This window comes from Topomyia yanbarensis, chromosome 2 (genome assembly GCF_030247195.1).
Source record: "Topomyia yanbarensis strain Yona2022 chromosome 2, ASM3024719v1, whole genome shotgun sequence".
NCBI lineage: Eukaryota > Metazoa > Arthropoda > Insecta > Diptera > Culicidae > Topomyia > Topomyia yanbarensis.
In genome coordinates this window covers 137,577,130-137,710,506 of record NC_080671.1, presented here as the reverse complement: position 1 = coordinate 137,710,506, position 133,377 = coordinate 137,577,130, and the positions used below count along the sequence as shown (strand labels likewise).

The window sequence follows — 133,377 nt, the reverse complement described above, 5'->3', positions numbered from 1 at the left end:
TTCAGTTTAATTTTCAATCAAATTTTTGATTCAAGCTTTGTATGTTTACATATCGTTTAAATTTCATTATTTTTGGTGTGTAGCCTTATGTGTTGTTGAGCAATGCTGTCTCCATAGTGGCCTATCAGTTAACCTAAATAAAACATCAATGGTGTTTTTACGCAACGAAGGACTACAACCGGAGCTCGTCCGTTGCAGTTCTTTGGCTGACATGTTTCTTTGACTTTGACTGAAATTATTGTCGCAGATTTAGTTAAGTTCCTTGGGGTAATTCTTGACTCAAAACTTAATTGGACAGCTCCAGGCATTGCATTTATCGCTCATATGAGTAAATGCGTCCGGATAATTTGATACTGCGACAATAAAAACTCACATTTTCACACGAAAAGTTATTGGCACTCACTCAACTTCTCCGAATAAATACAACGTGTTATTTCTCCGGATAAATAAAACCGCCGGACAATGAGCGAATGAGTTTATCACGGTATCCTTTTTGCGCTCGCTACCTTGCTGTCGCTATTCCAAAATACGAAAAAACAAGTCTGTCGTACTTCTTTGCCGCTTTTCTTTGAAATTAAGTATATATTTTGACGCTTTCATTGATTTCCACGAAATTAAAATATTATTACCTTCTCCGGTGGGAAGGAAAAAATCAAATCAATTTTCTCCCGAAAGTTATTCTCACGCAATTTGTGGAGACGGAGAATTTTGCGACTCATCTTATCTCGAAAAAGTTGGACATCGGATAAGCCTTTTCTCGCTTGAGTGAGAGAGAATTGTAATGCCTGGACAGCTCACATGGATTTCAGAATCAAGAAAGCTTGCATGGCCTTCGGCCAATGTAGACCGGCTTTAGGCAAATATTGGGGACTCAAACCCAAGTGGATTCAGTGGATCTACACAACAATTGTTAGACCAATACTTGCATACGGGTGTCTTGTTTAGTGGCAGAAGGGAGAAGTGGTGACAATTCAATGAAAGTTAAATCATCTTCAGAGGAAGATGGTGATGGCGATGACTGGTGCGTTCTCAACAACACCTACTGCTGCTCTTGAGGCATTCTTGAACATAAAACCAGTAAAGCAATAATAGTGCAACTAGCCACACAAGACTGTAGCCCCAAATGATTACTTGGGATGAGTATACACTTGCTCCCAGTGACCTTACACTCATACGTAGTTTTCCATTTAAAACTTTCAATGGCTGGATGGAGCAACAACTTGAAGAATATGTGGTTTCTTATACCGACGCCCTTTTGTTGGAGATCCGACCCGATGCTGGAGTCTATTGTCATGAAATGAGATTAAACCAGTCTCATTCGCTTGGCACATACTGTATCGTATTCCAAGCGATTCTGTGTGGCGTACAATCGACACTTCAACAGGGAATGCGGTAAAGGAATTTACTTTGGCTCTGACAGTCAGGCTGCCCTGAAAGCACTTAGGGCCAATTTCTTCACCCTCACTTAACTTTTAAACCAGATTCACCAGTACGTTTACAACTGACTTAAGTGTTAAGCGAGGGTGAAGAAATCGGCTCTTAGTTAGACAGCTTCAAGATTGAAATTAGTAATCGCATGTTGAACTCAAGTCGAAGAACTTAGCATTTCAAGTGCTATCCAATTGGCTAGAACAGCTGATACGACCGGCTTCGTTGGTCCAGAACCAGTTCTACCACTTTCGATAAGTTGAATAAAGCACAAGATTCGCTCTTGGACGGCATCCGAACATGCCAACCCTTGGCATAGCTTGCAAGCTTGCGTTTAAACAAAAAGTTTTCTGTCAGATGTAATTCCGAAAATGTCAACGTATTCATTGCATTTTTCAAGCACATTTGCAGTATTCTCTTCGGGCTACTGATTGGACTAAATTATTACATGGCTACTATTCAGCGTGCTAAGTATTATTTGTGTGATCTTTGTGAATCCGATGACGGAACTTCATATCATTTGATATGTAACTATCCTGCAGTAATGCGATTGCGTATCCGGATTTTTGTTTTCCGTGCTTCAATGAACCTAAGTACAGAGAGCTGAAACTCAAGGATATGCTATTATTCCTAAACCAGTTTGTCGAAGGGCTATAGTTTAAGCCGTATTTGAATGACATCTTATCGGGGGTGTTGATATCTCGGCTCATTGTTTAAATAAAAAAAAATAATGTTGGAAGTTATTTTTGTTACCCCCAACCTTTCCCTCGCGGAAATGACGAAAAGGAAAATCATGGAAAGGCACAAATTTCCGGTCAACATGGAGAACGTGTCGGCAGTCTTTTGCCTTCTGACCTTCTACTCCGTACCTTCTGCATAAATTGCTCCCGTCAAATCTAGTGCAGCTTCTAGCACGATGGTAGAGCTCTTGACGTTTGAAGTACACGAAGGATCCCTTACTCATACGGATCGTCACCTATACATCTCCGAACTCGCACTGCTCTTTCAGAGCTTCTCTTAGATCTTCTTCCGAGGATACTTCATCCAGATCCTTTGCATTGGATGGTTGCCTCCGGGCACAAGTCTCTCACTTCCACCGGGTAACCCAAGGTTTTCTCGGTGAGCTCTTTGTAAGTAGAACTGTTGAATCATATATTGCATTGTACGGAGTACCTTCTCGTACGAGTCGTCGTTAGCATTGCTTGTAAGTACTTCACCATTTTTTCGTCCCTTAAAGAGCTTTCGTTTTCGAAACAATACTTTTTGTTCGCTTTCCGTCTTGTTCTGCCGACAACTTTCCGTTGAATGCTTTGACCCACGTTAGTGGCTGCTTCGTTTGCTACGCGCGCCACGGTGCCGAAAACTTCCTTGTGTGTTTCCTAGTCTCACGTCACCTGGTTAAGCTCTTGGTCTCTTCGGCGTAGAGAAAGACACGGTTTTCATCCCCTAGGGCAGTGATTCTCAACCTGGGGTCCGCGGACCCCTAGGAGGCCGTGAAGCCATTGTTGAAGGTCCGTGAAGAAAATTTTATTTTCCGAGTGCATATTGAAATTTCAAGTCTTGTTTCCTAACAAACTGAAAATAACATATTGATAGTATACAAAATCGATGTTTATCCGTGGGGGTCCGCAGCAACCCAGGGTGATTTCTAAGGGGTCCGTGGTACGGAAAAGGTTGAGAACCGCTGCCCTAGGGTTTGTCTTTCACCTCGTACATTCCCTCACACAACTCCTATGCGGTTATTTAAGCTTTCTGTTCCAGAATTCTCCATTCCTTGACAGAAAATCCAAGATTTGCTTGGATCTTCAACATCAGTTTTTTTATGTCCCTGATCACTTTTTTTATCGGCGATGTCATACAGTTCGTCCACTAGTTTTTTAGCTGCTACTACCCTCGACAAACTTGGTGCTCCTTATTTTTAATGTGCAGAAAACTTGTTCAAAAACACCCCAACTGACACGCTAAAATAACTCCTCTTGCACGGAACCTTATTCATCCACGGCACTACCTTACGGCGTTAATACCGGACAGTTCTTTTATGTGTACAGCACACACTCCAATACACCTACTTAGTAGTTAGTTCATTCAGTAGGGTTACAGTACCACTCCTCGACACTACCAGTTCTCGACCATCCACACAATAAGGCAATCTATGCATGGTAGTACGAAAGCTATCTGCGGGGAGCAAACTTCAGACTGTCTAATTCACTAAGCTCTTCGGTTCCCTTGTGGCATTTAATACCACTTCTTCGTTGAGTTCCCGATTTGTTCGCGAACTACTCGGTATAGTCCAAGAAGATGGACGGAGAGTTTCCCGGCGAGAGTTCTCCCAAAACTGAGCCAGCCAGCCATGTTCCGAGGTCAGTTCGGCGATTCCGGTGGAGTAGGAAGTTCGATTTGTTTAGTCTAGTCTCCGGCGGTGAATCTAGCTTACGACAACGGAGAACTTCCCGGCGAAAGCTCTCGCGAAATGAATTCTTTTTTGATTTTCGCAATATTTCTGTCGGGCTGCCGTGGTCGGTCCTGCGATTCCGGATGGAACGTGGCGTCCGGTTCACTGATGCCCGACGACCCATATCCACTGCTCTGTTGGAGTCTACTCGACTAGTCCCCGGCGGTGGATCTAGCCTAGTAATCTAGTAATCTAGAGTTTCCTGTTGGTGATTGCTCTCCCGAAATCGTTGCTCGATGTTCATCACACCATTTTCGCTGTAAATCGGTCATGATCTGCGTGACCACTCTGCCGACCGCGTTCCACGTGTTTAGGTCAGACTTGTTATAAACACTTCAACACACAATGAGGGCTAATATCCCTCCCTCAGTATGAGGTAGAAAAGAATGATGCAACGGGAGCATCTCCACCGTAGTGTGTGAGGACCCGAAAAATGAGATATTTCCTCTCTTGCTCTACGAAATGATGTAGATAAATATTTTATTACGCATGGGATATTTGCTCCATGAAGGAGAGTGGGCTACACCTCATGATGATTCAAGAGGAGTTTGTGATGTCCTCATGCGCCTTGTGAGGAGGTAATGATTAGTTGCTATGAGGTTTTGTTATATGGGTTTGATGCGTGTGCAAAGCTTATTTCTGATGTATATTTTTGTTTTTGAAATGAATGTATAGTTAAGCGGTGCATGAAACAATTCAACTGTTTAAATATATACATAGTTTTCAAATATGTATAGGGTCATGAGCCTCTTTTCGCCCTAGTACAATTAGCACTTAACCCATTTGAAACCATTGGTTAGAATAGTTTCTGCCATATTTGTACTATCTTTTGACTTAAATGGTAGTGCGATATTTTGGGCACCCGATTAGAGTTTTCGTTGAACTCAAACAGAAGTATTCCACTATTCTCGGGCCATTTATTATTTTACTAGTGGTTCTTAGGAACGAAGAAAACGTGTTGGTGCAATTTATAGAAATTTCCTCGATTTTAGGCCACTTACAAGGCCTAAAATCGAGGAAATCGAGGCCTATAAAATAGTACAGTACCCTCCTTAAGGGGCCAAAATTTGCCAAGCGATCTATTATTAAAATATAATACTCGTTTAGGAAGAAGTAGTTAGGTATCAAAAATTGCGACGTTTTTTGACGTATGGCACCCATAGCGTTTTCGTTTTTTCTTGGTGCTACACCGGTGTAGTGCAAAGAAAGAGATAGACTGATTACACCCAAGTTTGAATGAGTGTCAATAGGAAACACGGAAAGGTAAGTACCTTTCCGTGTTTCCTATTGACCCACTTCGACAGGTTTGGGATGAGCCGGCAAAATATATTCTCACCATCTTCCCTGCGTTTCTAATTTTCTCCGATTGTAGAACTCGATATCCTCCGCCAGGGTGATGCAGATGGGGATCATCCAGGCAATAACGAATTTTGACTTCGGCGATATTGTTGTGTACGCGCTCGCAACATGTACATGCTCCTCGCTATTGCGTTCGTTGCTTTCGTCGACTTTTTGCAGGCGTAGTAGACGTGAATGTTGAAGCTCGACCGGTCGTCGATTATCACTCCCAATTCCTTCAGTGCTCGCTTCAATGCAATCATGTGTCCTCCGACGTCGATCTGCATCCGGTGAACCGTTTTGCAGTTGCTAACCAATAACACCTTCGCCTTGTGGTGTACTACTTTCAGCTTGACCCCGTTCATCCAGATCACGTCTATTGTCTCCATCACCGACACCTCCCCTTCTTCAAGTGTCTTGCACATCACCGTGAGTGACACGCCATTCGCGAAACTCACTCATGTGCTGGAATTAGCTCTTCAGGAGCTGGCATAGGTAGTCGGAAAATCTCTTTCAGTGCAGCGATAGCTTCGCAGCTGGCGCTGTTAAATACATTCTTCACATCTATCGCGACTACAGCACAGCATCGATCTCCCCTTCGCTTCCGTTTAGATGCCTTCTCCGTACTCTCGAGCACTGTTCGAACTGCATCCACTGTCGATGCTTCTTTGTGGGATCCGAACTGTATCTTGGGCAGTCCGCGCGCTCGCCCTCCGTGCATTTCGTCAGCCTGTTAAGAATGATTCTTTCAGGAGTGTCTCGAGTGTATCCAACAAACAGCCCGGTGGCTGCCCTGGCTTCGGCAGCAACACCAGCTTCTGGACATTCCACATTTCGGGGAAGTTGCCTTCTTTTAAACAATTTTGCAGCACTATCCTGAACATGTCGCGATATGCCAGGATCATAGATTTCAGCACCACGTTTGGTATTCCATCCGGACCGGAAGCTTTCTTTGATTTCCTCGCCCCAGGGATTGGCGTCTACTTCTCGGCATACCTTCTTGCGGCAATCTGACTTGCTAAGCTTGATCTCCCGTTTTAAATCGCCTACTGCTCCTCTTTCTCTGGCACCGATACTGATCTCTGAGCCCGCCTTCTGGTTCTGAGACAAGCAGCCGGCCACCGTTCTACCAGAAACGGCGTCTATTGCGTGGTTCCAGCTTTCGCAGTATTATGGCGTCACAATCCTTCTTCTTAGATCAGCTGCATCCACGTTCTCAATCCCGCCGTCCGGCCGAAATGCCTCAACGAAGAGGTCATTGCTTCGTCTTCCACTTTCGCTCGTCGGTTATCCTTCCCCGTGCTGTAACATGGTTCCGTTGGCGGATACGATAAGGAATCGCCTGATGATCGCGATTACTTCCCGCATACTGTCCACTCCATGTTCGCCGTCAGTGAAGTAGCCCTTCACAGTCACAGAATGTGACGTCGATGACAGACGCCCTCCCGTGTCTCCGAAATGTAATAACGGAACCTTCACTACACAATCGCACTTCTAACAGGTCGGTGTTAAGTCAGACCGGACTAAGTGACAAAATATTGATTTCGAGAAAAACGGGTTTAAAGCAGAATCCTCTACATTATAATTGGAAATTAATTTTTGCCATAATTCTTGTTTACATATTTCAAATCTGGCAAAAGTTGAATGTAGCTTAAGAAATTCTTTATCCAGTGTTATCATTATCTCATTTTTTTAAGTTTTGCGACTTAGTCCGGTCTGACTTAACACCGACCAACTTTGCTTCCTGCAGGATACACTCTCTTGTGTTGATTACTCTACTGCTCCAATCCACAGCTCAAGCGTTGCAGTCACCACCAACGACTACCGGCTTTCGGCTAATCAACTGCTCGGTTAACTGCTCCAGCATTAGGCTGAACTGCTGAAGACACCGTTGATTTTGGCGATCACGAAGCCCTCGTATGAGCGATCTACCACTTCTTGAATGGGGAATCTGCCCATAACATGTTTCGCAGTCGTTGCCGCCTTATCGGCCACCCTGTTAGCGTCATTAAGGGGGACTTGATACGGCTCTGCAATCATAGTGACATCCCACATAGTTTCTGTCGTAGACTGCCACAATAGTTGCTGTGCGGTGTCACAGTTATTCAGATTTATCTAAGTTATCTCCATTACCGTTGGCCTGCAGTTGCCTCCTTGTAGGGCATTTGATGTGGAGTCTGTCGCAAGCTTGGTGTAGTTTTGTGTGTATGTGGCAAAAATCTCACTAATTTTTCTCAGAGTTGGCTGGACCGATTTGCACAACCTTCCCATCGACTGCCATTGAATTTTTGCATTATCCGACTTGTGGTTCCGGAGTTACGAGTTGAAGAGTGCGGTAACACAGCAACTTTTCATATAAACTGATAATACGTCGATAGTTGCTTTGGCCATATTGGTCACCTCCGACGGTTGTTGACTCCATATTAACAGGGACTAAAAAATATTCAAAAGAAGGAAATCTCAAAAATTTAATTTGTTTTTTATGCTAAATAGAGAAATTCAGAAATGCATGAAACGTCGAGATTTGATGTTATCTCAAAAAATATTGAGGAAAATTGTCATTTTTGGGCTTACTTGATTTGGGACATGCTTATCTTTCTCAGTTAGAAAGGTTATAAAATCGATATCCTTATATCCAATGTTTTGACTAAGATAGTGTTTCTGGAAATTGGAAAACATCCCTATTAAGCAATAAGTACTTAGAGCTATGGAAGATTAAAACACGTGGAGTCGTCTTCTTGATACAGTACAATATTTCATAATGTCGATCAGACCATTGATGTGGAAAACTACATACAGCAAATGACTGTAGAATCTTGCCAAATTAGGACATATGAAGACGTGTGGGATGTCGTACTCTTTCTCTATCACTGTATATTATTCAGATTGAGACTCTAAAATTGATCATCAAATCATAGTTGTTAGAAAAGTCAACACGAAACGTCACCAGATCTCAGGTCTCCTACCAACTCAATCAAGCCAAGGTCCTGATTTTTGTACTACCAAGCTGATTTTACTCCCGGAACACGTACTATCCATATTGAACAAACATGCACACATATCCCACATAAACCTAATCCTAACGAGGCCGACTCGCTTCTCATCGGGGGGAAAGCCATCCCAGCAGGAACTGCACTACGTGAACGGGCTGCATAAGCGATATATGTAGCAGTAGAACGTGGGAAAATATAGCGCATATAGAAGGGTTTTCTATCGGGGTGCAGAGAAGAAGAAAAAACAGAAATGCATATACGGTAGGTTCTGGTGAACCGAACCAATAGAACCGTGCACCTACAGGGAAAGATTAAGCAACGAAGAAGGTCAGATTGAATATGTCTGCCGTTGCGGATGCTGACGTTGGAACACCTATAATTTTATACTTTGGCAAACGACAGTGCACACATATATTGGAAAGATTACTCCCGACCTAGAGCAGCAAGAAATGCTAAGAGAACTGGCTGACTCAGAAACTCTTCTGTCGAAAAAAAAAATGTATATTGATTTGTATCACTCCCGGTGGAATGATTGAGTTTCGAAGCATAGAGATATAGCTTGTTTTCCATTTTCACATCCACTTCGACGCTGGGAAAATTGTTGGAGTGATCATTGAAAAACGGGTACCTACTTGTTTCAATCAGATCAAGCATTTTTCAAAAGCACTCTAGAATTAGTAAGACTACAAATGATGCACTTAGACAAAATTATATTTCAACTTTGCCAATGAAAACAGAAATCAAACTAAATCGACTATTTTGATAAGAAATCTTTTCGAATTGATCTATTGATAACAGGCAGCTGCACGAAAAATTTAAACTGGAAATGAGTGTTTCCCGGTTTGAATAGTCCAACAGCTTCGAGGAAAGGAGTATAAATGAGTGATGCGCCATGATAAACCTAGAACATTCAGAAACTTTTACTTTTCCGTCAGGTGCAAAGGATTTATGCTTCTACTTTTTTTTTGTTTCAGCGAACTTTTTGCATTTCAGTGTAGATTATACTTAAATATTCGCTGATGTATTACGGTCGTAGCAAATGGCAGAGATTGTTTCCCTGTATCAAATGATTCATTAATGTTAAAATATCGGTTGACACCATAATATGTGGATGTGGATTAATTATGGCAGTGTAGTGTTTTGCACTTTAAACTCCCCATCGCTAATGCACAAAAATGCAGAAGACTGTATCAAGCGTATGCGACAAAGTATTCATCGATAAGCCCAATAAGATGTTTAAGGATGTTTATATGGTATTTGTTTATTCCTGTGATATAGTTAAATATTTGTTTATTTTTGTAAATATGATTCGATTATTTAGCAGGGCTCGATGCGTTAGTTAAACGGAGCTGATGATATACATGGCCCATTGACCCGTTTTTATCAGCCCATTGCACAGTGGTCCAGAATGTAAAATTAGCGGGAAATTTCATTTTTGGCAAAAGTTGAATAACGTGCCTTGCAATATATTTAGGAAAGATGTTGCACTTTTTAAGACCCTTCTTTTCGTTTAAACAGAAGCTAGGGTGGTTCCAATTGAAGCAAGATTTAAAATTGAATTTTTTAAAAGTTCCAAGATGGCTGGACAATCCTGATGACCGCGCAAAGTATCAGTAACGAACAAAGCCCTTGCTGTATTCCTTCGAAGTTCGAACAAGCATGGGTTCCAAACTAATCAGCTGGCACCAGGGATGGAATGCATCTCAGAGCAAATAAAGAGAAGAATAAAAATGCTCTTTGCTCTTTTCATGCGAACCACCGCTCTTCTCTTTTACAATAAACCTCTTTACTCCGATGTGTGTTGCTCCCAGGTGTGCATTCTACTCCATGGCTGCACATATCAAAGAGTAGAAATAAAGAGGCTCATTAGTTTGCATCTTTGTCCCACACACACGGAAGCTGGGAAGGCGTTTAAAAAACATTTCCGGTCGAACTTTATATGAATTGTAGGTTGATTCCTTCCTCCCTGTTTTCCAGTGAAGGAAGGCACAACAAAGTGGCTCTTTGGTGTGTGTTTTTGTGCGAAATTGTGCATCACAGCTCTTTCTCTTTTTAATTTTCAAGTTTCTTTGTGCGGGGGATCTGCACATCGAAGTGGGATGGCAGTACTTAATGTACTCACTCACTCTCGCTCACGCACGCACACATCCAGTATGAGGCTTACTTGGGTGCTCGCTCTGTCACACCCTGACGTTCGCTCTGACACTCCATATGAGGCTTGCTTGGATGCTCACCCCTGTCACCCCATGTGAGGCTTACTTGTGTGCTCACCTTTTACATACCACGTGAGTCTGACTTGTGTGCTCACCTCTAGCATACCATGCGAGGATAACTTGGATGCTCACCCTATCACCTGATTCACTCTCAGTCATATCACTCTAGTACACCCTGTCACTCACCCTGGCATCCCATGTGGGACATTTTTCTAGGTTCCAACTTCTGACATACCATGTGAGGCTTACTTGGGTGCTCACTTTTTACACCCTACTTCACCCTACACTCCTCTGCCACGCCACGAGGTATCAATAGCGATAGGTACCAACATTCTACGCTACGACCATCCCATCTCGGGATGGGCAGTCCATACATACGTCTATTCACTCACTCTTCTGCCATGCTTTGGTGTGACTATCGCGGTTGCCACCCGCTGCGCCACACTTGCATCAGCAGGCCTCTCGTATAATAGTAGCTTTCCAAGGTCCGGTACAGACCCATCGGCAGGCTAAGCCGGCGTTACGAGAGCGCGATGGCATCCCAGCTTGCGCTGTTGAATGCGTTCATAACATCAAGTGTCACTAACGCACAGTAGCGAATACCTCGCCTTTTCCGTTGGATCGCTATCTCGGCGGTCTTTACCACTGAGTTGAAAACGTCCACCATGGACTTACCCTATCGAAAACAAAACTGATTGCTTGATAGGCCGTCCGTACCTTCTGAGTACGGGGTTAGCCTGTTGAGGATGATCCTCTCAAGCAGTTTGCCCGTCGTGTCGATCAGGCAAATTTGTCTGTACGCCGATGGGTCGCCCGGCGTCTTCCCGGCCTTCGGCAACAGTACCAACTTCCGCCTTTCCATCTATCGGGAAAACGGCACTCGTCAAGACATCTCTGCATAGCCAGCCTGAGCACGTTCGGGTTCGCTATGATTGCTGCCCTGAGAGCGCTGTTTAGTACTCCATCAGGCCTTGGAGCTTTGTTCGTTGCTAGGGAATTAGCCACTGCGAGTAACTCTTCATTCGTCACCGGGGCCACCATTTCGGCCGCACCCACAATGCCTTGCGGCGCAGGAGGCCAGGGACATGTGGCTCGAGACGGGAAGAGTACTTCGATAATCCTCGCCAACCGGTCCGGTGACCGTTCGGGGGATGAAGAGCCCTTTGGTCTTAGCCATCACGATCCTGTAGGCGTCACCCCACGGATTCGCGTTGGCACCCTCTAACAGGTTGTCGAAACACGCTTTCTTGCTGCTCTTAATGACCCTATTAAGGGCCAACTTCGCAGCTCGAAACACTTCACGGCGGTCCGCTCTTACCTCCTCGGTGCGGGCTCGTTGCGTCCTACGTCTAGCTTTAAGACAGGCTGATCGTAGGGCTGCAATCTCGGCACTCCACCAATATACCTGGTGTCTGTCATTTCTTGGCAAGGATTTCATCGGAATGGTGGCGTCGCACGCGTGTGGTGGGACAGCTACCAGCGCATCCACGCTCAGATTATCGGTGTTGGCCTCCAGTCCCAAGGCCGCGGTGAAAACCAACTTCTTGTACGCCGCCCCGCTAGATTGCGCTACTCGTTTCAGCACCAAGATCATTTCGCCGGTCTTGGTACGTCTAACGCTGCGCACATCCTGTCCTAGCGCCGAGAGGCTTTCGGCCGCCCGCATCGATTTGAGGATGTCGGCATACTTGCCATTGCCGGTTTTCACCAACAGAGCCTCTCCTCTGTCCTTGACCTTCTTTGCGGGTCGAGGTGCGTTCGACTTCCGCTTAGCCCTGCTGACAAGCTGCCAGGAATTTGGCCCCCTTGTGCCGATGGCACCGGCTGGCTGGTACCCACTTGTGGCCCGGCACTTTGCGCCCGGTTGGTGCCTTTCGCATTCTTGGGCCGAGAAGTCACCTTCTCGGGTCGACGCCCTTCAGGATCCTTTGCACCCCGGTTTGCACCGTCCAGCAACGTTTGGCCTTGTGGGTGCGCGTCGTTTGGCGTTACTTCACGCACCTTCGCTTGGTAACTGCCTGTGCCACTTCGGGTTAGGCGCAGTCTTGTCCTCTACTAAAATCTTCTTGGCCGTCAAGGCGAAATCAGTCGCCTCTTGGGCCATAGTAGCTCCTCCAAGGAAGGAGAAGGCCTCATTTTGGGCGCCTTTATCGGCCTTCTCTCTTCCCACCACCCGCCTGATATAAGCGTCTTGTTCTTGTCTTGCGAATCGATCAGTCTGGCGGAGCACCAGCAGGTTCTGCTTCAATTCCTTGCTGATGTTCTTCTTTCCGCTTGTAAACTCGATGATATGATCGAGTTGCTTGACTACCACCCGCATCGCGGGTAGTGGCCCGCCGAGCGTGTTGATAGGGCTATCCCCTACCACCACTGAAGAGACTCTGGTGCTGTTGGTTGCAGCCACCGTCGCTCCGCAGCCCCATTTCCCGCCCCAATCATTTGGCGATGATGTATTGCTTCTTCACTATAATAGAATAGTAAAGAAGCAATACATCTTCGCCAAAAACATCGAAGAGAATGCTACATTGAATTTTAAATAAATTGTAAGTATATAAATAAATTATAAACTTTTGCTCCGCTCCTACGAAACATATATACAAATGGGCGGTATTTTTGTTTTGTTTTTAATGAGCAATAGACACCCAATAAAATTTTTGCAAAATTTATCAAATCATGGAAATCATATTAATCATATTAACTTTACCTTAGGATACATGTTAGATTCAACATGTTTCGAGTTCTGTGAATACTATCCACGCTTTTTATAGTTTTTGTTCTGTTAACACAATTACCTGCTCCATACTTGAAATTAACTTAAGCCGTTTATAAATAACACATAGAAAAACTCATAATTTTAACTATTGCCTAAAAGTATTGTCCATAGTTCTAAATTCCTATTTATGGTACGATGCAACCTGGTATGGGAACGAATTGCAGGCAATGTAACATATGACTGAGACCCCCTTTTTCACATAGCATCGATTTAATTTTTATTTTTTGATAACTTAACAGAACTGATATTTTATTTTGGGGATTGAATTGAAGTCGGTACCAAACCAGCATTTCCTACGAAATTAGCCCCACCACGCTTTGCTTTGGGGCCGTACACAAATGACATAGCACTTTTTCGGCGATTTTTGACACCTCCCTCCCCCTCGTAGCATTTGGTCACAAAATTCCAATCTCCCCCTCGTAAAAAACGTAGCATTTACCTACCCCCTCCCCCTCGTCCCATGCAAAGCGTCCGGGGGATGAAAAAAATTACATATGTTTTTAAATTATTTTAAATACAAGTCCTTTCAAAATGTTTCACGACTTTTATCAACATTTTCATTATAACAGAAAATTGTGTGCAAAATAAGCCCATTTCATGACAAATATAGTGTTGATAGTTTTGTTTTGAATTTTATATGTCAAGGGGAGCATGAAGAGAAGTTCTCTCAGTTCACAATCGTGCAGCTGCCAATGATTCTAAGAAGCATACGTTCATCTAAATTAGTAAATTTTGTTTGTTTGAATCCGAAGTGAAAATTTAATTCAGCTTAAAAACTAAGTCTACTAGATAGCAACATTAGCTAACTAATGTAGCAAGTTAAATCCGCATACAAAATCTTTTCGTATTTTGCGAACTTGTAATTCCACGAATTGTAAAATTTACCTCATGAAAAATCGCATCAAAAGTAACTTGTTTGAATTTAAATTTATTTCTGTTGGGAATGGATGATCATTAAATTGTTGTCTATAAACAATGGGTTTTAAACTTAATGCTACGTCGCACTTCTTCTGACCCTACTCTCCCCCTCGTCACACTTCTTCACAAATGTGGTATACCCTCCCTACCCCCCAAAATGCTACGTCATTTATGCATGGCCCCTTGACGATTCTTGGCGTGCAATACTTGGAATAATTTATCTATTATCGACACATATTTAAGTAATCGCATATTACTGAACTAATAACGGTCCTTTTTATATATTATATGACTAAGTTTGCACTCATATACGAGAAAAGTAAAGAAGTCATCACAACGCACTAGTTAAGATAAATCTTGTATAATGCGTATACATACGGTGTACCATTATACGACTCTGATAAAAAATTGTATGCTATTTATTAGCCATCCTTATACGACACCTGGTTAACTGGGAATACAAAACCAGACACAAAAATGTTTACTCATTTTTCCATGATCTTTTTGGTTTTTTCGGATTTCCTGTTCACATTAGAAAAGTGACGAATATTTTAATAAGAAAAATTAAAAAAAATCATACAATCCTCTGCTGGAGACGCACTCCATGAGATTACAATTCAATGGAGGCGCATGGTCTTCTTAGCAGCGCAATAAATGGATTCGGGGCCAAAAGCTGGCCAAAAATATTGAAACAATATCTTCAAATTTTGCAGCGATATTCATTGAAAGTAGAGTTATCGATAAGGTAAATTTAAAAACTGCGATTTAAAAAGTGCATGGTATAAAACTGGATAAATTTCGTTGCATACAAAAATGTTTAGCAATTTCTTGACTCACGTAACGTTCTCAACTTATCAAATGATGTTAAAATTTGTGGGGAAAAATTGTATTCGACGATTTATTATTGCGGATTCCATTCCGGAGTGAACAAGTCTATCATCGCGAAACAGCTTGCATCGTCCGGATACAGCAGAGCGCCCATATACAACATCCTAGCTCTCCTGGATGAAGAGAGAGATGAGAGCATTGAGTGCAAGCCGGGTTCCGACCGTCCAATGGTTTTGCCTTCCGCGACTTGTGCCAGGAGGTCGACTCATCCGGCTAGGTGGTTACAAAATATTTGGTTACCATTTCAGCAGCATCATGAGAAAGTGGAAGCCGAGCTCGACCACATCGGTAGTGGTTATGATCATAGACGACGAGTACATCTCCTACACGAAGTTTCCAAAAAAGGTCCTCTAGTGACTGACAATCGATAGGCAGGGGATGTCAAAGCCGGTATTCTTTTCTTCCCAACTTGCGGTCAACGGGGACGTCTACAGCATGAAGGAATGAAGGCGCACAGGAATGTCAATTTGACTGAAGTAAGAACACAAAATAGGCCCTATCAAGGAATCAATGTTGTTACTGAATTGGTTTGAAAAATTTAGAGTTGTTAATCCGGTGTTTGTGTTTTGTTTTAATTCAACTTTCCCTAAGGGATTACAATTTTTTAGGGTGAACGAGATCGAACATTTTGATTAGATATTTTGAAAGTTAGGTAAAATCCCTCAAAATTTCATAAAGGTTTGTGTACAAAATTTTTTTCACAGTAATGGCAAACTATTACTGGTCGTTTTGGTCTTGGTCGCTTTGATACCCGCATGAGTAGTGGCGCATCCTTGATTTCATATCGCACAACTAGGCACCTACAATGAGCCATCGCCCAGCTTCGCGAAGCCAGGAACGATCCAATTAAGCCACCAAGTGTGATCCTAGTGTTCGCGTTGAACATCGTAAAAAAATATATTCATCAAAGTATCGTGCATCAATTTCAAATGTCACGCTCCGTAGAATTGCAATCAATCCATCTTTGTGAAAATAGAATCCCGCTCGCTGGGAATTGGTTATCCTGTCCATTTCGAGCAGGCTATAGAACGAGTTGAGTACATTTGCATGCAATTTCAAACTAGCCCAGTACTTTTCTAAAGCAAGGAATGGCTTTTTACTGTTCCTCCAATATGTACGTGTGTAAAAGCGAAAAAAAGTCTGTTGACCGTTAGGTGGTACCCTAACTTATCACGCACGGGTATACATATGTTTATCATGAGCCACGTGGGTGGTGAGCAAATAAGAATGACTCTTCTCTTCAAGCTAGGCTGCACTAGGGAAACATGATTGGTAATAAATGACTTCCCGAAGAATCAGACGATTCATAGCTCTACAAACGGTAAGCAACTCGATAAACGATAGACCAGTAAACGTTTTCGTAGTTTATACAATTTACTAAAAAGTTCTGATAATAACAATTTCAGGTTCAGTGAAGTAATACATCAATTAAAGATTGGTATTAAATAATGCACACAATATTTAGATTGTAAGTTGAATCCTCCAAAGCATAGTGATGTACCGTTCAGACTAGGTCCTTGTTGTCTCTTGCTGAGCATAGTGATATACATTAGGGTGGCACAAATTTTAGAATTCAGTAGAACCGATCTAAAACTACTTGCTATACGACCTCATTCAACCATGCAAAATATTGATTTGATAGGTTACACTATATTTTAGCACAAATGGTTTAAAGTTTGTATGTGATTTAACATGGATAAACGATCCACATTATTTAATATTTCGCAGACACGTTCCTATGTATTCTAAAAATATATGCTATGCTGATTTCGGTAGATACGAGTACCGTGTACAACTTCCCTGAAAAGTGTAATAGGCTGCGACTTCTGGTTCAAAAGTTATTCTTTATACAATGCTTAAATGTCTACATCGCTGGTGAAAATTGAATTTATCTGGATACTCTGGCTGATACTTTAATCAAGTTAACCGTGATATGCTAGCCATGAACCGAATTAGGCAGCTATCAACATAGACGGTTTTATAGTTCAGATGCGAGCGTCATAAATAGACAATGTGAAAGGACATGAGTTCGGTTCTAATTTATTAATGTTTTAATTTTTTTTGCTGCCTGTAAAGCGGAAACATTATTATGTAGAATTGTTAGTTTCCAATAAAGTAATAAGGAAGATCAAAACCGTTATTTCTGACGTGTTATTTTATTTCAGCAAATTTATATTCTAACGTTATATTCACGATACTACTACAATCTTAATCCCTGGAAGATTTGTCCAAATGTTTTGGTTAAAAGCAAATCGTGCTTCATGGTCGGAGACACTCTTGCTGGCGTATAGTGACATATATTGCCCGACTTACCCAATTAACCTACCTTCAGTTTACAGGGCACTCTATAGCAGTTCCAGCTCCACAGGGATGTGGTGAACATTAGTTGAGCTTCAAAATAACGGGAATCTTGCCTGCTTCAGTCTCGTTTCAATTTTAATTTGCTCAACGTATATTATTGTACACTAGAGCTTCCATCCCGGGAATTTATTTTCCGGGAATCCCGGGATTTTTGTATTTCCCGGGATTTCCGATTCCCGGGAAAATGTGTTTCCTCATTCCCGGTATTCGGGAATCCCGGGAAAAAAGATTTTTAATTTATTCCAAAAGCCTTAGGTTCAGCGAAAGAAATTATGTAGGAAATATTTTTACCGGTAAACATTTGGAGTGAGTAGTGAATGGAATGCAGAGTGTAGCGTTAGTTTCAAAACTTGGGATGGTTTTTAGTGATATCATCCCAAGCAACATATGTAACAAGTCAAAGAAGAATTTTAATCTATTTGGTTGAATATCAGTAGTAGGAAAGTATCGAAGCATTTTTTCAGACCGTGGATTGTTGCTAATAGACCACAAACAAGTTTGTTGCTGCTAATCGAACCGTAAAAAGTAGTTTTGTTGACTAAAAGAATTATTTTCCTTTTAACAACACCGACTCTAAGCGATAATTAGTAGGTGGAGCCTATTATGTTTGATAACTGTTAGTTGAAAGTAACTCAACACTATAGTGGAAAGCAGCTGTCAGCGTTTGTTTGCAATTAGTATCATATAAAGAACATAATACTTGCTAACTTGGAAAATACTTGTCGACACTTTAACAAAACAAATTTGCAACAACGAGATGGCGTTATCGATGCATTTGTATTCGTTGTCTTTCTTCTGTCAACGAATAAGCCACAACGAGAAGGCCGCCATGATGCTTTCATAAATTTTAGCACCATATTCGAATTGCATATTGGTAGGCGCAATCGAAAACTGTGTCATTTGTCTGGAGTGCTATATCTATCTTATTGTTATATTTTCATCCATTCCTGATTTTATGTGAGGGCGCATTGAAAATATAAACGTAAAATAGAAAAATTCACAGTAAATCTAGATGCGCCGGTGAAATTTAAGTATACAAGAGCAAAATATTTGCTTTCAAATATTCCAAATTATCTTGCCAAAATCACATCGCATTATTTCAACGCCGAAAATTTTTCAAACATAATTGAACTCGATTTGAAACTAGGTGGCAAAATTGATTTTCAATACAGCGTACGTTTTCATGACATGTTACAAATAGACTCCGCCTTGGGATTTTTTGGTGATGAAACAGTTGAGATCATGTTTAGATTGTTCATTATTAGTTATTAATATTTTTTTTTTTATTTTGATTATAGAGGTTTTAACCTTAGGGTCATTCGCCTCTTTCCGGGTTAGAGAAATCTCTTTTGGAAAAATCTCTAACCCTATGTGCGGGGTTGGGAATCGAACCCAGGTGAGCTGCGTACAAGGCAATCGATTTACCAACTACGCTATGCCCGTCCCCAGTTGTTAATATTATTTTACTACATAATATGTTGCTTGGGATGCTTAGCGCAAAAGCTATTTAAAATAAGGAACGTCTGCAGAAATATTTGGTCGGTTCGTCGAATGCATATTTCGTCTAATTGGTAATACCGTAATATAATATCTGTAAATTTTCGGATGTGTGAAAAGAAATACATAACGCTGTATCTGTCCAACATCATGGGCATCCCTCTTTGAATGTCGCTTTCAAGGATGCAGAAAGGATTTTTGAAGGGATAAGATCTCACAATCCAGATACTCGCCCGTAACAAGAAATCGAGGCTAGACTTCATCCATCGCTGCAACTTATTTCTGATCTTGCTGTGATGGAAATGGATTCCATATATCACATTTTCTCATTTGATCGAAAATAACTGCACACTACCCTGAAGCATCTCAATATTTTCATTCAAGATTACTAATGAAGGTGCTTTGCATTAAATTGATTACATTCCATCGTATCAGAAGTCGGAACAACGAATTCCAATTTTGGATAGTAACTCCAGCAGCTGCGTTTAGTCCCAATCGTAATCGTAATTACCAAAATTTAGGTTGTACATATAGCCCAGAAAACTCATAAAAAGAAGTTGATGTTGCGTAAACTTTTTGACGAGTTATCAAATGATTGAAATATGTGTAGGCCACCAAATCGCCATCTTCTGACAACTGCTTTTAGGACAGATGGTCGGTGTTAAGTCAGACCGGACCAAGTCGCAAAACATCAAAAAATGAGTTAATGATAGCACTGGATAAAGAATTTCTTCATCTACATTCCACCTTTACCAGATTTGAAATATGAAACAATAAACAAGAATTATGGTAAAAATTATTTTCCAATTATAATGTAAAGGATGCTGCGATTCAAACTTTAAACGCGTTTTTCTCGAAATCAATGCACTGTCACTTAATCCGGTCTGACCTACCACCGACCAGATATACATGCAATCAAACGAGTTTGAAATTTTTTCAATTTATTCTTTTGTTTTCAAGAAATACTTTCTCCTTTTTATTTTTCTTCTGTATTCCCGGGATCCCGGGATTTCCCGGGAAATCTATTATTTATTTCCCGAATCCCGGGAAGCTGAAAACCGTCGGGAAATGGAAGCTCTATTGTACACAAAAAAACATAAAAATAATTCTGTTACAATTCGATCCCAAGTCCTTTAGATCACATGTTTCGGACGATACCATCTGGACTATATTTCCGCTTTACGCCAATGGTATAACTAGTGACCACAATAAATACGTCAAGGTTCACTTGATTGAAGGTTCAGCTCGCCGGGTAGCCAGAGACAGTACTATTTTCATAACTTTCAGGGCAACGAAAGTTTAATTTTGCAATAACTCATGAACCAGTTGTCATAGCTATGAACTGTCTTTAGAAGAAGTTGTTCTACTTGACTGAATCTATAGAATGCAGCATACAATATATTTTTCAGGGGCACCAGGCGGCATTTTTATGAATTTAATGAAAATGTATTATTTTCTCATAGTAAACTCCATACAAACTTAGAATCATTTGTGCTAAAACATGCTCCAACAGATTTGATTCAAATTTAGCGTAGGAGTTCGTTGAAAAATTACGAATTTTTCTAACTTGGTTCTGTGGTATTCAATTTTTTTCATACATCCTCGTGCCACCCTATTATACATACCTTAAAGTTCTGACAGGCAACTATGTTTTAACAACTATATTCAAGAAATCATTGACATAATATGTAACAATTTATCTCACTATTACTTCACGAAATAAGCCCATTGACAAATTTGGATTGTCATCCCATGTTAACGAATTAGTGCTTATTTTGCAGGCTTTAAGGGTATATAATATACTCTAAATATATTTTTGAAGTTAGTTTTGCCTTGCTCAAAATCTTGCCCATGTACCTATTGCCCTATCACAAACTCGCAATTAACGCTAGTAAATGACACTGACATTTGACGAAATAATACAAATTGACAGGAATGGGAGGGCAGTGTTTTAATTTTTCCGTTCATTCAAATAACACTGTCACAATCCGATAGTTATCAAATAGACTAGATACTACTCACCTCAATATAATGTGGCCTAGCTAGACCCCCAAAAAACCAATGTCTTGGCTCTACAATCCCTTTGTACAATTTTTATCAACAGTTTTTTTTTCTTTTTTTTTCCTTTTTTATTTCGACTATGTTAGTCACATTTTCTTTTTTTACGTTTTAACGACATTCAATTAGCTAGAGATTACTGGGTAGGGAAAGTTATGAAACTTAGAGCCATAGTACTCAAGTGAGAGCAAGGATGTGAAGTAAACAGATCGGGAAACTAGATGTGGCAGGGTCATTTGAACAGGCTTAATATCGTGCGGGCTAAATTTTTGCCTTCTGATAATGAGGGTCGAGCTTAAGCAGAATAACTACGAATCACCCGAGTTCACTATCATGTGTCCTGATAAAGGTAGACGTATCTATCTTTACCGTGACAGCCGGCAAAAATTAAGCCACGCAAGATCACCACTGAAAACCTGTCACTTGAGTACTATGGCTCTAAGTTTCATAACTTTCCCTACCCAGTAATCTCTAGCTAATTGAATGTCGTTAAAACGTAAAAAAATTTATCAACAGTTTCATCAGACTTCGTACATAAGTACCATGCCTCCATGACAGTTAGGTGTTTTTTAATCTCGGTGCGGTGTGTGAGTATACGCTTTATCTCGGTTTCGCTTTGTGTTTTATTCTTTAAAGCTACATTCCTTAGCTTTTTGATCGCGCATTGAGGATTAAACAATAGTCAGCTATGTATATGAGCTGGATTGGTGCATCGTGGGAAACAAAAATAAAAGATAAGCTATCTCAACCTTTTTACATTTCTTACAAAAGAAATGTATAGGATTTGCATAAACTTTGAAAACTTTTTCCGAGGCCCGGAGGGCCGAGTCTCATATACCAATCGACTCAGCTCGACAAATCGAGACAATACCTGTATGTGTGTATGTGTGTATGTATGTATGTACAAAATGTCATGTAATTATCTCAGCAATGGCTGAACCAATCTTAATGAAACTAGTTTCAAATGAAAGGTCTAACGTGACAATTTGACACTATTATTTTTGTTTTTAGATATATTGTTTACTTTCCGAGATGTGGGTGAATTTGTCAAAACACGACAGGTTTTTAGCAAATAACTTTCGAACAAAGCAATGTTGTCCCGCAACCTAACATTTGAAATACCTTTCTAACAACATAAATTGAAAGCTGTTAAAAATAACTTTCTAACAAGCTATATATTGTCAAAATCCGTTTCCGAGCATCGGGGGATATTAAACATTTTGTATTTTTATTCCTTGCTTACCAATTTCCACTAACTAAAAAAAAGACCGTTGCATACAGAGTATTGCTTTACTGGTGTTTTAGGGGCAAAACTAAACCGATTTTGAATATCGGGGTATGAAAACAAAGGAATTCGATATTGAAAACATTTTATGAATTACCTCTATAATCAATGAGCTATTTCTCTAAAATTAATATGTAAGTTCACTTCAAAGTCAAAATAATGTTCATTTCATGGTGAAATTTTTTCTAGAGTTCATGTATTTATCCCTTGGATTAGGCATTGTGTTCAATTGTGGGGTAGATGTTGATGGTATATTAATACACAGATCAGCAAGTAATTCACCTAGTAGTGAGATAAAAGATTTCTCATATAACTAAGCTCGTGGCATCACCGAAAGCAACTGTATTTTTGAATCCCAAAACTCTTGCGAAAATTTTGCTCTTTTGAAGGATTTAGGTTATTTATGGCGCTAAAATTACTACAGTAAGATTCCATTTTTGGCACGATCCGTTTTTGGCATGCTCCATTTTTGTCACTTACCAATTTTTGCCACAAATAAGTTCCGTATTTGGCAACATTCTTGTTGTACATAATAAGTCTTTTAAAAATGTACAATAGATATTTGTTTTGTATCAATTGATATCACATTTGACTTTATTTCCAAACATGGGAGTCATATTAACCCTCAAAGGCACAAATCATTTTTTTTCAAATTTTGTGAAAATTGTATCATAGTTTTAATACATTTCTGTGATAATTTTAAGATATTTTTCGCAATGTTGTTTTAAAAGCGTTATGCATTTAAGGGTTAATTATATTTTACACTATACGTTTTGTATTTAATGATAACAATATGTATAGAAATGTATTATCTATGTGTAACTAGACTCTGACGGAATCAATTTTTATAGTAAGACCCAGAGTCTGTGCACTTTAGGAGTGAAATACAGAGGAATGCGCTACACTGGATAAAAAGACTATTTTTGAAGAAAATTTTCCATAAAACCTTAGTGACATTTCGAGCCTCTTTCTATTTCGATTATTACGACGTCATTACAAAACTTGGCACTAAATTTTCTGTACATAACGAAAACTGACCATTTTGCGTCCCAAAGTCGTATGTATGAATACAAAACTGATGGTCCCAAATGGTTTGTTTTAGCTTTATGATGTGTTTGGTAAATTAGGTAGTTGTTTTGGCGATTTTTTCAATTAGGGTGGTCCTTGTGGTTAGGGTGTTCAAAGTATCGACTGTTCAGATGTGTCAAGTTTAGGGATGTCCGATTTTTTCAATTAATCGATTAGTAGCTAATCATTTATTTTCCACATTGCTATTAATCGTAATCGATTAAAACCAAGAAATAATCGATTAATCGAAGTAATCGATTAGTTTAAAAGTTTTTCTGAGAGCAGTAACAGAAAATACAAAACGTCCATCTCAATCTGATTATGATGATCGTTCACTTCGGTATACAGTAGAATTTCGGCGAATGGCTAATGCTGGCTTCACAATCTTCTACTACGAAAACGTTTACTGGTCTATCGTTTATCGAGTTGCTTACCGTTTGTAGAGCTATGAATCGTCTGATTCTTCGGGAAGTCATTAGACTACTCGGGGCACCTGAGCACTATTGAGCTAAGGGCTCCTTTAATTGAATAGGTATAAACAGCTGTCGAGAATGAGTATGATCCAAAACTGATTCCCAGCATCAAGGAATCACTTCTACCTTATGCCATGCTTTCAGATTTGAGCCAAATCAGTCAACTGTGTCGAACATATTTAACAAAATATAAAGTGGGATTCAAAATTTATGGAGAACAAAGACTATTCCAGATTTTCACAACCTGATGTCCAAATATCGTCGAAAAAGAAAGATAATCTGAGTGCATCTTTAAAAATTATTTGTTTTCCTGACCGATCTGACCGGTAGTAGCAAACGGCCTAACACACTATTTACGACGGTGGGAGTTCGAACTCAGGTGAGCTGCGTACAGTGTAGCTGACCTACCAACTACGCTATAGTCTTCCCAGATGATGTAATCTGACCACCCAACCAGTATTCCACTTTGCTTACAGATGGCCGAATTTTATATAATAATAACAGAATCCCAATTGAACAAACTGTTGTGTCGAAGACAGCCATAACACGATCGCTATTCGATATTAGAAGAGGTCAATACCTTATTTGTCGCGTAAAGTTTTGTTTAAAATTACTTTTAAAGCGAAACATAATTACTCGAATCCATCAGTATGATCGGTATCATTCCCTTCAATGCCAGTAATGTAAAACAGTCGGAATATAATAGATGCCGAGTATTCATAAACGGAAGTTTTGAATTAAGCAAGGAAAAGCTGAATTTTAAAATTAAATATATTTTATTTGAGCACTGCAAGAATATTCTGCTTGTGTGAAGCATGCTTTGAATATTCATAAAAATATTTACGCTACCAAATAGCCGAGGTTCTTCAAATATTCTCAAAATGCACGCACATTTGTCATGACCTCTTTAGTCAAATCTAGGGTAAAGCTAGATACGTGGAGACACTTTCACAATAGCTCTATTTAACTTCTTTTTTGGGATTTCACGAACGTTTACGTTCATGACGACTTTTTTTTTAGTACGGCAGAGTATAGTACAAAAATAATATTATTGGTTCTGTACCAGTCTAACACTGACCGGGCAGAGTGAAACATGCCAAATCCGGCCAAAAACTGTCGAGTCTTCGTACGTTTGGATACTTCCAGGTGGATTTGTCCGTTGAAAGACCAAGATGCGATTGAGAAATGAATATTTTGCTACATCCGCAGTTCGTTTGCCAAGCAAGGTTTTTGGTTGGTTGGCTAAGGTTCGGAGACTTTAAAACTTTATATACGTGGTGTACCAAACGTTGCAGTGTCATTAAAAATAAATTAAAACTTGAATGGAAATGTTGGATTGACGTTTGAATTGATTCAATAGTGATGCAATGCTTCGTTTCCTGCCGCTCTGATGCTCTTTAAACATTTTGATCACACGGGATACGGTGCAATGCGTGATTTCGAGCTGCTACTGATCTGAGTGAAGCAATTTTTTAAAATATAGTCTTTAGAATTATTTTATATTCATGCTAAATGTGGGCCCCCAAAATCTCGGGGCCCCTGGCCTTGACCCAATCTGCCCATGCATAAAGACGGAATTACATCTACCAAGTTTAATTTAAAGGACCCTTTATCAGAATTCAAAGAACTTCTCATGGATCTAGTGTCTGTTGGAGAGACGCATATAGTGTACCTAAACCTCTCCTTCTCTTCAGACCGTTTGCGGCCGGTACTGTTTTTAACCTTTTCTTGCTTGAACTCAAGACAACCTAAGAGTATTTATAGAGCGAATCCGGCACGAATGACAACGTTCAATTCGTAATCCCGTGATTGATCTAATCTTTCTAACTGATCTGTTCAAATTATTCAAAGATATGATCGTGAATGTAAGACTTCCAAAAACGTAAGTTAATGGTGTTTCAACACCCCCTAGAAGTGAATTTCAAAGTTACAATTGGCGGCACAATATATTGTTGCTCTTTGACCTATGAATTTCAATGCCAATTAGTATTTTTGGTTAAGTTGTAGTCTGAAGGCACTTGTCCCCAAGATGAAATAAATAAATTAAAATTTTACGCGCATTAAAAAAATTAATCGACCAATAATCGACGCTAACTAATTGATTATCCGATAATCGTCAAATTCGTTAATCGATTAAATATTAATCGATTAGTTTCCATAATAATCGATTAGTTCAATTAATCGAGAACTAATCGGACAAGTTTACCTGCGCAATGCTCTACAATATGTATAATAACACAAATAAATTGAAGCAAGTTTGCAGGATAAACAAGGCTATCTATATCATTTCGTTCACGAGCGGTCTATCGAGAAGCAAGTGTTTTTCCAGTCCGGCAGTGTTAGATAAAGAATAGTACTAATCCGCGTTCAAGGATATGTTGCGCATTCTCTACCTCACGAGGTTTTGGACTTTTTTTCTTCTCTTGTGCGTGTGTTAACCGTTAGGCCGCATTCCTCAGCCTTTTGTTCGCATAGTGAAGATTGAACAATAGCCAGCTATATAAGCTGGACTGGTGCGTCGTGGGAAACAATTTTACAGATAAGTGAAATCTACTTCTTTTGACACATTTACGGCTTATTGCATTCTGCGCGGGTGCTAACCCCGTGCGTCGACAGTGTCGATGGCTCCCTCCCCGGATGGCCAAATGGAGGTCTAACCGACTCCCAAGGCTCTTCCCCGACCCAAACAATATCCAGAGCTCTCGACCGGTCCCTTTGTGGTCTTCTTTCGGCCCAAAACAAAATCGCTGAATCTATTACAGATTTCAAAAGACCTGACGGAACGGTTCTCGGCTGTAACCGAAATAAGAAAGGTCCGCTCAAACAGGGTCTGGGTCGTGTTGGCTAATTCAAAGCAGGCAAACGATATTGCTTGCTTCGAGCACTTTACGAAGGTCTATTATGTGTATATTCCAGCTGTAAAAGTACAGTCTGAAGGCGTTGTCACAGATGAGAGTTTGACATGCGAGGATTTGCTGGAGTACGGGGTTGGCCGTTTTAGAGACCGCTTACTTCAGCCAGTGAAAATACTTGAGTGCAAACGTTTGCACTCAGTAGTAGTTGCGGGGATGGTTCAAAAACGTACCCCCAATCAAACTCTTATCTGGTGACCTTCGCTGGTACTGGTACTGGTACGCTTTGCCAAATTACGTCCTCTTGCACAAGGGCCGTCTGCCTGTGCGTTTGTTTGTACCGCGGGTCATGAAATACACAAAGTGTAAACAATTGGGTCACATAGCCAACCATTGTAGCAATAAAGCCCGCTGTGGAAAATGCGGTGAGAATCATGTGGATGTTTCGTGCAGTAAGAATGCTGAGAAGTGTCCTTACTGTGCAGAGATTCTGCATGATATCTCGGCATGCCCCGCGTACAAACTACACGGGGATAAACTAAAACGTTCCCTTGCGGTACGATCCGAACGTTCTTTCGCAGAAATGTTAAGGAAAGCTACGCCACCAACCTCAACAAACATCTATGCTCACTTGCCTCCTGACGAGGGCGAGACTGATGACCCACAAGAGGGAACATCTACTAGGGTGCCTAGAAGTTATAGGAAGAGGAGGAACATTTCCTCTCCTAAAGTTCCTTGTAAAGGCCAGAAGGTGTTCCTTGACGGGGCTCCGAAAGTGACATCTCTTGGAAGTGTTGCAACCAAGCCGAAAAAAGTAGCTCCTGGTCTCGGAGGATTAAACTCAGATAAGGAGTTCCGAAGACTTCTCGAAAACATCAAAAATCGCAAGTGTTCCTCTGTTTCAGTTCGAGAATAATCATAGTATTGGAATTATCAAACTCTCGGACATAGTGAACTGGATAATAAACTTTCAATATAACTGATCCTATTAAAAGTCTTATGTAAGCCATTCTCCCTACAGTGAGAACATTTTTAAAGCAGTTGACTGCTGAATGGCCCCTCCTCTCAGCGATTGTATCCTTCGATGGCTAACTCATCGAACGAGGTCACGGATTTGATCACTGTTCTACAGTGGAATTGCAGAAGTATCATCCCGAAAATCGATTCTTTCAAAATTTTAATAAATAGTTTGAGATGCGATGCATTGGCTTTATGTGAAACTTGGTTAACTTCCGATATAAACCCAAACTTCCACGATTTTAATACTATTCGCTTGGATCGAGATACCCCCTACCGAGGAGTACTTTTGGGGATCAAAAAGTGCTATTCCTTCTACAGAATTAACCTTCCCTCGATACCAGGCACTTTTCGAGAAAATGATCCTGTTCCGTATCGATAATTAGGTCGAAACAAATGGCTTTCTGTCAGATACACAATTCGGCTTCCGCAAAGATAAAGGGACGAACGATTGTCTTGCGTTGCTCTCAACCGAAATTCAAATGGCCTATGCTAGCAAAGAGCAGATGGCATTTATTGAGGGGCTTTTGATTCAGTTTCTATCTAAATTCTTTCAGAGAAGCTGCACCAGAATGGTCTTTCAGCAACTTGAAACTACTTTTTACTGAACTTGTTGTCGGAAAAGCACATGCATTTTTCGCATGATGACTTATCAACATCACGATTTAGCTTCTATTAATGGGTCAAACTATAGATCAGGTCTTCATAGTAAAATATCTAGGGGTCTGGTTCGACTCGAAAGGTACTTGGGAATGCCACATTAGGTATCTGAAACAAAAATGCCAACAACGGATCAACTTTCTTCGTACAATAGCCGGAACATGGTGGGGAGCCCACCCAGCAGACCTAATTAGGGGCCGTACACAAATGACGTAGCTTTTTTCGGCGATTTTTGACCCCTCCCTCCCTCCTCGTAGCATTTGGTCACAAAATTCTAACCTCCCCCTCGTAAATAACGTAGCATTTACCTACCCCCTCCCCCACATCCCATGCACATCGCCCGGGTGATGAAAAAAAATTACATATGTTTTTCAATTATTTTAAATCATTTCAAAATGTTTGACGACTTTTATCAACATTTTCGTTATAACAGCAAATTGCGTGCAAAATAAACCCATTTCATGACAGATATAGTGTTGATAGTTTTGTTTTAAATTTATTATGTCAAGGAGAGCATGAAGACAAGCTCTCTCAGTTCACAATCGTGCAGCTGCTAATGATTCTAAGAACCATACGTTCATCTAAATTACTAAATTTTGTTTGGTTGAATCCGAAGTGAAAATTTAATTCAGCTTCCAAACTAAGTCTACTAGTTAGCAACATTAGCTAACTCATGCAGCAAGTTAAATCCGCATACAAAATCTTTTCGTATTATTGTAATTCCACGAATCGTAAAATTTACCTCATGAAAAACCGCATCAAAAGTAACTTGTTTGAATTTAAATTCATTTCTCTTGGGAATGGAGGATCATTAAATTGTTTTCTCTAAACAATGGGTTTTAAACTTAATGCTACGTCGCACAACTTCTGACCCTACCCTCCCCCTCGTCACACTTCGTCACAAATTTGGTATACCCTCCCTACCCCCCAAAATGCTACGTCATTTATGAATGGCCCCTTAGGTTGTATCAAACAACGATACTGTCGGTAATGGGATACGGATGCTAGTGCTTTCACTCCGCTGCGAACATACATTTCATGAAACTCGAAAGAATTCAGCATCGGTGTTTGCGTATCGCCTCAGGGTGCACCCGAGCAAATACTCATGGGTTCAAACACCACATAGCCCCTTGAAAAGGCCTTAAACATGGTCCGTGCCAAAATTCACAACCATCAAGACACCATAGAATGGTCTCAATAACCCATAAATACACCAACATATGGTATTTTATATGGGATCTACCGGACCATGGTGAAGGTGTTTTCATGGGTTGAACCCATTTCAAACACCCATGTCAAACCCCATGAGCATGGGGGTATTATGGGCTTTTCGTTTGCTCGGGCATGTAGTCGACCCATACGATGAGTCTCGAAGTCCTGTCGTGCGTTCTCCCGCTGAAAGATCGATTTTAGGAACTCTCATATCGATTGCTTATTCGAACCGATATCTTCAACCCGGTGGTGACTGAAAATTTTTCACTTTTTTCTCGACCTGAAGATCTGACCCAATTTGGAGGATTCCCCACGGGTCCGACGAGGACCATCTAATGTCCCACTGCGTGCTGTCTTGGCAGTATAGGTACAGATCATAAATCGTAAGTTTGATTCGCCTCTTCTCTGTCATCGTTATCCACCCTCTCTTCCCTATATATTGGTGTTGGAGGTGATCCCAAGCCTAATTTCTCTATAATCCAAATTATAAAAAAAAAGTCCTTTCTGGTCAGAGCTCGATTATTGCCAGTGCCAAAAAAAGTAAAAGTGATGTTCCTCTGAACTGAACCATCACTTTTACTACGAATATACAAATACTTCAATCTCACGAATTTCAAACGGAATGACAAGAAAATATTAACGTGTTGACTCGTCCCAATTATCACCAACTCTGGCATCCCTTGCCCAATTATGATGTTCCCTCCCACACCGTCACTACATACCACCGCTGCACAAGGTTAACTCCGACGAATCCAGTCCCGAACAGGCAGCCCTGAGCATGCGCTTTTGCAGGGCGAATCGTGTGTACAAACAGGAAACGGCGAAAGCTCTCTTCACGCGTTCCACGATACGCGACGAGGCCTTCCATGGTCATTCTGCCAGCTCTTCCATATACCGACTGAATCAAGGCAAAGCCCGAGAACAGGAGCTTTTCATTGAGGCAGCACCTGATGATGCGACTGCTTTTTCCAGAATGTATTTCAACGGATTCTATACTCCGCAGCCGTCAGTATACTTTCGACCGAGACACAGAACATTTGCAGAATTGAAACAGCTCCTTCAGCCGATTCTGACCTGGGATTACTGAAACCTTGCTTGCTGGCTTATTACCGAGGAAAGAAAAAAAAAGCCGCCTGCAACCGAATAGGTCCTTACTCCGGAGTAAGTGCGTACGGTGGAATACGCTTCTGTGTTCCCCCGGAGATACCGTGGAGTGAGGTTGCTAATATAGCACCAGTGACAAGCGACCGCAGATACAGGCATCGGAAAAGTTGTCGCTATTTTCGGTAGGCGAGAATTGCGTCTCCTTCCGATTGCGAAAGTGAGTTACTGAACCCGCAGTGGGAAAATTTTGATTTTCTAGGAAAAATACTAGCCCCGTGTGACAGTGCATGAATTGTGAGGGCTTGTGAAGAAGGCCTATAAAGATTTAAAGTGCTGTTTTGGTGAAAACTATATATCATTGTGAGAAATATCGAAGACTAGACCCAACGACACAGTACTGTTTGGCAACTAAGCTGCTCAATTTACCGATCTATTTTCATCAGAGAAAAAGGTAACTTGTATTATTCATATTTAGCTGCACAAGAATTCAGGGTAGAAATGCGTCAGACTTGTTTATCCTTAGTTTACCTAAGGTACCTGGGTGCAGCAGTGTGCAATATCACACCGATAGCACTGCAGGAAAGCATGGTGACTGCGGTTGGGTTCTAGGCGGTATGTTGTGATGGCTCAGGCAGAGCGGAAACACATCAATACATCAATTATCCTCCCACGCGGTTCGATTTTTCCGCTTCCACGCGTTTCAATTGATGCGGGACAGTTCATTAAAGGGTGACTGATAGATTACGTCATGCGATGTGTAGAATTTGTTATTCCTAGGTTACAGGAAGCCGAAAACTATATTGTTGCAAGATATTTTTCGGGAATTTCCAATTTATTGGCGTAAAAACCCCTTCGAATGTGTGCCATTACCTGATGCATGTACACGTGCAACAACATGAATTCTTGATTTACCTAGTCATAAAGTAAATTGCCGTACCAATGGCCGTTAAAACAGTTATATTTGTTAGGCATAATGAACCTTAGGCTTAAGAAATCATATTGTGCCATTTTAATTTATTTTTTGTGATGATGCGGCGAGTGGATAGAGCATTGACGGGTAACTTACTTTTTTGCGAGAACAATTGAGAAAAGTTTAAATTTTAAAAGTTTAGATTGTGTTACATACAAGTTACAGTTTTTAGATAGTACATATTTCAATAAAAAACAAGCATTGGTTTACAAAAAATGATAATTGGCGGAGTTATAGCTTTTTCCTCGAAACCGATTTTTAAAGAGGATTAACACAATGAAAGACCAGCACATCAACTAAAATCCTACCACTCAAAAATTTGCAATTGGTACAGGAGTATTTATCGTACCTTAATGATTAGTTGAATAAATTGTTTTTATTTTCTGTATACGAGAAAGTTTGTTCCAAAAAATCGATGCAATAAGCTCTAAAAATTAATCCTCTTAAGACAAATGTCTTCCGTTTAATTCCATTATAATATTGAACTGTATTAAAAAAATTTATCCTCAAACTAAAAGTTTAAGCAAGAAAAGGAAATCGTTAAGGAACAAGAAAAAGTAATGACGGCCAATTTTAAATAAATGAGGAAGACAAGTTAAATAGTTTTTCGGCAAGCGTGACCAATTAGAAATTCACTGAAAGTGAAAATAAGAAAGATAATTCAATTGTCTACAACTTTGTCGAAGACTGCCAGTAAATCCGCCTTTGTTGGAAAAAGTTATTAAACTTTTAACGAAGTGATGTCTGAGTCAGTTTTGCATGAGGCCTAGCAGTACATGTTTATGTATCAGTACTCGATTCCCACGAACAAAACATTTTTGTGAAATAATGGTTAGGTTTAGCTCAATAGCATGTTCAGAAGAATTATAGTAAATAATACGAGTCATATTTTAGTTAGAACATTTTAGTTCCACATGCCACCGCATAAAGGGCGCCAACACTAACTTATCAACGGAGAGAGATATAAATTAGGTATCTTCTACAAAGTTGTATAACCGGCATTTTTTCAGTGATTCTTCCGAACATCTCGATATTCTATCTCTTGTTTATGAAAAGTTACTGTTAGCGCCCCTTATGCGGTCACATGTGGAACTCCGAATACAGGATAGTATTGCAATCGGTCGATACGAGTTTTTGACGGATGCTGGTTTTCCTGGTTTATGGATGGCGATGACCTTCACTTGCCTCCAGTCAGGAGAGACAATGTTACCCTCAAGAAAATTATTAAACAAGCATCTCTTGTCAGAGTCAGGCAGATTTTTCAACAAGTTGAATTTGATTCTGTTTGGCCCTGGGGCATGATAACACAGCAAGTGAGAACTCCACCATCGAAAAAGGTGTTTCCTTCGCGCTATCGTAAAGGGACGCAGCGCGGTAGATCTTCTGTTTCAGGGAGGAATCTTGGCAAAATCGAATATCCAACATTTTGAATATTCCATGTTTTCGTTAGTATTGTTTCGGCTCGGCTATGCCCAAGATCCCTTCTCCGTTAGTCCCCTCGTTAGTCCGTCGATGAGCTGGCGCCAGTAACTCCGTTTCTTGGCTTTCATCAACCTCTTCATTAGCGTGTCTAACGTCGCGTACTGTCAATAACTATCGGGTAACTCGTCGTCCCGGAAGGTTTTATACGCGACGGCATTCTCTGAGCATTCTTTGTCCCACCATAGATTGGAAGGCCTTCCGCGAGAGTTCGCGTCTGGTACGCATTTTGTCTGAGCTTAAATCATAGTGTCGAGAATCAAGCTTGTACTCTTCCTCGGGAGGAAGCGCTTTTGTAGACTCTATTTTGCAGGATATCGCGGAAGCAGAGCTATTCCAATCAATATTTCTTGTGAGGTCATGATTGTATATGGTAACCCTAAAAAGTTGGCAATAGTAATTACGATTGGCAGTTGGTCGCTACCGTGGGGATCAGGGATTACCTTCCACACCGATGTCGAGCAGAGGAACCGCAGCGATGCCGAGCAGAGGGACAAGTACAAGGCGCTCTGGCGTCGCCTCTTTAGTAGACAAGTTAGTATAGATGTTTGTAGAGACCGGTGGCGTAGCTATCTTTAACGTTTATGACAAAGATCGCTTAGATCATCCCTAGAGAGAATGCTTAAGTTCCCCTCGTGCTGTTTGTATGCGGAACATGTCGGAAGATCATGTAGGTTTCCCGTACAGTAGAGACACTTTTCAACATCCCTTCCACAGAATTCACCCACAGATTCTCACCGTATTTCCCACAACGAAACTTGTGACAGTGCATGAATTGTGAGGGGTTGTGAAGAAGGCCTATAAAGATTTAAAGTGCTGTTTTGGTGAAAAATACATATCATTGTGAGAAATATCGAAGACTAGACCTAACGACACAGTACTGTTTGGCAACTGAGCTGCTCAATTTACCAATCTATTTTCATCAGAGAAAAAGGTAACTTGTATTATTCATATTTAGCTGCACAAGAATTCAGGGTAGAAATGCGTCAGACTTGTTTATCATTAGTTTACCTAAAGTACCTGGGTGCAGCAGTGTGCAATATCACACCGATAGCACTGCAGGAAAGCATGGTGATCCCTTCCACAGAATTAACCCACAGATTCCTCCCGTATTTCCCACAACGAAACTTATTGTTACAATGGGAGGCTGTGTTTCCTAGTTCTTTTGCAATTAGTACAGTTCACAACCCGCGGTACAAAAAAGGGGGAACAGGTAGACGAACATTGTCAAAGAGGAGGTAGTTCTGTAGAGCTGACCCGACAATTGACGCCCGATAAGCATCTGAGTTGACACATGTCCTCTTTCCGGTACCTGCGACTAATACTAAATACAAACGTTTGCATTCCAGTATCTTCACTGGCTGGAGCATGGGGTCTTTAAAACAGCCAACCCTATGTGTCAGTAGATCCTTGCAATTCAAACTCGAAATGAAGACCACCCCTCATACTTCCACCCGATTTGCTGGTACATATACTCTGTATCGATGCGTAAATGTGTGCCTGTAGTCAGCAATATTACTTGCCTGATTAAAAAACTGTTTACCACCACCCGAAGCTTATCCATGCAAATTTTCAGTATTTCTGTCCGTTCCGCCGGAACTCGAGAAATCTTCAGTGAATTCAAACACTTTTTGTCTTTGACCCGGAAGAAGATAACCTAGGGCCTGGTGGCCGAGCATGGATATTAGACCGGCAACAATTTTGATTTTTTTTAGAACGCTGCTAACTCAAATAGTAATTGGATGCACAGATCATATGCTAAATATGAGCTTTCTCCGATAGCTCTAGTTCACCCACAAATAATTTTAAATTTCTATAATAATATATATGGAAACTCGGAAATAAAAACTTAAAATCCAGTAAAAAATTCCACAGTAACTCTGCATACCTCAAAACGTATGGTCGCGTAACTTATTTTATAACGAACAGCTTTGTTGAAGATTGCACCTTGATTGGAGGTTCCCCGATAAAGTTATTTAACTTTGAAAACCAACTAATTTTTTTTGAAATAACCTATTCTAAGCATGTGCGAGAAAGAGAGGCAACACATAAAATGTTGATCCTTACACCTTAAGTTTTATATCTGCAGATTTTGGGATGCACAAGATGACACTGACATTTTTTACTGAATTTATTGTTTCTATTGCCTATTTTTCATACGTTTTCACATACAAACTTCAAAACTCTTGTGAGTGAACTAGAGTTTTCGTAAAAAGCTCATATTTGATAAATGCTATGTGAAGCCAATTACCATTTGATTTAACAGTGTTCCGAAAACAAGTCAAAATTGTTGCCGGTCTAATGGGTATACCTTGAGCCGGGGAGTCGATTTCATTTCGACATCCATCTCACCTTGAGGTGAATCTTTGTCAGGGAAATTTTTGCACAGGCCTATTGCCCAGTGCACATGAAAGAAGGGAACGTAATATAATAGCGGTACTTATCTACTACTGCTTTGGTGGTCGTATAACTGTTAACGCGTACACACAAAAGAAGAAAAAAATCTAAAACCTCAGTATAACCTTGAAAGCGGATTAGCTAGCTTTGCTTTACTGCTCTACAATGCACTTGCCGAAAAAAAACGTCTACACGCTCTGTGAGTCACTGTGCGAATAACTTTTGCGGAATTTATTTGAAACTGGACTAATTTCAGTCAACTTCAAGATTGATTTGGGTGGATGATTTGTTTCAAGCCAACACATATCTAACTATTAGCGTTTTTTCTTAAAAATTGTTTTTTTTTGTTGGAATTTCAATACCACAAAACAAAAAACAATTCTGCTACAACTACATATAAGGTACGAAGTACGATATTTTATAAAATTTTTGAAAATTGATTTCGAAGAATCTATTTTTGAAATTTTTTAAATAATAGAAATTAGAGTTTAAAAGTGTTTGATAAAAATATTCATCTTCAAAAACTCTGAAAGTCATTGAGGTTACATAACTTTTTATTTTTCAAAAAATCGTGCGGGGCTTCTTTGAGCACTTCTTATTAATTTTTATATTTTAACGAATTATAACTCATTTAATAATGGACGGATTTTTATCATATCAGCACAGATTTATCGTCATCGTGTATGTATTGTTTATGCCAAATATGAGCAGAATAGGTTCACAAATAGAAAAGTTGTTCATATGGCATTTGAAAATATTATATATGGACCAGCTGGGAGCTACTTTGCACACTTCTTTAATTCGATATAAAATAAAAATTAACCAATTTTTTTTACTTTTATTGAAATATCATTAATTTATATTGATTTCAGAGGTTTTTTCTTATAATAAAATATCACCCATGTATCGCCTTTTTTAAATGAGGGATTCATTTGAATTTAAAATTTATAACGATGCTCGCAAAAAAGACTACATATTATACTCGATAATAAAAAGTGAGCTAAGAGGCTATTTCTGACGTACATTTGAGTGCTAAATTGATGGGGTAATTAGTACACAATGCCATGTGCTCAAGTTATGCATTTTTCGAGTCAAGATTTCTGGAATAAAGGTTCGAAACCAGTTTTGTCACGGCCTAGATCACATTATTTCCCAACCGCCAACTTTGGAAGTTCAATGTCTTCGAAGAAATTAGACAGTATAATAACCAGTATCTTTTGAAAAAAAAAAATTGGTGACTTATTCTCCTGAAAATAATTATGGAAAATAAACTTAAAACATTATTTAGAGGCTTAGTAGCTTCGGTAAAGCTGTTGATAATGATATGAAAAAACTTTTTTGAAGACACAAAAATCTTCAAATGCTCATAGACGCACAGTACATAGACGTATTAGAAACGAGGGGAAATGCCATTTTTCATCATTTTTCTTCTTCTTTCTGTAAAACAATATGTAGTCTCAGTACACTCAAGATGTTCTGCTTTGTCGAGCAGTCTTATTTCACGAGCCTCCAATCACTTTTATCGACCCCTGAAGTGTTTTGTTTGTTTTGATAAACATGGTTAAGAAAAAAGGACAAAAGGATAATGCAACATGGTTAAAAGATATGGCTAGGGTTGCCACCCCTCCGGGTTTGACATCAATTTCTCTGGGTTTTGTGGGAAGAAGCAGAATTCCAACTTTTTTAAATTAATTGATTCGTTGCAAAATATTTGAAAGGTTTCATTTTACTATTAATCCGGTTCAGATTTATTTTGCCCGACTAACCCTTCGCTCCAAGGTAGTGAAGATGAGTTCACCAAATAATACTGATTTCGTTCGCAAAACAATGAAAAAGAAAAACAAATCAAATGTACTACAAATTAAGGAAAGTAATATTTCGCTATATGCTATCATTGAAATTTTGCATCCCATTAAGTCGCTCAAAATGGTGTATAAAGCTATTTTGCTTCAATTTTACCACATCACTTAACTGTTGGTCAAGAGCGGATCCAGCAAAAAAATTCAGGAAGGGTCCGAAATTTTGATTTTGGAATGAACATTGTACAAATCAGTTTTGGTGGTCCCCCTGGATCCGCCACTGCTGTTGGTGGTGCTTATCTGCAGCTGCACCAAGATATGACAAATTTGTTCTTATCCAACTGACTAGGTCAATATCAAACGCATTTCTCCGGTATTGTGTCTATTCCTGCAGTGACCCTTAACTGATGGCTAGGGAGGTGAGTTTTGCCTCTTTTTTGGGACCTCATAATGTTTCCCGTGTGATGCCGCTGTCCTGCTTCCTTTACCTTCCTTTTCCTGTTACTTGTGGAGGAGAGCAATGTTCGTTCGACTTATTTTCCACAGCGAGAGTAGCTGGTGCTTTTGTATTCTTGGTACTAAGCCAGGGAAGTGAAATACTACACCTGATTAAACAGACAAAACCATCATCAAGCGTGAAAAAATTACAGCTTTATTTAAACCCCATGGATGAGTGGTGCAGAGTGGCTTGGCAAAAACATAACCCTCTACGGTGATTGTGAGATAATTTTGATAATTTTCTGATCAACCAGTGCTAAAATCTATGATGACTTAACCCTTCGGAAGTCGCGCAAATGGTCCAATGAACGAGTAGCCGCTGGTGCGCCAACATAGTTTTGCTAGCTTTTCAGAGCAGCGTGCACTCAGCGCACCAGCGCGACTGCCGGAAGGTTAAAGAAGGAATGAAAGAGTATATACTTATCTCTTTTTCGCTCGACAGGTAACAAAAAGCTATTAAGGAGGGCGTCTGGTGTAGAGGGCAAAAATAATCGACTATTTTTATCCGCTTAATTGTTAGTATTGAACCTCTAGAAAGGTCTCCCGAACTCTCGGTGGCCACGCTGAACTTCTTTTGTTTTAAACAGCCATACATTCCACGCGCGTATTTTCTTTAACACACGCAGATTTCAATCTATCGGCAACAATTTTCGATAAATTGATGGCGATAAAAATACAATGTAAACAACACCCTCTAAACTACTTCTACCCCAATTTTCAAGAGAAAATACCCAATGGGTCATTTTCTACAGCATTTTTCCGTGATGCAATTTGACGTGGGACACCCTTTAACCCTCCGGAAGTCGCGTTTATGGCCCACTGAATGAGCAGCCGCTGCACAGTGGTCGGAAACGCCAAAAAACGTGAACTTAATTCACTAGAGGCCAAACCATCGAATATATTCATAGGGTGTCTTTGGAGGAATTGTTCGTATGAATGTTCCCCACAATCTGATAACAATTGAAATTAGGAATGGCTTACTATGATCGAACTAAAAAAATTAACCTTTTATCCTGACGAGGTAGAAAGTTGGTGTCTTCGACAAAGTTTTAGAAATGCGCATAGTGAAGAATTTTGTTGAAGAACTTGAGCTTGTATGACTGAAGGTTATCGATTTATAAGGCGTTTTCTATGGAAACCCCCTTTAATCTAGTTTTTTTAATATAACTTTTTTCATTGTGACTTTTCGTGCAAACTATGTTCTAGACATGTGTAGGTATCAAAACTACATAATATTGCCGAAGACTGCATGTAAAAATACTCATTCGTTTAAAAGTTATTGAAGACTTTTATATTTTTTACACCAACTTCAACCATGTATAAGAAAGAAAGGGGCCATACACTAAATACGTAAGGGCATATGGGGGGAGGGGGAGTTTCAAAATATCTTACAAATTCTTATCTGAGGGGGAGGGAGGGATTGTTCTTTCTTACGTAATATCATAAAAAATATGAAAATGAAATCAATAAGAAAAATATTCCTTACACAAGAATTATTTATTATTTGTGCCATGAACATTTTCTATATCAAACAAAATTAGCACATATTATACATCATGGCCAAGGAAGGGTGGACCTGGAATTGAAGTGTTTTGCAACAGCAGGATATGATTGTTAAATTAATTATGTAATTTTGTTTATTGTTACCATCATGAGGAGCGTCTTAATTGTCGATGGTGTTAGAGCAGTTACATCAATTTCTTGACGCTTGGTGGCACATTGTTCTGTTCGGGAACTGGGGTCACAGTATGCCTTACAATTTAAGAAGTACTGAAACTCTTCGTGTTGATGGTCCAATATTCTTCTATTCATACTTTCCAATATTCTTCTATTCATACATGTTCAAAACGCAAGGTATTCGGAAAATGTTCTGTCATGCGATTGTGACAGATCTTGTAGGCCGAATATTTCCAGAGTGTGTATTTTACTTCAAGAAAATTCGAAGATGTCGGAGCTATGCGTACGATAATCGTCACAGTTGGAGCTCAGAATAAATTAATGCCAGAACAGGTTATAAATTCTTTTGAGTTCTGCATCACAAGAAAATAGATTCAAAGGAAGTGGAATATAGCGAACCAGATTATATGGACCAGACTGGCTTTTCTAAATATCACCAAATAGGTGTTCTACTAGGATGCAAATAAAATTACTACAGATGAATGCAGTTAAATTTCGTCATGAATTTTCTTGAAATAATTCTATAAGTATAGTTTTCGCTATCTTATTTAATGAATTAACAATATGATTTTTTAATTACGAAAATCATGATAAGATCTTATGTAGGGGGGAGGGGGAGTTCATCAAAATCTTACGAATTCTTATCTGGGGGGAGGGGGAGGTTGGAATGTTCTAAAAATGCCTTACGTAATTAGTGTACGGTCCCAAAGGTGCAAACCAAAATGCACGAACAGGCACTTTTTTCACTGTCTAAACTATGCACAATAAAGATAAGAAGGTTTGGTGCGTGGCACTCCAGAACCCTATGAATAGGGTAAGTTTATCTTGTTTTTTTACCTTTTTCATACAAAAATCAGCAAAAAAAAATTGTCGGCACATGTCTTCAATAACTTTTAAACGAATGAGTATTTTTACATGCAGTCTTCGGCAATATTATGTAGTTTTGACACCTACACACACAAATTGGCGAACACGATAACTCAAAAGATAATCAACTAATTGACTTGATTTTTTTATTAATATTTGTAGCCTGTCGATGAACTACAGAAAACTGAATAAAAAAATTTTCTCCCTATTATTTTGAATAAAAATGAGTGGATTTTACAGTAAAATATGAGATTTTTCGGTTTTCATGAAGCCATTTTCCGAAAATCGAACTTTTTCTATTTTTTGTGGCTCAACGACTAACTACAAGTCTAAGCTTTACAAAAAATATTAAATTTCCCATATCAGATAATTTTATCGATAGTTATCGCGTTCGCCGCGGCGCTCCTCGACTTAGAAATGATTGGACGTCTACTCTGGGAACGCTCGTATGTGTGTCTCTGCGTGACCGATTTTTTTTTCGTGCACAATTAATGTTTATACATTCATAGTGCACGAAAAAAAAATTCAGTCAAACAGAGCCACACATCCAATTCTAACATTACACAAAAGATCTATTATTGCCTCTTGCCTTGCCTTCAAAATCGTAAAACAAAATAACTTTCGTTTTGAGCACTTTACACCAGACGTCCCCCTTAAAGTGCTCTAAAATGTCGAGCAATCCCTTTGATTTCAATTTCTGTCTAGTTTCACTCAAAGTCCCAGTGGTTAGTGATAATTTCCGCGTTAGAGCCTCTCCAAACCTAGATATGGCTCTACAAATGTCGAAAGTATAATAAAACTAATAAAAGTGTGTCTGTTAGAAAATATTGAAAAACTAAAGTGTGCAAAGTAGCCCCGCACGCAATTTTCAAAGAAATCCGAGAAATAGATCGAAAGGTACAGCGCTTCGAAGCGCGATCTATCAAGAGCAATAGTAACTTTAAATTTTAAACTAGTTTATCTCGAAATGTCGTTTTTGCAAAAATGGCGTGATCACGATTCCCGAAACCGATTTTCTTTATTATTTTTTCCAATTGTTCGTAATAATTTTTTTTCGTACCTTAACGATTCCTTTTGACGCATAAATTTTTGTTTAATAGATAAGAATTTTTTGGCACAATTTTTAAAACTCTAAGCATCGATTTTTTGGGAAAAACATTGCAGTATGCAGAAAAAAGTTCCTATTTATTCAACTAATCGTTAAGATACGAGAAACTCTTCTATTCTAATGAAATTTTAGTTGGTCTGTTGGGCTTCCATCGTGAACTCCTCATAAATAAAAAAATATTTCGGGGATAAAGTCATAACTCCGCCAACTATCAATACATGATGTAAAATGTACTATCAAAATTCTACAACTTTGATATAATGAAATCATTGCTTCATACCTTTACATAAATTCAACCATTCCACAGTGGTCCAGGAAGCGAAATTAGCGGGAAACAATTGTTAACGCATTCATCTTTAGGTTTAGAGATTTGGTGTCTTAGAAACATTTATTGTACGTGACAAACTGCATCTTTTGGCTGAAACGGTTTTAGGGTGGCCCTTAAAATGTCAAAGTTGTAGACATTATTTCAAATTATAGTTCAGAGAGAATGATACTTGCTTCTGCAATATTCTAGAACAATAAATTTTGAGCAACTTTGTTGAAGATACTAAATTTGTATCTCAAACCGTTTTCATTTTATAGTGAATTCCATATCATAACTTAGGGTGTCTCTCAAAAAAGCAGTTTTCTCCGTACAGTTTTTTAATATGATTTTTCTCACAAAAGTACCCTTCAGTGTACTTTTGGAGCATGATTAGAGGCAACTTTTGCTGAAGAAAGAAAAATTTTATCTTGTCTGGTTCAAAAGTTATACTTAATTTTCATTTTAAAATACGCTCTTTTCAAATGTCGATATCTCAAAAGGGGGCAAACGAAAATTGATAATTTTGATTGCATTTGAAAGGCTGTACTTTTGCCTACAATATATTGAAAAATTGGAGAACGCTTTTTTGTCCTTCTCAAATAAATCAAATTTAAGTAAAAGCATTTTTGCGTATAATCCTACAGCGCTCTTATTAAAAAATATTAGTTTTGCGCTGATTCTGTGAATTCTTACAAAGACTTTTCAAGGATCACATACATTTGCAGGCTTTTCCTAATGCAGATAGGGTAAAGACCACCAATCACCAATGACTTGACCTATAATATGCTTTGAATTATTGCCAAGATTTCCCAAAATCTACACATATTTACAATCGATTTCGTTCATTTGCAGGAACGGTTTCAGCAGGTAGCAGTATCAGTAATACTAGTAGTAGTGGTAATGGAATTAAATAGAAAAGAACGAGGGTGTCTTTAATTATTTTACATACTGTACACTTAGGCTTCTTTATGTACGGGATGCGCGCATAAAAAACCGCCTAAAAAGACTTCAGTGTATATTTGCATTTTCGATAGCTCCATTATGTTTGTTGGTGGTATGGTAGGGTGGAAGTAAGAGGAAAGCGATTCTAGTTTCTATTGCACTCGTATACAAGTTATTTAATATACTGGTTTTCAGGAATAAAGCAAATATATTGACCCTAACGTATTGATCATAATTTATATGCATTTCAACGATTGTACATAGGTCGAGCAATTAATGATAGAGTGCGCCACCCTAACGAGTGAGCCCAAAATAGGGTCATCACCCTATTTGCAATATGAAAAGCCTGCAAGTGTATGTGATCCTTGAAAAGTCTTGACAAGAATTCACAGAATCCGCGTGAAACAAATATTTTTTTAATATGAGCGCTGTAGGATTATACGCAAAAATGCTGTTACTTAAATTTGATTTATTTGAGAAAGACAAAAAAGCGTTCTCCAATTTTTCAATATATTGTAGGCAAAAGTACAGCCTTTCAAATGCAATCAAATTTATCAATTTTCGTTTGCCCCCTTTTGAGATATCGACATTTGAAAAGAGCGTATTTTAAAATGAAAATAAAGTATAACTTTTGAACCAGACAAGATAAAATTTTTCTTTCTTCAGCAAAAGTTGCCTCTAATCATGCTCCAAAAGTACACTGAAGGGTACTTTTGTGAGAAAAATCATATTAAAAACTGTACGGAGAAAACTGCTTTTTGAGAGACACCCTAAGTTATGATATGGAATTCACTATAAAATGAAAACGGTTTGAGATATAAATTTAGTATCTTCAACAAAGTTGCTCAAAATTGATTGTTCTAGAATATTGCAGAAGAAAGTATCATTCTCTCTGAACTATAATTTGAAATAATGTCTACAACTTTGACATTTTAAGGGCCACCCTAAAACCGTTTCAGCCAAAAGATGCAGTTTGTCACGCACAATAAATGTTTCTAAGACACCAAATCTCTAAACCTAAAGATGAATGCGTTAACAATTGTTTCCCGCTAATTTCGCTTCCTGGACCACTGTGCATTCTTCAAATTTTTCTCGTGAGAGGGTACGCAAACCCTTAAAGGACAAGCTAGACTCCTAGTGGTGATGCTACCATTCATACATGGCTTCTCTTTTGCATATTCTCATGGTAACGAGAGACAACCCGATAGGAATGTCATAAAGGAAATCTATCAAAATTAAATCTCGTATTGATACGTAATATAATTTTCTATTATTTTAACTACTAACGAGCTTAATGTGAGAATTGCATTCTGTTATAATTTTGTTATTTGATATTCTGAGTAGGTAGTCTTCATTTGCCGTGAGACATGTTTGTACACGAGCGATTCGGGGTAAGTGTGCCTAAGCTTGACTCCTGTCAGCAGAAGGTAAAAGATTAGTCCTTAAGATTTTAAGTCTGTTTCTTATGACCCTGCCAAGTCTACATTTCTGATCTGTATATTTCAATTCCTTGCGCTCACTTCAGAATTGCGGCTGTAAATTTTTCATTACTTTTCTCTGTTCAGCAATCTATTTGAACGTCGATAAAAGGAAAAATAAAATGTGACAAAGTAACAAAAAAGAAAAATTCACAAGTTTGCTTTCTTACATTCTACTTACGAGGGTGTATTAGGCAATTTACATATTTTTTCTTTTTAGTGGAGAGAAAAAATAAGCAAAGGACTGCAAACGCGGTACCCTTATCGCCATCAGCTCTTTGAGACATGGGCCGGTTAATGCTCGCGTCGTAAAATTACCTAATATCATCCAACAGCGGATTTCAGGTTCAGAATCGTTCCGAGGACTGCCAAGTCGCGAATGACATACTTTCTCGTATACCGTACTGTTTACGAACCTTGCTGGAACTCAATAATAGGGTTGGCGACAAAAATAGAATCTGTCGCTGCCAATCGATCCTGACACGTTTTAAAGTCAATTAGCTGTAATTCGGATAATGACCCCAGAGTACTTACACACTTATAGCGTTTTCGTTTTTTTCTTGGTGGCTACCACTTCTCCGTGGGTAAGTTTTGGCCACTCTGTTCTGTTTGTCGCTGTGTGTCAGTACCTTCCGAACTTTATATCCGTGTAGTTTAAAACGTTTTATTGTTAATCCCCCTAAAAAGGATCGAAACTTGAGTCGATATGTTGGTTCGACACATGAATTTCAATAATATCCTGGTGGTGCCGTACCGGGTTTTCTGATGGTACAATCGTTGTCTGATGAACTATGACCGTCTTGATAACAAGGTCACAGGGTACGGCTCAATATGCGGTTCTGAGCTGTTCTACCCCCGATCCATATATAAGAGGCTTCTCCGTTGTCCAACTTTTCAGCGATAAGAGGAGCCGCAAAATTCTCCGTCTCCACAAATAGCGTGAACATATTTTTTCCGATGAAATTTAGCTGATTGTCTCCCTTCTCACCGAAGAAAATGAACATATTTTATTTTCATCAAAGACGCTGAATCTCTCTGATATATAAAACTGAATTCAAAAAAATTAAAAAAGGGTTTCTGAGGCCGAACTCCTTAAAAATGCATGAAACATCGAGATTGTGTATAATCTCAAAAATGTCTGAAATCAATTTCCTGGTGCTTCAAAGATGTGGTTACTTTTTGCCTTTATTCTAAAGAAAGGTTATACAATCACCCTGGAATTCGACTTACTAACAGACGACATATTTGTATTATACTTTTGGTTTTTGGTGCCAAGTCGTACCAGATACTGATGAGACGAATAAAATGAGACAATTACTTACTGATCCACGAGTGAGTGAATCAAGCTTATATTCCTGCTCCAAATGAATAGGCAAATAAATTAACAAATTCATTTTAAAGACAAGAATTAAATTTAATTTCTCGAATTGCTGCAGTAGAAACTGTTGCCATTTTGCTCTTCAAACAAATGAGTATAATCCTGCGTCATTCAAAATTCACCGATGAAATGTTGATCAATCCTGACTAAAAAGACAACAAACAACCATTCTATGAAATGGAATGCAAATTGTGCCTGAATATATAAATTCCTATTAACAAAAACCATCAAATGAAAAGCAACAAGTCGTGTTTGTCTATTCCCATATGGAACAATAAGCACCATTGAAATTGCATCTATATTTTGTTCTCGCAAGGGAAAACATTGAAAATATGCAAGAGCTCCATCCAACCATTTCATCTATGTCCCAATTCGAATATGTATGTAAATCAAATTCAAACATAACGTTTCCAGAGCACTTCCTCTCACTTGAGATCTAGATGCTGTAATTCAAAATTTTCCAACAGGATCGCTACAGTCTACTCAAAGGATACGCTTTGAGGCGCAAACCCCCGAGTAGGTTGAACAACTTCTCCAATCGACACGCTCGCCTGTCAAAAGTTGGTTTGCTGGTGTTTGCAAAGTGCTTTTAAAATAGCTGAAAAGTACCTGTCCAAACACGAACTCGTGTTTGATTACGACAAAGGTTCACAAAGGCAAAAGCATTCAGACAAGAGGCCCATTAAAAAACGTTTACCATGAGTATATTAAAGACGTAAAGAACCGAGGCTGCTTTTGCCTATGTAGGAAAACTACCACAGAGCAGGTAGGGTGATGTGCCTATTATGGCAGTAGAGCCTATTGTTACCCTATTTCGTACCCCTTGGTTTCGAACCAAGCATATGAGATAATGACACTATCGATTTGGCTAAAGCAGGTGAGAAAAAATAAGCTCAAGTTATGTTCTTTATTTGTTGTGCACATATGTATTTAGAACTATCCTCTAAATCCAACTTTTAATTAAAACAAACTCACCTTATAGAAATATCTACTAATCCGCCTCACTCACGTAGTGAACCGCAACTGGATGCAACGGCGCTTAGCAAAATAAACACTTACGAGCCAGCATTTACCACCTCATATCTCGTTATTCCAGCACAAATATACTAAACATTGCACTGATACATACCTTTATTTTAGCTGGAGAATCTTTTTACGATAATTTCACTTTAAAATCACTCGTCAAACACTAGAATAGGCCTAGTGTTATAATAGGATAAAACTAAATACGGGGGTTCCTATTATTGGCATGTTTTGCTGATACACTACCACAATCAAAACCAACTTTTTGTATCCATCATACAGAAAAGAATCACCAGTGCGGCCAAACCAAAACATGAACTTATAAATATAATGTAATGCAATTTCAGGTATAAGTAATCAATTACTTCAAGTTATTCAACTAATTGTTGATTGCAGATATTTTATTTTCATCTGCACATACAATTCGGATCGTGAGACAGCAATGTGTGATGTGAAACTTGTTATTCCAGTTGCTAACCTTCGAATGGTTTTTTCTGCGTGCGCAATTCTGGGCGCTCTTCTACTAACAGCTGATGAGTTTCATTGATGTGCGTGATGTTTACGTTTGTTTTGATCGGCTGAAAAAAGCAGAATGATTCGTTTTACAAATCACACGTTGGCGTCCATGATCTGGATAGCTAGTTAGAATCGACGCAAATGGAATATGAGGCATTGCGTTTCAACTAAATTGTTTTTCGATGAGGTGGAAATTGGCACACCCATGAGGCGATAATTGGATCGTTGAGGTGGGAATAGATGCACAGAATGGAACATTTATTTTCATTTATGCTGAAAATTGAGGCAATTCTGCTAAATAAGCATTATATAGATGTTTAAGAAACAGTACACTGATACTTTATGCTGAGAAAGGTTATAGATAATATGGCTTCTTTTAAAGTTGTACAAAAAATAGTGCGACCCTCTCCCTAATGGTGCCAAAATAGGCTCATCACCCTACTAGCGATAGAATATTTGGATGCATTTACCATGAAACACATTTCCTCTAAAATAAATGACGTACGAAGGATGTTTGTTGGATATAGTTCGAAAAAGTTTTCCCCATACATATGTAGCATCTGTTGAATTACTAGATGAAACGGTTTTGAACAAACGTTTCATCTACTAGTTCTCCATCGTTGCTATTTGTTAAATGACTCGTGGGATTGGTCAAAGGATTCAACTTCTAAATGTAGAATGCCAGCACAAACCAGTGGACAGGATATTGTTTCGAGAGAGGCTTAAAAATTGACTGCAATTATTATTGATGACTTGAAATAGTCACCAGAAAACTGAATGAAATTTTGAAAGGTTCATAGTGAAAACTATTAGACAACATAGACAATAGAAACTAAGTGTATATTCTCAGAAGTGTAGAAAGGTAATGGTATTACAAAGCAATACTAATTTTTAATTTTACGTTTCAGATTTCTTACAAGAAATCTGTTTTAATAGACCTTTCTTGTCAGACCTAACCCCTACTATTTTCTTTTGTGCCTTTCTCATTTCTCCAAACTATGACTCCATAGCAGGTTATGTTCAATATACACTTCCCACCTATACGCAATGACTCAACAGCCCGAATTTGAAGAGCGACGCTGAAACACTTGGAACAAAAAAATATCATACTTAAGGGGGTCTTCTACTCGCTACGCCAAAAATTGAGCACTTTTTTGGGAATAAATTGTAAAGCATCTACTCAATGGATTTAAAACCTTTTTTTTGAAGCTACATATTTTGACTTTTCAATTTTAGTTTTAAAGACAAAAAGAAAAATCTCTCGCGACCTTGAAACTTTATTAATGACATTGATGTTGAAACTGCATGGATCCCGCTTAAGTAAAGTTGTGTAAAATTGGGTAATCTGTAATCACAAAACATATATTTTTTATAATCATAGTCACGTTGGCTGTGTTTAGATGAGAGGGATTTCTTTTACTTTATAATTGGTGAAACTTATGTAACGATTTGTGAAAATTTCCATATTTACGTTTCCTTTTCCACCGATACCTTGGTTTTATTTCTTTAGTTTTCGTAATCTCGTTCCCATATGCTTCTCAACATGTCCGACGCATTCTTTCTTCCGTACAATTATCTTGTCCCCAAGACAACAAGACGCATAAACGTATACATAAACCGTCATGAATGGACCGGTAAATTCTTTGAACAATGATTTTTCCATACACAAGCGCAATCGTGGTGCGCCGCGCTTAGTATCTGAGAAACAACCGGAGATGGGTACCTTTCGGTTCCCAGAAACATTCCAAGGAATATGATTTTCACCAAATCGTACTCATAGATTGAAATTAAAAAAACAAAAAAAAACGATTTTTTGAAACCGTGAGAGTAGAAGACCCCCTTAATTAGCTTAATCAGCATTAGTTCAATGTTGTCTTCCTGCTAACTAATATTGACATGTAGGGGTGTGGCCAAGGCAACTTTGATTTGTCATATTTCTGTATCCATTTTTAAGTTGTGTCGTAAGATTTTCAACTAATCAGAAACAATTGTTAATTTCCAAGCTAATTTGACGTTTGCGATGTGATTGTGTAGGTTTAGGAAGACAAAACTCTGCTGTTTTCCTATATTTTTTATCTGTTCATTCGCCTTTGGCGTTAAGTGCCACACAGACAATTTCTTGTTCTAAGTTTCTTAGTCTATTTATTTGAAAATAGTATTCATTTTAGTGTAGAGCTGAGCCACTCATTATACTTGTATAAGAAATTATTTGTAGTCCTGACAAAGTTTGCAAAATGTTAGTATTATGGGAAAACTATAACTAATTTATGTAAATGCTTTTTCCTGAAGATGAATGGTTATTCCTCCAAAACGTTGCGCTATGGAGAGCCATGGACAAAAAATCAAATTTATCTCAACTCCAACTTAATTCTATACTAAGCGCCACCAAACCATCAAAGGCTACAGCGATCAAGCCGAAGACCCCTAAGCCAAAGAAGGCCGAAGACCACCTCCAGCAAGTTGACTCGTCCCCAATGTTGCCAAAAAAGTTCTTTTCAGGACTAACAAAATCTACTTGTAAATAATTATTGGTGTTTATTTTGTGTTAATGCAATTTCCCATGAGTTTTTAGCTTGAGCATCATCACTAGGGCATTGCAAAAAAACTTTTTTTTAATTCTCAAAGGCCCCCCTTCCATATTGTGACAAATGTCAAAGTAAGCTTAGATGCCAAATTTCAGATCATTTGGACAATTTTAGACCCCCGCCTACTTCACTTGAAATTTTTGAAATTGGTACTATGGGAAAATAAAGAGGAAAAATATACTAAATGCTATAATTTTTGAAGTAGCTATCAGAAAATTACAATTTATACCTCTTTTTAAAGGAAATGACCTAAGTCTTTGAAGGGAGATATTCCTCTTTCTAGAAAAATATGGGAAAGTGGGGTACTGGGCCATTTTGACCCAAAAATCCCCTATTTTTCATAATTTTTCTGCTTTGTGATGCAAATCATACATATTTTGGAGTTTTTCTAATGTGAGCAAATCTCAGAAATCGAACGAAACCTTTTTGATCCTTGTCCGAATATGGGAAGTTGGGGTTATAGGACCTTTTGTCTTTAATATTAAATTTTATAATTTTCCCGTGCATATATCTCTATTATTCTTCAATCAATTTTCATGAAATGCATCTTGTTGAATTCTTATGAATACAACGAAAATGAATTCGTTAGTGGTAAAATTCAGAAACATCAAAATTTTGGACATTAACTCTACAAATCACATTTTTTTCGTTAAATGTCCTAATACCTCAACTTCCCCTATTTTTCCAGGATGGAAACTTCTCTCATGCGATCCTCAAGCGTATTTCACACTAAAAGTAGTAAATTTAATAATAATTTTGTTGTTAAATGGAGTTAATATGTGCAATTTTATGATAAAAATGTGAAATCGAGACTATATATAAGATAATTTGATGTTTCTGAATTTTACCGATAACGAATCTATTTTTATTGTGTTCTTAAGGATTTTTCACGTTTAACAAGGTACATTTTATGAGAATTGATTGAAGAATAGTAGAGATATATGCACGAGAAAATGATAAAATTTAATATTAATGACAAAAGGCCCTATAACCCCAACTTCCCGTATTCGGACAAAGGTCAAAAAGGTTCCGTTCGATTTTTGAGATTTTTTTACATTAGAAAAACTCCAAAATATGTATGATTTGCATCACGGAGCAGAAAAAATATTAAAAATAGGGAATTTTGAGGCAAAAATGGCCCAGTACCCCACTTTCCCCTATTCGTCTAGAAACAGAAATGTCTTCCTTCAAATACAAAGGTTATTTACTTTAAAAAGAGGTATACATTTTAATTTTCTGATTGCTACTTCAAAAGTTATAGCATTTAATATATTTTTCCTCCATATTTTCCCATATTATCAATTTCAAAAATTTCAAGCGAAGTGGGCGGGGGTCTAAAATTGTCCAAATGATGCGAAATTTGGCATCTGAGCTTACTTTGACATTTGTCACAATATGAGAGGGGGGGGCTTCGAGACTTCAAAAAAAAAATTTTTTTTGCAATGCCCCAATCATCACACCCATTCAAATAGTGATAAATATTCTCGTTAGACGAGCAAAATCATTAATGAGCTGTCAACAACAAATCAATAAGAAATAAGCGGTTTTAACTCTGATAGACGTACAAATTAATTAAAACTTTGTCAGTTTTCTGTTGCCTCAACAAACAGCAAATGAAGAACAGCTTTTCAAAGTCGTATAATCGTCAGTTCATTTTTTTGCAGAAAAACATCTGTATTCCATTTTTAATATTAACAACAAGAACTCCCAATTTTTTGATCATTATAAAGTAATACGACACTTATTACAGTTTAAAACGATATTGATTTAAATTTGAGTAAAATTCGACCACTTGAAATTTGAACTGGGCCTGGCAGTTAGTAGTATTTTTTCTTGGTTTTAATATTCTTTTCTATATAAAAATCCAGTTAACAAATTTTCTATTGCGATTAGAGCTATGTTCACCTGTTAAAACATGTTAAGATATGTGTAAGGAACAACCTTTGATGATATGTGGGCATGTAGGGCCTATTAAATCAGGGTGTACGTGATTTTACTACGGAAACATAACAAAAACTCGATTTTTGATTGGAGACACCGCTAAATCATGTCTAAATTAAGTCATTTTTGGCGAAAATTTTTAAACTCACTTCTAAAACAAAAATCTAAGCTGACCCATGTATATTTCATAACATTTTCAAAATATGGTGAGTTCTATCGTACATATTTAAAATATTCAAACATATTCGAACATATGAATTCTCATATTGTAACGCTGAAAAGACCATTTATTGATAGTGAAACAATTCATTTGACAGCAGCAGAAAAAATTCGATATACGCGTACCGTTATTTCGGCATTTCTATTAGAAATACCAAAATAATTGGTGTTAATTAAACTTTCCAGAAAATAGTAAAAGTTGCAGCATTTGTATTACCAGCCTAAAGTGTATTCTACTTCACTTCAGTTATATCTCTGTCATTACCTACCCATCTTTTCATTCAGCATTCTTTATATTCATTTTGTTCATTTGATCTTATTTTATCTATTTTTTTCGTTTCATTCTAAATTAATTTCTTGCATTTTATACGTATCGTTCATTTAACTTATGTTATTCACTTTTTTCATGTTATGTATTTTATTCGTTTTTTTCAGGTCATACATTTTATTCACTTTCTTCATTATATTAATCTGACTAAATTTTTTCGGTCATTCATTTTATTCATTTCATCCAGAATATTCATTAGGGTAAGGTGGGGCAAATCCAATCTAGTAAATGGGTTTGGCTGTAAAAGGCTCATTTTAGATCTGATCAAGTCGTTTTATATACCAAATTAAAGGCTAAACTTCTGGGCGACTTTCTGTGTATAGCAATTTATTCGTATTTTGGGGAAATTTTGAGACACAAGCGTTTAAAACAAAGTTCATTTTTGCCGTTTTCAAAAATGGTGGGGTAAACCCGACCGCCTATGTTTTTGGTTGATTTAGTACAGAGATTACCCAAATTTTATGGTTTTTCAATGATAAATCAATGAATGTTATGTTATTGAATTGTAACGCGAAGAAAATGGAATACAATGTCAATCTTCAATCACGAGCAGTAGCACGTGAAGATATTTCCATTTGCATCGGAGGAATTACTCGACGAATACTATATTCATCACGTATTTGTGTCTTTCGTTTGTAATTATGAACCATTGTGCAGATAAATAATAAATAATAACAATGAAAATATATTTAAATTAGATAAATGAACATTTTCTTAGCAAAAAAGCGGTTGGATTTACCCCACTATATAGAGGTCGGATTTGCCCCACCACGTCATTTTTCATAACGATGAAATTACAAAAATTTATTGAGAAAGTTGGACTAAATGCATCTATGCACTTTGTAGGACTTTAATCAAAGAATTTAAATCAGTCTCTACGCATCGCTCGATCGAGATAGAAGTGTTTTGTTTTCGGTCTGTTGGAAAAAGAACAGTGCAGTAATCCGCGTTCAAGGTTATTTTTCCATTCTCTGCCTCTTCGAGGTTTGGACTTTTATTTTCTTTTGTGCGTTAGGCCACATTCCTCAACCTTTTGTTCGTAAAGCGAGGATTGAACAATAACCAGCTATTTATGCTGGACTGGTGCGTCGTGGGAAACGAGTATACAGATAAGTGAAATCTACCTTTTTGATACATTTACGGCTTTTTCCCGTCTGCGCGGGTGCTGACCCCGTGCGTTGACGGTGTCGATGACTTCCTCCCCGGATGGCCAAATGGAGATCGAGTCGACTCCTAAGGCTCTCCCCCGACCCAAACAATATCCAGAGCTCTCGACCCTTTGTGGTCTTCTTTCGGCCCAAAACAAAATCGCTGAATCTATTACAGATTTCAAAAGACCTAACGGAACGGTTCTCGGCTGTGATCGAAATAAAAAAGGTCCGCTCAGACAGGCTGAGGGTCGTGCTGACTAACTCAAAGCAGGCAAACGATATTGCTTGCTGCGAGCACTTTACGAAGGACTATCACGTGTATATTCCAGCTGTGAAAGTACAGTCTGAAGGCGTTGTCACCGATGACAGTTTGACATGCGAGGATCTGCTGCAGTACGGGGTTGGCCGTTTCAGAGACCGCTTACTTCAGCCAGTGAAAATACTCGAGTGCAAGCGTTTGCACTCAGTAGTAGTTGCGGGGGATGGTTCAAAAACGTACCCCCAATCAAACTCTTATCGGTTGACCTTCGCTGGTACCGCTTTGCCAAATTACGTCCTCTTGCACAAGGTTCGTCTGCCTGTGCGTCTGTTTGTGCCGCGGGTCATGAATTGCACAAAGTGTAAACAATTGGGTCACACAGCCACCCATTGTAGCAATAAGGCCCGCTGTGGAAAATGCGGGGAGAATCATCTAGATGATTCGTGCAGTAAGAATGCTGAGAAGTGTCCTTACTGTGCAGAGAATCTGCATGATATCTCGGCATGTCCCGCGTACAAACTACGCGGGGATAAACTAAAACGTTCCCTTGCTGGACGATCCGAACGTTCTTTCGCAGAAATGCTAAAGAAAGCTACACCACCAACCTCAACAAACATCTATGCTCACTTGCCTCCTAACGAGGGCGAGGCTGATGACCCACAAGAGGGAACATCTACTAGGGCGCCTAGAAGTTATAGGAAGAGGAGGAACATTTCCTCTCCTAAAGTTCGTTGTAAAGGCCAGAAGGTATCCCTTGACGGGACTCAGAAAGTCACATCTATTGGAAGTGTTGCAACCAAACCGAAGCAATTAGCTCCTGGTCTCGGAGGATTAAACTCAGAGAAGGAGTTCCCAGCACTTCCCGGAACATCAAAAATCCCAAGTGTTCCTCTGTTTCAGTTCGAGAATAATCGCGGCACTGGAATTATCAAACTCTCGGACATTGTGGACTGGATAATAAAAACTTTCAATATAACTGATCCTATTAAAAGTCTTATGTTAGCTTTTCTCCCTACAATAAGAACATCTTTGAAGCAGTTGACTGCTAAATGGCCCCTCCTTTCAGCGATTGTATCCTTCGATGGCTAACTCATCGAACGAGGTCACGGATTTGATCACTGTTCTACAGTGGAATTGCAGAAGTATCATCCCGAAAATCGATTCCTTCAATATTTTAATAAATAATTTGAGTTGCGATGCATTTGCATTATGTGAAACTTGGTTAACTTCCGACATAGATCTCAACTTCCACGACTTTAATATTATTCGCCTGGATCGAGACACCCCCTATGGAGGAGTGCTTTTGGGGATCAAAAAGCGCTATTCCTTCTACAGAATTAACCTTCCCTCGATAACAGGTATTGAAGTTGTCGCTTGTCAAGTAACGACCAAAGGCAAAGATCTTTGCATAGCTTCCATATATATTCCCCCCAACACCGCGATTGGGCATCGCCGGCTACATGACATCATAGAATCCCTGCCTGCACCGCGACTAGTTTTAGGCGACTTTAACTCTCACGGTACGGAATGGGGTTGCCTTTATGATGATAACCGTTCCTCTTTAATTCACAATATTTGCGACAACTTCAACATGACAATTCTAAACACGGGTGAAATGACACGGATTCCTCCCCCACCAGCGCGCCCAAGCGCATTAGATTTATCCCTTTGCTCGACCTCGCTAAAGTTAGAATGCGCGTGGAAGGTAATCCCTGATCCCCACGGTAGCGACCATCTGCCGATCGTAGTCTCAATCAATAACGGCTCAAGGCCATTGGAAACAATCAATATTTCGTATGACCTCACACGAAATATCGATTGGAAGAGCTATACTGCCGCGATATCCGACAACATCGAATCTACTCAAGAACTTCCTCCGGAGGAAGAGTACAGCTTTTTGGCTGGCTTGATTCTCGACAGCGCGAATCAAGCTCAGACTAAGCCAGTACCCGGCGCGAACATACAAAAACGTTCTCCCAATCCCTGGTGGGATAAAGAGTGCTCAGACGTGTACGCAGAGAAGGCCGCCGCGTTTAAGACCTTCCGGAACGACGGGTTACCCGCTAGTTTTCGACAGTACGCGACGTTAGACAAGCGAATGAAGAGTTTGATGAAAGCCAAAAAACGCGGTTATTGGCGCCGGTTCGTCGACGGATTAACGAGAGAAACATCGATGAGCACTCTTTGGGGAACAGCCCGACGTATGCGAAATCGAAACAGTACTAATGAGAGCGTGGAATATTCAAACCGTTGGATATTCGATTTCGCCAAGAAGGTTTGTCCGGATTCCGCCCCGGCACAGAAGATCTACCGCGCCGCGTCCCGTCACGATAACGCGAACGAAACACCTTTTTCGATGGTGGAGTTCTCACTTGCTCTCTTGTCGTGTAACAATAAAGCTCCAGGGCCAGACAGAATCAAATTCAACTTGTTGAAGAATCTGCCAGACTCTGCCAAGAGACGCTTGTTGAACTTATTTAATAAGTTTCTTGAGGCTAACATTGTCCCACACGATTGGAGGCAAGTGAAGGTCATCGCCATCCAAAAACCAGGAAAACCAGCCTCCGACCACAATTCGTACCGTCCGATCGCAATGCTATCCTGTATCCGGAAGTTGTTCGAGAAAATGATCCTATCCCGCCTCGACAATTGGGTCGAAGCAAATGGCTTACTGTCAGATACACAATTTGGCTTTCGCAAAGGCAAAGGGACGAACGATTGTCTTGCGTTGCTCTCAACTGAAATTCAAATGGCCTATGCTAGTAAAGAGCAGATGGCATCAGTGTTCCTAGATATAAAGGGGGCTTTTGATTCAGTTTCTATCAACATTCTTTCAGAGAAGCTGCACCAGCATGGTCTTTCAGAGACTTTAAACAACTTTTTACTAAATTTGTTGTCGGAAAAGCACATGCATTTTTCGCATGGTGACTTATCGACATCACGATTAAGCTACATGGGCCTTCCCCAGGGCTCATGTCTAAGCCCCCTGTTATACAATTTCTACGTCAACGACATTGATGAATGTCTTGACAATTCCTGCACGTTAAGACAACTTGCAGACGATGGCGTGGTGTCTGTTACGGGACCCAAAGCTGTCGATCTACAAGGACCATTACAGAATACCTTGGACAATTTGTCTGCATGGGCTATTAAGCTGGGTATCGAATTCTCCACGGAGAAAACTGAGCTAGTTGTATTTTCTAGGAAGCGTGAACCAGCACAACTACAGCTTCTATTAATGGGTCAAACTATAGCTCAGGTCTTCACAGTAAAATATCTAGGGGTCTGGTTCGACTCGAAAGGTACTTGGGGATGCCATATTCGGTATCTGAAACAGAAATGCCAGCAAAGGATCAACTTTCTTCGTACAATAACTGGAACGTGGTGGGGTGCCCACCCAGGAGACCTAATTAGGTTGTATCAAACAACGATACTGTCGGTACTGGAATACGGATGCTTCTGCTTTCGATCCGCCGCGAACATACATTTCATCAAACTCGAAAGAATTCAGTATCGTTGTTTGCGTATCGCCTTAGGGTGCATGCAGTCGACCCATACGATGAGTCTCGAAGTCCTGTCGGGCGTTCTCCCGCTGAAAAATCGATTTTGGGAACTCTCATATCGATTGCTCATTCGATGCGATATCTTGAACCCGTTGGTGATTGAAAATTTCGAAAGGCTTGTTGAGCTCAATTCTCAGACCCGTTTTATGTCCCTGTACTTTGACTACATGGCGCAAAATATTAATCCTTCTTCTTACAATCCCAACCGTGTGCATTTCATAAATACTTCTGAATCTACTGTTTTCTTCGACACATCCATGAAAGATGAGATTATTGGAATTCCGGACCATATACGCCCACAAGTGGTTCCAAATATTTTTTATAATAAATTCCGAGAAGTCGACTGTTCTAAGATGTTTTATACTGACGGATCAAACCTCGAAGGGTCCACTGGCTTCGGTATTTTCAATCAAAAGTTCACCGCCTCCTACAAACTCAGTGACCCTGCTTCAGTTTACGCCGCAGAACTAGCTGCTATTCAGTATACCCTTGGAGTCATTGACACATTACCCGCAGACCATTACTTCATCGTCTCGGATAGTCTGAGTTCTATTGACGCTATTCGCTCGATGAAACATGGAAAGCATTCCTCGTATTTTTTGGGGAAAATACGGGAGCTACTGAGTGCTTTATCTGACAAATCTTTCCAGATTACCTTGGTGTGGGTCCCTTCTCATTGCTCCATTCCGGGCAATGAGAAGGCGGACTCCTTAGCTAAGGTGGGTGCCATTGAAGGTGACGTTTTTGAAAGACCAATTTGCTTCCACGAATTTTTCAGTATTACTCATCAGAGAACCCTCGAAAGTTGGCAAACCTCGTGGAGCAATGGGGAGCTAGGAAGGTGGCTACATTCGATAGTCCCTAAGGTATCGACGAAACCTTGGTTCAAGGGGATGGATGTGGGTCGTGACTTCATTCGTGTGATGTCCCGACTCATGGCGAACCATTACACGCTGGATGCACATCTCCGACGTATTGGGCTCGTGGAGAGTGGTATCTGCGCTTGTGGCGACGGTTATCACGATATAGAGCACATAGTCTGGGCGTGCACCGAGTACAGTTCCGCCAGGTCTCGGCTTATGGACACCCTCCGGGCCCGAGGAAGACCACCCAACGTCCCGGTTCGAGATGTGTTGGCAAGCCGCGATGTCCTCTATATGTCCCTTATATACACCTTCATAAAAACCATCAATATCCAACTTTAACTGCCCCTTTTTCCTTATCATTCTCAGAAGCGCTCTCTTCCACCTGTACCATACACCCACGATGGTTTGATGCGACAAACACGGGACCTAAAGCACGAACATCACACGCACAACTCGAAATGTAGCCGATCAACATCTGAGCCTCACTACGAAATCGTCTGGAGAAACCCCTGCCATCTCGAGAACGACCACCCGGCGTCCCAGTACATGATTCTTCCTGATGAAGACCACCCTGATTCTGTAATCCATCCGTTGATCTCCCGAAGTCTGAAACTGAAATAATGTTCTCCCCCTGCCATGTTTGTCCACCCTACTTCCCCTGACTCTTATACACAGAAGTAACACCCCTTCCCCCCCCCCCCCCCCCCAAATATCTTCATGAAGCATTTAGCTCTTCTTGCCTTTTCTAGTTTTAACTATTATATTATATGATCTCGTTGAAAATGCCCAACTCTACTACCACATAAAATAACTCTAATTAATGTCTCCGAATCTTTACAAAATTTAATCACGCCCTCTAATTATTTCTACTTTTAAGATAGTCGTAAAAATTTTCCCCCTTAGTTAAACATTATTTGCTCCAATAATCTCATTGCTAAAAATGTCAAACCATATTGCCATAAAAACTAAATGACCCCTCTAATCTTACGAAAATTATACTACCCCCTTGTGTATATGTATAGCTATAAATTAGCCTTAGTTTAATTTCAAAAATCAATATGTAAGCCCCTAGTTTTAAGTAATTTAAAATGTAAAACAAAACAAAATTGGCACCTTTAAGCTAACGCAAACCTGCCTTATCAAATAAACGAATTGAAAAAAAAAAGAATTTAAATCCACTTACATTTTGTATGCAATCACTTTAACAATCAAAAATATTCTGTAGCCAATGATGCACAAAAATCAAATCAAACGTTGTAAAAACACACTTTTTGTCGTTTGAGCATCTCAATGTAGACTAATAAAATGCTGTTATGCCACCATTACGATTATTTTCGATGCTCTACACGACAACATTGATATTAGTTCGTGTAATGCTTCCGATTTTCGATTAGAGAGGGGAGTCGGGTTTACCCAACGGTCGGATTTTCCCCACCTTACCCTTACTCACAATTTAATATATTCAATTATTATAACTTTGTAATGTCGTTTTATTTTTTTTAATTAAATCATTTTATACTGTTTTTTATATTTTCCATTTTGTTTATTCTATTTATTTTCTTTGTTTTATTGATTTTATTAACCTCTGCATGCCCATGTTGTTTATATACAACAATATTTTCAAATAGCTATAACGCTAAGGTTAGACGAAATTTCCTCAAAAAAACAAATTACCTTTTATTTGAGCGCTAACAGCTACAAGAATTAACCATAGAACTGAAGAGGAATTCCACGTCTGTCTGAAAATCTCGAAAATCGAGACCAACCATTATATTCCGATGAAATTTTACAGGTTTCATCGGCATGAAGTTTCTACGTGCATTATTTTCATATTTTTCTGTTCTGTAACTCTAAATAACTCTAAATAACGAAAAAACCTATTTTAATCCACCTAGCGGTGCAATTGTGCCTTTCTCAATCATGAATCACGAGAATGTGTGCATTGTTTATATTCATTAAAAGCTTTTAAATGCATATATTACATTTTATTATTATACATCACATGACAACTATATACAGGAAAATAAATCATTATTCGAGTTCTAAAATTTTGAAAAAGAAAAAACAGCCACGGTAATATTGAGCTGAAAAAAAAAATCGACAAAGTCCCAAAAAGTCGATTTTTATGAAAAAAATTTTTTTATTGAGATAACATAAAATCTAGACGTTTCATGCATTTTAAAGATGCATCAAAATTACGAATTCGATTTCTGAAATTTCATGGGGTCCTCCCTTTGAAAAAAAAAATTGAGTTCCGGCTTATATGGGAATTTCATATGTGACCGGACGATTTAGTCTATATTTCTGGACCCATATAAGCGATCCGTACGAAATTTTATAGACATCTGTGGAGATATTATAGCTATCATTTGGGACTAAGTTTGTGAAAATCGACCCAACCATTTCCGGGAAACTGATGTGAGTTCGTAAATTTTGAAAGATGGCCGCTTTTCCCGGGCACTTCCGGAACCGTCTATGGTGGTCAATGTAGTCAACGAAAGTTTTGTTGGCCGTCGGTGACCTAGAACAGCAAATTGAAGTTGTTTGAGAGATATTTTAGCGAAATTTTTACATTTTTTGCTTTCATCGGAGTATCGATTTGAATCACAATTTGCTATGTGATCGCACGCCACAACCTGTAACTCCGGAACCGGAAGTCAGATCGGGATGAAATTAAATAACCATTTACAAGGACGCAATACCTTTCATTTGAGACCAAGTTTAGTTGAATCGGTGTAGCCATCTCCGAGAAACCGATATGACTGTTATTCTGAATTTAGATACTTCCGCCGGGGCTTACGACACCGATGATGATGGCCAATGTGGCCAAATAGACTTTGAATGGATGTTAGTGACCTAATACTACAAATCGAAGCAGTTGTGGTCATATTTTGGAAAAATTTTCACCTTTATACATTCATTGCAGAATTTATTAAAATCGACTTTTTCTGCGTGTTCGTACTCATCACCCTGTAATTCCGGAACCGGAAGTCGGATACATTAGAAATTCAATAGCAGCCTATGGGAACGTTGCACCTTTCATTTGAGACTAAGTTTGGACAAAATCGGTTCAGCCATCTCTGAGAAAAATGAGTGACATTTTTGGTCACATACACACACAGACGCACATACACACACACATACATACATACATGTGGTCAGCCGGTTTCTCATGGAATCTTTCTGAAGTTATTGCAATTATTTTGATTGGATTCCACTGAAGCAGTGCTGCCAGAGACATTATCAGTTATCGGCGGAAAAAAATATTTTAATATATCTTCGTTGTCTTAAAATATTTCTGGGAACTGATAAATCTTATCAATTTAGACTGCCTTCGACTACCCTTTTCGCCCAATTGAACTTTTGAAAACTTTGCAGAAGAGTTGTACAGAGGATCGGAAGATAAAAATTAAGCAGCTTCTAGCACTGCTAGAGACGCACCTGTCTTGATCAAAAATAGGTTTTACGTGTTTCTTTACTCCAACACTTTTAAGGAAAAAAAATTTTTGGAAAGCGCTAGAAAAAATTTGGACATTAACAAGTTAATTTCCTCCATATTATTCATTTTGTTTATTTTATTTATTTTATAATTTTATTTTGTTTTTTTGTGATTTATTCCAATTATTCATTTCATTCATTTTATTCATTTATTTTATTCAGATTCTTCATTTTATTAATTTTATTAATGCTCTTCAGTCATTCGTTTTATTCATTTCATCCAATGTGTTAGTTTGAAACAATTTAATTTATTCTATTAATTATAAAGTAAGGTGGGGCAAATCCGACCGTTGGGTAAACCCGCCCCCCTCTGTTATCGAAAATCGTGAGCACTACGCGAACTAATATCAATGTGGTCGTGTAGAGCATCGAAAATAATCATAATGGAGACATGACAACATTTTATTAGTGTACATTGAAATACTCAAACGACAATAAGTGTGTTTTTACAACTTTTGATTGAATTTTTGTGCATCATTGACTACAGGATATTACTGATTGTTAAAGTGATTGCAAAACAAATGTAAGTGGAATTCTTTGATCGAAGTGCTACGAAGTGCATAAATGAATTTAGTCCATCTTTTTTTCATATTTTTTTTAATTGCATCGTAATGAAAAATTACGCGGTGGGGCAAATCCGACCTCTAAATAGTGGGGTAAATCCGACCGCTTTTTTGCTTAGAAAATTTTTATTTATCAAATTGAAATATATTTTTATTGGCATTATTAATTTTTTTTTTGCAGAATGGTTCATAATTACAAACAAAAGACATAAAAAAGTGATGAATATAGTATTCGTTGAGCAATTGCTCCGATGCAAATGGGAATATCTTTACGTGCTACTGCTCGTGATTTTGACATTCCAAGATTGACATTGAATCCCATTTTCTTTACTTCTTACAATTCAATAACATAACATTAATTGATTTATCATTGCAAAACCATAAAATTTTGGTAATATCTGTGCTAAATCAACCAAAAACATAGGCGTTCGGGTTACCCCACCATTTTTGAAAACAGCAAAAATAAACTTTTTCGTTAAACGCTTGTATTTCAAAATTTTCCCAAGGTACGAATAAAATGCTATATATAGAAAGTTGCCCAACTAACCTTTAATTTAGGATACAAAACGACTTGATCCGATGTAAAATGAGCATTTTACAGCAAAAACCATTTACTAGGTCGCATTTGCCCCCCCCCCCCCCCCCCCTTACCCTATATATTTTTTTTAATATTGTCCAATTTTCATTTAAGCGAAACTAATTTTATTTGCATATTTTAATAATTAGATTTATATTAATTTCTATAATTTATTCCGTTTATTCGTTAGGTTTTATACGTACAAGACTTGAAACTGTTCATCTTATCTCTAATTGGGTGCCAACTTCGCGTAAGTTCTGCAAACTAATGAATGATCCAACAGTGTGTGTAAGAAATGTCTCATCTCACTGTTGGCTTGAGCTTGTGCAACCACCGATGGCTGCTATTCCATTATCGATCTGTACTAGCTGAAGTTGCACAGCGAATCAGTAGATAATTATGCATGGGAGTAGTGAAACATCTTTCAATGTGCAACTCCTGGTAGTCCTAAAGTGTTTATTGATCAATACCAGGCCAGCCATGCTCGAGTGTAGATCGCGGAAGGAAAGGGGAGAGATGTTATTCCGATACATGCTTTTGCTAGAGGCCGTATATACTACTGCGCACTCCACAAGTATGGATATTTGTTAGTAAGTATGGGGGTTGCGATTCTTCTTGAGGAACAGTGGATTCTTCTTGAGGAACAGTGGTAAGCATTACAAGTAAAGTTCGGCGCGTGGTACCAAACTCGAAAGATTTAATAATCAAAGTAATACATCGCTATAGTTCTAGTTGATAGTAGTTTCTTGCAGCTTTAACCACGATGTGTCATTCGCTGGTCCATGCAGGTTTAGTACAGAAACACCGTAAGGCACTTTGTCGAAAACCTTTGAAAAATTAACAAAAATCGCTTTTCAATAGATGGGCCCAAAAAGTTTATATTCTTGAACTAGTGCTAAATTTCGATACATCGCCTAACTAGACACCCAGTTGGTGTTAGTTACTGATGAGATGAATTCGAAACACAAAAAATCGAACCTTATTCTTTATTAGCTTCCAGGGAGTTGAACGTTTCTTCTTACATGTGTGCTGATCTGATCTGAAATATAATATTATAAACTCTATTTCTAGCTACTAATTTATCAACCGATTCTGCAACAATGGTTTCAAACCGTACGTCAACCGATAAACCCACTGAACTTGAATGTCCATCCCGCGCCAACCTCCTTATCCGCCAGGCTTTCCTTCGGCGGAATAAGAGTTATGCACTACGTTAGTGTAGAAAATGAACACCGCACCGTGAGTCGGAGAAATGACCTAGTCATAGCTGGTAACCAATTGCTAGCTATACATTCAGCAAAACGAAACGAAAGCGCTTGACGATATTTGTAACACGTTTTGGTTTGCTGGCGGCCACAGGCGTGGGAACACGCAATAAATCTGGTGCAAATGCAAGGCAATTTGCATAGCGATAAATTTCGAGTGCCAAGGGGAACATTTTTCCTACGGATGTTTTTTTTTTTCTCGTGCTTCTTTCTCTGTCGTGCTTCTTTTCGGGCTACTACAATCGCAGGCGCCGTTTGTTGCCATTCCAACTGACACTGAATGTGCGGTTCCGAATGGCTGTTCAAGCTGAAAGCACGTGTGGGTGTGGGATGGGTAAATGCTGATGTTCACCTGGAATGTGCAATGTCACGAGCAACACTGATTCGGCGCTATTGTGAGTGTTTTTTTCTTCGATGCACATGCCGAATTCGGAATTTCGCTGGAACGCCGTATCATGGTACACGGTAGCTACCCTTTCCAACTTGCATTGGACTCTACGGAGCGCAATGGATTGCAGCATTAGCATGACCTCGTGTTTGGTGAATGCTAAGTTGCCGTTGAATAAAATATTACTGCTAGTGTATGCAAAGCGGTATTGTTTCCCAAATAGCGAAGGTGCAGAGTTCTCCTATATCGTAGCAAATGGAAGTTGTCCGCGATGAAATGCACCGCACTCAACAAGGATTACAAGTACAAACCGGTAGAAGGTGCTACCGAGAAAAAATTTACTGTAATTATTCGGCCAACATCATCGTACGTACTATACTTACTATTAGCACATAATCCGATAGTATTAATAGAGCTTTGTTTAAAGTGCTAAAGAGTGGTGTAGCCAGTCTCTGCGGTGGGAAGAGGCAGAACATTCAAAGACTCTAAATTCTGAGTGAGATTCATAAACTTTACAGCGAATAAATATAAATTACTGATATTACATTTAATTTCTTACTTGGTTTCCCTTGATGCAGAGCAAGCTTAAACAATTGCTGTAGGAAGGGTTTGAATGTCTAGACTATAGTTTACACTAATTATTATTTTTTCTAATGAACTCAAAACTCCAATCGGCAGGGTAGTTCTCAAAATAATAAAGTAATAAAAATTCGTGGGAATTGAATTGAACAGATATTATTAGCATAACTTTCTTCAACGACATATTAAAATTGGATTTAACATCCGGTTATCGTGAAATATTGAAAATATATTTTCAAAAGAATGCAAGATCTTTAACGTTCGGGGTTTTCATCACATGTCATGCCACTGTGTCACGGTTCGACATTCTGATGTGAACTAGTGCTGCGATTTTATTACACTATGGACCCTTACCGTATGTGCCGTAATGATTGGTTTCGATCAGAAAACAGCACAAGAGACACTACCAAACTAGGGTTATTAAAAGCATTTGAAATCAGTTGTTAATTTCAAAATGCATGATCTGAATGATATATGAACAGTAATGGGGCGTGAATGATGTGCGATGTGTTAATAACTTGTAGTCATAAATATGTAGTAGTTGTAGGGTACCACCCAAATTAAGATATGAAGGCGAAAGACTTTCGCTTTGACTCACTGTACAAGAGACAACTATTCATATCTTGCTATTGTAATAACGCATGGAAATAAATGCTACCACGAAGTTGCAATACAGTTATAACTCGTATGTAGATTATTTTCAAATGAAACACACTTTCCTGTGTTCCGGAAATCATACGTTATTCATAAAAAAATCTGAACATTTTCCATTTGTATAGAACAAATACTTTCGGAAAGCCAGTCCAACCCAACTGAACTTTTCCCGACTGTACACACGCAAGCTACAGAGCAAACGTCGGCTTTTATGCAAATCGGACGCATTTCCTTGAATTATGAAACAGCAACATATGTGTAACTAATATGCAATGTAAGCACAATGGGCAGGTTAATTCCATTCATTTCTGAGTGGACGTTTGGTCGCAAAAGACCCGATGTTAACGAATACAGCAACGTAGATTTCAAATGTGTTATGGTTTTTACATTCAGTTCTTTGCAGAAATGTTCGCCGCCGATTGTTTTGATCAAAAGCAGATGACCAAATTATAAAATAGTTGAAATAACGACCATAAATCATTGTTATCATGAGCTTGAATTGATTTGTAGTGTGTTAGAAAACAAGCTCCAAAAAGCATTATTGAAACTATTTATTTTACAAAACTTTTTTTTAATTCAATTCGTTTATTTGATAAGGCACGTTTACATTAGCTTAAAGTGTGCAAAGGTGCCACGAGCCCAATACGCCGGAGATGAGCGTCCAGCGTATAGTGATTGGACATGAGCCGAGACATCACGCGAATAAAATCTCGACCCACATCTATACCTTTGAACCAAGGTTTCGTCGATACCTTAGGGATTATCGAATGTAGCCACCTTCCCAGTTCAGCATTGCTTCATGAAGTTTGCCAACTTTCGAGGGTTCTCTGATGAGTAATACTGAAAAATTCGCTGAAGCTAATTGGTCTATCATATATATCTCCTTGTAAAGCGCCCGCCTTAGCCAAAGAGTCCGCTTCTTCATTACCTGGAATGGAGCAATGCGAGAGAACCCAAACTAAGGTAATATTGTACGATCTTACAGACAGAGCACGTAGGCGCTCCCAGATTTTCCCCAGAAAATATGGAATGTGCTTTCTAGGTTTCATTGAACGGAGAGCCTCGATTGAGCTGAGGCTATGCGAGACAATAAAGTAATGATCGGTAGGCAAAGTATCAATGATCTCAAGGGTATACTGAATAGCAGCAAGTTTTGCGACGTAAGCTGAAGCAGGAACATTGAGTTTGAATGCGGCGGTGAGGTTTTGATTGAATATACCGAAGCCAGTGGAGCCGTCGAGGCTTGACCCGTCGGTGTAAAACATCTTGTTGCAGTAGACTTTTCGAAATTTACTATGAAAGATGCTTGGGATCACTTGCGGACGTATGTGATCCGGGATTCCACGAATCTCGTCTTTCATGGATGTATCGAAGAATACAGTTAAATCGGAAGCATGAAAGAGATTGACACGGTTGGGATAATATGAAGAAGGGATATTTTGAGCCATGTAATCGAAGTACAAGGACATAAATCGGATTTGAGAATTGAGCTCGACAAGCCTTTCGAAATTTGCAATTACTAACGGGTTCAAGATATCGCATCGGATGAGCAATCGAAATGAGAGTTCCCAAAATCGATTTTTCAGCGGAAGGACGCCCGCCAGCACTTCTAAACTCATCGTATGTATCGAGTGCATGCAACCCAAAGCAATACGCAAACAACAATATTGGATTCGCTCTAGTTTGATGAAATGTATACAGCGGAGCGGAAACAGAAACTCCCGTACTCCATCACCGATAATATCGTTGTTTGGTACAGCCTGATCAGGTCTCCTGGGTGGGCACCCCACCATGTTCCGGTTATTGTACGGAGAAAGTTGATCCTTTGTTGGTACTTCTGTTTCAGATACCTAATGTGACATCCCCAGGTTCCTTTTGAGTCGAACCAGACCCCGAGATATTTGAAAGTTGAAACCTGAGCAATAGTTTGACCCATTAATTGAAGCTGTAGTTGCGCCGGCTCACGCTTCCTTGAAAATACGACTAGCTCAGTTTTCTCCGTGGAGAACTCGATACCCAGCTGGAGGGCCCAAACAGACAAATTGTCCAAGGTATCTTTGCAATGGTCCTTGCAGATCGACGGCTTTGGGTCCTGTAATAGAGACCACGCCGTCATCTGCAAGTTGCGTTAGCGTGCAGGAATTGACAAGACATTCGTCAATGTCATTCACGTAAAAGTTATAGAGAAGGGGGCTTAGACATGAGCCCTGGGGAAGACCCATGTAGCTAATTCTTGATGTCGATAAATCACCATGCGAAAAATGCATATGTTTTTCGGACAGCAAGTTTAGCAAAAAGTTGTTTAGAGTCGGTGAAAGACCATGCTGGTGCAGCTTTTCAGAAAGAATTTTGATAGAAACCGAATCAAAAGCCCCCTTTATATCTAGGAAAACTGATGTCATCTGCTCTTTGCTAGCATGAATGCATACGTCACGGCTTGATGCTAGCAGAAAGGGAGAAGAATGATCGTATGGTCGTTCTAGGCGAGGATTTGTGAAGAATTTTTTGCCGGCGTCGGCGGTAAAACATGATGATGAGTTATGTTCTACCATAGACCATGCGGTAGACTTGGGTGGAACGCCCAACTCCTACTCTGCAGAAGGCAAAAAATTCTTCACATTTCCTTTCGATCATGCCCATATGAGCCTGCCTAGTTCTAGTTTTCCGTTCTAAGTTTATAACTGATTCGCTCTAGAATACCTATCCGTCTTTCAATTTCATTGCTTTCGTTTCTCTTAGTCTCAAATTTGCCGAAAATAGCCAACAAAATCGATACAGTAGAACCTTGCGGCAATTAAAACATAGTAACATATAAACTAGTTGGTAAAAAAGTAGATAAAAATTCGATTTCTGCTAGCTGAGCTGTGTCATTAATTGCTATCAGCCATCCGTGTGTGCGGAACGAAAAAATAAAAAATAAGTAGTTCAATCACAATAGGATCGGTGCGACACCGATAGCTTGGTGTCGATTGAATGCATACGTCACGGCTTGATGCTAGCAGAAAGGGAGAAGAATGATCGCATGGTCGTTCTAGGCGAGGATTTGTGAAGAATTTTTTGCCGGCGTCGGCGGTAAAACATGATGATGAGTTATGTTCTACCATAGACCATGCGGTAGACTTGGGTGGAACGCCCAACTCCTACTCTGCAGAAGGCAAAAAATTCTTCACATTTCCTTTCGATCATGCCCATATGAGCCTGCCTAGTTCTAGTTTCTCTTAGTCTCAAATTTGCCGAAAATAGCCAACAAAATCGATACAGTAGAGCCTTTGCCTTTGCGGAAACCAAATTGTGTATCTGACAGTAAGCCATTTGCTTCAACCCAATTGTCGAGGCGAAACAAGATCATTTTCTCGAACAACTTTCGGATACAGAACAGCATCGCAATCGGTCGATACGAATTGTGGTCGGAGGCTGGTTTTCCTGGTTTTTGAATGGCGATGACCTTCACTTGCCTCCAGTCATGAGGGACAATATTACCCTCAAGAAACTTATTAAATAAATTCAACAAGCGTCTCTAGGCAGAGTCTGGCAGATTCTTTAACAAGTTAAATTTGATTCTGTCTGGCCCTGGGGCTTTATTGTTACATGACAAGAGAGCAAGTGAGAACTCCACCATCGAAAACGGTGTTTCGTTCGCGTTATCGTGAGGGGACGCGGCGCGGTAAATCTTCTGTGTCGGGGCGAAATCCGGACAAACCTTCTTGGCAAAATTGAATATCCAACGGTTTGAATATTTCACGATCTCCTTAGTACTGTTTCGGTTTCGTAAACGCCGGGCCGTACTCCAAAGAATGCTAATCGATGTTTCTCTCGTTGGTCCGTCGACGAACCGGTGCCAGTAGCTACGGTTTTTGGCTTTCATCAAACTCTTCATGCGCGTTTCCGCCATCGCGTACTGTCGGTAGCTAGCTGGCAGCCCGTCGTCCCGGAAGGTCTTATACACAGCGGCCTTCTCCGCGTACACGTCTGAGCACTCTTTGTCCCACCATGGATTGGGAGGACGCCCGCCTGAGTTCGCGTCTGTTACGCGTTTAGTCTGAGCTTGAATCGCGGTATCGAGAATCAAGCCAGCCAGGAACCCGTACTCTTCCTCCGGAGGAAGCTCTTGTGTCGATTCTACTTTTTCGGATATCGCGGACGCGTAGCTCTTCCAATCAATATTTCGTGTGAGGTCAAACGAAACATTGATTGTATTCGGTGGCCCTGAACCGTTAGCAATATTAATTACGATTGGCAGATGGTCGCTGCCGTGGGGATCAGAGACCACCTTCCACATGCAATCTAACCGCAGCGATGTCGAGCAGAGGGACAGGTCTAAGGCGCTCGGACGCGCTGGAGGGGCAGGAATCCGTGTCATTTCACCCGTATTCAAAATAGTCATATTGAAGTTGTCGCAAAGTTCATGGAGTAGGGTAGATCGATTATCGTCATGAAGGCAACCCCATGCCGTGCCGTGGGAGTTGAAGTGACCTAAAACTAGCCTCGATGCGGGGAGGAGTTCCGCAATATCGCAAAGCCGTCGGTGGCTAACTGAGGCTCTAGATGGGATGTAGGTGGAAGCAATGCAAAGGTCTTTGCCTTTAATTCTGGTTTGGCAAGCGACAACTTCAATACCTGGTGTCGAGGGGAGGTCGATCCAATTGAAAGAATAGCGCTTTTTGATCCCCAAAAGTACTCCTCCGTAAGAGTCTTCTCGATCCACGCGAATAATATTAAAATCGTGGAAGTGTAGGGTTATTTCTGAAGTGAGCCATGTCTCGCACAGGGCAAATGCATCGCATTTCAAATTATTTAGTAAGATTTTAAACGAATCGATTTTCGGGATAATGCTTCTGCAATTCCACTGTAGAACAGTGATTAAATCCGTGACCTCGTTCGATGAATTAGCCATCGAAGGATACAATCGCTGAAAGGAGGGGCCATTTCGCAGTGAACTCGATCAAGAATGTTTTTTACGGGGAGAAAGCTTATCAAGATGCTTTTAAGGGGGTCAAAAATATTTTATGCTGTAAGAATACGGTGCACAATGTCAGAGAAATTTATTAAGCCAGCGTTGTTTTCTTTCTCTGGCTGAGATATGGGAACACCATGGGGTTTTTGATGTTCCTGGAAATGCTGGGAACTCTTTTTCTGAGTTCAGGTTACAGAGACCGGGAGCGACTTGCTTCGGTTTTGACCAGTACTTCCTTGAGTAGTTATTTTAGGGGGGGGGGGGGGGGGCATGAAGAGACACCTTCTGGCCTTTACGACGAAGCTTGGGAGAAGAAATGTTCCTCCTTTTTCTATTGCTTCTAGGCACAGCAGAAAATGTTCCCTCCTGGGGTTCATCACAGTCGCCTTCGTCAGTAGACAAGTTGGTATAGATGTTCGTAGAGACAGGTGGCGTAGCTATCTTAAGCATTTCTGCAAAAGATCGCTTAGAGCGTCCCTGAAGGGAACGCTTAAGATTCTCCTCGCGCTGTTTGTACGCGGGACATGAAGGGAGATCATGTGGGTTTCCCCCACAGTAGAGACACTTTTCGACATCTCTACCACAGAAATCATCCGCATGATTCCCACCGCATTTCTCACAACGGGATTTATTGCTACAATGGGAGGCTGTGTGTCCCAATTGTTTGCAATTAGTACAGTTCATGACCCGCGGCACAAAGAGGCGAACAGATAGACAACCTTGTCAAAGAGGAGGTAATTGGGTAGGGCAGAGCCGGCGAAGGTCACCCGATAAGAGTCTGAGTTCCCGATCAGAATGAAATAACAAGATTATAACAGAACACAATTTTTGTAATATATTGTCTTATAAATTAGGTCTCGTTAGTAGTTAAAATAACAGAAATTTATAACAAGTAACAATACGAGATATAGTTTTGAAATATTTCTGTTATGTGTTTCTGATCGGGTTGACGTATATTTTCTTGCCGTCAGCTGCAAATGATGCTGAATGGAAACGTTTGCATTCCAGTATCTACACTGGCTTAAGCATGGGGTCTCTGAAACAGCCAGTCCCAGATTTTAGCAGGTCCTCGCAATTCAGACTCGAATCGGAAACGACCCCACTGACTTCAACCCTGCTAGCTGGAATATACACCCTGTACTCCTTAGTAAAGGGCTCGTAGCCAGCAATATCGTTTGCCTGAGTTGAACTGTTAACAACCACCCGAAGCTTATCAGGGCGAATTTTCGATGTTTCTGCCACGACCGAATACCGATCCGTCAGAACTCGAGAAATCTGCAACAGATTCAAACACTTTTTTTTTTTGGTCCGAAAGAAGATCACAAATGGACCGATGGCCGAGCTCGGATATACTTTGAGCCGGGGAGCCGATTTTGTTTCGACGTCCATCTCACCTTGAGATGAACCACCGTCAGGGGAAGTCATTTTTGCACGGGCCTATTGCCCAGTGCACGTTATTAAGACAACCAAGAAGGGGAAACGTAAACTAATACTTAGCTTGTGTAGATAACGGTATCCAGACGGCTTACTAGAAGAACACTGCTTCACTTGTCACTGACCGGCTAACGGTACTCAGAAACAGAAACACAAAAGAAGGGAAAAATACTGAAACCTCAACTAGGCGTAGCGTGTGAGAATAACCTTGAACGCGGATTAACACTATTTGTCGCTATAGAGTGTACGGACCGACAACAAAAGGCTTCTATCTCGACTGAGTGCTCGATAACGAATGTTTACAAAACTTTATTCTATTATCCATATGCACCCAAACAAAAGTAATTTTTTCCCAAAAGCTATTGCTTTAGTGCTCATTTTTCCACTATGTATATCGCTTGGAATTTCAAAACGTTGTACACTGCACTACGCAACTTCCGGAAGACGAAAATCAAATGTTTTTCTCTACGAATAAACTCGATCAATCAAAAGTTTGTTGAGAAATTTATTCGTAATATTTACGAAAAAACGTGTTTGCTGTATTCTTATTTATGACATGCATTTTCTTAGGTTTTAGCTTTCACTTGGATAGAAGCCACAACCAGCGTCCCAAACGTCTAATAACTACTGTTGTTCGTTATGCCTACAAATAAGGTCAAGCTCCAGTTTGGATTGCAGTACAAAACAGGAAGATTTGCTCGTTTCAAAATCCGATGCGAAAACACTCTCTTAACGGTTTAACGCCGCCATAAAGCAATAAATCACCGGGTCGTGACTTGGACGATTTTGGCATTTCCAGTGTCCGGTGTTCTACCGGACGACAATCATTTATCACCAACTGTCACGCTCGTCAGCCACCCGGGCAAGGTTGTGTGTATAATATTCTGTTCTCAGTAAGCGCCATTCACGTGGTACGTAGTTGGGCTCGGTTTATTCGTCGACTGATTGCAACTAATCGTCGCTGGGTGTGGAGTAAAGGCGAGAGACCAAAACTGAATTAAGAAGTTTTGCCTTTTTCACGGTGCTTCCGGTAGAACAAAATTATCGCAAAAAATCAGTGTCGATAAAACTAAACAAAAACCTAGATACTCTAAAATGGAACAAAATTGTAAACATTTTTATGAATATTTTTTAAGATAGTTTTTCAATTATCTGTTTCTGAATATGTAAACACACAGTATCAAAGGAAAGAGCTTGATACGTTCATAAAGTCCTCCGCAGACACCATTGACCTAAATTTAGCTGGTTTTATTTTCAAAATGTTCGAAACAATTGTTCTGGATCTCTCGATAGCACTTATCAAAACTAGCGCCATATTAATAAGGAATATCTAGGCATTCGAATTAGTAAGTATATCAGTGATATTCATTTTTGTGTTAATATAGTTCTACCAGAGACACCGTGTTTCGTTACCAGACTTGGTATCGTATTTATTTGAGGTTATGTTATTCTTTATATCAGAATCTTCCATTATTCAAGTTTCTGATTAGATTCGTTTAATTTACCGTTTGGAATCCACTCTGGGTAGGAGAAGTGTCATGTGATGCATTTCCATAATGGTACAATCGATTTTAACTTAGCCGGTTATATTTAGCAGAATAGAAGTGTGGCTCAACTATTTCTATGGTACGAATAGAAATGAAAAAACTGACGGTTTTTTCACTATATTCTAGGAATGAGCACGAAATTATTGCAGCAATAAAATAGCTGTCATGTACTTATCGGATAAAACACAAATTTCTAGGAATTTTTTTATTCGTGTTGTAGCGCAGTTTACACATATTATATCAATTATTGCACTTTAATTATCAACTCTTAAGCTTAAGAGCGTGTTTTTCTCAATATTCACCTACTTCCTAAGCATGTAATTTATATAAGGGATCATACAAAAATGACATAGCATTATATGGGGGAGGGGGGAGTATTGTATTTTTTTTTTTTTTTTATTCATTTCGTTTATTTGATAGGCACAAATGCGTTAGCTTGGCGGTGCCAAATACTTATGTTTTTACATTTTGGATATCTTAAAACTAGGAGGTTACAATGTTGAAATATTTTTTTTACAAAGGAAAAAAAAAAGTTTACAGCTTTCTTAAGACTAGAAATAAGATTCAATATACAAGAGAGGGCCAAAAGATTTTTTTATGAAAAAATTTAAAACAAGGGATTCACTTTGATATACAAGAGGGGGAGTAATAGTATTTTACGAAATATTTTACGGTTATCTTAAAACTAACAATATAGTTTAGTACACAAAAGGGGGAACAAATATTTATGAGAAACTTCACAGAAATCTTAAAACTAGGGATTCAATTCTATTTACAAGATGGAGGACAAGAGTTTCAATAAAGAGTAAAAATTATAGCTATCTTAAAACTAGGAATACAGAATACTAATTTGAATTTTTTAACTAAAACTTATGCTTGGTCAAGATATTCAGAGGGTGGCTTATTTCCGCATCAGTGTAGCAGCAGTTGTATCAAGGACAGGGGAGAGACAGGGAAAGAAGAGCAAAACTTGCAACTTTCGCTCGAACGGGGGGGGGAGGGGGATCAGCGAAACAAATTTGCGCCTCAGTCTAGTAAGTCGTCGAGTACCGGATTGGCGGATGGTATTCTTCGGACACGCGGGGAATCCTTCAAAACTCATCGGAACTCGAGTCGCTCTCGCTTCAGTTTCCTTCTATGCAGGAGTAGTGGTAAGGGCGACGGCGGTTACATAGTGGCACTCTGGAGCTGATCGGTTCCACAAGGCAGGAGGAAACTCTAAAAACGAGAAATAAAAGAGAGGGGCTAAATTGGGATATTTATCGTTTTTATGAAGGTATAAATAAGGGACATATAGGGGAAATCACGAGTTGCCAGCATATCTCGGACTGGTACATTGGGTGGTCTACCTCGGGCCCGAAGGGATTCCTTTAACTGAGACCTGGCGTCACAATACCCGGCGCACACCCAGACAACGTGTTCGATGTCGTGATAGCCCTCGTCACAAGCGCACAGACTACTCTCCGCAAGCCCAATACGCCGCAAATGCGCATCCATGGTGTAGTGATTGGACATAAGTCGGGACATTACGCGAATAAAATCCCGACCCACATCCATCCCCCCGAACCAAGGCTTCGTTGATATCTTTGGGATAATCGAATGTAGCCATCGTCCAAGTTCCCCGTTGCTCCACGAGGTTTGCCAACTGTTGAGCGTCCTCTGACGACAAATACTAAAAAATTCGTTGAAGCAGATTGGTCTTTCGTATATGTCACCATTTAATGCGCCCGCCTTTGCTAATGAGTCGGCCTTTTCATTGCCCGGGATAGAACAATGAGAGGGAACCCAAACAAAGGTAATCTGATAAGATTTTTCAGATAACGTACACAAGGACTCCTGTATCATCCCCAGAAAATACGGGAGTTGCTTTTTTGGCTTCACCGCACGAAGAGCCTCGATAGAGCTGAGGCTGTCCGAAACGATAAAGTAGTGATCTGTGGGCAGAGTGTCGATGATCCCAAGGGTGTACTGAATTGCAGCTAACTCTGCGACGTAAACTGAAGCGGGATCATTGAGCTTGAATGAAGCGGTGATAGTATTGTTGAAGATACCGAAGCCAGTGGACCCATCGAGATTTGATCCGTCAGTGTAAAACATTTTGTCGCAGTCGACTTCTCGGAATTTATTATAAAATATATTGGGGATCACCTGCGGGCGTATATGGTCCGGGATTCCACGAATCTCTTCCTTCATGGATGTGTCGAAGAATACAGTAGAATCAGAAGTATCTAGGAAACGGACACGGTTGGGATTGTACGAAGAAGGATTGATGCTCTGTGCCATGTAGTCGAAGTACAAGGACATAAAACGGGTTTGAGAATTAAGCTCGACGAGCCTCTCGAAGTTTTGAATTACCAACGGGTTCAGAATGTCGCATCGGATGAGCAATCGATATGAGAGTTCCCAAAATCGATTTTTTAGCGGAAGAACGCCCGCCAGCACTTCGAGACTCATCGTATGGGTCGAGTGCATGCAACCCAAGGCAATGCGCAAGCAACGATACTGGATTCTCTCCAGTTTGATGAAGTGTATGTTCGCAGCGGAGCGGAAACAGAAACACCCGTACTCCATCACCGACAATATCGTTGTTTGGTACAACCTGATCAGGTCTCCTGGGTGAGCACCCCACCATGTTCCAGTTATTGTTCGGAGAAAATTGATCCTTTGTTGGCATTTCTGTTTCAGATACCTAATGTGACATCCCCAGGTACCTTTAGAGTCGAACCAGACCCCGAGATATTTAAATGTGAAAACCTGGTTGATCGTTGCACCCATTAATAAAAGCTGGAGTTGCGCCGGCTCACGCTTCCTAGAAAAAACAACCAACTCAGTTTTCTCCGTGGAGAACTCAATACCCAGCTGAAGAGCCCAAGCAGACAAATTGTCCAAGGTATTTTGTAATGGTCCTTGCAAGTCGGCAGCTTTGGGCCCTGTAACAGAGACCACTCCGTCGTCTGCAAGTTGCCTTAGCGTGCATGAATTGGCAAGACAATCGTCAATGTCATTCACGTAGAAATTGTAGAGCAGGGGACTTAGACATGAGCGCTGGGGAAGACCCATGTAGCTAAATCGCGATGTTGTTAAATCGCCATGCGAAAAGTGCATGTGCTTTTCAGACAACAGGTTTAGCAAAAAGTTATTTAAAATTGGCGAAAGACCATGCTGGTGCAGCTTCTCTGACAGAATGTTGATAGAAACTGAGTCAAAAGCCCCCTTAATATCCAAGAAGACTGATGCCATCTGCTCTTTGTTAGCATAGGCCATTTGGATTTCTGTAGAAAGCAACGCAAGGCAATCGTTCGTCCCTTTGCCTTTGCGGAAGCCAAATTGTGTATCTGACAGTAAGCCATTTGCTTCAACCCAATTGTCGAGGCGAAACAAGATCATTTTCTCGAATAACTTCCGAATACAGGACAGCATTGCAATCGGCCGATACGAGTTGTGGTCGGAGGCTGGTTTTCCTGGTTTTTGGATGGCGATGACCTTCACTTGCCTCCATTCATAAGGGACAATGTTACCCTCAAGAAACTTGTTAAATAAATTCAACAAGCGCCTTTTTGCAGTGTCAGGCAGATTCTTCAGCAAGTTGAATTTAATTCTGTCTAACCCTGGGGCGTTATTGTTGCACGATAAGAGAGCAAGTGAGAACTCCACCATCGAAAACGATGTTTCGTTCGCGGTATCGTGAGGAGACGCGGCGCGGCACGTTTTCTGTACCGGGACAGAGTCCGGACAGATCTTCTTGGCGAAAGCGAATATCCAACGGTTTGAATATTCTACGTTCTCGTTGGTACTATTACGGTTACGCATACGTCGAGCCGTACCCCAAAGAGTGCTCATCGCTGTTTCTCTCGTTAACCCGTCGACGAACCGGCGCCAATAACTGCGTTTTTTGGCTTTCATTAGACTCTTCATTCGCCTTTCTAACGACGCGTACTGTTGATAGCTAGCGGGTAACCCGTCTTCCCGGAAGGCCTTATAAGCAGTGGACTTTTCCGCGTACAGCTCTGAGCACTCTTTATCCCACCACAGGGTGGGAGACCGTCCATGGGTATTCGCGCTGGGTACTGGTTTAGTCTGAGCTTGATTCGCACTGTCGAGAATCAAGCCAGCCAAAAACCTGTACTCTTCCTCCGGAGGAAGTTCTTGAGTGGATTCGATTTTAACGGATATCGCGGTCGCGTAACTCTTCCAATCAATGTTCCGTGTGAGGTCATATGAGACATTGATTGTTTCCGATGGTCTTGAACCGTTAGCAATTGAAATCACGATAGGCAAATGATCGCTACCGTGGGGATCAGGGATCACCTTCCACATGCAATCTAACTGTAGCGATGTCGAGCAAAGCGACAAATCCAACGCGCTTGCGCGTGCTGGTGGTGTAGGAATCCGCGTCATTTCTGCCGTGTTTAAGATGGTCATGTTGAAATTATCGCAAAGATCTTGGATTAATGTTGATCTATTATCATCATGAAGACAGCCCCATACCGTACCGTGCGAGTTAAAGTCTCCCAGAACTAGCCGCGGTGCCGGTAAGGATTCCGTGATATTACAAAGCGTTCGGTGCCCTACCGAGGCTCTAGGAGGAATGTAGATGGAAGCAACGCAAAGGTCTTTACCTTTGATTAAAACTTGACAAGCGACAATTTCAATGCCTGGTGTCGAAGGGAGGTTAATTCGGTTGAAAGAATAGCACTTTTTGATCCCCAAAAGTACTCCTCCATAGGGGTTTTCTCGATCCAGCCGAATTATATTAAAGTCGTGGAAGTTGAGATTTATATCGGAAGTTAACCAAGTTTCACATAATGCGAAAGCATCACATTTTAAACTATTTAGTAAAAATTTAAAGGAATCGATTTTCGGGAGGATACTTCTGCTGTTCCACTGTAGAACAGTGATCGAATCGGTGACCTCGTTCGATGACTTAGCCATCGAAGGACACGATCGCTGCAAGGAGGGGCCATTTAGTAGTCAACTGCTTCAAAAATGTTTGCACTATAGGGAGAAAACGTATCAGAAGGCTTTTAAGAGGATCAGTAACATTGAAAGCTGTGAAAATTAAGTCCACTATGTCAGAAAATTTCATTAGTCCGCTACTGGACTGAGTATCTGTTTGAAAAAAGGGGACACTTGGGGTTTTGGATGTCCCTGGAAGTGGTGGGTACTCCTTGTTAGAATTAATATTTCCAAGTCCTGGAGCAAATTGCTTCGACTTTTGTGCATCACTTCCGTTGGATTTATTGGTTGTAGATGGCGCACTCTGAGTGGACGACACCTTGGCACCCTTACGAGGCAATGTAGGGGAGGCTGGATTTCTCCTCTTCCTGGATTCCCCTGGGTTAACCAAAGATGTTCCCTCTCGTGGGTCGTCAGATTCTTGCTCAACGTTAGCCAAACCAGCATAGGGATTTTCGGACAGGACAGATGGCGAAGCATTCTTTAGCATTTCTGCATAAGAACGCCTTGAGCGTTCCTTAAGGGAGCGCTTAATTTTATCCCCGCGCTGCTTGTACGCAGGACATGATTTAAGAGCATGTGAAGGGCCCCCGCAGCAAATACACTTTTCAGTTTCTTTGTCGCAAGAGTCATCCTCATGCTCTCCTTCGCATTTGCCGCATCGTTTCTTATTTCCACAATATGTGGCTGTGTGGCCCAACTGCTTGCAATTGCTGCAGTTCATGACCCGCGGTACGAACAGGCGAACTGGTAGGCGAACCTTGTCAAGGAGGATGTAGTTGGGAAGAGAGGACCCGGCGAATGTCACCCGAATCGAGCCTGATAGAGAGTAGGTAGTCTTACCTCCCTCGGTGTTTGCGGTATACAATTGTTTGCATTCTAAGATCTTAATCTGTTCAAGAGAGGGGTCCTTAAAGCAGCCAACCCCGTGCTCCAACAGTTCTTCGCATTTCAGGCCCGGTTCGGACACTACCCCATCGATTTCACAGGCCACACAAGGCACGTATGCTTTAAATTCCCGCGTAAAGCGCTCACAGCAAGCAATCGCGTTTGCCTGGCCGAGATCACTCACTAGAACACGTATCTTGTTTGCCCGAACACGTGTTATCTGAGTCACGGCCGGGTAATTAGCAGTCAGATCTCGAGAAAGTTTTAATATATTAACCGGTTTCTCTCCGGTCCGAAAATATACCACCCATGGCCCAGAGGAACCTTCTGGGTACTGCTTTATACGGGGAGCAATGCGAGTATTAGGGGGATCAGCGACTTCCATGATTACATCAGATGGTATTTCGCCCTCGGCCATTTAAGCACGAGGGCAGAGCGTTATATAAACGGGAATGTGTCTTATTATTTGATTACAAGGTAGAGTAAAAGTAGGGAAAAGGAAAGAAAGGAAACGAGGAAAAAAAATAAAGCAAAACTTATCTGTAAACAACGTCGATTGTTCCGCACCAGCGAAAACAATGTACTGGATTTACTGCCGGCACCAGCAGAATGGTAGCTAACGAACGAACAAAGGATGACCTTGAATCACTGAATTTACACACCGAACACCACTGTGAAATATAACGATCCGTTCCGTTCAAAGGTTGGGAGACGTATGAGTAGTATTGTATTTTGAGATGATGTGTGACGACAGGGGCGTAGGGGGTCATGTCATGCTACGTAGCTTTTTTAAAGGGGAATAACTAACATCGTTTTTCATTTTTTTTTTTATTTTACGGGGACAAGGGAGGGGGGAGAATTACCGTCAAGCTACGTAATTACCAGGGGGTATTTAGAGGTTTGTGACGAAATGCTACGATGGGGGAGGGGGTGTTAAAAATCACTCAAAAATGCTACGTAATTTATGGATTGTCCCTAATTTATTTATTCCTTGGTCTGTCTAAGCTCCCGCTTCATCGTGACCAAACAGTTCTCGATTGTACGTTGTTCGGGACAGTTCAATCCCCTAATAATTTCTGTACGAGCAAAATAAATCGGCGGTAATTTAGTACTGTCAATAAGTTAGTGTCGGAATCAAATGAGAGGAACTCGGAACCCATCTCCATAACTAATTTAGTTATGTTTTTATGCCCTTTACGCGCAAACCTGGTTTTAACCAATTTACGCTTTAGAGGGAAAAAGAGGGTTTCACCAATATTTTCTCCTTAGGGAGAGTTTTGGAATCGCACAATATATGTGAAATTATTTTTTTTCCTTTTTTATTTCGACTATATGTAGTCACACTTTCTTTTTTACATTTAAACGATATTTAATTACTATGCTATATTTCACCCTAAGGAGGAAAATTTGGTAAAAACCAAAATTTCTCACTAGGGTGAAAATTTGTTGGTAAGACCAGTCTTTGTACAGGAGGGCACAAATCCTTATTTCATACTTAGTTGCGTTTCGGCTTCGCCTCATCAGAAACCGACACTAGCTTATTGTCGGAATAGATTAGCGCCGGCTGACGCAAATCCCTTAAAACTAAAACACACTTTGTGTTTCAATCGAACGACTGATCAAACGTGATATCCCGTTCGAGCAGAAGTTCTGTTTATGCCGATGAGACACAGTGAAGCGATGAGGCGAAGCCGAAGCGCAACTAAGTATGAAATAAGGATTTGTGCCCTCCTGTACAAAGACTGGTTTTACCAACAAATTTTCACCCTAGTGAGAAATTTTGGTTTTTACCAAATTTTCCTCCTTAGGGTGAAATATAGCATAGTGCTTTCGCATAGGCCTGCTAAGCCAAGACAAGTTTCGGCTTTGGCTTTGGCTTCACTTTGTCTCATTGGCATAAACAGAACTTCTGCTCGAACGGGACATCACGTTTGATCAGTCGTTCGATTGAAACACAAAGTGTGTTTTAGTTTTAAGGGATTTGCGACAGCCGGCGCTAATCTATTCCGACAATAAGCTAGTGTCGGTTTCTGATGAGGCGAAGCCGAAACGCAACTAAGTATGATATTTAATTAGCTAGAGATTACTGGGTAGGGAAAGTTGTGAAAATTTAGAGGTAAGGATGGACAAGTCTGTCTGTCTGCCAGGAGTTATGCTGGTGGACTTGAGTGATTCGTAGTTAAGCTGCCTAAGCTCGACCCCCATCACCAGAGGACAAAAGTTAACCCCGTAAGGTATTAAGCCTGTTTTAATTACCCTGATTTCTAGTTTTCCAATCCATATGCTTCACATTCTTGCTCTCACTTGAGTACTATAGCCCTAAATTTTCATAACTTTCCATACCCAGTAATCTCTAGCTAATTAAATGTCATTAAAATGTAAAAATTAAAAAGAAACAAAAAATGTGAAATTAATAAGAAGCTAAACTAAATTAACATTAAGCCGATTTGGTCAGCTTATTTACTTATAAACCTCATATAAAAATCTGTTTGCTGGGTTCTTGCAGACGAACCAAATCAAATTCGAGTATTTTCTTCTTGAGCATATGTTTCTTATTTTAAAGATACAAAATTTTAAAAAATGTGCTTATTTTGCCCTGGAAACTTATACCTACTAAATAAACCTTTATGATTATTTAAGGAAATTATTTAGAAAATATTATACTCGCAGTTTCGGTATATTAAAAAGAAATAAAAAAAATATGTCCCGATTTTGTCAAAGTCCCCATTTTATAACCTAAAATACACCAATCGACTAATAGAAACGGGTCTTCACTGTATTAACGAAATAGTTCAGCTTCATGCTAAACTGGACTATATTATGCAGCCCCATATCATCGGGTATCACCAGAAATTCATATAAATTTCCAATTGATCCGAAAAGTTGCTGTTACACTTTTCTGCCTCTGATTCTAAATTGGTATAAAGACGAACGGTAATTCAAAAAAAAAACTGCTTCGTTATTTACAAGCGGCAATCCGACGGCGCGTAGCCTCCACTCCATTCCATCCAACACTCAGGACAGAATTCAAATGAAGTTATTAAACCGTAAGCTCCCTTGCGAAAGCCAAACATTTCTGCTCTAGGGTTTGGCGTGTGCCTATATTACACAGTAGGTATATTTCCATTCAAGGCAAGCAAACAACATTCCATGCGGCACCCAAGTAAGCAAATGGACAAACCGTAATCTACTGCTTGGTTCATCCGGAATATTCCACTTGGACGGTGTCCCTTTTTGAATTTTACATTTCTTCTATGTAGAAAGGCTTTACAATTGATGAAAAATCATGTACGAAATTTTCTATTTTTGCTCAATATAACGTGTACAAAAATAAACTCTAAGTAACAAAAATTTTAGATAAAAAAATTGTGGAAATATCCTCTCATCTTTGAACATCAAAGCAAATAATCTCAAAGTTAACTCCAATTTTTCGTATTCGGACAAAGGTCGCAAAGATTCCGTTCGATTTCTATTTTTTTTTTATATCAGAAAAACTGCAAAATATGCATGATTTGCAGCATAGAGCAGAAAAGTTATTAAAAATAGAAAATTTTGGGGACTAAAAGTCCCAAAACCTAAAATTTCCCATTTTTCTCGAGAAACGAAAATATTTCCATTCAAATACTAAGGTTGTCTCCTTTAGAAAAGGAATAAACCGCAAAGTTTGAAAGAAATCGGTTAAGTAGTTTTTGAATGGCAGGTAACACCGTAAATCATGTTTCTTCCAGAGACGTTCTACAAAAAGCTTCGTCACCGAGTCCGTTTGTCAATATTTTTGCATAGAAAAATTGCTGAATGTTATTGAGGTGATACACTGTACACATACAACAGTTTTGATCAATTCGCCTCATTTTATTGTATTTTTACTATTTTTCACGAAAAATTCCCCCATTTTATCAGTAAACACCCCCTTAAATTAAAATTTATCTCAAATACTCAACGTAGGGGTTAGGTATTTTTAACATAGAATGTGTATGAAATCTTCGCCTCACGCAAAGTTTAATTTAATAATTTCTCCGAAAGAAGTTGGATTAATTTGCAGTTTTCGACAAAGTTGTAGGTAATAGATTTACCTTCCTTTTTTACTTTAGGCGATAAACTGATGCATCCAATGCCACCTATCGGTGAAAATGCAACTTAGTGCGCTTTCTCCATGTAAATTGTCGCAAACACGTTGGTTCGGTAGCAAGACTTTCCAATTTGGCTCAAATTTGGAGCAAATACTCCTGGTGGGACTGGAAATCGACTCAGGGGTAGGCCGATTGAATTTTCGAAAAATCCTTATTTTTTCTTAGCAGTCTAGTCCACGTGTGGATAGTATACTTATAACGTGTCATCGTAGCTGAAGTAGTGTGTATGACTGATTGATTGGCTGATAGGAATTTTTTTATTGTTTTGTTTGGAATTTATATTTCCAAAAAACGGTGTTATTTTTCAACTGTCATAAGCCATTAGTTAATCAACCGTGCCCACAAAAACAAGAGTGCCCTAACTAATTCCATTTCAAATAAGGAGAAAAATTATAACACTCAGTTATGTAGATAGATTCTTCTAATTCAACATAACTTCTCGCTTACGGCTTACGGTTGGCACGAAAAAAATGTTGATTGGATTGTACCAACCTGTGTAGCATGCCAGCTCAATTGCATGCAGCATATCTACTGGAGGCAAAACACAATACTGCCAAAATGTTCAGTGGGCAACAACATGCCATTCGTGCCAACTACAGAAGCATCACAAAATGAAAACATTTTTCGCAAGTTCAATGTGTAAAGTTGGGTCCTGCTATGCTACTACTATTTAGATGTCCACTCGGGGAGTTGTGATCGTTATCGTTGTTTTGACAACATAAAACCCCTACATGGTTGAGTTGGGTTTAGGGATAGCCGAATATTGGGCATATTTTCTCACACGAAATCCGATTTGTGTTTATGAGCCTTACCCGGACGGAACATATTTGCCCTAGGAAAGGATATTATTGCCGAGGAAGTTTTATTGGCTGTACCTAAATATAAAAGAAGTTTTGGCGGCAAACTTGGTTGCACTTTTTTGCGGATGACGCACCACACCTAGAATCGACCGTTTTAGTTTAACTGGCCATTGTGTGTCGTGCTGAATCAGCTTTGGCAAGTCATTTTTGGTGAAGCTCCAGAAAGTCGAGAATGATGGAAAATCACATATTTAATAACGAACAAGTAGGTAAATTGAAGAAGCTTGTAGTTTTAGTACTATTAACCATAATTATCTCAATCTACATCACCGTATCCGATTCGTCAAGGTAAACTCAGAAGCCAGATTTCACATTATTTGAACAATTTTAGACCCCCGTCTTCGATAACTTTTCTGCTCTATGCTGCAAATTATACATCTTTTGCAGTTTTTCTAATGTGAATGGAACACAGGAAACGAACGGAACCATTGCGCCCATGTTCGAGTATGAGAAGTTGGGGTTCTAGGACAATTTCTAGGACGTCATTCATACTAAATTTTATTATCTATCTCTATTGTTCTTCATTATTCCATTTTATTTAGGAATCAGAAAATTTTTAGTGAATCGTTATTTGATTCAATCCAAAACAATATCAAAATTTAATTTATCAACTTCCAAAAGTTGTCCAATTAGTAACTGTCAAATAAAAATTTAATTGTGCCAATTTGTTTCAAACTCAGATTTTTAATAATAACAAATATTGTCTTCTCTATTTACAGTAGATTAAGACACTTTTTTTGCGAATTTCAAACTTTGTATACACATTCTATGTTAAAAACACCTAACCCCTACGTTGAGTTTTTGAGAAAAAATTTCAATTAGGGGTTTTTTTACTCATTTTATTGTATTTTTACTATTTTTCACGAAAAATTCCCCCATTTTATCAGTAAACACCCCCTTAAATTAAAATTTATCTCAAATACTCAACGTAGGGGTTAGCTATTTTTAACATAGAATGTGTATGTAAAGTTTGAAAGAAATCGGTTAAGTAGTTTTTGAATGGCAGGTAACACCGCAAATCATCTTTTTTTTCCAGAGACGTTCTATAAAAAGCTCCGTCACCGAATCGTTAGTCGATATTTTTGCATAGAAAAATTACAGCATGTTATTGAAATGATATATTATAATGTACAAAAGTTTTGATCAATTCTCTTCACGCAAAATTCTAAAAAAATTCGCATAAGTTTTTTTTCACGCTGAAATCTTTACCCTCTCCTTAATGGAAAACTGTTATATTTCCTACACATATCACTGTTCGCTCATTCATTAGTTTGAAAGACTCATGCAAAGTAGGCGCCCAACTAGAGGTAGGATTAAAACAGTTCCGAGTTCTGCATGCATAATACCTCGGATAAACTGAACACGCTAGAGAATATCAATAAAACAAATTTAATCTAAAAATTATTAAAGCAATAGAATGATAAAGTTATCAAATTCATAAAATGAGTAGAATGATAAATATAAATCATTCTAAAAGAATAAATAAATCAAATTAGTTCAGCTAATTGAGCGAAAAATTAGACAATATAAAAAAGTTATACGCATTTATAGTATGATTCAAACTAACAAATTGGATGAAATGAATAAAAGAAATGACTGAACAGAATCAATAATATTAATAAAACGAAAAAGCTGAATGAAAGGCATGAACTGAAAAAGATAGTAATATTAATAAATTTAAAAAAAAATAAAAATAGCACATAACAAAATTAATAAAAAATAATGGAACATAACATAATTTTATTTATAAAATTTATAAAATTAAGGAAATAATAAAATGAACAAAATGAATAAAATAATAAAATGAATAGAAAGAAAAAAATAAAATCCATAAAATAAATAAAATGAAAGAGATAAATAACATGGATGAAATGATTTAAATGAGAGGATTGAATAAAATGAATAAAATGTAGGTATATATAAACACTCAGTATAAAATTTAATTTAATTTGAAGTTGATATAGTTTTTGAATTTTTTGCTTCCCATAGTGCAACGTTTCGAAGGGATGTTTCTTCATGCTTAGAGAAAAGTATTGAACATTGGTTAGTTATAATTTTCTCATAATACAAACATTTTGCAAATTTTACCAGAACTACAAATATTTTCTTTGCCAATTAGGATGTAATTTTGAATTTGTTTTCGTGAGTGCAAAAACTTGTTTAGGGAAACAGCACACAAAAAATCGATTTGTCTTCTAAAAATTGCAAGATTACTTTGCAGACACCAAATTAACTTGGTCATTAACAATTATTTCAGAATAGTAGAAGATCTTATGACACAATCTAGAAGTGGATAGACAAATAGCAAGATAGGTGTGAGTCATGACAGTTGTCATGAATATAAAGAGATATAGAAAAGAAGGGGGGTAGTGTGAGGAATGGTAACTGATGGTTAGAGCCGTGAAAGTATTTTTATATATTATAAGTTATTTTAAATCCTTACATCCTTATTGCAATTGGAATAGTTTTCGCAATGACCAGCATAGCCTAATTCTTGCAAAAGAAGCCAAATTTTTACTAGAATTTTGGGATTAAAAAAAAGCTTCTTTCGGTGCTCTTCGAATATTATATGAATATGTATTATATGACGAAACTATTAACTCACCACTAGGTGGATTACTTTGTGATTTGTGTAATAATATGCCATACAACATCTACTTCACGGCTAAACGCAATGCTTAATCCAAGGGGTAAATACACCAACTCTGGAAAAAATTCATTTTGAGATTACCTTTTGAGAAATAGTTCATTGATTATTGAGTATTTCACAAAATATTTCCGGATCGAATTCCTTGAAGCACGTAGATATATTGTTATACCCCAATATTCAAAGCCGGTTTAGTTTGGCCTTTAAAAGACCAGTAAAGCAATGCTCTTTATTGTTATTGAAAATTGGTAAATGACGATTTAAAATATAAAATATAAAATGTTTAATGTCTCCGCCGCCCGTAAACGGATTTTGACAATTTATAAGTATCTTTATAAGCTTTCTAATTCTATGCAACCTAAACCTAGCTTAACTAAAATTATTATCCAAAAACAAAAATAATGCCGTCTAATGATCACGGTAGGCGTTTAATTTTAAAATAGGTTCGTTAAGATCGGTCCAACCATGAAATGATAACAGGATATTAGTGTACGTACAGACACACACACATACAGAAATTGTCCTAATTTGTCGAGCTGAGTCGATTTGTATATGAAGCTCGCTAGAAATGTAAAAAATTACAGCAAGAGAACTGCGGATAGAGAAAAACTTAAATTTGTAACATATTTTCTGGTCAACACGTCTTAGTTTATCAGGACAGGTTAGGCAGTTGTTCGATTGCTTTTTCAAATCAAAACAATTCAAAATTAAGTCAACATTCTATAAGTTTATTTCAATCGATCACTTGCATAATTAGATGCTAGTTACTCCAAGCTACGAAATCAATTTTAGGGTTCCATGAAAAAATCTTCAAAACCGATTATACAAATTAAACTAAATTTTATTTGAAATAAGCATCGAAACACTAAAAAGTATCTCATTTTTCGAAAACTTTAAAAAGTACTCAAAACTTCTTCAATTTAAGGTAAATGAAGCTTATTTGTGTTGTTTCATTTTTCTGTATAGTAAATGAAAAAGGATATTTAAACAATTGGTAGCGATAGCTATTTAAATGTTGTAGGCGAGATTCCCGTCTCTCGATCACCACGATAAACTGACGAGCTATCAAACAATAAAATGAAAAATGTACCTAAGCATGGGAGTAGTTTTATTGCAAGCTATCGCATCTCAGATTGTTCCAAAGTTATTTTCGAAAGTGCCAAATATTTCCAGGTTTTTTCTTCGAAAGTACCGGATTTTGGTTCAAAATATATAGCAACACTGCTTGTGACAGTTTCATTCGCGAAACTTTCGTTAAATTAGTAAAAGTAATGCTTGTTTTCATTTCATAACTTTCAGTTGGTCGATAACATCATTTCTAGTATAAACTACCCTAACAAACGAATGAACGGGAGTAGATTCATTAAATTTTGGAAGCTGTTAAATTAAACCCTTACGACCGATTTCTTCACCCTCACTTAGCGCTTAAGCCAGGTTTAAACGTACTGGTGAACCTGGTTTGAAAGTTAAGCGAGGGTGAAAAAATCGGCCCTAAATAAACTAACAAAAACTTAACGTAGGTCGACACAATAGAAAAAAAACTAGGGGCGTGTAATGTCCGAGACATAACCGTGGCGTTGACGTAGGACTATTCGCTGGCGTATCATATTATTGAAACTCTGCTTGTATCTCTTTCACATGCGCGCAAAAGTGGTTTACAACAATTTCTCCTTAGTGGAGACAAAATAGTTATTACCCAAATTTCGGCCTATTAAGGAGAAATATAGCATAGTACATAATGCATACGCTTGCTAAGCCAAACCAAGTTTCGATTAATTAATTCCCATCAGCTTGAATCAGCACTTCCTTTCTTGCGGGAAATCACGCAAGATTAGAGGTTTGCTTAGAAACACAAATTGCGTTTTCGTTTTCCTGTCACTAAGTTAGTGCCGGATTCTGATGAGTTGGACTCGAAACGCCTCTCCAATAACTAATTTTGGTAAAATCCATCCGTCAGCATATAACGTTATATAGCTCTTCTACTAATAGTCCAATTTCAACAAACTATAGCAGGTTCGAAAACTATTCACATAAGCTCTCTGGAAATATAAAACAAGTTTGTCCATGTGGTCGGTTTCGAGAGTTGATCTCAAAAACTGTAGAAAATGCCCTTTTTCACAGGCAAATAACCATATCTTGGAAAACAAACATGAAAATCAAAAACAAATTAACAGCGTTCTGTCTTGGTGTTAGGGCTTTCATTTGAAATTGGTTTGGATAAGATCGGTTTAGCCAGAGTTTGCCACATACGTACACAGGCACAGACATATAAAGTTATTGACGTCGAGCTGAGCCGATTGGTCTTCCGTTTCAGAGGTCGACAATAGCTCCATCCATTTTCACATAATTCTTTTTCTAAAATGCTTCAACATATGTTCTATTGGATTCTCCAGAGCAAATCTTGAACAATATATTTAAGAATTACAAACATTCTACATTTTACCGAGTTCAAAGGTAATAAAATTCTTAATTCTGATAACTAAGTCCACTACCTACAACCAACAAATGTTTATTTTTTTCTCTCTCTCCCCCGCACAGTTTCGAACTAATCCCGGCCAAAATGAAAGCACCCGCACTGTGGGCGGCAATCGGAGCGATACTGATCTTCACCGGATCCGCGAGCGCATGGGGTGGTTTATTCAACAGATTTTCACCGGAAATGCTAGCAAACATGGGCTACGGAAGCCACGGGGGAGCTTATCGACCGCAAACATTCCTGCAGGTAAGAAGTGCCATTCACCCACGCCATTCAAATCGTAATCGTTACCAGCAGGAGCTGTCTGCTAAGTGAGTTCGAGTGGAACAAATTAAAATGTATCGACAATAGGTACGGACGGGCATGCGATAAGCGGTGTCCCCATCGTGTGATTTTTTTTTTAAAGTGAGTTGTGTTAAAAAATACGTTGATGCAAAGTGCATTTACTAGAATTAGTTCGTTGCTGATAAAATGCGAATAGACTTTTTGCTGGTTAAACTTGTATGTATTTGTAACTTCTTACAACCTGCACACCGTTAAAAACCGACAACGACAAGCAGAACATTGTCGTAGTAAATTCGGCAATGCGAATACTGCAATCAGCACCGAAATTGACGCATTATGTCCCCCACAGCAGATATTATTCCAAAATGGAACAGAGAAAAAGCTATACCACCAACACAGCTCATCTCGAGAGGTTCGTGGGCAATGCCAATTGGTTCTCGAGAAAACAGCGTGGGAACGGTTGCAGTGGTTTTCCAGTGAAGAACTGTTTCGAAATGTCTCGGCTCGGATGGCTGGGTAGCAGATTCATTTTATTTATGTAACTAAATAAGCTAATAAAAGTTTGAATAGATTATGAGCCATGTAGGTCAATCGGATTTGAAATCAATTTATTTTTAGAAGAAAGCTTACTACTATCAACTATCAATTGCATTATTTTGTATAGTTTATATCCGACTTTGGGATTGCACCACAGAGCAAAATCTGATAGTTCACCTGAAAATAATTGTAAACTTGTCGTTTCACACTAAATCTGAAATATTATACATACTAACTTTTTCATAAAATTTCTGTCCAAACAGATATTTATATTTTATATATTTATATTTATATCTATATACATTAGGGTGGGGCAAAACAATCGTTTTTTTTCAACACAGCACTTTTTTGGTTCCATTTGGGGTCCCAAATAACTGTGCAAAATTTGAGGTCGATTGGTGTTGACCCGGCGTAGCACATTGCGTTTGAAATTTGTATGGAGATTAGTATGGGAAAACCAATTTTTTTGCATTTTTAATTAACCAGACTACAATTCTTCCTGCAATATGCCAACAAATAGATAAATAGAAGTGTAGTCCTGGATATGCTGAACAACTTTGCCGAAGGATGTATGGTGTTAGAATGTCTCTAAACCAAGTTATAGCTGTTCAAAGTTTGGTACATCGAATTAAATGCCTTTATTGCCAACACTGCGGGTGTAGCATTCCAAAATAACATCATATAGTTTAGATTTATCACATTGGTATGCTTGGATGAATTATTCAAAAACCTTAGCTCAATTTCATGAGCGTAGGTAGTTGAGCAATAGGGCGTAGTGAGGGCTGATGAGGGTGAGGTACTTTAATATGTAGAAATTCGAACTGAAATATTGTCGAGTTGGAATGTTCAGATGAATTATTTCAAAACATTTACACAATGTCCTACGCATAATAGTAACGATGAAATAAAACATACTGTATCCCTTTGCATTGACTTTTATCAATAGAAGTTACGTTACAGACTGAATCAACTGACGTCGAGTTGATATGTCGGTTTAATACACATTATGATTTGATAGCATGCTCATTTCGATGCTGTTCGAGGCATCGAAATGAACATCAGGCGTGAAGCTAATTTCTGGATTTCAACATAAAATCCACCAGATCCCTAGTTCAACAGCAGGTGCTACTTCAGGTGATCGAACAGCTTCGAAATGAGCATCCCATCAAATCATAGTGCGTATTAACCCTCAAAAAGGCACGCGGGTCTCAGAGGCCCAGCACGTTACAATTTTTTAGTTACAAAAAAATGTGTATGCAGTATAAGCTTAGGCATGGAAATTTTAATAAGTAGCTTTGAAATCTATAACAAAAATAAATAATTGTGAAATTTTCATCTATGGAGTGATGCGCAGCCATGTTTGAATTTTTTACATGCACAAAAAGGCAAGCCGGGCCTGGCAGGCCCGATGTGCATGCAATATTTACTAGGAATACAACGGGTTTTATACATTAATATTTATCTAAAAAAAAACATTTCGATGAGTTCATCTTCATTTTAGCAGGTATTGTGTTCAAGTTTTGATTGATTTTATCCTTTTCACTTTTCTTATAAGAAAAAATAGCATACGATAATGACGTGTGTCATATTTTTTGAGTAAATACTTTTATTTCACCCACTGCGGTCTACTTGACAATTATTTGGATACAACATAACCTAACTTTGTCGTTATTGTCTATTTTTGTTGTCTATTCTGTGTGTTATATGTCGCAATTATTCAAATTGTAGGATCTAGAAGCAACAAAAAATTGAAATGGCTATAAGACGATCTGCCCATCGTCTCAAGGAATCTGAAATAATGGAAGAAATTCGAGCAAATTCAACAGCAGACGATTCCGAAACTGATTTGCAAAGCGAGGAAGAAGATGTGAATGATATTGCTTCCGACGATGAATCTGATACAGACTCGGAAGAAGAATTTGAATATGTACTCCGGTTATGCATCAGAAGAAATTAATATCAACCCCTAAACATTTATTGGTCCTGTTCAAACGAAATGGAGCTCAGAACCAATCGACGGTCGGCGTGATCTTCCGAATACTCACCTTTTGGAAAAAAAATTTCACCTTTTTACATCCTTTGCCTTATACGCTGAAATCGGGATTTGTTGCGTGTTCGTACTCATCATCCTGTAATTCCAGAATCGGAAGTCGGATCAATTAGAAATTCAACAGCAGCCAATGTGAATGCTGTAGGGGAGACTGAGGAGACTTGATCCCCGGGGAGACTTGATCCCATCATTGTAACTCAAAGGCGGATCAGAATACATTAATCGAATATACAAGAAAGTTGCGCAGCTTTATCTAAACATAAGTTTCTTTAACACAAAAAAAATTGGACATGTGTTACCGAATTTTCGCCGATTCAAAGAAAAAAATCTCAGAAGAACTGAAGAGGATTTATTTTCTAAATTTTCAAACTTTTTTACAATTGATAAAGTCACCCACTACATACTATACTTTTGCTTACAGAATTACAGGAGAATGTCAATTATATGAATACGTTATGATCGAGCTGATTTTTTTATTCAACTATACTTGTACTAAAGTTTGCTGAAATAGATGCTATGGGTTCACTTGATCCCTTCAAATTCGTGGAGATTTGATCCCCTTCGCCATGCTTCATACACACCACTGAAAATAACCAAATTCACACTAGAACAAATGAAGTCATTGTTGCCATAAAATAACAAAAAATACTGTCAAAAATGAACGTATACGTAGTAACCATGCTTCCCACATCTGACGTTCCTCAACCATAATAACGACAGCTGTCAAATAATTGCACAGAGATTTAAGGAATTCGTAAAAAAATCTTGTGAGAGATGCGTAATATGTAGTAACAAAAATAGTAATATGTAATCACAACAATTTAATCAATACCACAATACATTTATAACATTGAATGGGGTTAGGTACCTATTTTTGTCCTATTAGGGAAGGTACCACATTATTTCATTATTAATTTTATTATTTCAGCTTCTTTGCTTTGTAATTAGGAGCCATTTTTTATTTCGATTATAGAGGTTTTAGCCTTAAGGTCATTCCCCTTTTACTAAGAGCCAATATAATAACAAAATTGTCTTGAGAATGGTTAAAATCTTCTGTTTGAGCGCAGCAAAAACTCTAATCGAGTACCCCAATTATCGCAACACCACTTGAGCCAATGCGTTGAGCAAAGATGGCAGACGCTGCTCTAACCAAAGGCTTCAGATGGGTAGGATGATAATAGAAAAAGGGTAAAAATAGGCTTATTACCCTACATGCTCTTTTAAACACGTTTTCAAAAAATAATCAAGTATCCCCAAATTAGGGATCGAGTCTCCACTAGTCAAGGAATTTTCCAGTTTTTTGTTGTCTTCCAAAAATGCTCATAGCTCATGTCCAGTATAATATTTCCATGTAATTTTTTTATGATTATCAGTCAACCCTAGAAACAATATAAAACTACAAAAAATACATAGTTTTTGTATCATTCCACGGAGTAGGATTGAAAAATAAAAAAGGGGATCAAGTCTCCTCAGTCTCCCCTACCTTTCATTTGTAACCAAGTTTGTAAAAATCTGTAAAGAATTCGCTGAGAAATATGTATGACATTATCTTAAGAACTTGGGAAATTTGCCCGGGGCATCAAGAACCGTCATAACTGGCCAATGTGGTCGAAGCGCCTTCGGTGGGTCATTAATGATCTAGTCATGCAAAGCCAAGTAATGTTGCACATATTTTAATATATATTGCATCATTTGGACATCTTGGTGGTACCAGTTTATATGGAAATTTGCTATGTGATCGTACTCTTCAACCCGTAACTCCAACCCGTAACCCGATACTGAAAGGAAGTAATTTCCCTTCACAAATACGCCATTATATAGGCAAAAACAGTAATAAAGTTTGCAAAACATTTTCAAATTTCTTTCAAGAGGTATACACCAGTGGTCTTCAACTTTTTCCGTTCCATGTACCCCTTTCCGAATATTGATCAACATGATGTACCCCTTTCTGAAAATTGTTTAGCATCATTACCCTTGTTGGATTGCTACCACTCCAGTTTTTGGAAAGGATATCATTGTCTCCGGGTTTTGCATCTTTTTTTATTTCGATTATAGAGGTTTTAACCTTAAGGTCATTCGCCTCTTCGGGTTAGAAAAATCTCTTATGAAAAATTTCTAACACTATGTGCGGGGTCGGGACTCGAACCCAGGTGCGATACGTACAAGGCAATCGATTTACCAACTACGCTACGCCCACCCCCAAGGGTTTTGCATCTATTTCTCCGAGTATAGGGTAATTTCGGGAGAGATGCCGCGTCAGGGCGGCATCTCTCCTGACGCGGCATCTCTTTCACTCACTTTCTATATCTCGTATATAGGGTCACTTTTATACGGTAATATGATATTGTGAGTTTGTCTTTTGAAGAATTACAGCACTGGAGATGTAAAATAATCCTTATTATTAACTTACAAAATGTTTATTAATGATTATGTGCGTTCAGTTGCAATAGGGAGTGCCGAAAATTTAAAATTAAAATTAAAATTCCGTTTTTTTTAAATTATTTGATTTTTTTTGTAATCATGTATCGGTTGAGTAGCTGGGGCCTTTTAGAAGGCATTCTGATCTTGAGCTCGGTCATCCATAATTTCAAAGGAAAATGTCGTCGTGCGGCATCTCTCCCATACAATTGGGAGAGATGCCGCATCAAAATTGCAGATGAGATGCCGCACTCGATGGCGGAGGATACGTAGCTAAAATGTATTTTTTTCACCTCGAGATGTCATTGAATGAGTCAGATATAGGTTCTTAATAAGGAACTAGGAACTCTAAACTGAATTATGGTTAGGGTTCCATGTCCAGGAAAAATTTCTAACCCTATGTGCGGGGTCGGGACTCGAACCCAGGTGCGCTGCGTACAAGGCAATCGATTGATCAACTACACTACGCCCACCCCCAGGGTTTTGCATCCATTTCTCCGAGTATAGTGATACGATAAATAATTTTAACTCAATATGTTCAAATGAGGAACTCCGGTGTTAATGTTTACTGCTCCAGAAGCGGACCTTAACTGTTGGCCAGGTAGAAAAGATTTGCTACTTTGTTGGAACCTTCCTAGCGACTGCGATGACCAATAACCGAATATTTTGTGCCCAGCAAAAATTTCGGAAGACACCGCGGTGTGCTTCACAGATGCTACCGCTTTCCTGCCTGCTTCACGGTACTTAGCTGTGGTAGAGAGCAATGGTTGTTCGGTTGCTCCTCCACAGCATGAGTGACCGGTGCTTTTGGATTTTTGTCGTTAGCCAGGGAAGTGAAATTTCACACCTATCTAAATGGACAATACGGTTTGCGAACGCGATAAATTTACAGCTTATAAGAAAAGCTCAAAGTAGTGGTGTGCATCATGCTTTGCCAAAACAAAACAACAAACGGTCAATGTGAATCAATTTTGGTGATTGATACTTTGACGAGTTACAAAAAGAATGAAAGAGTTTATACTTGTCTAATTTAAACTCTAATGTTCAAAATGATTCTATAAAAACTTATCCCAGGTCAGTAAAAATTTCCGGGTGAAAACCTTACCAAAGGTGGTGACCCTATTACCCTTTAACAAAAGATTTTCAATTGGATGAATGCCACAATTTTATAATAAGAAAACTGTTCCAAGGCACTCTCAGTAAGTATCTAAATTCTTGACATACTGAAGCAATGTATAAAGACAATGCCCGACGGGAATGTTTGGATAACAAGTTAAAATTTGTCCCACATAATTCACCCCCAACAATCGTCCAATTTACCCCTGGGGATGAATTCACCCCCGGTTGAAAACCACTGCCATACACCATCCTGTATGAAGAACGCATCGAATCAGTCCAAAAAACAGTTTCTCTTATATGAACCTTGTAAACTCAATTAGACCGCATTCCCTCTTCTATCATATGAGGCACGTTGCATGCTCAATAACACACAAACACTTAAAGAACGCTGCGAATTTGTAATGGTTTATATTATTAACGACAATTTTTCCCAACGCGTACAATCTGCATAATTACCTTCGCAAATAAAATTTTATGCAAATAGCCGTCATCTAAGATCTAAGAGTTATTTTTAGAAACACTTTTATAAAACAAATTCGGAAAAAGACAGCCAAGTCAATCGAATAACCTAAATAATGAGATTAATTACCTTGCTGTGTCCAGAAATGAATTAAAATTATTTTAAAGGGAAATATTTACGGCTCTACAGTCATAATAAAATTGAACAAACCGTTTTATAACGTCCAAACGTTTCGGTCTTCATCAGTGGAAATTAAAAACAACAACGGTCGAAATGTTTGGACGTTATAAAACGTTTTGTTCAATTTTATTCTGACTGTAGAGCCGTAAATATTTCTTTAGAACAAAACCAGTCGTAAAACACCAAATATTATTTTTGAACCGTAGAAATAATGCATAGCAAGGATTGGAAGCAAACATTGTAAAATCATTTTTTGTAAACTACATCTGTTTGACGAAATAAATAAATGAAATTATCTAGACTATATCATAAGAGTGAAAACTAATTTTATGATATTCTGGAATATTACTTGTGCATGAATTGTGACCAATGTACTACGAATCAGAATCAAGAGACATAAATGGATCCACGAACAATTTTCTGATTTTTTTGAAATAGTGCACGAGAGAAAATATCAAGACTGTTTTGATTTTGTAAACTAATTCACAACCCCGAAAACCAGAAAATTTCTCCTAACATTATTTCATAATTTTATGAGAGACAATGAAAAATCGAAAAAGTGAGAAATATTTTAGCGCACTGTGTTAGATCGAGAAATGATGAAACGAAGCTACAGCAGTTTCCAGAAACGTCTTGCAATTCTATCCCAAACGAAGGAATTAGAAAAAAAAAACAAATCAATTTTATTATACGGATCTATAAAAAACATAATTTTGATGGCGTATATACATTGTAAAAAAATGCCACACACAGGTTGTAGTTGTACTATATTCGAACCCTAAAAAAAATTATTACTAGCGTGAAAGGGAGCGCTGATAGTACACGCCCTGCAATCAATCTGTTCTCTGTGATTTCTTGACGAAAAGTAGTGCCAAATTTTGTTTCTTCTGATAAACTTGGATATACGTGCTTATCAGAATAAACAACAAAGTTATAAAATACACACAACACAACCTATTAATTACATTCTCGCTCTCACTCAGCTCTCTGAACTTAATGAAATTTAATAATATTATCATATCAACCGGACAGAGCTTGTCGGATCCAAGTTTGCACACCTTCTGGGCATGTTTACACCCGAACGGTTTACCAAGTCAAATTTAACTTTCTACTTATTTGATTACGAACGACCTTTCGTAAATCAGAATTTTACTCAGCCCGATGGGATAATCCCGTAATGACAGCAACAAGGAGAATAGGTTTTTAATGAAATCCTCCGGGAACAAATCTGGTTGGTGTTTCCTGAGCACCTGCTTGACGAGGGGTCGTTGGACTAGGGATTGGGTCTTTGTAATCCTGCCAGCCAACAGCATTTTAATTGCCTGCAAACGATAGATAAAATTAACGAAAAGACTAAAACACGAAAGATGGTGATTGAGGGAAAATTAAGACAATACCATATTAGGCTCCACGCGAAAATAGAAGATTATTTTCGTAACGAGCCATGAATATTCCATGCATAAACATTTAGCTCAGTCAGCCCTGTGGCACTCGCGGTTCTTCTCAGTGTAATACACAGCGGCTACCCATCTGCCTGGTAAACTTTGAACTTTACTTCGTATTGCTTCTCGTTTGTTCCCACAAAGGAAAAAAGGCTCCACATAGGCAAAAATTAATTTAAAACGTTTCCGATGGCTACGAGCGATAAGGAACACACGGCAGAGTTTCGTTCGTGACTTCCCACTTTCTAATAAGTCCTATATATTTCAACAAATTATGCATCATGTATTCCACGTAATCCATCTTATAAAAATCTTATAAAAATATACATCAAGAAAACATTTCCTTTGGTGGGCACTAAAATTAACAGTAAACTAGTTTTGAAAGAAGCAGACTTAGAAACGGAAGACAAACAAAATTTGAACACCAAACATTGAGATTTCGTTCGATTTTATAAACTTTTTGGAAATATAAAACTATATGCGTTATATTCATTTCAGGACACTTGTTTTAAAATATTGCGTTGCTCATATTTAGACGCCAAATCTTATATCTTATATAATCATTCCTAGCATCAGAAGTTGGTTGGATCCCACTCCCTGAGGATCACAGCCAGACCGTTATAATTGGTAAAGACTCTATTTTGGCCCTATCAGTGGGGGTGCCGTGGTGACTAATTCATAAATGACACGGCCTACAATCGATGAAATGCGCATAAAGTTGTATAAACTTCATTGCTTCGTTCCTAAGAACAAATATAGTTTTCACGAAAAAGAATTGTGGTTTGCCAAGGGATCTGTTCCTGTGGCAAAAAGTCAGCGTTTTTGTGACGGATAAGCCAGCTGCTATTGTAGCAATGACGTGCAACAATGGTTCAACGGAAATAGAGAACAGTACATCCTAAGACAGCTGAATCCACCAAATTATTCTCAGTTTCGTCCAAAAGATAAGCAATGGGCGAAAATGCATGTATTACAACTAAAATAAATACACAGTTATGATTCAATTTGGTCAATCCTTGTGTATAGTAGTGATTATTTTCAGGAATAAGTTAAAAAAAACTCTATCATTTACAAAAGATATAAAACACCGCTCACTTCATACAAGACATTAAACAAATGAAATCATTTTCGATTCTATGCTGGAAAATTTTTGTCTTAGAATTCAAAGTACACAAACAACAATTTTACCAAAAAATATAAAACTGATCCCGATATCACATTTATAAACCCGAGCGCAAATAGACTCTATTCCATTGAACTGACACTTTCAATCTCTTTTTCAGAATGAAATTCTAGACGAAGAGCAACAAAACCAGCGCGTCGAGGAGGATGTCTGCTATGGAAAGCCGTGCTACTCCAATGAAAACTGCTGCCCCGGGCTGGTGTGTGTGAACGTTGATGGAGGTAAGGCTCGTTATAAATGTCCCAACATTGTTTGTATAATATTTTTCAACCTAATCACCAACTATGATATCATCACTGCTCACTCACTCAACCTTTGCGTACACAGCTCACATACACAGGGATTATGCTTGCTATAAATTTCTCAGAATAAATCGTTCACTAGAAGTTCAGTTAAATTTATCAACTCTGCTTCATAGAACAGTATAAAATTTATACTATAAATGTCTACCATGTAAAAATCAGAATTCTTTTCATTTTGTCTGGTTTATCACCCAAAGCATGTTTCACATAGAAAATTATGTTTGCTCAGTTGAATGTGCACTAGATACTGATTCCAGCATGTTTTATTTATTTTTCATATCACTCACTTCGGATTACTCTGGTCTGGTGGTATACGAAGTCAGGCGCTTCACAACCCGTTATTGCCCTCCTCACAACGAATCGATTGAAAATTCGAAACGAAAGGTTAAGTTCTGAAACGAAATGTAGCACCAGAATTTTTGCTTTACTATTTGCTCTGATTGCGTGAAAACTCTTGCATTATTTGGTCTACCCCGCCTAACGCCATTAATCGCAAGAACACATCTCAATTCCATCAGAGTAAATCCTTTCATTCCCTTTTCCTCTTCCACTTGTAATTATAAAAGAACAAACGTCGGCACCAGATGGCTAATGGAGCCCGGATGAAAATGGACCGGTGTTTTATAATATTCTACCCACAAATCACAAAACTCTGTGCTGAAAGGATTTTACTGTTGTTATTGCACGTGTTAATTTTGTTGTACGGGGAAATGTAGGTAATCCTAACAACGCAACGGGTTGGCATGAAAAAACGAGTTTCTTTGCCTTTCTCAGAATTTAAAGCTCACGGACGAACGTCCACTCGGTTTTTGTGTTTTCTTGACATTTCAATTTAAGGCTTCTATCCAAACTTCCCGTATTTTACCAAATACAAAACTGTTTCCATTGGAAGATATTTTGAAGTACACTCAGGTTTTTACGCGGTTTTTCGCGGTTTATTTTACGAGGTTTTTCACGCGGATTTTACAATTAACGCGGTTTTTTTACACGGATTTCCAATCAACGTGGGTTATAGCGATTTCACTAAACCGGAAGTCGTCATCTTGGATTTCAAAATGGTGTCTAAAATAAATTTCTGACACGTACTCGTACTACGTCCGAAAATACCCATATTGATTGGGTTACATCGAATTTCGCTAAACCGGAAGTCGTCATCTTAGATTTCAAAATGGTGTCAAAAATCAATTTCTGGCACCTACTCTTCAAGACCATTCCGAAAATACCCATATTGTTGAGGTGTGGGCCATAAGGAGTCCAGACCCGCCTCTTCCATCTTTCCGAAAATCTACTAAGTCTTTTGCATTCAAAAGGACTTAGAACAATTTTTGGTAAAACCGTGTTAATTGCGAAATCCGCACAAAAAAAACTTCCAAGAATATTCTAAGTCCTTTTCTGAGAGTTTTTTTACGCGGATTTTCAAATTACCGCGGTTTTTTACGCGGATTTTCGAATTAACGCGGTTTTTTACGCGGATTTTCGAATTAACGCGTTTTTTTACGCGGATTTTCCAATTAACGCGTTTTTTTACGCGGTACGTATCCCCCGCGTAAAAAAATCTGGGTGTAGAATACTTCTAACGTTTCAATACTGGGGTCTTGTTTCAAAAATTTCTGCTAAGATATTTTCCCAAGTTTTAAAGGCACGCGACTTAACTTAATAACTTCTGTTGTACTGAACGAAATCGTAATATTTTTGCACTACCTGATCGAAAATATGTGCATGTGAAGTTTGTATTTTCTAAACATATAAAATGTTTCATCACATACGGGAGGTCCCACGTGTTCGCTTTGTATCAGTCGTCGCTCACATGCCAAACGAGTATCGTGTTGACAGTTTTGTCCGGACGGTGCAATAAGCGGCAGACGCAATGGATCTGCACACACTCGCACCTAAGTGCCTCAATCAAATGCGGGCAGTTTACAGATAGAGGTGCTGCGTGTTCATTTTCAAACATTCGTCGTCGCTCGAGCACCAAACGAGCAACATCATGGCTATATAGTCTGGGCGGTACAATTGTTCGTGTACATGCTTGTTTCAAATTCATGAGGATCGCACGATGGACTTTGCACATAGCAGGAAAACGGGTTAAAGTTTACACACTTTAGCTGTGTTTTTGTCTACAATGGATTTTCGACAGTGGTTGCATTAATTCGCACACAGTTGAACCGTCTAAGGGTTGTGCCCGTTTCCTTACTGTGTGCAGAGTTTGACGCGCGGTCATCATGACGCTGTGCGATTTGAAACTTTGCATGTACACGAACGAGTATGCAATGCGGGTGACTTCCGAGACATCACTGGGGTTTTTTTTGGATTTAGCGTCTAACTAGTGTTAATTTTGTACTAGTTTAAATTTACCATCTAACTGATACCAAGAAGGTATCAGTAAAGGAGAATCCGAAACGCTAAATACTACCTTTATATTTTCGGCAATTTGTAGGTACGCAGGGTGATGAGCCTATTGGCACACATGTTTCATGTTTCGATTATAAGCGATGCGTTTTTTCACGAAGGCGTCTGAGAACTGGATTTGCGCCTGCCGAAAGGCGGATGTTAGTTGGATATTTTGGTGAACGAGAAGACTGAGCTATGTTAAAGCAGTTTCAGCTTGTTTAAAAAAGTTGCGAATCCTATTTTTAGCGATTCTTGGTAGTCAACCCAAAAGTAATGCCATTTGACCAAGATAAAGCACAGATAGGTTTTTTTACAAGGTTTGCAAGTATTAGCATTTTCTATCAATCAAATTAATATAGTTCCCAGCCATGAAATGAATCGATAGTTTTGATAGATTAAAATTCATTCGCGAATTACATCGCACGCTCTTGAAAAAGCTACATTTTTATGTGACTGTGATCGTGTCTTGTACACAACGTTTTAATTTTTAATTATTTACCAATAAAATTTCTGTGATTTCCCAACGATTTGACGAAGAATTAAGAAAGTGTGAATGAACCTTTCGGAGATAATTGTGTTTTATTTGAGAGGAATAATTTCATTTTCATCACATAAGAGGGGGTGTTTTACCACCAAACTTGTGATATCAGCGAAAAAAATTAGGATGAACTTGCACTCTGTGCCAATTTTTTATTGTTAATAATAGTATTATTAAAGTAGGTACAGTCCTTACAAATATCATCCTGGAGAAAATGTTTATAGTTTTAAAGTACTAGCATATTCCTGGACAACAAACGCGATATTTTTTAAAATATGAAAAAATCAGCCCAAGCGACTTACTTGGTGATTTCGGTGACAATTTACGGCACAAGTTAGAAGGGAAAAATTAAGTGAATTCTACTTCATTGCGGTTATGTCTGTGACTTAACCAACCATCTTATTGCATTTTTTACATATTTTAATTTTTATTTTTTGCATTTTTTTTCCAGTTTTCCCATTTTTTAATATTTTTTGATTTTTTCCATTTTTTTCATTTTTTCCATTTTTGACATTTTTTACAATTTTTACATTTTTTCATTTTTTACATTTTTTTCTTTTTTTTACATTTTTAAAATTTTTTGCATTTTTTACATTTTTTACATTTTTTACATTTTTTACATTTTTTACATTTTTTAAATTTTTTACATTGTTTACATTTTTTACATTTTTTACATTTTTTACATTTTTTACATTTTTTACATTTTTTACATTTTTTACATTTTTTACATTTTTTACATTTTTTACATTTTTTACATTTTTTACATTTTTTACATTTTTTACATTTTTTACATTTTTTACATTTTTTACATTTTTTACATTTTTTACATTTTTTACATTTTTTACATTTTTTACATTTTTTACATTTTTTACATTTTTTACATTTTTTACATTTTTTACATTTTTTACATTTTTTACATTTTTTACATTTTTTAGATTTTTTGCATTTTTACATTTTTTACATTTTTTACATTTTTTACATTTTTTACATTTTTTACATTTTTTACATTTTTTACATTTTTTACATTTTTTACATTTTTTACATTTTTTACATTTTTTACATTTTTTACATTTTTTACATTTTTTACATTTTTTACATTTTTTACATTTTTTACATTTTTTACATTTTTTACATTTTTTACATTTTTTACATTTTTTACATTTTTTACATTTTTTACATTTTTTACATTTTTTACATTTTTTACATTTTTTACATTTTTTACATTTTTTACATTTTTTACATTTTTTACATTTTTTACATTTTTTACATTTTTTACATTTTTTACATTTTTTACATTTTTTACATTTTTTACATTTTTTACATTTTTTACATTTTTTACATTTTTTACATTTTTTACATGTTTTACATTTTTTACATTTTTTACATTTTTTACATTTTTTAACATTTTTTACATATTTTACATTTTTTACATTTTTTACATTTTTACATTTTTACGATTTTTACATTTTTTACATTTTTTACATTTTTTACATTTTTTACATTTTTACATTTTTTACATTTTTTACATTTTTTACATTTTTTACATTTTTTACATTTTTTACATTTTTTACATTCTTTACATTTTTTACATTTTTTACATTTTTTACATTTTTTACATTTTTTACATTTTTTACATTTTTTACATTTTTTACATTTTTTACATTTTTTACATTTTTTACATTTTTACATTTTTTACAATTTTTTGCATTTTTTACATTTTTTACATTTTTTACATTTTTTACATTTTTTACATTTTCTACATTTTTTACATTTTTTAAATCTTTTACATTTTTTACATTTTTTACATTTTTTACATTCTTTGCATTTTTTACATTTTTTACATTTTTGACATTTTTTACAATTTTTTGCTGTTTTGCGTTTCGAGAGAAGGGGACTTTAACTTTGTTTTTTTTGTATGAATTTAGTAACGAAGTAGGCAGTGAAAAGACGAAGGTATTTCATCGTTCATTGAATAGATATGAGAATTTTAGGCCCCAGTTAATTTTTGAATATTCTAAAGGCATCGTGCTCCTCATAATTTTTGCATTAAAATGCCAAAAATTCTAATAAATTTTCAACGAATAACGGGTGTTCAATGAAAAATGAGTATTTCTTCAGTCATTTAGTGAAAAAGCAAAATAAAGCAACAATCTCGGTATTTTTGTTATTAAAAACATAATGTTTATTCTTCAAAAAAAAACGTCAATTGGAGAAGGGGCCCTGGTCAATCGTACGACGCAACTTAATCGTGATACTCTCACAAGAGCACTGGACGGCACTCCATCTTCCGGATACGGATTCGTATCGTCGGCCCTCCAATTATGTTTGTACACTAGGGCACTGAGGGAGCCGAAAAAATCCTCAATGGGAACGGCACTGGGGCAAGTTGGTCGCAAGTTCCTTCTTCTTCCTCGTCATTATCTTCACAGAACGGCCGCTACCGGCGTTTCGCTCCACGCTCAGGGATGTCAGAATCCAGTAAACTGTACTCACGGGTACGTTCTAGTCTCGAAAGTGGTGCACCGTAAACTTTTTTCCACGATGATCATGCGTTTCGTAAAACCGTACAACACGCTCGCGGAGTGTTTACTGTTTCAATGCCATCTTCGATTGAACTGACAGCACCCGTGCGAAAAGAAACAGGCCACCCATTTCTAGAGAGTTCAGAGAGTAATTCTCTTGGAGAGAAAAAAGTTTACGCTCTTTACATTAATTACAGAAAGGTATTGAAATCATTTTCATTTTTTATTGAACACCCGATACATAGTTTTGAAACAAAACACAAAAGTCGTTGAGTGTCAAGTTTACCTCCACTACCCCGTAATCGCTTCTCAAAGGAACCTGAGCAAAATGCAAAACAAAAACGAATACTATAGTGGCTGATGCTTAGTACATTGTCGGGTATTTGCTGCGACGTGCTACATGCAAACCTGAGCAGAAAATCGAACCTGAAACAATAAATATCCGTTAGAACTAGAAAATGATGCATAGTGGCATCTCAGAACATCACTAAGCATAGCTTCAATGAGAATTGAATTCATGGTACAGTATGCGGTGGTCTGAGAAAAGGCTCTGGATTGTCTAATCCCTTCAGGCCGTCCAGGTACCTGACAAACAGAAATGGCATTTTTATTTGAAAGTTCATCAGACAAATTACCAAAATAAAAAATTACTAAATTATAATTTCATGTTTTCCATGCATGATAAATAAACCTATCTCGTAATGCAATCTAATTGATAGACAAACAAATTATGTCATCAACGTCGTTCCAAATAATTCTATCGTGCGATCTACATTAGAGTGAATTTACAATTATAATTATTTAGACGGCAAACTGTAATTTTACAACCGTCCTTCAATTCCCTCCAAAACCTCTTCAGCAGAATTTGCGTTAAGATTTCAGCCCGTAACCGAAGACCATACATTCAAGAAATTTTCCACGCTTCGTTAAGAAGAGCAGTTGATGGAGCTTGATAGAATTCCTTCTGCAGCCGAACGCTTATTTCAAACCATTAACTGTATAATGTTCGCCTCGGTAGCACAGCAAGAAACACAAGAGTGGTGCCATCATGATATCAAAGTTATTGCGGTTTTCCCTCCCACTCTGGTTGCGCTGGGATTACACTCATAAACCATCTCTGTGCTACCGATCCTAAACACTGGTAGCATATAGGTACGTATGTAGGTGGCTTGATACACAAAGTGGGCCAGCATCGGGGCACCAAACACCACAACACCAGAGCACGGAAGGAGGATTAAATAGTTTTGTTATCATCAACGATGCTGGACAAAATACCATGTCTGCAGCTAATGGATATAGAGCGAGTAAATCTGTCCTGCAGACAATGGATTGGGCTTCTGGGTTTAGAAATGGAACTTCTCCATTGGCGTAGGTTAAAATTTCAGCACACTGCATACCATTTGTAAAGTTGTCAAAATTTTGGTGTAGCTTCCCAATAGTTGCATTCACCTAGTGATAGGAAAAACATTGCCAACAAACACGCTACCCTTCGAGGTAGCGGATAGTTATTCACTACTACGACAATAAAAATATTCCTCATCAAGCAACATAGTTTTTCTTCGAATCTACAGTCTTGCCATGCAACGTCAATCACGATCAACCGCAATATCCGCTATGGTACTATTGGCGTTATAGGCGGCCCTTAGTAATTGATGAATCAGCTAAGCTACGACCAAATATATAAAGAAAATCCTTACAAAATTTAAGGGGTTATGATATGTTCTTTTCCAGGTGCACTCTACTCTTGATCTATACATGTCATTTCATTCCACAAATTTTGATACGCATATTGCTAAATATGAATCAAATTGTGTTTGATTCCATTCATCTAACCTATCGGAACCATCAAAAGCATCCAATGTGCTCGAGGTCACTTTTCATGTCTACCTGTGCTGTAGTTTAGCGTTTTCAAAAAATTTGACGAATTAAAAAATAATTGGGATTATATAGAATTGAATCATCCTCCTATTGGACAAGATCCCTGGAGATCAAGAATCAAAATATATTTACTCGGTTGGCACGCTTGCCATGCTGGAAAGAGAAAGGAGATGGAGGTGGAAGAAAAAAGATGGGTGGGATGATATAGAGATATAACAACAATGAAGTAGAATACACTTAAGTATGTTTCTGCTAATTTGTGTCGGGAATCTCCACGTATGCCGTTTGTGATGATTTTTTTGTGTTTTAAACTGTTTAAACTTGTTGTATGCAAAGTTTATCGTGCGTTCTTCATCACGCAGTGCGATTTGAAACTACATGTACACGAACGATTGTACCGTCCAGACGATATAGCCATGATGTTGCTCGTTCGGTATTCGAGCGACGAATGATACGCGGCACTCCTAGTTGTAAACTTAGGTGCGAGTGTGTGCAAATGCCAACATTCATAGCGTCTACCACTTATTGTACCGTCCGGACAATACAGTCAACATATGGCTCGTTTGGCAAGTGAGCGACGAACGATATAAACTGCATAAATAACCTTCCCGTATTTTTTTATGTTGATTATAGAGGTTTTAACCTTAGGGTCATTCGCCTCTTTTCGGGTTAGAGAAATCTCTTTTGGAAAAATCTCTAAACCTATGAGCGGGGTTGGGAATCGTACCCAGGTGAGCTGCGTACAAGGCAATCGAATTGCCAACTACGCTATGCTCGTTCCCTCCTTCCTGTATGTGATGAAACGTTTAGATGCTCGCTTTCGACGGCTCTGCCTGAAACAGGCTTGCAAATTTTTCATTTTCCTCATCGTTTGTAATTTTTTGAAAATCCGTTTTTGCTTTATTTATAGTAGTAGTACATTTTACAAAATTGAATAGCGGAACCCGGGGCTATTCGGACCTACCTAAGCAAATCGCCCTTTTAGGTGGATGGATGCGATAGAATTAATCGGTCGAAGGTCCTAATTGTTAGTTTGAAACCTCAGATACATTTTGGTGCCATAAAAGTTCATTTGCACCACTCCATGGCAACGCTAGGCGACGATTCGCAAAACTCTACTTTTTCCATCCTTTTATAATATAGGAGTAATTCGGACCTCCCTAAGGAGCAATTCAGACCGTTGATTTTCTTTCACTTTTTTACAATGGAATTATGTTTACCTATGAAATATTTATTAGAGAAACTCCTTAAGAAGCAAAAAAATAAATTGCATTACAAAAACCTAATCTGGTTAACCCTCTGGAAGTCGCGCATATGGCTCCCTGAACGAGCAGCCGCTGATACTCTAAGACGATTTCGCTAGCTTTTCAGAGCAACGTGCACTCAGTGCACTAGCGCCACTACCGGGAGGTTAATCATGTATTTTCTTTGCTATGGCGTGTTCAGTTGTCTACGTAGCCGCTGAACGGCGCTTGATGAAATAGGGGGTCCGAATAGCCCCGTGCGCTCATTTCGCACAAAAGTGGTGAGCGTCTTGAAAATATCTGTATTTTCACCCAAACAAAAAATCATTTATTAAAATAGGAGCCTCAAGCTTTCTAAAATACTTATCTGTTATTTTTTTACTTTGATTTGTTGCTTTAATCACGGTTTTACCATTATAATCATTTTTGCTTTGAGGATGGTAAAAAAATGAAACACGTATCTCCTTTCTAAAAAAACAAAAAATTGGATTCATCTGTCATAAATAATGTTTTAGAATAGCGGTTCCACGAATATGTACGATAGTCAAAAAGTCTTACGATTTTCTCAGAAATCTGGAGCTTCGAATTATCCCCACTGTCTTAACAACCCCGGGTCCCCCTATAAAATATGTGCTCGGCAGAAATATTTGCAATGGGACCCCAGTATTGAAAAGGTAAAAGTATTCTACTTCAACAGGTAGAGAAATGTAAAATGACAACACAATATAATCACAATACATAACTGTAAACAACCTGGATGCTTCACTCCCGAAGTAACAATGAACCCTACTGATAAAACCGATAGCTATTTACCTCTTTGGGTTAGGAAAAATACCATATCCTTGTGTTTTAGCTCCCTGAATTTGGATATATTCGAAAGGTCATGCCACTAAACCCTACAGTAAAAGATATGCATATTTGAAGCACTTTAAAAAATATATATTTTTTCCGGAAAATCGCAAATGCAATTAATGAAATTAACCCTAGAATGTTACACTTACTTTTTTATCCTAGAACGTTGCACTTGGATACAAACGTACCCCATGCGTTTGATCACAATTTTCGCTGGTAAAAATGTAAACACAAGCTGGAGCGGATCCAGAAAAACATTTCGGTAGGGGTCCGAAATTTTGATTTTGGAATGTACAATACGTTATGCGTTAAAACCTCATTTAATGCAAATCAGTTTTGGTGATCAAATTAATTTTGAAATGATTTTAAGTTTGAAACTAATATAAAATTGAAATTAATTCAAAATTTCTCAACAAGTCGCAAATTTTAGGAGGGGGTCCGGACCCCCCAGTGGTTTTCAACCAAAGGTAGTGGTAATATATATTAGAATTAAAGATCTTATGAGTTCTATAGTTAATCGATCAATGCTAAAGCGGGTTCGCGTACTCATATTTCAAAGTGACAAAATAAAACGTTTGCAATTGATTATGAAAAACTAAACCGCTTTAGAAGTTTAGTATGTCTTATTAATATAGTATAATTATCTAACTTCCTCCTGGATGAGGCACGGCGTTGACAATTATAGGAAAATGGTTGCGTGGGATGAAAAAGGTTGAAATCCACTGATTTAAAGTATCTGGTCGTTAAACACGCAAAAATACCAGTGAAACAACATCACCGGGAAAGTGTGTCAACAGTTGTTTTTTCCATTTTAGTAGTTTTCGTTCTGCACCATTTGATAGGAACTGGCAGAACCAAATATGACAGTACCTAAATGTAACTGTCTCTTCGTGGTGACATTTTATTGCATGCTAATGGTCTCGTATAGCCATGTCATGTCAATGTCAGGAAAAGAAACGACCGTCTACAGTTGAGTTTGTGCAAAAGAAACATATTCTAGTGTTGCATATCAGAGTTTTATTTTTATTTATTTGTTCCATCTGATTGAGAAGCAACCAGGAACCACAGGAACGGTTCAGACTTCGGCAGTAAAGCGCCTTTTGGTTGTACGACTTTTATGTATGTATGTATCTCATTGGATAGCGTACAGTTCCCGATCAGAACATCATAACAGAAAACTACCAAATTTATATCTCATGTTGATATTTATTACTCTCTGTGTTATCTTTATGATATACCGATCAGGAATGCAAGAAAACTTATATCAAGATTATATTTTCTGGTGCTATCATTGGATTAATAATATGATATTAATGTACGCATACAACGATGATGTTACAGTAAGTACAGGCTTTTTTAAAGCGAATTTTCGGAGCTTTTGATTTTTTTATTTGGATTTTCAAAAGTCCGCATTTTGAATATAGACAAATTTTAGATGCAAGTGGTCGGAGAACTTGTCAGTTAGGTGTTTGATTGACTTACTTGGTTTCAGTTGGATTAAGAGATGACATTTCCTATTTTCTGAAACACTCTTCTGACACATAACTTCGAGTAGGAGGAGTATGATTTAAATGTTAAAGCCATTATTATAAAAAGCTTTGAAATCGTGAAGTTATCAAAGAGCGTTTTTATAAAGATTATAATTTTCCTATAAAATTTATTTCGAAGAATATGCAGGAAGTATCAAGCAGTCCAAATAAAAGAAACGCGAATTGAAATCAAATTGTACTGGTTTATTTAGTCTTCCCCATATCAAAAATGCCAATAACAAATCCCTAAAAGAGATTTATTTTGAAACCTCGAAACTCATTCCTTGTTTTGAATCTATGCGGAATCCTAAATAAGATTTGTTGTATTCTTCGTGAAACAATCTACGTTAAATATCCGCTCAATGTTACCATGTCGCATCGACATTATTTCTAAAAAACCACGTGAAACACGTTAACGTACAAGAGAAGCGCACTATTTAGAATCTAAAAATAGCCCCTCTTTTCTAATCTGAAAAGATATTATAAAGCTATTCAGTCTATCGTCATACAGGCAGCTGTATTAGTGACTGAAACAGAATAAAAACAAAGCCTATGACACCAGGAAAACAAACAGCATCTAGGCTTGGGCAAGGTTCAATGTGTGCGTTCTGGAAACGTCTTCTGCATCCATAATCGTTTTGCCCTTGACGGATGCGTGGAATATTATGCTAACATTAAACCTCAGTCGAAAACAACGTCGTTGGTTCATGCAGGAAACTTCCCCATCAAACTCAGAATACCCAGGTTCAAAGCGGCAATATCGACAAATAATAATCTGCTTGTCATATACTCACAATAACAATTAGCCAGCAGGTATGCAATTATTTGGCAATGCTATAAAAGCTATTGCTGCAGGAAGCTTTTTGCTCCAAAGCAAAAAGCGCCCTAATGTATGATTTATTTTTCTCGTATTCTATTTTTAGACGTGCACGCTAAAATCATTGATATTATACAATAAGTAATACAAGATATGTTGGGGTCAGTTATGCTATCTCAAGTTGTTATGATCGTGTTATATTGCTATAAACATTCGTTATAAATGTGATATTCGTGGACAATTTTTTGTTAGAATTTTTGTTATTTTAACACCTAACGGTTTCTACTTTATAACAAAATTTGATAGGAAATTTTTCGTAAAAAAATATCAGCATGAGTTATAATTGTGTTATTTCCTTCTGGTCGGATTGTGACACCTTCCAGGAATCAGTAGCGACTGATTCAAATGGCATGTTCCCCATGTTGATCGGAGATTTGTGCCTTTCCATGATTTGTCTTTCCATCATTTCCCTGACGGGAAGGTTTGGGGAAGTGGTAAGGTTAGGGATACGGAAAATAACGACTCAGAGAACATAGAAAATACGGAAGTATTTTCACACCGAAGCGAATAAACACTTCTCGATAAGCGGATATATCAACACCGAAAATATTGAGATAACTCAATATTTCCCGAAAAGATATTGCCATTCAAATTCAGCCTAATCTGTTTTAGGTTTATAAACGTCAAAGACGTGACTTTTTGGAAGGCATAGTTCAGTTGGTCGGTGTTAAGTCAGACCGGACTAAGTCGCAAAACATCAAAAAATGAGATAATTATAGCAATGGATACAGAATTTCGTCAGCTACATTCGACTCTTGCCAGATTCGAAATATGTAACAATAAACAAGAATTACGGCAAAAATTAATTTCCAATCATAATGTAAAGAATGCTGCGATTCAAACTTCAAACTCGTTTTTCTCGAAATCAATATTTTGTCACTTAGTCCGGTCTGACTTAACACCGACCAGTTTATAACCGTTTTTCGCTAGAAATTCCAGAGAACGTTCGTCGATACTACAAAAACTGCCCGCGAACCAGTCTTATGAAAATCAAGCCTCATCAAAACATCAGTACTCTTCAAATATTTCTTGGGATTCCACGAAATGTAAAGGAAAACTTTATTCTGGTGAAGGTTATATGACAATAAAACGGAAATCCGCTGTATTCCCACTTATGTCCTCCAATTCCTGTTTAAGCCAAGTAAGGTGCACCGGGGCAAGTTGAAATGCGAGGTAATTTGGAACGGAAGTCTGAACCTTCACCAGAGAAGAGCTATCGCCGAGATTAATTTTTCCAGCAAAAAGCTTCCTTAAACGCACCTTTTGAATACCATAAGCGGTAGTTTGAAACTTCTCAACGATTATTTATTTTTCGTCGCTCGTGAAATCAAAAACCTCTTTTTTCCTAACCAGATCGATCGAAAAATGTTACGGTTGCAGATTATTACTAAAAAGTTGTATGTTAAATGGATCTATCAAGTGTCTGCTGAGAAACTTTTATTTACCTTAAATTTTTAGCGTTCTATTATTCCCCTTATTTTGACATCCATTGGGGCAAATAAAAATACATACAGAGGAGCAAGTTGGAACGACAGTAATAATTCACTAATCTTCAATTCGGGATTGATCGTTTACACTAGTACACCAGGAAGTCGACTAAATATTTCATTTACAATTTAATAACAAGTAGTTACATACTTGTTTTATTTTCGTTTGTAATTTTCTGCACAATCTCAAATTCAGTTGCCAATTGCTGTGGCAATTTACCGAAACCAGCATTCAATTTCAACACCTCTCTCACACATTCACTTCCAAGCTGACTGAACTTTCAGGCAGAATTGAATGCCTTCAGTACAGGTAAAATATGTATTCATTCACCAACCATCACATTCATTTGTTATATGTGAGCAGAAGGTGACATTTTTTATATTTTCGAGCATAACTGAAGTGTGTAATCTATGCCTGATGTATTTTTACTTGATAACTCATAGTCAGCATAGAATCAAAATTTAGTTTTCAACTGAATTTGAATTTGAACCGAAAATAACTGAATGAATACGCTACAACGCACGACTGAACGACAAGGCAAACAATCGAAGCATATCCTTCAGTGCACCGAACGTGACTTCTCTTTCGTTTCACTTTCAAGCTCACTCGGGGATGTCAATATTTCAGAGTTCTACTAGGTAGGATACATTATTTATTGTTGTCTTACATTTTTTGTATCCTGATACTTTTATTTGCTGGTATTGATAAAAAAAAACAATTGTATTCTGTATCATCAATTAAATAAATAATCTCAATGTTTCAAGAAACTTATCGGCTAAAATGCGTCAAAATAAAAAATAGGATTTTTCTACACTATTGAATAGTTTCTACATGCACCTATATTTAAAAAACTGCATCCAACCGCAGTCCCTAGCATTTATGATAACATCAAACATGTGTATTATGCAGCGATTGGTACAAAGCCTAAACTTTCAACTAATGAAATCATATTATTTCAACTTACCCCGCTACGAGATGCAAGCCGAAATAAAGCACATGAAGATTGGAATTTTCCATAACGACTATATTTCTTAACCCATTCATGCCCATGTTGTTTGTGGACAACAACGTTTTTAAACAGTTATAACTTTTGATTGATACAAGATTTACTCACAAAAATAAGTGAGGCTAATAAATATGACTATTGCCTTTCATTAGAGTATTAACAGTTACAAGGATCAGCTCTAGAACTGAAGTTATTTCAATTAGTCTGATTGGATTCCGATGGAGCAGTGCTGCCAGACAGGTTACGTTGACGACGGAAAATGAATTTTTCATATATATTCGTTATCTGCAATACAATTGAAAACTGACAAAACTTATCAATTTGGACTGTCTTTGGCTACCTTTTTCCACGCAATTGGACTATTGTTAATATTCTTGGAGAATTGTATTGAGCATTGGAAGGTAAAAATTGAGCGGCTTCCAGCACTGCAAGGGAAGCACCTATCTTTATGACAAAAGGCTTTTCGTGTTTCTTGACCCCACCGTTTCCAAGAAAAAATAGTTTTGAAACCCTACATGCACTAGAAAAAAGTTGGGCATGAAAGGGTTAACTAGATGTATGAATGTTTATTTGTTATCAATAATAAACAGAATGTGCTAATATATATGGCTAGCAGATTGAAAATTATTTATTTCATGATTTCATTAGAGAAGTTCAAATTTCAACTATGAAAAACCCGTTTCAACTTGTCCCGGTGTACCTAACTTCTATCAATATCTACTGATTGACAACCTGTAATGAAAATACGCGTCCAGTCGCTGGTTTGCGTTATCATTTCCGCTTCAACAGATGAATCAAATTACATGCCATAAAAAATTGATTTACATAAATTTACGTTAAATTACATGTAAAAATGTGAGTTGTTCGGCTTTTACTAGGTCATTCAGTCTGAATTTTACATCAAAAGAGTCGCAATATTAAATTTTACATAACATGTAAAATCCTACCATCAGACAGAAAAATGGGCCGCTACGTTGTTTGCGTCAAATGTAATTTTCATTTTTTCTAAGAGTTTAGTGTACGAATTGTTTAGGTTTACTAGTAGCATGCCATAATGATCTATTTAATTGCCCATGAAACGAATTCTATATTTTCAATCAAAACTATAGTACTTTCAACTACTTAATGCTTTATGCTTATCTAGTACTTACTTACAATAACCAGTAGCCAGGATAACAATGAATAAATCGCGCACGGAAATGATTGTTTAAAATCGGTATTAAATTCACCCGTTTGTCTGCGATAGATATAAAACGGTTTTCCATTCCTATTTTCTTATTAGTTTTGCGGTACAATAGTAGTAAAAGTTATTCTTACTACAAAGTTACTATATGCTATTATCTGTGAGAATAGAAGGTGATACGAGAAAAAAAAAAAGGAAATCGCATACACATATCTGTTGTATAAGATTCGGCAGAGAAAAATGAACGTAGACATGACAGAATACCCGAAAAATTCGCTGCGTGATGGAAAATTCGACGATCGCTTTAATAAAATATAACCAATGCTCCTCATAGTCGGCTATCCGGAGCTTATTTAACCAATTATACTAATATAACAAAAGATTACTTCCCAAAATTCTCGGCAGCCGACTGCCCAGAGCAATTTTTACATGATACCGCTATTAGTTCATTTACTAACAAATCTCCGCTTTCCGTGAGGATTCCTCGGCATCTAGCAGCTAACATTCCTTCCTTCCCCAGAAGATGCATTCGGACGTGGCCGGCGTCGGTATTGATCAGCATGCAGAAATCAATATGGATTGCACAATGTGTTTCGCTGTGTTATTCCCAAGCATGTTGTTCCAATGAACATTTTGCAATCTCAATCGGTTCTGATCAATAACGGAGTAGCAACCACGGGCTTATGCTTATGCTATGCTTCTAGGCACAGCAGAAGATGTTCCCTCCTGGGATTCATCACAGTCGCCTTCGTCAGCAGGCAAATCAGTACCCAAGTAACAATAAATATGCTTGGAGGATCTATCATTGTTTTATCTTGGTTTTAAGAAGGATTGCTTGAAGCCGATGATTTTATAATGGTTTTATGCAGTTGTCATTTTATTTGCTCCGTAGGTATGCTATAAAACATTGTTATGACTTTCGGGATAAAGCTTCAGGGTATCAATTTTAAGAATGCTTTTGAAACGGCTCTGAATACTTTTTTAAAGCTGGAATAAAACTAATATTTAAGTCATAAGACGTACTTTAATGCCAGCATTCAAGTTATTTGATTTCTGTAATAAAACCACTTGAAAACAATTACTCCTATGAGGGGCTCGATATACACTAAGGAGTTATAATAATTGTCAATAGATTTTCGCAATCTTTGTTTACTTGATTGAATTGTTGTAACCATCAACAGCAAAGAAGCTACTTCAACAATACAATTTTAGGATTATCCCTGAAGATCATCCTACTATTTTTTTTTTTTGAAGCAATGCACAAGACGTCTATAAGGTCTATTTCAGTATCTCTGAACAACCGGTGACATTAACATTTATTTATTTTTCCTAGATGATTATCAAGATGGTAAATAAAGGGTGAGCGCTTTGTTGTGGGATCTGATGCGGTTGTCACACATGGGAAGCTAATAACATGAACTGCTTCGTTTTTCTGTCGGATAGAATATACGTTGTACGATTTGATGAGTATGATGAGGGATTTCAGGAGAATTAAACAGTCGAGTATATAATACTAGGACTAGCTATCCCAAACCTGGCATAATCCTATTTTGGGGTATTGAAAAACTCCACACCTGAAAAAAGCTGTTAAAAACTCGGGGGAAAATTACCGAATACGACGAATATTTCTAATTATGTATACATGCGCTTTACTAGTTCTATTAACTATTCGATTCTTCTTTTTTGAACTTGCTCAGTACTCAGAGTACAAGATTGTATATTAGACTGGTTCAACTTTTGACTTTTAGCTCCACCAGGCTTTACTGATTCCTTTTATGGCCCTTAGTAATTGTGCAAATTTTGGTATCGATCGGTTGCGTCTACGGAACCTCCAAAAATTTTATAGTTTATATGGAAATTAGTATGGAAAATCGGTTAAAATTGAAAATAAATTCATAAAAAATCACCTCATCAATCGATTCATGAGAACACTATATATTTCTAAAGGTATTCTTCTACTGAACACATTCGTGGAACATTGTAAGTTTGTTAAAATTCGCTGAGAAAAGTTATTAACTAAAGAAACAGCATGACTTCAAAACAAATGGATTTTATTATTAATCATAGCAATGTTTGAATAGCTGTATCTGCCATATGGGAGCGGTGGGTGGTAAGCCTAGTTTACATTTTGTATAACGATGGAGCTATTCAAACAGGGTTGCTATGATTAATAATAAAATCCATTTGTTTTGAAGTCATGCTGCTTCTTTAGTTAATAACTTTTCTCAGCGAATTTACACAAAGTTACAATGTTCCACGAATGTGTTCAGTAGAAGAATACCTTTAAAAATATATAGTGTCCTCATGAATTGATTGATGAGATGATTTTTTATGAATTTATTTTCAATTTTAACCGATTTTCCATACTAATTTCCATATAAACTGAAATTTTTGGAAGGTCCGTAAACGCAACCGATCGGTACCAATATTTGCACAATTACTAAGGGCCATAAAAGGAATCAGTAGAGCCTGGTGGAGCTAAAAGTCAAAAATTAAACCAGTCTATTGTATATAGTAGAATGGGGTCAAATAGGTATGGGGGTACAATAGGTATAGCGAATTATCTTTGCTATGTTATTGCAGAGGTCGCTCACCTTGTGTGAATTAGATACACGGTGGAGAAAATCGTCGACGACTGTCATTTTGGCATTTTGGTCAGCTGTATTAGTTACGGCGTCGTTTATGTTTTCGTGTGTTGTTCTGCGAAAACGCACTATCTTTTGTCCTCAGTACAGCACATTTAATCAATCTAAAACAATGTCAAGTAGGTTTTTCTTACATAAAAATTAATGCTGAACACGAGTATTATGTTGGTTTTTCGATATCTCTGTTTTTGAAAAAAATGCGGACATCAATATGAAACATATGCTGGGGGCACAACAGGTCAGCCGTTTAGGGTCACTATAGGTCACTACTAATCCTCTCACAGCTAAGCAACCACGTGAGTCGGAATAAACAACTTCAATGCTACACTCTGGCGGCGACGAGGACACCGAAGAAGTCATGCGCAATTACAAAGCCAGACGCAGCTTCCGAAAAAACATGTTTTTTAAGATTTCCTTTCACGGTTTCATCATTTTTCACTTCTCATTTTCTTACCTGAATTCCCTAAATACTGATTCTTGCATGAAACAGCACCAAATGAAATAGTATTTACTTTCATCATTACAATAATCATTTTAAAGAACATTACAACACAGGGCATTTAACTTTTGATGTTCTCTAGTAACCGCGAGACAGACCATTACTTCATCCTCTAGGTCAGCCTCTTTTTGGAATGTTGTGTGATTTTTCTATTTACGGTAAAGAAAAGTCTGCGGTTATAAAAAATCGGTGTGAATCACATCATCTTCTTCTCTCGCCATATCTACAACCTTCCATGTCGATGTGCCATCCACATACCTACCATCCACATACGTGTACAATAACCGTAAATATGTACCATACTCTGCCGAAACGAGCAGCAGGGGACACAGCGGTAGCAAGATTTGCACTAACCGAGATTTCTACCACCTTTTCTCTCGTTCCCTTTTCTTTTTCGTTCTGATCTATCAAGTTTCGCCTCTTTCAGTCATTGGCCACTGCGTGTTTCCGCTAGGGCGTAAGTACGGTGAATTGTGCCGCCGGGATTCGGACTGCGAATCGGGCCTAGTCTGCGATATCTCGACACTGAGTGGGGCCAGCGTGTGCCGCCCGCCGATCGTGCTGGCCAAGCAGTACGCCGAGGATTGCATCACCTCCAGCGATTGTGATATTTCCCGGTGAGTGAGAGTATTATTTTTTTTCTACCGGTTTCAACTATGAAAATCTTCCAATAATATCCAATATTCCCTCAAATCATCTTCCAACTACTAATATAGCGAAACATTCAACACATGAAATCGGAACGAAAAAATTAAAATTTTTCAGTATTATGAAAATATATTATTTTCTTTCAAGATCTATTAAAACTAAACTTTACGAAATTAGAAAAATTCCCTGAAAGTACCTGCGAATCGTTGTACGTAGTGATACTAATTTCTTTTTTTACCCAAGTCTTTCGGGAAATAATAAACCATCACCATTACTACTATACGAACGCCCATAGCACATAGCAGAAAGAACGAAAAATTAATAACCTCTTGAAGTAATTTGGCTACTGTACTAAACATAGCATATTTTTTCTGACTTTCCAAACTCAACGCAAACAGAGGACTCTGCTGTCAGGTGCAAAGAAGACATCGACAAGTGCCACGTAAGGTAAGCTAAATTCGAACCGTGGGAAGAAGCTGACAATTTTTCGTCGTTTGCATATTTTGCCTCTACCGGGAGAATGAAAAATATTCAATTTAAAGTTTACTCCTTTTTTCCCTTCCCTCTCATACTAGGTTTGCGCTTACTTCAAGGACCCTCTGCTTTGCATTGGAACTGTTGCTGCTGATCAGGTGAGCGATTTTTTGCGCCAAAGGGCACATAAGTGGAAGTGTGTACTTACATACAGAATAAGTATGTAAATGACGTACCGGATATTGAACCAGTACAGCCTTTACATTCCATAGGGGGGCTCGAATCATAACCCCTGATATTTCAGTGATAAAACCTGGGCTGCTTTCAAGTTCGTGCGCGCTTACTCCAGGAAGTGGAGAAGCTCAGTTTTTTTTGCGGTGTAAAATTCTGTGTTTTCATTTTTTGGAGCTAGCGTCAATCCAGCGCTAGCTTAGTTCTGTCACTAAGTTAATGTCGAATTCTAATGAGAGGGACTCGAAACGTCTCCACAGAAATTTAGTTTTTTTATTCAATTCAATTTGATTGTATTTGATAAGCCACGTTTGCGTTAGCTTAAAGGTGCCAATAATTTTCATTTTCTACATTTTAAATTTATAAAGCTTGGAGATTACATATTTAAATATTTTTTATATATAATGAAATTAAAGAAATTCTACAGCTAACTTATACATATACATCAGAGGATAATATAATATTCGTAAGATTAGGGGGGGGGGGGTCATTTAGTGTGTTTTCTATATAGTAAGGCACTTTAGGATTTATAGTAGAGAGATTTTTGGAGCAATTAAGCCATTTTAATTTTTTACAACCATTTTAAATCTAGGAATAACTAGAGAAAGTGATTCAATTTTATTAAGATTAGGGGGGGGGGGTTAATTAGGGTTATTTTTATGAGTACTAGTACTGTTGGGCATTTCTTAACGAGAGTATATATTAAACAACTACAACTAGAAAAGACAGGGAGGCAAATAAGTTTTTGGAACATATTTAGGAGGCGGGGGTGATGAGTTCCTGCATCTGGGAATCAGAGACAGGGGAGAAGCTGGCAGGGTGGAACAAGATATTAACTTTCGGTTTCCAGCATCGGAAAATCAGCGGAAAGGATTAGACTCGGACGGTCTTCATCAGGAAACATCATTCATTTTCGAGCGGTCGGTCAAAACACAAGTGTTTTGTTGCCAGTCCGTGCAGTATATAGCGACAAAGAATAGTACTAATCCGCGTTCAAAGTTATCTTGCGCACTCTTTTATCCCTTCTTTTGTGTTTCTGTTTCTGAGTACCGTTAGCCGGCCAGTGACCAGTGAAGCAGTGTACTTCAAGTAAACCATCGTTACATACACAAGTTAAGTATTATTTTACGTTTCCCCTTCTTGGTTCTCCTACTAACGTGCACTGGGTAATAGGCCCGTGCAAAAATGACTTCCCCTGACGGCGGTTCATCTCAAGGTGAGATGGACATCGAAACAAAATCGGCTTCCCGGCTCAAAGTATATCCAAGCTCGGCCACCGGGCCCTACGTCATTTTCTTCCGGACCAAAGACAAAAAGTTTGAATCTATTGCCGATTTCTCGAGTTCTGACGGATGTAACAAGAATTTGGCTATCACCCAAAGCATACGGAGAATATATAATCATCCCAAAATATACATTTAATAGCAAGGGCTAATAAGGGGAGGTGTTAATGTCAAAGATGTGCACGCTTACCCGATAATGCTGACGTCATCAATTGTCCGGGTCGCCTGAGCCATCCATTAGCACGTTTTCCGGTGTCAGATCCCGATGGACTGTGCCACTGTCGTGCGAATGCTCCAATGTTAGGATGATTTCACACCGGTAAGAGCAAGTGGTGTCCTCCAGGAAGATTCCTTCACGCTCTAGATGCGGAAACAGCTTGCCGCCGCCAAGATACAGGTTCAAACACAGTTTTCCCACTGCGCGACCGAGGTGTAAAAGGGCGATCGCGTTTACGAACGAGCACTGCAAGGCGGATGACCACGACGCGCCTCTTGTCGGGCAAGATTTTTCAGCTTTATTTCCACACCGAACACTGATTTCTCGCTTTCCCCACTATTCTCTGTTGCTAATGACGACCCGACACACATCCACGCGCTCGAGCAGGGCCCCAGCAAACTCCGTTGCCAACCATAAGTTGGGAGTCCCGTTATTCTGCCCTTTGCTGCAAAGCAATTTTCTCCCCACGGCGACGTCGCGAGCTCAACTCCTATTTTGGCAAGCACAAAACGCAATCCACGATTGAACGTGCTGTCTTCTGGACAACGCTGTTGACTCCACTCCGGCGAACTTTTGCATCGGCTCCACCAGAAAAGATTGCCAAAAGTTTTTCCTCTTTCACGCTGGACTTCCACCCGTCCGCACACTCGTGGTTTTTTTTTCTTTTCCTCCTCCAGCGGGGAGAAAAAACCGCTCTCGACCGTGCTCGGTCAACCCTTTTTTCCCGACTACCCATTTTTATTTGCTGTCACCCGCTCTTCCGGGATTTGTTTTCAAGCAAATTTTACTGCGACGTTTTGCTTTCAAGCGGGCCGTCAGATATGCATCTCTTGCAGTACACACTAATCTCTTATTCTTCCCTTTAAACATTTAAATTACATATTATACTGTAACACGGATCGGTATTCGGCCGTGACAAGAATATCGAAAATTCGCCCTGATAAGCTTCAGGTGGTTGTAAAGCACTTTAAATCAGCCAAATGATATTGCTGGCTACAGGCTTTTTACTAAGGAGTACAGAATGTATATTCCAGCTAACAGGGTTGAAGTCAGTGGGGTCGTTTCCGATTCGAGTCTGAGTTGCGAGAACCTGCTAAAACATGGGACTGGCTGTTTGAAAGACCTCATGCGTAAGCCAGTGAAGATACTGAAGTGCAAACGTTTGTATTCAGCATCAGTCGCAGCTGACTGGAAGAAAACATACGTCAACTCAGACTCTTATAGGGTGACCTTCGCCGGTTCTGCTCTACCCAACTACCTCCTCTTTGACAAGGTTCGTCTACCTGTTCGCCTATTTGTGTCGCGGATCATGAACTGTACTAATTGCAAACAATTGGAACACACAGCCTCCCATTGTATCAATAAGGCTCGTTGTGGGAAATGCGGAATCATGCGGATGATTCCTGTGGAAGGGATGTCGAAACGTGTCTCTACTGTGGGGGAAACCCACTTAATCTCCCGGCATGTCCCGAGTACAAACAACGCGAGGAGAATCTTAAGCGTTCCCTTCAGGAACGCTCTAAGCGATCTTTTACAGAAATGCTTAAGATAGCTACGCCACCGGACTCTACGAACATCTATACCAACTTGTCTACTGACGAAGGCGACTGTAATGAACCCCAGGAGGGAACATATTCTGCTGTACCAAGAAGCAATAGAAAAAGGAGGAACATTTCCTCTCCCAAGCTTCGTTGTAAAAGCCAAAAGGTGTCTTCTCAAGGTCCCCCAAAAATAACTTCTCGAGGAAGTACTGGTGCAAAACCGAAGCAAGTCGCTCCCGGTCTCACAGATCTGAGCTCAGAAAACGAGTTCCCAGCACCTCCAGGAACATCAAAAACCCCAATTGTTCCCATATCTCCACCAGACAAAGAAAGCGCTGGCTTAATAAATTTCTCTGATATTGTGCACCGTATTCTTACAGCATAAAATATTGTTGACCCCCTTAAAAGCATCGTGATAAGCTTTCTCCCCGTAAAAACATTCTTGATGCAGTTCACTGCGAAATGGCCCCTCCTTTCAGCGATTGTATCCTTCGATGGCTAATTCATCGAACGAGGTCACGGATTTAATCACTGTTCTACAGTGGAATTGCAGAAGCATTATCCCGAAAATCGATTCGTTTAAAATCTTACTAAATAATTTGAAATGCGATGCATTTACCCTATATGAGACATGACTTACTTCAGAAATAGACCCACACTTCTACGATTTTAATATTATTCGCTTGGATCGAGAAGACTCTTACGGAGGAGTGCTTTTGGGGAATAAAAAAGTGCTATTCTTTCAATCGAATCTACCTCCCCTCGACACCAGGCATAGAAATTGTCGCTTGCCAAACCGTAATTAAAGGCAAAGACTTTTGCATTGCTTCCACCTAAATTCCCCCTAGAGCCTCAGTTAGCCTAATTTTAAGTGACTACCACGGTAAGGCATGGGGTTGCCTTCATGACTCATTCCCACACAATCCATCCATGAGGTTAGCGACAACTTCAATATGACCATTTTGAACACGGGTGAAATGACACAGGTTCCGGCCCCTCCAGCGCGTCCGAGCGCCTTAGACCTGTCCTTCTGCTCGACATCGCTACGGTTAGATTGCATGTGGAAGGTAGTCTATGATCCCCACGGCAGCGACCATCTGTCAATAATAATTAATATTGCTAACGGTTCAGAGCCACCGAATACAATCAATATTTCGTTTGACCTCACACGAAATATTGATTGGTAGAGCTATGCGTCCGCGATATCCGGAAAAGTAGAGTCGACACAAGAGCTTTCTCCGCAGGAATGGACATGACTGGAGGCAAGTGAAGATTATCGCCATCCAAAAACCAGGAAAACTAGCCTCCGACTACAACTCGTATCGACCGATTGCAATGCTGTCCTGTATCCGAAAGCTGTTCGAAAAAATGTTCTTCTTTCGCTTCGAAAAAATTGGTTTGAAGCAAATAGCTTACTGTCAGATACACAATGTCGTTTTCGCAAAAGCAAAGGGACGTCTTGCGTTGCTCTCAACAGAAATTCATATGGCTTATGCTAGCAAAGAGCAGATAGCATCAGTTTTCCTAGATATAAAGGGGGCTTTTGATTCAGTTTCTATCAAAATTCTTTCTGAAAAGCTGCACCAACATGTCTTTCTCCGACTCTAAACAACTTTTTGCTAAACTTGCTGTCTGAAAAATACATGCATTTTTCGCATGGCGATTTATCGACATCACGAATTAGCTACATGGGTCTTCCCCAGCGCTCATATCTAAGCCCCATTCTCTACAACACTTACGTGAATGGCATTGATGAATGTCCTGTCAATTCCAACGACTTAAAACAGTAGGGGAAACCCGGGGCTATTTGGACCTATTTAAGCAAATCGCACTTTTAGGTGGAAAGATGTGAGACAATTTACCGGTCCAAGGTCCTAATTGTTAGTTTGAAACCTCAGCTACATTTTGATGCCATAAAAGGTTCATTTTCACCACTCAATGACTGCGCTAGGCGACGATTTGCAAACCTCTACGTTTTTCCATCCTTTTACAATGTAGGGGTAATTCGGACCTCCCTACGGGACAATTCAGACCGTGATTTTTCTTTAATTTTGTTGCACTGGAATTATGTTTACCTATAAAATATTTATAAGAGAGACTCCTTAAGAAGCAAAAATAAATAAATTCCTTTACAAAAAGCTTAATCTGGTATGTCACAGCTGTCGATTGGCGACCCATGTATTTTCTTTGCTGTGGCGTGTGCAATGGTGTGCGCAACCGCAAGCCGCTGAACGGTGGTTGACGGAATAGGGGGTCCGAATAGCCCCGTTCGCTCATTTCGCACAAATGTGGTGAGCACCTCGAAAATATTTGTGTTTTCAGGCAAACAAAAATCATTCCATAAAATAGGAACCTAAAGCTTTCCAAAACACTTACCTTATATTTTTTCACTTTTATTTGTTGCTTTAATCACGGTTTTTTCATTATAATGTTTTTTGTTTTAAGAATGGCAAAAAACGAAACACGTTGTATCTTTTTTCTACAAAGAACAAAGAATCAAATTCAACTCTCAAAATTAATGTTTCTGAATAGCGGTTCCACGAATATGTACGATAGTCAGAAAGCCTTGCTATTTTCTGAGAAACCGAGGGGGTCCGAATTACCCCCACTGTCATAATAGCCCCGGGTTCCCCTACTAGGCTTTCAGAAAATATTAATATAAAATAAAAGTTAAGAATGAGACAGATCTTTCGACCGCCTGTTTTTTTATTGCTTAAAAAATTTCGCATCCTAAAACGTAACTAGCGTTTTTTTTTCAACAAATGGGTTTACCCGGTTTCGAACACTGAGGCATCAGCTTACGTGCCACATACACCATTTGATAGGTGTGGTTAGTTTGGGCCAAACTCATTGACTCTTGGGAAAAGGTTTATTATTATACCACTCTGATATACGACTTTATCTATACGAACGTGAGATTACTAAATCGCCATTCATACTTACATTTAATGATATCAGAAATGTGTTCTAATCGACTCATATATTATAACATCTTCCTTGTACTGTTGTTCATATGTACATATAATAATCTAATGAATGTCAAATTTGAATGAATTCTTTGAGGTCATTCGATCATTTGCTCTAGTATAGTAAAGATGCTATACATCTTCGTCAAAAACATCGAAGAGAAAGTTGCATTATATTCAAAATAATTGTTATTATATAAACAAATTGTAACCTTTTGCTTCGCTCCTATGAACGAAACATATATACAAGATGGCGTAAGAAACTCCACTGGAATTTTATTTTCGTTTTTTAATGAGCATTTTTCATCAATAGATACCGAATAAAATTGTTTGTAAAATATACCAAATCATTAAAATAACCAAAATAGTGTCTGAGTCAACAATGTTAACTTTTTCAAAATTTACGTTAGGATATATTGTAGCTTCAACATATGTCGAGTTCTGTCAATACTATCCACACTTTCTACATTTTTTCTGATAACATAAATACCCACTCCAGTCTTGAAACTTACTTCAGCTGTTTATAAACAACACATAAAAAACCCTATAATTTAAACTATTACCTAAAAGACTGGTCCATATTTCCATAGTTCTAACTTCCTATTTATGGTTCGATGCAACCATACTGGTATGGGAATGAATTGAAGGCAATATCAACATATAACTGAGACTCCTTTCTTACATATTGTCCATTTATTTATTTTTTTGTTTTTTGACACCTAAACCGAACTGATATTTTATTTTGGGGATTGAATTGAAGTCGGTACCAAACCAGCATTTCATGCGAAATCATCACCCCCACCCTTTGCTTTACGACACTTGGCGTACACTACTTGGTTTAGTTTGGCTATCACCGACAAATCGTCGCTGTTGTGCCATCTTATGACAAGCGCCATTTAGCACATTTCGAGAAGTTGACATTGACATTGAATATCGTGAAACAATGGTAGAATGGTGAAATGGTAGAAACAATTCAATGAAGACAATTGATGCTTCTATCTATTCTGTATTAATCTCTCAAATATTACGAAGATCGGTTGACTATGTTGCGAGTATTTACTAAAAATGTAAACCAAAGTCGCACTCACACGCGTCATAGGTGTGTATTGATGACAAAATCTGTATGGCGTGTCATATTAGTGCATGGTAAATTTAATAACTTTTATTCGTATCTTTGGCTTTAGTTGGTCTATAAACAATCGGTGAGATGCATTTTGAAGGAAATTAGTCAGGGAATCTAGAAAAAATAGTTATTTTTGGTTACAGTGTTGCCAAATATGCTATATTTCCAGTGTAAAACTAAAACTGCATTTTTCTCGCACTTCGTGTATTTTTGTTTTGAAAATGATTATGCCATTGTGTTTCTCAGATAGTTTTACACATAAAAACATCTTATGCATCACGATAATTTGAGCCAATCCCCAGACACAGTCATTTGAAGCAAAAAATTGAAAATTTCTCAGCACGTTTCTCGCTATATCTCAGTAACCAAGCAGAATGTCAAAATTGTGAATACGCCACTTTGTAGTGATTTTTTCGACAAGTAATGTGGCATATCTAACTCAGTTTACCCCAAAATGGCGTTTGTCATAAGATAGCACAACAGCGACAACATATTTGTGTAGACGTAATTGTGGCAAATTACTGCACCAATAACAATCCTTTTCATACATTATATGACTTAATCTGCACTCACATACGAGAATCATAAATGAGGCATCACAATGCACTAGTTAAGATAAATTTTGTATGATGCTTTTACTACAATCTACCATTATACGATTCCGATAAAAATTGTATGCTTATATGATTTTTGTTGGTTATCCTTATACGACACTTGATTAACTGGGTTATATAGCTGGCGATGAATCGATCCTTACTGCGCGAACGAAAGGCTGAAGAATGTGGCCTTGAGAAATAAAACACAAAGCGAAACCGAGAATAAGCGTATAATCACACACCGACATTAAAAATACCCGAACAGTCTGAGAATCACGGTACGAATGGCCCTTATGCTTTGTCGACATAAGTTAACCACACTTTTACAATAGAATTCTTACGAAATAGAAGCAGGAATTTCGTTGTCATTTCTTTCACTTTTGATACTGCTCTCTCATATATTTTCGAAAAGTCAAAACAATCAACATTAATTGTAATTTTGTCCAGACATCTGAGCTGTTATGTATAACGTTTACAACTGGTTTATAAACGCTAAAAAGTAAGAGGACAAACTTTTTGAGCCTTTTCAATACCTAACAGTACAGAGTCTCGCATAAAGTAAAATGCAAGTATTCTTGTAGGGAATGTTCTAAAAACTAGAACAAATTCGACCACGTGAAAAATCTATTTCTACGTCAAAAGTGTGTTTTTCGTATTTTTAAATTTTGATTTATGAGACCTATCTACAATACATTGATTTTTGCTTAAGAAATTTAGAATTAACTCATTTATGCATACCTGAGTTATTTCAACTATTTATCGCACTGTTGACGGTTCTCTTCTACTAAACAATCTTGAAGAAGGTCGTTGATCATCAAAACAAAGTCTTGATATATGTCTAATAATACATTAATTTTATGTACAAACAATATAGTTTAATCTGTTGTTTTTTCTTCCAGGTAAAGCATGAAATTGAACACACTGCAGGGGAGAAACGAATCATTTACAGCAAACACTAAGTCGTTGAATAATTGCAATCCTGCAGAGTAGAAATAATGAGCTACCCAGCCTACTGAAAGCAGACAGCATCTAGTTACCTATGACATAACCAAAAACAAGTTACCCATGTACAGAAGGTTTTCGTTTTGTTCTGTTTCTGTTACTAGCCAGTATTCTCATTGCGAAATCTGATAGTCCATCTGATAGAAGCAAGTTGTGCACATTATGGCAAAAGTATGAAATTGAAGGCTCCTAAATTAAAAATTAATTCAAATACAAACAAAGTGGCACGTTAAACTACATATACACTGCATGAAACGATTGAACAAAATCTGGTTAAACGCAAAACAACACAAACAAAAAGCATGTATTTACTACCAAACAAACTTTGAGAAAGTTTTCACACGGTGTGGTAAACTAGTTAAGAGAGTATATATATATGGTAATGATAAATAACAACAGGAAACGTACACATCAATGAACTAATACATATCAATCAATGTCCTTATTGTCCTTAAAGTTAGTATTTAAAAAAATCTTTGTTAATCAAAAAATGTAGCCAGAGCGGACGAAATAAGCTAAGGATATGAGGATACTATATATAAGATTTTTTCGATAGATCCTTCCACCTTTGAAAGTTATCGTAAGTTGCCATGTTACCACCAAACAAATCCAAAATTATACAAAGCTTCCTAATCATTAATCTTGGTGCCCTTTCTACTGTTGTGCTAGAATCGGAATCACGGCGTTGATATATACGTTCAGAGTGAGGATTTCTTTCGACCATCATTTCCGAGCTCTATCGCAGACAAAGAGCAAATGTTTTCGCTGTTGGTGGGTTGTTGTTCATTCAACGTTTGCCTACTTTCGACACCAACGCATTTTTTTGTAGGAAATTCCCATAGTTGATCCTGTTATGATTATGTGATTCCTGGAAAAGTCGGTAGAGAACTTTTTCATCTTACCCGTACACGGCAAATGATATAGTTTTTTTTTGGATCCCGACAGACGACGCTCGCTTTTCCTCGTCTTGGAAATATTCACATCTCTGGGTCAATAGCCGATAACGATGTCTAATGATGGCCCTTTGGAATGCTGTGAGCTCTAAATGACGTGGCACTTTATTAATCAATTGGCCCGCCTCCAACGCCTATGTTACGTAACGTTATTGACCGTTTATTACTGCGTATCATTTGCTCTATCGCTCTGCGGGAACTGGATAGGATGTACTGCAGCAGTACCTATCAAACAAATCCCCTTTCATATAGATATTGTCTTCACTTTCTTCTATTTGTTTTTACTATCTCTAACAAGCAACCAGTGAGAAATACTATCGATTCTGCGTCAAAAAATGGTACGCATGTTCGTCCGCAGCATAATTATTACATGGAAAATGTAATGATGAAGAGTCACTGATATTATACTGATATAATCGGTTCTTATGCAATGATACATATCGTTATATTTAAAACAATATAAACAGAAAGAATGACCTTAGGTTTATATGCATTATCCAATAAGTATAGGTTTTAAACAAATGAAAAAATACTGAACAAATGATATCATACTGGCTGAGGCATTTACTTATCGCATGTTTAGCATTACCTAAAATATAAACAACTGAAATAGTGGATCTAATGTAATGCATGATATCAAACAAAAGCAGGATAGCAAAATGCCCTGAAGAAGTTATGGTTAAATAATTCAGCACACTTATCAGCATCCAACCTAAAGTCATATATTATCTTCACTTTTTACTATTATTTTGACGTTTTTGTAATTAATCAAAATAAAATATTGACTGAAGCCATAACGTTTCCGACGGAACAACGTTGCACAGCGGATACCGCAGAAGAAAAACAATCAACTAACATGAATAACTGACACAAACCAACATACAAAGAAAAGTTACTGGGAAAAGTAACAAATATTTCCATTCGACAAAATCAAAATACACAATTAAATAAAAAAGGGTTTGTCTACTTCAGAACAAATAGCATTTTTCCCAGAAAAATCAAACACCTTTAATTGTCTGGGAAGAACTATCGTGCACTATACACCACAGCATCCAAAATATTGTCAAAAATCGTCCTACATTCTGGAGAAGCAGTCACGCAATAAAGCACCGAGTCCATCAAACTTTCTAGAATGTTGGCCGTCACCTGACAAGCAAAGTAATGGGGCTGTAGAAAACGACCGAGACTAAATCAAACGAAAATGAAAACGAGAAAAAAACAAGCTTTGTTGGCCTAATCTTAGGTTACAATCGAGCAAATTTTACGTTTAAAACTAGTGGTAAAACATGCAAGCAAACACATATCAAATCTCTCGAAATGGTGCCACAGACATGAGCCAAGCTGTCCCACATAAACAAATCTTTTTTCAAATTCAAACAAATTTCTGGCAAACTTGCTAACCAGTGATTGTTAAGTGCAAACTTCAACTATGGATGTCTCATATCACAACACAAACAATGTGTCATTGCCTATACTTTCTCATGATTATTATAAATGTACTTGCCATGTAATGGACATTTATTCACTACAGACACACTCACGCGTTGCACACTTTTACTATACAGACACGAGCAGGAAACAATACCACACTCTCTAATGTACAAAAGACAACAAAAGCAGAAATTATATGTGTACATCTTTCAAAACTCACATACTGTTTATTTTCTGCAATCCTGCAATAAATCCGAACTGTCCCTATATTCACGTCGCACCATGCGCTTCCATTGGCGACGTCGACGATGGAAACGAATAGCACTTCATCTCGGATGCTGCCCATACACCAAAAATATATTAAATTTATCGTTACGTAAATTCAAACATAACATAAATTCAAACAATTTAACAAACCGCAATACACGATAAGACGAAATATAACCGTGTTCCGTTTAATTTTACATGAAAAATGTACTTTCCATGCGCAGTGACATCCAATTACATTTTTTTACTATTCAGAACAAACACCAAATGGCTAGAGTTAACCATCTACTGCACAAATTTTTGTTTCACATCAAAAACCTTAAGTATGTAGTATGTTTTTATGATGAGAAAACCGAAAAACATATTGCCGGTTTACGAAAGTTACGGATTTTTCAGTTAAATCTCAAAACCCGATCAGAAGAGCATAACAAAACAATAACACTGATATAACTATGGTTGATATTTTTAACAACTGGAGTTATATTCAGATAAGGAATGCAAAATGAATTGCGGACAGTTTTCTTTACTATCAATGTTATAACATAATCTATTATGAGACCATCAATTTATGAATTGATCGTTTGTTACTAGGTCACTGTCATTAGATGATTATATCTAATACAGTTCTCTCACAGAGGACCCGATCAGAACGACATAACAGAAAGTTATCAAATTTATATCTCATGTTGATATTTATTACTCACTGTGTTATCTTTGTGATATCCCAATCAGCAAGGCGAGCAAACAAATGTCAAGATTATATCTTCTGGTGATATCATTGAACTGCTAATATGATATTAATGTACGCATATAACGATGATGTTACAATACATTACATATTCTTTCATAATTATCTTTGAATGCTAACATTACACAAAAGACGGTCAATTTACTAATACTCTGAAGTCTCTTTTCATGCATCGTTATTCAACGTTTAAAACAAATTTTCGAGGTTTTAGATGTAAGTGGTCGGAAAATTTGTCAGTAAGGTGTTTGACTTACTTGGTTGCATTTTGATTAAGAGATTATTTATTTTCTGGGACACTCGTCTGACACACAATTTCGAATATGGGGCTAATAATTTCAAAGCCTTTATTAAAAAAAATTGGAATCGTAAGGTTATCAACAAGATATTCTAAAGATTATAATTTTCATATAAAAGTTATTTTGAAAAAGATGCAGGAGCACTAAAGCACTCCAGATGAAATAATAAAACGCGAATTGAAATAAAAAAGCATTTTTAAACTATTTGCTATGGTTTAGTCAAATGGTTATATAATAAATTTTCTTTTAACCGATTGTGCATATTGCAAAAACGAATTAAAATTGGCCATTTTGTGCGTTCTCCGAACTACCAAAGCATTGCATTTTTTATTTAAACTTCGCATAAAAATGTTTGACTATACTTAATTGTTGTATCTTTTCATTCCACGTAAGATAAGTTTGACATTTTACGGTTGAACTGACAATTGCTTCGAATGCGCAATGTTCTAATGTTTCCGCTGTATTCGTTGGTTTTCGTTCCTCTTAAAAAATCATCGAGCTAACAAATTTTCGTAATAATCAAGATACTTGATTCATTTTGTAGAAAGTTAAAACAAAATAAAGCGACCTGTTCAAATTGTTGAAAGATTAATATTTGTGAGTATGCTGAATAAAGCTATAATTATTTCAAAATGGCTTGGAAATCTCTGATTATATACATATCCCAGCTGGTATTATTGTTCGCTGTTACAATTTAAATGTGTTTTAAATAATGCTTGAAGTAGCTAAAAACTTTCAGGTAAAAATATTGAAATATTATTCCCCTTAAAAATAATAAAATGTGGAATGGAAAATGCATTTTAGAAAAACATAAAATATTCTACAATTCGCCACACCGAAGAATCCTCAAAAATATCTCGATTTTCTGATTATCTGTTATAATATTCGCAGTTGATAGATTGCGCTACCGTAAAAGATTTGTATTTCTAAGAATTTATTAGGTTGAGATAATTGTACTGGTTTGCTTAATCTTCCCCATATTAAAAGTGCTAATAACAAAACCTCTTGAAATTTCAAAAATCAAACCTCAAAACTATGGTATTTGTTTCTTTGAATCTATTCGGATTCATAAATAACATTCGTTGTATTCTCCGTTAAATAATGTACGTAAATTATCCGCTCAATGTTACCATATCGCATCGAGATTATTACCAGCAATCGTGTAAAACATGTTAGCGTACAAGAGAAGCACCGAAGTGCACTATTCAGAATCTAAAAATAGCCCACTCTCCTATACTATAAAGCTATTCAGTCTATCGTAATATAGGCAGCTGTAGTAGTGAGTAAAACTGCATGAAAACAAAGCGTATGACACAAGGAAACCAAACAGTCCTTAGGCTTTGGCAAAGTTCAATGTGTGCGTTCTGGAAACAAGATGCATCTATAATTGTTTTGCCCTTGACGGATGCGAGGAATATTATGCTAACATTAAACATCAATCGAAAGCAACGTCGTTGGTTCATGCAGGAAACATCCACATAAAACTCAGAATACCCAGGTTCAAATCGCTATAATCCACAAATAACCATCAGCGTGTCATATATTCGTAATAACCATCAGCCAGCATGTATGGAATCATTTGACCAAACTATACAAAGCTTTTGCTACATGAAGCT

At 38.2% G+C, this 133,377-nt stretch overlaps 1 protein-coding gene across 4 annotated transcripts; it reads left to right on the top strand.

Annotated features, from left to right (window-relative positions):
* The first annotated feature begins 30,476 nt into the window (after nt 1-30,476).
* Nucleotides 30,477-130,669, top strand: LOC131681503 (prohormone-3). 4 transcript variants are annotated; one of them, XM_058962316.1, is made up of 8 exons: nt 30,477-30,647; nt 30,850-31,041; nt 89,420-89,603; nt 99,132-99,252; nt 118,398-118,602; nt 119,032-119,080; nt 119,209-119,265; nt 127,964-130,669. In XM_058962316.1, exons 3-8 carry the CDS (start codon nt 89,442-89,444, stop codon nt 128,021-128,023), a joined length of 654 nt encoding a protein of 217 aa, XP_058818299.1. In that variant the 5' UTR covers nt 30,477-30,647; nt 30,850-31,041; nt 89,420-89,441; the 3' UTR covers nt 128,024-130,669. The 4 variants fall into 4 exon arrangements, with proteins under 4 accessions (XP_058818299.1, XP_058818300.1, XP_058818301.1 ...); XM_058962317.1 differs by having other exon boundaries at nt 30,477-30,772; XM_058962318.1 differs by having other exon boundaries at nt 30,478-31,041; nt 118,413-118,602.
* Nucleotides 130,670-133,377: the final 2,708 nt, after the last annotated feature.

Bases quoted from the DNA above. Each gene is read 5' to 3' on its own strand.
- LOC131681503 (XM_058962316.1), top strand. From the start codon at position 89,442: ATGAAAGCACCCGCACTGTGGGCGGCAATCGGAGCGATACTGATCTTC. The intron at 99,253-118,397 runs GTAAGGCTCGTT...TGATCTATCAAG, and splicing joins GTGTGTGAACGTTGATGGAG to TTTCGCCTCTTTCAGTCATT. The intron at 119,081-119,208 runs GTAAGCTAAATT...CTCTCATACTAG, and splicing joins ATCGACAAGTGCCACGTAAG to GTTTGCGCTTACTTCAAGGA.